The sequence below is a fragment of the Ptychodera flava genome, chromosome 2 (genome assembly GCF_041260155.1).
Source record: "Ptychodera flava strain L36383 chromosome 2, AS_Pfla_20210202, whole genome shotgun sequence".
Taxonomy (NCBI): Eukaryota; Metazoa; Hemichordata; class Enteropneusta; family Ptychoderidae; genus Ptychodera; species Ptychodera flava.
The window spans coordinates 7,432,551-7,538,071 of NC_091929.1; the positions used below are offsets into that span (position 1 = coordinate 7,432,551).

Genomic DNA, 105,521 nt, shown 5'->3' on the forward strand with positions numbered 1-105,521 from the left:
TCACTTTGAGCGATATTTCTCTTGGGAATGTCAGAATCTAGTTAAGATATTATCGTTTGTCCCCAATAAAGAGTAACACAGATACGACTTAAGACTTATGTTTGGCAAGAGGGAATGAATAAGTGAACACTCACTTTGCGAATTAAAGTAGCACCACGGTCAAAATGTTGAAGCAATTATTGTTGAGATTATTCTATTAGTTTTCATAAATCTGATATTTTATTTGATTTACAATCATGGCTGTAAAACTAAGCACAATGCCACTTCGTATAAGAAAGAAAAATTGAATGTTTTGTACTGATAATATTTCCAGTCAATTTAGTTGTATTCCAGCAATATTAAGGATCATAATTATTTCGCTTATTTTCAGATAATTGTCTGATAGTTGAATAGTCTGATTATTATATTATCTAGCCTATAGTGCAAATAAACTTCAATATCATTATATTATCAAGATGAAATCTTATTAATATGATTCCATATGTTTTAGTTGTTCAACACTGAGCTGAATAAATACTTTCATCTAGAGCAACTTATTGAAGTTTGCTCTTCTTCTCTCTGTTTGTGAACAAAATTTCTGTTTTAGTTATCATTACAAATAAAAATTGTTGATTTTGCCTGTAAACGAACGGGTGTCAAACTATACAAGAAAATCACAAAAACTGTAAAAGCTTGGCTGTGACAAATACATTATTGATCGGTACGATACAGCCACCCCAAGTTTACGAGGACACTGCATGAGTGTGCTTTCTCTTGCTATAGCAATATGGGCTGCAAATCATCAATTCCATCGCTGACAATTTCCAACCATTTTATTGACGGTAAACAAATGTGACATATACACATATTTAGAAATGACATTTCACAGTACTTTCATTAGATTATTCTCAAATGTAAAATTACCGCTACATGACGATCGGAATGACTATGTCATTGTTTTCAATGTTGTCGCTGTTGAATCAATTTAACAACTGTCAGAGCGGTGTATATCATTTCAAAAACACAATGTTCCATAAGCAACCGCGTCCTTACCTTTTCAGAGTAATAGAGAAAAAACACCTAAAAGATAGGCACTGTGATAATGTATAGGTTCTATCAATTTAACGGAAACTTTTAGCAAACCTTTAGGGCCTTGAAATTCGCGCACTTTATACTAAATGCAAATGTTCGGTTAAAATTGCTTTTTACGTCCATCTTATGTATGCCATAAATATGGTCGTCAGGACTTAAGATAGAATGCAGCTCAAAAGTGAAAGACTTAACAATTGGCTCAAGCTATGCTTGGTGAATCACTAAACTATTCTCTTACTTAGCCAAAAACAGAAATCAGGGGTCACACTCAACGTGCAAAATTTTGGCATATATAAGAGAAAAAATACCTTATATTTACTGATATTTGATTTCAAAACGGCTGCCATTCAAGGGAATATGACGAAATAATAAATTGTCCATTTTCGAAAAAACCGAGGCCATGAAAATTGCTCTTACTCTAAGAGCTGTAAAATGAGTCCCTACAGGTTGTGAATCAGATCGTAAAAATTTGAGTCACAGTATCTTCTTTAGGTGCAATTTACCTAAATGCAAGGAATTTTAATCCAGCTAACTTTCCCATCTTTCAAAACACACAGACATCATCCGTAAAGTGATGTTAACACTGGATTTCAATTAAATATCACCCGATGTCGTTAGATTCATTACCATATGCCTAATGACCCGATTATATCGTCTATCAGGGGATTGGTGCGATGAGGTACACAGAGATCAACATAGATACTAACAAGAAGTTAGACTGTTATGAGGAGTTTTTATTGGCTTGATGTTAGGTCGTACAGTAACATGCCCAGCAGGATCGTTCTCTACCTTTTTCTTGTATATTTCTCTTTTTTAAAGTGAAATAAGTGTTATAATTGTATTGATTCGCTAAAGTATGCGTTCATTTGGCATAGATTGAAATACATTTCCATACTATGTTATTAATGGTCTCAAAATTAAATCGAATGATTGGTCCTTATTTAATGTAAGTCGATTTTCTAATATATATATAGTTCTTTGCAAGTTCTATAGTTTCTTTAGGTATACTTGCTCTTGAAGGAAAGGCATCTCTTGTAACATTAAAGTTTGAATTATATGGTTTCAAGGTGTGATCAAGATAATAATCACTACAGGAGAACGACGCCTTGATCTCTGCTCATACTGGAATCTGTTTTAATAAGTCTACGGTGGTTTACCCGCAACTGTAACTTCTAAGAGTTCTGGAATATCAATATAAGAGGTTGTGATAATAATATATAGATTTACAAAATGTTTGCGTCGTTACACTAAATTCACGTGCCTGTTTAGAGCTATCGGGATTAATAGAATCTGGCACACCCAGTACCTGGGATCAGATTTGTAACACTCGTTGGGGAGGCTCGTATGAGACAAAATATCCCCATCGACTGTGAGAAATTTGATCCCTGGTCCTTTATTCTCTCTTTCACATGACCACAAAATGCAATAAATTCACACTGGAAAACCTGAGTGATTATTAACCTAAATCGTGGCCATCCATTATCAACACGAACTGCCGAAATTTCAACTTCAACTCCGGACGAGATCTCGATCAGGAAGAATTGGCGATATATGTTCCAAGTGACCTATTTTCACTTGTTATGTAGGAAATCTAACTATCTTTTGTGAGTCTGTCACCAACGACGTACAACATAAATCAAATGCTGTCGGCTGCCACTGCACTTATGACCTACTTAGTTTATGACTTAGTTTGTAAACATTTGCCATTTTTCTTCGCTTTTGTATCATTGTAAGATTTTCGATGCCACACATGCTTCAAAAATTCGACAATCTTCGTGAGCAACGTTGTTTTGAACTGTTTCATACTGACCAACATTATTCGAGAATATTTACTTTTATTGACATTGGAGCAGATGATGTCAAAGTACTTTTTTCTTTGCTAGATTAAAACTATGTCCTTATTTGAGTTGAACTCGATATCACGATTACACATTAAGTATTTAATATATATTGTAAAGAAATCTTATGCCTATTGTCAAATCAAGACATATTAAAAGTATGATGTATTATCCTTATAAAGAAAATAAAGTTTCATACATTGTGAATATTAAGAATCTTTACATCTTCATCCCTAGACATGTTGAAAAGTTAGAAAAATCAGCACTTTCTGAAAATTGTTGCAAATGTCAATTATAAAATATCAATTTAATATCAGTTCTTTTGCTTGATTTATTTAGTTGTTGGTTTATTGCCTGTTGAGTGAAAAATTAGATATTCCATATGACGATTTTGTAAATAACAAGCTATTTTCACACCAGGCTTTTTAACCACCGCTACTGCATCAAACGCAATAATACAGATAAACTTACACTATTGAGTTGCCTGTCTTAAAGAATAATACATGTGAATTCACATGAGTCCACATGAAAACAGACGTGCTGAATACAAGTATTGGATTCTTGACTGTAATATCTCTATACGCACTATTCAGCTGAAATACAGACAATAATCCACGCCAATACAATAAGTATTATTGGGTTTTCATGCAGTGCACGTTTAAGGTGTTATGAATCTGTAAAAAATGTAAATGTACCGGAAAAGTGTCTTTTGACTATTAATGTAGATGTGTATAAAAAAACTCTTAACGCAATTATCAAGAGAACAGTTGAAAATATGCCTAGTAACGCTTTCAGATGATGTTATTCTTCTTTTCATTGTTTTCTTAACAAGAAACATAAGAAGCATCTAGATTAGATTTGGGACAGAGGGAGTTCGTCAGAGAGTCGTACCACCTGGGTTCAAATTCATGTCATTTATGTCATTATTTTATGCCGTGGTTGGCAAAAGATGATTGTCCTTTTATGACAAAACTACCACGATCATGGTAGCTGAGAAGAACTCGGCCGGCACGCTTCTGTTTAATTTGGTAATACGTCAAAAACATTTAGGATAATAACGTATAGGATGTTACAAAAAAACCAGTTACCTTAATCCATTAAGGTAGAACGCGCCTCGGAACACAAATTAGACTCTCAAGCTTTACTATTCTTTTCTGATATACCACATGTGGGACCGGGTTCATTTTAAAGCTCTTGGTGTAAGAAAACTTTACATCAGCTTAGTTTTTCGAAATTCGAAAATTTTGTTTTTATCCATAGAGTTAACACAGGGATGGCAGCCATTTTGAATTTCAAATATCAGTTAATCTTGAGTTTATTATTGCCCTAGTACCAAAATTTGCACGGTGACTTCCAATCTCTATTCTAGATTTTGAAAGAGAATGGTTGAAAGATTCCTTAAGGAAATTTTGAGCAAAAGTTTAAGTCTTTCACTTTCGAGGCGCGAACTACCTTAAGGGGAGAATTATGTGGGTGCAGCCATTTACTCTCCTCTCCAGCTATGCGTTACCAAAATGATACTTTCTATATTCAGGAGGCACTAATAGAAAGTTGAGGGAATTAAAAATCTCCCTCTTTTTCACGGTCCTCATTACGCTAGACCTCACACCTTCATTTGAAAATCCGGAGACGGACGATATCGCACTCATGGTAATCTGACAGGCACTTAATCGCCAACTTGTTCCCAAAGGTACGAATGAAAGACAGTACTGTCTTTTTACATGTCTTTTTAGATTATGCCCTAAGATGAAAACGACGAAGGCACTGGTGTTACCTACTTTCTAGACTTGCTTCAAGTCGGTGAATTAAAAAAAAATAAAATCATTTATAATAGTTTCTCTTGTGTCTCTCCCATTTCGTACAAACCTATCCGGAATTTGGCAGCTCACGCCAGGTTTCCCAGAGATTGAATGCGTCACGTTTGAGTCTGCGCAGTAGTGAGTTCGTTTCTGCGGATTCCGGGTGAAACTCCGCTGTATAGCGTTCACTCCACTTATCGCATTCACCTTAATCATCGCGTCCACTCACGGGCGCGTTTCACATGAAAGCAGAATACAAATCATTGCGTTCACTCCACTCAAACATTCACAAATCACAGACTTGAACCAAGTCTACCTACTTTCTTGTCATGTGACTTAACTTATGTTTCTGTGATTGTGACTGCTAAGGTGGTAGGTATCATGTCTGCTGGGTTACGTGCACTAGCCTTGACCATGATAGTGAGCATGATCATCTTTATCACCGAGATACTGTTGCAAAGGATAATATAGATACGACGCGCTGCTTTTGTACAATGACGTCATTTGAAATTGTGCTATTGCAACAGCTGTGATGATGGTCATAACCAACGACTGACGATGAGGTGTACTTAAAATTGAGTTTTCTTGCGGGAACTAGTTCAGTTGGATCTTTTCTGGCGACCAATAAGCGTGCTAACACACTAATTAACATCAAATAAGCGAGAAATGAGAAACGCATTAGTTTTCCGTTGCACTGGCACTTTAAGTTACTTTCCCATGTAACCGTTTCTTCAATTTATATTCAATCTTTAAATTTTATTCTGCGTAAAAGAATGACGGAGTTTTGTTCATAGCATTGGGTTATATATATTATTTCCTCTAATATTTGATTGCAGTTTACTCGCATGACGATAGAACGCAATTGTCTGCTGGCTGTGGTAATTTTTTCATCATAAACAACGTCTTTTGCTGTGCTGTCTTCTGTTGTAAACCGAGCACTAACAATTTTGAAAAAGAAAGTTGGCTTGCCACTAGCCTCGACGGTTTTATAAAGAACTCCATGATTTGAATAATAGGGAAAGACCCGTGACTTCGGTAGCAATAAATTAACGTCAACTGAGTGGTTCTAATTATAACTAACAGATGGTATGTACGTGACAAACCATTTAAGGTCACAGGGTCATCCAGTCTCACAAATATTATTGTGAGATAGACAAAACCCGTGCATTTGAAGGGAAATTATCTGGCGTAGCAAGTATTAGAGAGTGTTCATTTCAAAACAAAGGTCTAACCATCTCCAATCTGCTTTTAACATTAACAAAACCATATAACAATGTAAACCAATATGATCCAACTTTATATATTCACTCTCTTTTCAGACCCGTTGCCACAATAATAAATAGAGCCAGAATTTACATGATCATTGTGTGGGCAGTATACATATACATACTGTCAGACCTGATACAGGTTGGTAAATATAAATGTTAACTCCAAACGAAATTACATGTCAAGTGACAAGGGCTACTGGTATGAGTCAGTATCTGGCATGTTCTGTGATTTGCCTGTGGGTTCTCTGTATGTACACGAATGGGATAGATATACGTGACGTTTTCTTGGTACAGTCTGAAGACACCTCAACGTGCGTTCTTTGTATAACACTTAAAGCAATAATTCAATTGCTCTTGCTCATTGAGTTCAAAATAATATACGTATACAATTTGTTTTCAGCTCCCCACTTAACCTAAATACCTCGTATTCCTTTTTTCTGACTTTCCACCTGACTTGGCTACACCCTACAGCTACTCATGACCAACTTGCTATAGATACGTTTTTATACTCCAAAGTTGACCTAGTGTCAACTTCTATTCAATACCATGAGAACTCCACAATGCAACTGTGACAATTATATGGACATTTTCATTCTCTCGCCGATTTTCACTTCCTCATGGATCAGCCATACGTCATAAAGTACTGAACAGAAGCTGACATTAATGTACTTCCGTATTTCAGAACGGACCAATGACATCGCTTGAGAGTGTCGTATTAGGCTCATTGTGCCGTAATGTTACAGCTTGGTATGAGGACAATATCACATTTGCTGTTTAAAATCTATCCAATTACACCACTTTACGTATCTATCGGTTGTCCGCTTTCGTTGCTAAAATTGCCAATATGAGAGTTGCTCGATGCTAAGTCATAACCTTACATAGGAGTATTCTGGTGAAAACGGAAGGAGCAACATTAACATTTGGACGACAAAAGCATCCTGACCTTGAAAAATCACCATATTGGTAAGAGTACTGTGTGTTTTGCATCAGTGTCGTTGCTGTTGCCAGGCAATATGTCACATTGAAACAGTTGTAGTTGCAAATATTGAGCAAAAACAAATAATCTAGCAGTGAAGCCAGGCATGGTATACGTATTACGCGCTCGAGCCCACATGTACCCGGCACTCAACAGACGATATTTACAGTATTTCACGTTTTACGGGAACATTTCGGCAGCTCACGAAATTTATAAATGTGGTTTATATCTTCCTCATAGTAATTTACATCGGATGTCATATATGAAAAAAGCTTCATATCACGGTGTGATTAAAATATATTGAAACCTTCAAAAAGTAAGTGCCCAGGAGCTCATGAAATCTGCTTTGAAGCATGGAATTGGTAATTGCAGGGGCGTTTCATAAGACGTTATATATGCAGAATGTTACTGGCAAAATCCAGCAAATTGGAACCCAGATTTAAAAAAAGACTTTCTTTACAATGTATAAACTTAAAGTCATCAAATCGTGCATCTAGGTATTTGTGCATCTAGGTAATGTAAATGTGTTGATGGTCACGCTTAAAAGTACAACACATTTTATATTTTCTGAAGGACCTACTTGAACGAACAAAATGGAGAGACAGTTGGTCAACAATAATAAAAAAGATCGTCTCACTGAAAGTGCACTTGCCCTGAACACCACGCAGGTCGTCATAGGAGTAAATATGATCATCCTCGGGACGGTGCAGAGGACATATAATGGATCCTTAGCCTTCCTATGTACACCGATTTGGTGTGGCTTGTTCGTAAGTGTTGTGCTCTTTATTATTGTCATTTCGTAGTGGGTGTTGTTATGAAATGTCAAGGTCAGCAATTACGTCACGGAAATGGCATATTAGACAGACAATGCTAGAATGCATGGTTATTCAGGAGACATCTCATTGTCGAGACATAATTTATACTTATATATATATATATATATATATATATATATATATATATATATATATATATATATATATATATGAAGTAGATACTTCATTGAAAGATCTATATTTCTTCTTTAGAATACTGAACTACCATGTTACGTATATATAGAAAAGGGTATGTCCTAAGTCGTTTCTTCTCGTCTCTAAGATACCAAGCTCTGCTTGTGTTGGGACACTTAATTTCTTATACAGCAGAGATACATAAGGACAGACCAGAGTAGACTGCATCTATATAGTTGTTCAACAATCTAACATACGGCATGGCCCAAGATACATAGTCTCTCGTGTCTTTATATGCCTTCTGAGGGTTTCCGTTTATGTACTGTCATTTCAAAATCATGTCTGTTGGCCTAAAAATGTTGTAAAAATACCGCAATTATACGGTGTCGCATACATTTGATCAGAATTGGTACATACCAATATGGGTATTAAAGATTATTATAAATGTTGTTTCTATCCGTTCAGTGCAGGAAAATTCTACGTTGATTTTATGACAATGATTTTTGCACAGTACAACCAGAATAACAACAAGAAATATTTAAACTAAAAAAACAAGAGTGACAAAAGTTGGACATGATGCCACAGAGAAATATATGTTTTGATCTAAAAAGGGCAAAAATTGTCCTAAAACACAAATATTGAAATTTCACCACATTTTTTGCAAACAGCTTCTCAGCTTGTCAAAAGATGATCTGCAACACTTCGCGAAATCTATCAGCAATATAAATCTCTAGGCCGTATGTATGTTGTAGTTACAGCACGCAATCTTATTTACGCTAGTGATATGGATGTACATTTTATCCTCAGACAGTGTCGAACTAAAAAAAAATTATAAATCTGAAAATTTACTCAGAAAAAAAATTAGCACAGCTTTTCTCATTTGGAAAATTTTTTTTTAGAAATTAACAATTGTAAAAAAATGTTAACAATTTCATTGTGACCATCCCCTCCTAAGATCTAATGGTCCGTCCCTTAGTTAAAGCAATTATATGTAACAGTTCATAAAAAATGACAGGAAATGACTCAATGTCAGTGGAGTATCCTGTTTCAGTCATTGGCATGCTGCCACTCCTGAATATTTGCAGAATTTCCCTTTTCTTACCTCATTTGCACATTTTTTACACTGACGTGTTCATTTGAACAAGTCACATATCAATCCGCGCATCTACCTGCTATGGGAGCTTTTGCATGTGACGGACATAAATCCGCACATACATACCCACATACATACGTACAGACATACAGACGCCACTGACTCACCATATAAGCTCTTTTTGGCATTTATATAAATATCAAATATGAGCTAAAAATCATAACCAAAACTCTAATGCCCGTTATTTAAAAATAGCCACACTTCATTCGTCATGTAATTTAAACACTTTTTTGTCAATTTTACCTTAAATACCAGTTGATTTTGTCAACGTTTTGCCAAATTTATCTACAATTAACCATTAAACACGATTGGAACTGATTTGGGAGAATTGGATCGTTTACTTGTTAAAATTTATCAAAAGTGTTAGTTGCCATATACCTGAAATGTTACTAATTACCCATTACAACAGGTGCACTGTAAAACAGACAAGCAATTGAGCTTACACTTGCAGATTAACCAACATTACTACACTATCGAATTATCCAAAAATTAGTTCCAGTCGTGTTTGTGGTGTTTGCATTGTCATCGTCGTATCTGGTATTCCGTCAGTATTTAGTCCGTCTTGACGGTGCTTAAGGTGAAGTACTACGAATTACGTCAAAATTAGGTTGTGGTGTCATTTTCTTGAAACTTTACACAAATATTCTTGGAAGTTGTGCAAGTGCAAAAATGAAATAAAAAATGGGGGTCACCACGCTCGTTTCCATGGAAACGGACGTTAAAATGGCGTCGTTAGAAATAAATAAAAATGATATAATTCACTTAAACTAAAGAAAGCAATTATAAAACGCTTAGCAAATGAGTTAATTTTAATAAATATCAAGACTTAAGATCCATATCTATCGAATGTATAGTTTTCATGATGTTTGTAAAGAAATTTTAACATAAGTATCGATTACAAAATGACGATATCGAAATTATATCACTACATAATTTTCGAACTTTCTTCCTGTCGCTTTGAATGGTGTCATTTTGACCAAACTTGGCGAATAAAATCCTGACATAATACCATTTAGTTTACACTTTTAATAAAAGGGTGTCACCACGCTACTTTTTACAATATCTCCAGGTGAATGGGTAATATGCGCCATGTAAGTGGGAGAGAAATATTAATTTTGCGCTCATATTGAATAAAAACCAGCTTCCTAGGGGTAAAAATATGACAAGGTTAAAGGTCACATGTATTTCTAAGAGACTGGGTCAAAAATTAGGTTGAAGCGCAATTTCAACAATAACAGGTGATGTTAAATACATGCGCTACAAAATAACCCATTTGCGGCAGGCTGGAGTTAAATCTGCGCAGAAATGTTCTAAAGCGTGTGCGCGTCCGAATTCGTCGCCCTTTACCTTAAGGCGATGTTAGCCTGCTCATTATGTTTTTACAAAGTGTCCAACATAACTGTGACGTCGAAGCATAGCAGGAGTAAATGTCCCTAACTACCCGAATTCAAACGCACTGTTTCAGTTCCTGGCGACTGGTACAGCTGGATTGACATCTCAAAGACGAAATATGAAATTCTTGGTAAGTTTTCGATGTTTTTCATCCAATAGTGATTAATACCTCATATCTTATTTTAATTGTTGCTCCCGGGCTAACTGGCTACGCTTGCGCAGGTTCAGTACACTATGTGAGTAACCCCGATTAAATTCATGGGCGGGCGCCACTATGTTTTTTGAGTGCTTGTTATAAGAAACAAGCAAGAAATATACAAAGTGTCATTTGTTTATCCGCTTTTATTAAAATAAATCGCTGCCATTAGCCAATAAATAATATCCTCCATCTCGTCATTGGTACAAGATATCGTACCACCACGCCTTAAAAATAGAAAAAGAGAGTAAACTGTCGGATATATGAACGAGAACTCAGGTCAAGAATTCTGGGATTGAATTAACATTTAGAAAAGCTACCTCTGTGTCAATGAATAAGAAGATGCAAATTGCCATGTTTTATACGAAAAGGTTTTCAGCTTGCAACACTGGACGTTTGAAAGAACACATGCTATAGCAACGATAACGACGGCATAAATAGCCCTTATTGGACTCAGTTTGTTGTTATCATGGTAAAATGCAAAATGCTATGAACAAAAAACCGCCATTTATGTTCTACTTTTTGACAAATTAAACCATACCTGCATTAGTCTGACAAAGCGCGCGTCAAGAGTGCGCATAAGTGGGTGATCAAGTAAACTGGGTGTTTGAATCTATGCGTAGGCCTAATGCTAATACTAATGTATATGGTTGATTAAAGTATTTCTATTGTTTTCTTTCTCATCAATTAATGCTATTACCTACCCTGTAAACGACTATGCAGAGTCACATGCAAAAAAATTATATAACCTTTGGCTCGACACAAAGGGCTCAGCCCTAAATGATATTAACAAATAGGTAGAACCTTGCATGATGAAGAAATGAAAACGAGTTAATAAGTACTAATGTGGCAAAAACAAAAGAAATCGAGCGTATGGAAAATGGAGGGTAGCCCAGTGTGCTACCCGGCATGTGATCCATGTGTACACAATTGTTTATGCTTCCCGATGTACTGAATATATTATATATTTCAGGCTCTGTCTCGTTTTTTTACATTACTCTACTTAAAAAGAATTAAGAATATCATTATGCGACTGATGATTTCACCGCTCATTTCGCTTCAATTTTCCTGCAGACAAAGATCTCCAGAGTTCTAAGTTTAATTTCAGCAACCATTTTGACACCAGTTCTAGTGTGTATTGTTTGCTTTGCACTGGCCACCTCCGTTGGGTATATTCTGAATGGTGAATGCCTAGATGTATTCTCGGTCCCGCCAAAAGACTGTGATCTAACTAAGCGGCTTGTAAGTAATGATTAAAATATTGGATTTTAGTATTTTTGGAAGATTATTTTGTAGAATTTGACAGTTTTAGACCATCAAGGCTTAAACGCTTTCCTTTCAAGTGACGGTTAACAAGGTTCATTTCATGTCAGTGAAACTGGAACGTTGTGAGAAAGGCGTGAAATCTACTGTGACATTATTTCTTCGTTAAACCTTTGACCCCGTTCCTCTTTCACTGAGCTGCCCAAACTTTTCATTGAAATCCACGGGTTTGTGCCCAAATTGTGATAGCGAAAGTGTGACAATACCTATACTAATTTGAAATACGTTCATTTGGGTTTGATATCTAAGACTCACTTTATCATATACTGTTTTTCCGAATAAATGCTATTGTACCGATTGCCAATTAAGTTTGCATTGACCTGTACTAGATGTTCTACAATTAAATTAATTTGCATTAGAGTTCCCTCTATATTAACCTTGAACATCCAAGTTGTCCATCACTATAAATATCAAACAAATAGTTTTTGCATTCTGGGTCGATAAAATAGCTTTGGTGTACTGAACATTCCTTGGTTGCCAGAAATATTGCTTTCTCATTCTGAAACTGGGTTGTTAGATAAATATGAGATTCAGGCAGAAAAAATTCCATTATTATTTTACTGAGTATGCCTTCCACCACTGCTCTGTAAACCTTCTCAAGGATTGGGTTTTTTACTTTGGCAATATGTCATTGTTTACGCACTGTTGCGTTGATAAATTAGTTGTGCCAATTAAAACACACATGAAGCGAATGTCGCAAGCGTGGCTGTACTGAGAATAAGAGCGATTGATTGTTTACATGACTACTTCAGAGACTTGTCTCACTTTGTGGGTATCATTTAGGCTTCATCTTCAGGCTTTAACAGGTCTAGCTATTCGACAAATGAAACGAAGGTTGTGTTGAAAAAATAATGTGAAAGAAGTAAAATAGACTTCACTAATACATACTATTCATTTGTACAAACAATATAGCTTACTTTATGCATATTTATGTACTATACTCTGGTACTTTCAATCATATAATGTGACATATTTATTAGACTCAAGGCTATTGATTTATTTTTTGCAGTGTCTATTTTAATCTGACGTCATTATAGTACACTGTACAGTATCGTGATCACTACTTCTATAACAAGTCTACTATGCTGAAGGTTATGATTGCTATGAAGAATTTGACAGCATACTGCGCAAAATGAGTTTCATTACAAAACTGACAATGGTTCTTCTTCCAGGCATATACCGATGTGGTTGTCAACTCATTGCTACTCTTACTTGGCGTTGTAAACATCGTTATTTCCCTCCTTGCCTACGGATGTTGCATTAAGCGGTGTTGTGGTCAACGGAATACAAACACTACACCGGTAGGCTGCTATAAGCTCTCAAAAAGCAGAAGTTGATCTAATATAAATATGCTATCAAGGACGAGGAAGTTATTCAAAAGGGTCGTTCAACTATTGACAATTCTGTCAAACAGAATTAACTTCCCAAGGCATTCGTAAGAGTGTTTCTTTGCGAAGAATAACACGAGGTGTGCTTTGATCATGATGGCAATCTTATTTTATTGGTCGCAAATCATCACATATAAATGACCTCACATGCCAGGACTGAAGTTGGTATATAACTCAGTTGTGGTTGTACACAAGAAAAATAGGTACATGTATTATCTCAATCTTATCTTCAAACAAAATTGCAACATACCGTCTGATATACAGTAATGTATATTTTTTCCTTAGACGAACCAATTATCCCATAGCGGAGTAATAGGATACCATGCTTCCACAGCGCCAGCAACGGACAGTTCGGTGTTTATGGTTCCATGGTATGGTTACCAAGTCACAACGTCGCCTCGTAAGTCAAACTGTTCCACGTGGCGATATTCCCCTTCGCTCCACACACTGGGCAAAATGCTTGATATACAACAATATATACACATATACTGATTATGTACATATGTCAAATACGTTCAGTATACACGTACGTATACTAATAAAATGCAAAACTACAGTGTACACTTGGTGTGCAAAGATCTGCATTACGTATACTCATGATCTGCATATATATACGCTACGCATATGGGATGTTCCATATAAAAAGATATGCGTCACATATGCAATTAATATCGTGTTCCATATACGTGAATATACGTAAATATACTGAACGTATATCAAGCATTTTGTCCAGTGACATTTATAACAAGAACTACAATATTAACATGAGTATGTGAATACAGTGTTTCATTCGGATCACAGCTATTTAAGGAAGGGGAACAACACCAGTAATTGTTGGTTGAAGTGCCATTGCAACTTATACGCAATTATTTCCAAAGTAGCATTTTATAATAAATAAGACATAAAAGCCCCAACTTGCAATATTTTCCGGAAGCCAGGAATCTTAAAAATTCAATATGGTAGCAATAGTTGACTTAAAGGATCAAGGAGGGTCTCATTTGGGGTATAAACACGTCGATTTTGGTACTGAGGTAGTATACGCTTAGAAAGTGAAAGACAAAACTTTGCTCAAACTTTCCTCAATGAAACATTCAAATACTCTTACAAAATCAATAATTAAAATCAGGGGTCGCCGTACAAAGTTTGGTGCTGGAGATACAAAATACCTGACGACATTTACCGAGATGAGAAATTCAAATTGTCATCGTCCCTCTTTTAAGTCTTTTGGGGAGGGGACTTTGATTTTTGGAAAACTTAGATGTGAAAGTTTTTTGCAATCCAAGGGATTTAAAATTAGCTCCTCCCCCAAGAGTGGTAGATCAGAAAAGATGTGTAAAAATGTGAGAGTCTAGATATCAGTCTCCGAGGTGCATTCTACCCTAAAACCTCATTGAAAAGTTGATAATACGTAATGAAATTTAATATCTCATTCGAATATCTCATATCTCATTTACATAGATTATTTGTTATCATTCCTAAGTGGCAGAAACTTAAACATTGACATTAAAAACAGCAGTGAAATAATGACAATCAAAATAGAAATTACTATAATTCAAAATGTAAGATTTTATTACCAAAGAAATCTTCATGTTTTACAATATTAAAAGAAGGAAATGTAGAAGTTTCACATAGCTGGACTAAGCTAGAGCGAGGTTACATTATTCTTTAAATATTTAAAAATTAATAAAGAATAAATCATGCTCATTTTGCCGGCATCTATTAACACTGGCAGCAATTGATATGCTCATTTGTTAAAGAGCTCAGGAACATTTGTTTATTAGTGTATCCCTCTGTTTTCCTCCTAGTCGTACAAGATCAGTTTGTATTATCACAACCGATGGCTTTTCCGAATATGGTATTACCCATGTCATATGGTCCACAGCGTATGGACGACGAGGTGTAAACTCATGAGGTAGACTTCATTATCAAATGGAACCGGAAAAAGAAATAATATAAACCGTGCAGAAATTTGCTTCAGAGATGCCAAAATACATACTTTCCCCCTCATATAGTTATATACAGTCTGCTCTATTACGTCATGCGTACACATTAATATCTACCATATTGTAATGTTTTATCAAAGTGAGGCTATGAGTTACAATTTTAATGTAGGATATTTAAAAAGATCTTTCATAACAAATGCTTCTTTATTACTTCCTGATGTGTGATTTTGTTAAGAGTGTGGAGTTTTCTTGAAAACGTGTCTATTTACGTTTGTAACATGCATACATTTACATTGAAGATTTTCATTTGTACAGTTGTTGACTATTAGGGATTTTAAAAGGTAATGAACAATCATTATCTCCCTAGTGTAGGCGAACATTTTCCTTCAAACCATATGCTCATATTGCCGGCATCTATTAACACTGGCAGCAATTGATATGGTCATTTGTTAAAGAGCTCAAAAGCATTTATCACACTAACTCTGAAAGCTATAAGACAAGTGGTTTCAGACTAGAAGCACCCTTTGGACATTGGAATGGTATTGTCCGGTGAACACGTATTATTGTCCGGTGAACACGTATCAAATGCACTGGTCCAGATTAGAGTCTTTGAATGTGATGTGTTTTTTAAAATAATAAATACGTCACTAAACATTACTCTAAAAATGTAGCTGATCAAAATACAGAAGAGAATTATGATCATCATGACAAATTGTACTCTCTCTAGCCAAATAGGATACTGAATATGTTGCACATATTGATTAAACAAACTTGAAATCCTACTAAAGTGGAGAGAGCCTATACTCACCCTGTCTTAATTGATTTGCCTGCTGTAGAAAAAGTAGTGTATAATTGCTTAGTTTACTTATTTCAATAAAAAGTATATATTCTTGCTATTGCAGAAGAAACAGTATCAACTGTAATATATGAAGCGAATGATACTACTTTTTCAGTTTTACGTGGAATGCATCAAAATGCCAAGTTAGAACTCCATCTTCCGAGTCAGCTGATGCTTGCCCAGATAACTTTAAACAATCTTCAAGGAAATGTTCATGGAACATTGCGGGTATGTGATCCAAGTGTGTCATTAAAGGCTTGATAAAAGCTGATGAATCGAAAGACATGAAGGTGCATTATTACCCTTTGATTTTGTGCAAACATAAAAAAATGTTTTTGTTATCTACTAGCGATCTCACAATATGAGCACTGAGCATTCTCTGTACCAAAAACTTCGGACATGAATTTCGACTAGATTTCAAAGTGTGTAAGATTGCCATAAGCTAACAATTGTCGGCAGATTGTAATAAAAGCAAGCAAATGAATTTCAACTGGTAACCGTATCATTACCAATCATTACCAATCGTTACCAACCGTATCAATACCAATACTTGGTTGCGTCAAACTTTGTCTGTAAAGCGTGATTTGCACTGTTTTGTCCCATGAGCATGTCTATCTGTGTATCTGGTATCGGTATTAATACTGCCCATCTTTCCAGTACTAATTTGTAAATCATCCCAGGTTTTACAGAATGTGAATGTCCTGATTATAATTTGCATTAAATTCAAGTGTAACATTTACATTTTAGCTTTATGTTGATCTCTACCTATCCCAATCAGTACGAAAATGTGGAAACTAATAAAAGCTCTTCACAAACAAAACGGCGCAACTTATATTTTGAAAAAGATGCAGTAAGGTAAAAAACAGATTTGTTTCCGGTCCTTGACATTCAGCAAAAATGGTGCGATGTCGCAATTTTCTTTTCTTTTTGTTTGTTTCTTGTTTATTGGTAAAATTCTTGATTGGCATATTGAAACAACATTTTTATTGTTTTTGGACATGCATCATAAAAATTTGAATTGAGGCGGGTCACCACACGAAATTCTGAATCACTCAGAATTTTAACGAGAAAAAAAAGACATGGCGCGCAGCTTCTAAAATGATGCGCGCGCTGACCAAAGATATCTCTTTTTTGCCTAATCTATTTGTTTTAAACAACATGAGAAACCGTGAATTGTTTGAGCTAGCACATAATCTCTCGTGTCAAAGCTTTGTCCCTCATTAAGTTGACATGGACAAGTAGCTAACTATATATAACGATCAAACCCAATCCTTGATTTTTACATGCATTTTAAGGCAGTATGGGCATCCAAATTGGAGGACTTAAATTTTCGCTCAAAACGTTCCCCAAGGATATTTTTAAACTGATACGATTGGAACTAATTAGTGAAAATTGGATGGCGAAGTAATGTCGATTGAATCCACAAATGTAAGCTCATATGCTGTTCTTTTAAAGTTACACACTTGTTTTTATGAGTAATCTGTAATATCGTAACACTTTTGAGAAATTTGAAAAATATAAAGATCCAATTATTCCAAATTAGTTCCAAACGTGTTAACTGTTCCCTTTCAAAATCAATAATGAGAATCAGCTTTATCTTCACACATTTGATCTAGAGAAACACATTATCCATTGTTTGACCACAAACACCTCAAAATGGCCGCCATCCATATTTTTAATTTATGGAAAAAATTCAATGTTCATTTTTCAAAAATGTAATCAGTTGAGAATGGCACTTATTTCGAACTGGGAACGTAAATGCAGCAAGAGTAGAGGCGGTCTGCTGCATTTCATCTACCAACCCCTCACAGAGTTTAATAAAACGTGTATATTGCACAAATGTTAATTCCGTCAGCACAAGGGCAACTCGCTGGGGTTGTGAGCATGAGATTGAGGCCAAACAAAAATATGTTGAATACATGAAGGGAAGTCATGGAAACAATATTATGAGGGATAGTGGCTTAGTTATCCATCCAAATTTCCATTTATGAGGCACTCCTCTGATGTAATTGTTACATTTGATTGTTGTGGTGAGGTGCGTATTCAAATTGAATGTCAATAATATTTTAGTAGAAATGAAAAACAGGAGTCGTGCCTGGAAACTCCTGAGACAAACTTCATGATGAAAAGGTCACATAAATGTAACTATCAAGTGCAGTGTCAGCTACTTATATGTAAAAGGCAGTTTCGTGATTTCACTTTGTGGACAAAAGTTGATTTTCATTTTAAGAGACTCAGGATAGATCATGAATTTTGTCCCAATTATAGTTCAGACATCAGGGTTTCTTTTCTTTAACATTCAATTTAACCCGAATTAGTGGAAAAAAAACTATATTCATGACCACTCTCAGCTGTTTAATCATATGGAAATACTACTTTGGTTGATTCAGAGTTTGGAATGAGCGCAGGAATGAAGAGGGGACATCATTGTCCACTAATTCTGTCTGTAAAACGATTTGAACTAATTCGGGACAATTGGGTCTCTATATTTTTCAAGTTTCTCCAAGGTATGGGGTGCCGTATAGGTGAATAATGCAATAATATAAATTACTCATAAAAAGTGAATAAAATAAAGAGAAAAGCAGATGAGCTTACATTTGCAGATTGAACCGACATTAGTTCACCATCCAATTATCCCAAAATCGTGTTCAAAAGAAAATCATATGTATATACCCACATGAGTGGTTGCACTTCAGATGTGTTAATATATTGAGAGCACCATAGGGTAACTGGTATTTCCTAAAATGTCGAAAACTCCCTTTGTTCAAGTAGTCAAAGAAATAGTCTAATTTTTATCTTTATTGTTTTTCATCAGTTGCATGAATTATTTTTCAAACCAATTTCAGTTCATGTAAATGTAACTTGTTAAGAGTGTGATGATTTCGAGTAAAATCTTTCCACAATTTTTGCATGCAATGGTCTTTCAAAACACAGACAGTGGACCCTGCTTCCCCTGTCCATGATCAAAATTACTTATCTTTAAGATGTTTAAATCTTTTTTGTTTTGTTTTTTCACATACGGACTGTCTTTCATAGTTTATGCTTAAATATGACTTAAGTAAGATATACCTTCACATTCTTTGCATGCAATGATCTTTCAGTTAAAGTAACTAGTGAATATGGATTTGTATTTCTAATTACATTATACATCACATTTGTAATTCCCAATGTGTTTTCATGACTTTCCTTCATGTTTTCAAAAGATTTTACTCTCTTTGCATTCAAATGGTCTTTCACGCTCATTCTCATAAATTTTACTTTGGCATGTCACATAATTGCCCCACTCTTTGTATTCAGGTGGTCTTTGTTCTATAGCCACATAATAAGATAGTTTCCGGGGTCACATCTTCACTACATTCTTTGTATTTAAATTGTATTTCATATTCAGCCATATTATAATGGCTTGGTGTCAAATCATCATCACATTCGTTTCATTTAAGTGGTCTCCCATATTTAGCAACATTACTATGGCTTTCAACAGTACGTATGTCAAATCGTAGCAATATTGCATCGGAAAATTTATTTACCTGATGTCTAGCTGGTACGGGTCTAGCTTATATATATATTAATCATAGAAAGAAGAGAGAGAGAGAGAGAGAGAGAGAGAGAGAGAGAGAGAGAGAGAGAGAGAGGAGAGAGAGAGAGAGAGAGAGAGAGAGAGAGAGAGACCGCTAATTTACTTCCTGGTTCGTTACGAAGATATTAGTAGTCGGCGTAGGTTTAAAATAGTGCCAATCTCTCCGATTGAAGAGCTTAGGTAAAGGTTTTAAAGGTTAGACCGTGGGTTTATGGTGCTTTAGTAAGAGCAGCATGAGCTCCATTCAAAATCACATCAGCTTTGCAGACAGTGGTATGATTGAGCTGAAATCTGTTGAGTTATGAGACCCGTATTATGTGCACCAATGGGCCTTGAATTTTGCAAAATCACCACTGATAGCGCTATTTTGACCTCTAGGTAAAAATTTCTGTGGACTTGCCCACACGAAATTTGACCAGTGTAGAATCTAAGCCTGCTTATACACCTGCCAATGGGATTCATGGGCGCCGCCATTTTTGTTGAGTGCTCGTAAATAAACAAATACGAAACGTGCAAAGTATTATTTTATAACATGCCATTAATAAATATATCTCTTTTATTAGCCAGAAAGTAATATGAGCCACCCTGTCACTGATAAAAAATATCGTTTCTATCAAGTCTAAAAACTAGAAAAAGAGAGAAAACTGTCGTGTATGAACGAGGACATATGCAAAGAATGCTGGGAATTTTACTTTAGAAAATTGCCCTGTGTCTAAATAACTAAATGCAAAAATTGCCATGTTTCAGACGGAAAGCTAGTTCTCAGCTTACAAGTGGAAATAGGGCAGTGCATTTACTATTGAAAAGATAATGTTGGCAAAATACGTCCCTTGTTAAACACAATAGGTATAGTTCTTATGGTAAAAATTGCAAATTTTTGTCCAACATTTTTACACATTACAGAAAATCTATACCTACAGGGTCTTACATCGTGTACGTGAACTGTTGTCATCAGAGGGTAAGTTGTCGTACAAATGATCCTTTACTATTACTAATAATGAATCAATACCAATAATATTTCTAGTCTTAACCCCTGGCGCGACACAAAGGGTTGAAGCCTATACAATATTACGTAAATTACGAAATATTACTCGAAAAATGTAGCTGATCAAAATGCAGACTCTGAAGAGAATTACGACCATCATGACACATTGTGCTTTCTCTAACCAAATAAGATACTGAACATAATGATTAAACTAATTTGAAATTCTATTTAAGGTTCCAGGACAAGAAATGGACCTTTTTAATCTAATAATTATCTCTGGTGCTAAGTAAGCTCAGAACCTCCATAAATTATACATTTTCTGAAAGCCTAGATTTAGGGAAACATTTTGGTTACCACAGTGTCACAATTATTTACATAACTATCACGTGACAGGTAATTTGCATAACCCCCCAAAAATCGGGTTTACCTATGTTTTGTCTCAATACTTCGAAACATCTGACTCAAACTTTTTGGAGTGCAAGCTGTCACAAAGCTCTTTCAAAGTGTGTCTCAAATTTTATTTATCTTGCTTAGTTTTTTTTAGAGCGAAATTTTAAAGAAATCAACTAGGGTTAAATTCACCGCTCTAGAAGTTTTTCTGCATAAAAATTGTTTAAGAAGGTTTAAAAAAATTCTGAGACACACTTTGGAAGATCCTTAGGACAGCTTGCACTCACACAAATTTCAGCCACATATCTCAAAGCATTGAAACAAAACATTGGGAAAACCGATTTTTGAAAGGTTATGCAAATTACCTGTCACGTGATAGTTATGTAAACAATGGTGACACTATGGTAACCAAAATGTTCCCCTATATCTAGGCTTTCCGAAAATATATAATTTAAGGGGGTTCTGAGCTTATTAACCACTAGAAAATTGTTAGCTTAAAAAGGTCAATTTCTTGTCTTGGAACTTTAAGTGGAGAAAGCCTGTAATTACTCTGTCTTAATTGGTTTGGCTGCTGCAGAAAAAATAGTACATTAATTGCTTAAGTTTACTCATTTCAATTAAAAAAGTATTCATTATTGCAATTGTAGAAGAAACAGCATCAACTGTAATATATGTAGCGAATGATACTACTTTTTCAGTTTTACGTTGATTGCATCAAAATGCCAAATTGGAACTCCATCATCCGTGTCGGCTGATGCTTGGACAGAGATCTTCAAACAATCTTCCATGAAATCTTCATGTAACTTTCTGGGTATGTAATCCAAGTGTGTCATTAAAGGTTTTATAATAGCTGGTGAAGTGAAAAAAAAAATGGAGGTACATTGTTACCCTTTGATTTTGCTCAAATATAGGAAAAATTATTTTGTAATCTAGTAGCGATCACACGACATGATCTTTGCGCATACTCAACTCCCGACATATTCATGAGGGAAAATGCCAAGAGGATTTGACCGGTTAAGAAGGTTTCTGCGTAGTGAAGCGTCATTACATATTCATGGTGACCCCTGGCCAGCTGTCAATATCTTTGGGGGCTTTTGTCTTTTGGCCTGCTTTGCATATGCGTCGTTGGACACGACCTGCCAATCACCCAGGTAGTCAATTAAACTATTAATTGACTGTTTACCGACCCAATTAACACTATCCAGCAGTATCAGTCATATTTTAATCGCTTGGCCCGGGTGGGCACAACGTAGGAACGCGTGTATTTCTATGTGTACGTTTCACTTGTGGTGTTGTTTGTACCATCGTGCGTTTGAAGTCCTTGTTTCACCGACAGCATTACCTTCAAGGTGACAGGCTTACTATTAATGTTCAGTATCATTGAAGCGAGTTCTGCCCACGGTGAAAACCACCTGTTTTGCCTACTAATTACTGCCCGTCCTGAATGTAGCCTATCATAGCTACAGTAATCAGTCAATATATAATGCCCCGCGCCTTGTACTTTTTATATAAACTTGTAAAATCATAGTCCGAGCCATAAAATTGTTGACTTTCGATCCGATATACAGGTTGATCGTTGAATCGCACCGGCGCATCCATGTTTACTTGCCCCATAAGCTTACTACTCTGCAAAGGGTGGGTAGATGGAATTCCAGGGCCAAAAATGAACACCGGGGCGAAACTTTTTGTGAATCCATGTGAAAACATAAATCATTTATCAGTTTTGATATATACTCCTCAATTGTAAATTTGATCAAAATCGAGACCACATTCAAGGGCTATGCAGACTGCCCATATACGCACACACAGGCAACCACCGGTGAATATCAGCGTCAGCGGCATAACTATCGGGTCGTAAATCGATCAGCGGTTTGGGGGCCCTGGACTATGATTTTATAAGTTTATATCACAAGTAAATGTTGTGGAATATTAAGATATCGACCTATTACTGTATTGAAAAGGCCAATTTCGTGACGGGCAGTGCTAGAAGAATGACGGGCAGGGACGGCAGTAATTAGTAGGACCGTTTCTTTGAATACTGTTCGATATTAAGTGACGGTCAAACTTTTGGGTGGTGCGCGTGACCGGCGGCACTGACACAAACTGGGTTGACAAGCAGATAATTCAGGTTTTTGTTCAGTGTTGTTACCATTTGTCCATGGTGGAAAACATTGACGGAAAACCAGAGAAAACGGTCCCGCTCCGAGAACAGCCCCGAGACGGGGACGGCCACACTTGTGGTGTTGTTTGTACCATTGTGCGTTTGAAGCCCTCGTGTTATCTACAGTATTACCTTCAAGGTGACAGGCTTACTATAAAAGTTCAGTGATCATGGCACTGAGTGTGTTACATTCATGATGTAAATCACGCAATGTTTTTTTTTTATATATATATCGCAAGGATTAATTTTCGCTTTTTTTTTGCCCTCGCGAAGTTTGCTAAAATTTCTCGTTCTGAAAAAATTTCCGGCCACAGTATCATTGAACCCACTCATTTTTTCTGGGTGACCCGTGACCAAATGTACGTAATGGTGAAGTCGATCATACTGGGAAATAAAGGAGTATTAAAAGCAAAGTTCTATTCTTCTATGTCCGTTCATTGTCAAAAGTCAAGGCAAAATGGTGATCCTGAATGATTTCATGGCCATTGGGCGATATAACTTTGATTTACTCTGCAGTGCGCCTGTTGGATACACAAACATTACGACACTTTTGTCAGGGTAGGTATTAAATTTGGTCTGGCCGAGAAAAAAAAGCATACAAGACCATAGTCCGAGTTTTTAGAAAAACTAACTGGGACACGAACGGGATTCGTGAATCAAATTTTGTTGAGCTTTACAAGCTGTCTGGTTCACGGCTTATTGTGCACGGGCCGCGTCTTTGCCTTTGCCATCATGTCATTGAACTTGTAAATGGACGCATCAATTTAAACAATTTCTTTTTATGAATGTTCTGTAAGTTCATAATCAAACACCGATCTTTGTCGGCACGCTCAACATGAGAAGAAAAACTGCCGAAGTGACGATCGGTTTCGGAGCACCCAATAAAATTTCCACAAATGAACATGTGTGTGTCATTTATTTTGACAATTGTTCGTAACTTTCCATCATTCTATTGTGGTCACCGTGAAGGCGTTGTCACGTAACTCGTCAACTGCCGAAACCGCGGGCGCGCCGGGGGGTGTTAACATAGTACAACAATAGAGTTATTTCTGATTGGTCAAACAATGTTTAAAACAGGTCGTAATTGTAGGAGAGATATCAGTTTGGTCAGCACAACTATATCATCAACATATACGCCAGTCACCTAGGCGACGGTAATCCGCACCACTTATCACCATCGGGAAGGTACTCCTCCCCCTATACCACTGGCGATCCCGCCCTCAAGGCACTACGTCATTCGACCAAGCATTGTTATTGTAATTTCCTGCATAAAATTAACAGCGAGGTCAACCGGTCAAATCCTCTTGGCATTTCCTGGCATGATGATCTTTGACCAGCTTTCATAGAATGTAAGATTGTGATTTTGTGATACCGTAATTGGCACTATTTGCTTTATGAATATGTCTATGTGTGTGTGCGCGATTGGTATTTATAATGCATTTTCCCAGTAATAGCTTTGTAAATCATCCGTTTTTTTTATTTTGGAATATCCTGACAGTAATTTGCATAAATGAAAAATGGAAGATTTCATAGCGTAATGTTGACCTATGACTCTCCCGATCCGGACGGGAATGGTGAAACTAAAATCAACTGTTCACCTACAAAATTGAACATCTCAAATTTTCACAAAGATACACTAATCAATAAATTCGTTTTAAACAACACGAGAAACCGTGAACAGTTTAAGATATGTAACAATCTCTCGTGTCTGTAGTAAGCTATTTTCCTGATAAACCCTAAATACAAGTAGGTAAACAATAGCAAACGAACAAAACCCTTGATTCTCAAGTACATGTAAAAGGTTGTGTGCGTCTCGAAATTGAAAGACTTAACATTTTATCTCAAAATGTTTTTATAGACGTTTTCAACTGTTCCCTTCAAAATCAAGAATAAAAATCAGGGGTAATGTTACGAATAACAAATTATCCAATATTTAACAACACAAACTTCCAAATGGCCGTCATCACTATTTTAAATTTAGGTAGAAAAATTCAATGTCTGCTTTTCAAAAAAAAGAAATGAGGCGAAATCTTTATTTACTCCTTGAGCTTTAAAACGGGCCTTAAAAAGTGGCAGACAAAAATATGATCAAAAAGTTCGACAGTCCGAATATCTACCCTGAGGCGCATTCTACCTTGATCATTTGATTTGTAATCTGTTCACATTCTTAGTGTTCCTGCCAGTCACCCATGCGCAGTTCATATATTCAAAAAATAATATTATGCAAAAAAACCCACAATATTAAACATGTTACCTTTGTGGTCCTCATTCGTGGCTGGTGAATGCACGAAACTGTACGGTTTGAGAGTCCTAGGGTATTTCTTGAAGTCACACTTTGATATCATGTTTGTCAAATCTTCTAAACTGCCCCAAAACGGACAATACGTTGGCTGAAAATCCTACAATTAGATAATGAATAAACAAGATGAAAAATAGTGAGGTTGTAGACCCTGTTAATTTCAATTAAATGCAAATTATTTTAAAGGTAAAGAAGTCGAAATAACACTAATATAAAAGTAAGTTTACTTTTCAGCATTCATTTAGCAAGTAAATGTTGATTGGTGCTCTTTATTTGTTGAACGAGTAAACCAAAAGGGACTAAAAGGTACTCATTTTGTTTTAAGTTGTGTGCGCCTCGAAAGTGAAAGATTTAAACTTTTCTTCAAACTTTCCTAAATGAAACTTTAAACCACTCTCTTACCAAATCAACAGCTAAACACACTACTCAAAATTTTGAAATTTGAAGTTTCAAAATGGCCGCCATCGCTCTCGAAAAACTAAGACAGTGAATGTTTTTTCTTTCTCTAAGAGTTTTGAATGAGCCCCAATAAGTGGTAGATCAGAAAAGAATTGTAGAAATTTAAAAATCTGAATATCTATCCCTGAGGTGCATTCTACCTTAATTAAGACAGAGAAGAATGACATTGCTTTTAGAAGAGCCAAATGTTAGGCTTTATTAGCGTTTCCTCTTCAAATTAATAATTAGATGCGGCATGCAAAAGGAATCATTATCAATATTCAGAATTCAAGATATCTATTAAAGTTTTCTTTACAACCTTTAAGTAGTTTTTCCATTTAGGAAGCTCCAAAGCCTTGTGATAAACATCGCTGAATGGGTCTTCTCCTCGGAGAACATGAACTACAAACAAGCCATTCTCTTTCAGACACCAGCTGACATTTTGAAAGACTTTCTGTTTGTCATCCATCCATTGGAGAGCCGAATTACAGAAAACCTTTGTGAAAGCTTTTTCAAAATGACTGAAAGTCTCTGGAAAACACAAAGCATCAGCAACAAGGTATTGGGTCTTTCCACCGACAGTGTTGTTCTGACGTGCATATTTGATAGCGTTAGCAGAGATGTCAATACCTGAAAAAAAAAAAAAACCGTAAATTTGAATTGTCTTTTAGTTGTAAAACGACTTTTGGGTATAACCTTACGCACCTGTAATTCGTACTGCTGCTAATATTCTGAAAAGCTGTTTCGAGTTTTACAGATAAACACGTCATTGTCAATGACATAGTTCCCGCCAAATATAAATTCGCGATGTGCAACAGTTAAAAGATGTGATTGGAAAATGCAATTTCGAAGTCCAGAAGTGCCGAATAGGCAAACAAATGTTTCCTTTTTCTTTTTGAATAGAAGTGGTGACCTGTATTAAAAACGAAAGGGAGCAGAACATGGATAATAAACAAACTACTGCAGAGGGTATTATCGCATTCAATCTTTCATGACTATTTGTGTACTGAATCGGGTGGAAATGAATATGCTTATGGCATTCTGGGAAGACAAAAATGAAAGTGCATAAATATAAAGATATGACGACGTACGATGAACAAATTACTGAAGGTTTGGATAGCTTTGCCCCTGACCGTAGATGTGTTATTGGCTAGCTCAATTGCTAGTGAGACAAGGCTAGTCGAGGCCTTTCCACAGAGAAATGTGTTGTTGAGCCTTATGCGTTATCGTCTACGATAAACATGAACTTCAAAATGTTATTCAAAAAGCCTAACAAAAAGCATCAAAACAAGCCTGACGTTTTCTGTTTGCGCAACCATATTTGCGTTATCGAGTACCATGGAAAAATAGATCGACCTGATAAAACAAACATACGTGAAAATATTATTCACATTACAAAATAAGGTTGATCTCATCAACTTAGTGGTCACTTCCTTCATGTTAAACCATTGTTTCAAACAACCTACACTGTATGAAATCGGGCGTTTACGATTTTATAAGCTAACGTAAACGCGCCTTATCCACTTCCTGTCCCGTCGATTAAGCCAGCTTATATTTCCTAGGGTTGTGACCGGCAGAAACTTACACATCCTAAATCTCACACTTAAGCTGTTACAGGCCGTGTACGTCGAATCTACAAATACGCCCAAATGTACGTTTCAGCAGGGTGATTCGTTGCAATTTTCAACTATAGTGCTAAGATAGTGATCTACGTTGTCTTTAACATGCACTTTTGTGGTTTACGGAGCTAAAACTGGATAGAAATATGGTTTTGAGCAGGGTTACTCAACTATGTCGAAGTTGCTAGCGAGTGGCGTCAGTGGACAGGCGGGGCAATTGTCACCACTGTCCGTTGTGATTACATAAGCAACGCGCTCGGGTAACACACGGGAAGTATGAATCGCTTCGGTTACGTGCCTTACTAATACTATGACCACACTCTTTTAGTTCTGGTATATAAAGGAACATTAATAGTGGAGCAGCCTCGGTCAATTTTAGCACAGAATGTCTCCCAGTAAATATGTAGTCTTCCCAGTAACTAAAGGCTGACGGTAGCCAGCTTCACTTGGACACCCGGACCATTTCGACAGGAGTTATTCGACGTCTAGTTTTGCCGCGGCCACATTGATTCCCCTTTTTAGTCACTTCCAACAAGGGAAATTCTCATTTCACTCCTTTTCTTCATGTTAACGCACGTTTTAAGGCGAAGCTAATTCTAGGTACTACATGTAGTACGTTCACTCCGAGGCACGGTAGCATGGCATTCATTAGTGTCTACCAGCACGCATTATCGCCTAGCGCCTTCTTTACCTCATAACTATACATGTACTTAACTTTGAATCATTTCAACCCACTCTGATTGATTTGTAATTAGCCATGGATTGACTGCTCACACAAACAGCTTGGCGGTCAGAATGATCAGGATCGAAGTGGCAATAATTCTGGCTGGACGTTGATCATAATTGGACGATGTCGTTACCTACTGTGGTCCTTAGGTGCGCGCGAGCTACTTTGATTTGAGCCTAAAATAAGTTTCCCGAAACTTACATTCAAAAACGCTGGCTGGTCAATAGGGACGCATAAAAAAACTATAAGATTAAGAAAGTTCACTAGTAATTTTTGAAATGCGAAAAAAAGTTTAGTGTAAGTTAGGGTCGTGTTATAGAAAAAAAGGCATATTACGCAAACTTTCGAAAACAATTGTTCCTGTTTTTGAAGGTCAGTGAACCGCTAAATACCGTGGTTTCAGTAAGTTGCGACGGAACGATGTTCCGATGTTTTACAGGACGAACAGGATAAAAAGTTGTGAGTGACAGTAAGCCGGTACGACTGACGTTTAGAACGATCAAGGGACCGTGTTTCCATGAGTGAAGTGAATTATCCCCCTGAAAATCTCCTCGAATGAATAGAATAGCTGCCAAGAATACATATACTATGGAAATGTCGCTAATTTATACATCAATTTATCAATTTGACAATCATATGTACAACGACAGTCCCTAAACACATAACTACATGAACAACGCAAAGCGTTTTCTTCGCAAACGCCGATCACGCCTGTTCTGAATGTGAAATACAATAGAGCATGGAGGTGTATCTGGTACTTATGTGTAAATGTAGTTCTAACCTCTTGACACCTCATGTTTCGCGATGGAATCTGCGATTGCATGATATGAATTTTCTTGCCACTGTGAGCAACCAGCACTATAATGTTTATATCGCTGGGAACTATGATATACTTACAAATACCGCAACCTCAAAGACAGATGCAATAAGCAATTATCATAAAACACATGATGGACTTTCGTCAATTTATAATGGCGCTTCAGTGAAAACTGGGAAATTCCTGAAAAGTCCACTGACTGGAAACGCCATGATACTGGCCACGGTCCCTCCTGGCACGTATTTTAACATTTATTTCCGCGTTAAATTTCTAGATGTTTCGGCATAAAGTCGTAAATTCCGACCGCAAGCCGTTTCGTGTCGGCCTCTAGCATGTTCTATCTTACAGGGAACATGGTAAAACACAGTAATATCTTCACATCATTTTCAATTCTGTGACACAAGTTTATCGATAGCACTAGCCGCTGATAAAACAAAAGCTTGAAGGCGGATCCGTTGGAGAAAAAACAAAATGCACGTAAAAGTAAAGGTAAGAAGGCAAAGGTCAATCAAGCTTACGAATACAACTAGTCAGTCAATGACTGATAAGTTTGCCCCCCCCCCAAAAAAAAAAACAACAACAAGAAAAACAAAACAAAACAAACAAATCGAAACAGGGATGCTGAAACGACTTAGGTCACGATGCCGATGTGACTTGCGGCCGGAAATTGAGATCGTAATGACATGGGTTGAAACGACTGGCTGGAGGCCACCGGTAGCCAGCGCTACGCAAACCCTTTTATTCCACAAGCTATCAGTCTTTTTAACGCAAATTTTTATCGTGGTAATTACAGTTGTCAAAGTGTAGGTCAGGCCCAGATCATTCAGCTATATCATGGCTGTGAGGTAATTGGCCTAATGGCTTCCTCAAATATCCGAGAGAATTTCTGAAAATCGCCGTTTGTGAAACTTTCCTTTGACATCTAAACCATGCGATCAGAATTCGTCCGACCTTCGCGACGTCAGAACTACGAGTGAAAGACAAATGATAGAAACATAACTTTTTTCCAAAATGCAGAAAAGCCACTGACATGAACAATTATGCAACAAATCACCGTCCCTCCGTGGGTGGAGGGACGGTGAATAAATGTAGATCGTGTGAAACGGGTACGCTTTTCCCGCAGAGGAAGTCCTTCAAACGGTGTTTTCTTTGTACAAAACGTGTCAATTACCATTGCGCCAGTGTAACTCTCTAAACAATCATGAAAAAAATATTTCAGCCGACAAACATTGTAGCCAAGACAGTTCAATTTAGTAAAAAATGAGATAAAAGTTCACAGGTCCGCATTTGATAGCCAATATATTCCCGGAGAAATAACCCATTTGAGAGATTGTCGGACAAGTGTGTCGAGGTATCGAGAGAACGTACCGGCTATCAAATACTACGCAAAATAGTAAAGAATGACAGTGGAATGAGCTACAAAATCACTATAAGTTTTAAGTTGCAGGTAGAATAAGTCAAGCAGCTTGTCGAAGAGAATGTTGCATCGGACATTAGAGGTATCGAAGATAACATCTGACAAGTGTGTCACGGGTGTCGATCGACTAGATGGCTTTCAATTCTACTGGTGGACTCAGAAGGAAAAAATCAAAGAAAAATTAGTCAGAGGAAAGCATTAACGAAATCAAGAAAATCAGTGTATGTCTCATTGTACTTGTCCGTGCACAGTCCCTCCACCAAGGGACCGTGGTCCGCGTAAGCTCATTTTTAACCACAGGCTTTGTTTCTGTATATGGTTTTACTGTTGGACAAAAACACCGTAATGCTACGCTAAAATTATAGAATTGATTTCCTTCCCAGAGAACTTTTTCATATTATGATACGCAGATCGATGGGGAAATAGTTTAATGTTAGGTATTCTTAGAAGTCGGCTGTCCTTTGTTTGATATTATGATTAGCAACTGCACCCTTCGTTCATTTGCATCTAAATGAAGCCGTCTTGGCTTTGGATTTGCACATATGCACGTGAAATGAGATTTCAACCTGTCGTTTTCACGGGTTGAAGCGATGTTGTAATCACCGTCCCTCCACCCACCTAGGTGGAGGGACGGTGTTGTAATTAATGGTTCATTGTGTATGCACAAGGGGCAGATGAAAGTCCCCGGGGTGGGAGGTTTTTTGTGCAACGGTTTACCTTATTTGATTTTATTAATTTTGACTGTGATATTTCAAATAAAGCTTTCGAATCCAAACTGTCTGACTGTGTTTCCAACGTCCTTATCTCCTCTTCAACCAGTGCACATACCACTCTAATTGCTGCGCAAACATTGCCAACTTGTATCAGCGTATCAGCGGATTGGCTTATAATTACGTCAACACCACATTCGTCCCACATGTGTAGGGCGGCTGTGGTGTTGACTCAATCACTTAATCTGCTGATACCGACAACGGATTAGCAAGTTGGCAATGTTTTCGGAGCAATTACAATGGTGTATACACACGTTGGAGAGGAGATAAGGACTTGTCGGGTAATATATAAAACAGTCAGACGGTGTGGAGTCGAAATCTTTATTTGAAATACCACAGTCAAAATTAATAAAAGTAATTTTATTAATTTTGACTGTGGTAAAATTAATAAAAGTAATTTTATTAATTTTGACTGTGGTATTTCAAATAAAGATTTCGATGATCAAGAAAGCAGTCAGATGGTTTGGAGTTGAACTTTATTTTAAATATCACAGTCAAAATTAATAAATAAAATAAGGTAAACCGTTGCACAAATAAACCCCCCTCCCTACCCCAGGGGACTGATTTCTTTCGCCTATGGTGTATGGTGCGAGTATTATCAGTGTCAAAGAGGTGAAACGATAATGGTGGTGACATTTCGGGCATTCTCCAAAACAGTCGGTTTTCACTGAAAAAACAGCCTTTAATTTTAGGAGCGGTGAAGATCGCCCAGGTCCCCTGCTTCAAGCCATCGTTCACTGAGCACTGTTGATCGCCACGATTTAGCTCCGCACCGAAAACTGACGCATCAGCAATACAGTATTTGCATCAAAGCACGTGTTTGCATGACTTTGCGGTCCCATGGCACGCGCCGATAGCATTTTTGTCAAAGGATCAACAAAACATAGCTAAACTTCTGTAAGGCGAAACTAGATTCTAACGCCTCCCCTTGATGATAAACATATAAATGAACAATATCTGATTGGTAAGACAAGAGACGTTACATGACCGCAAAATCTTCTCAACAGTCAAAGACTAATTCTCAGAAGCAGTTGTCACTAGTCTCTAACGGACCCATCCTACGGGTGAGAAGTTACGCAATTTGTGTGATTTGTTAATTTCATTGCCACTCCATTTTGTGGGGTGACGGCGGTTATTCGGGTAAAATTCCATAGCCTGGGATCCCCCAGGCCGAAGAAACTGACCAGACCCATAGTGACAGTTGAAAGAACGCTAAATTTTCAGGTACAGGTAGTCAACGGAGCTGTTCATCGAAAAGGGGCAGGGGAATCGTTTTATTTTTTTAATGGCAGTGGATATTTTAAGGGCAGTGAAAAATATTTTAACTGGATGTGTGGCAGATTTTGTTTGTTTGCTGGGTGGTAAATCACATGATTGGCGTTTGGAACGGGTTATTAACGACTGGCGAGACGAAAATGCTCGTAAACTTGTACAGAACAAGAACATTTAGGCTACGATATACAGCGGAAACGCAGTCAGATGTGTCCCTCGGTAGCTACATGTAAAGAGTACACCAACAACCGCACACTATCCAAAATACAGTCAAATGTAATAAAGTTGAGGAGAGCTGATGTACATCGACTTTCATCTGTTTATATTACCAATAAAATCAATTATGAAGTATGAAGCTTTTTATATTTTGTTCTTCCCCCGAAGTGTATAGAAAATATACCGTATGGCGACATGTCTGAACTTTTCGTATTGTTTTCCCAGGCATAGCATTCCAATTGCAAAGAGTTAGCGAGTATATAGAGATGGAGCGTTTTACAAGATGGTCTATACCAGACTGCCTGATTAAGTAAAAAAATCCTGCATGAGAGATTTAGAATTGACGGACGTCCGAATTCTACTTGTCCAGTTTATTATGAATCATTGTACGACGTAAGCGATCAAGACTTCCAAAGAATTCTATAGACAGGCACGTTTTATAACAACTTTATAATCTTATAATCCGCGGACAACTAAGATCATAATATTTAGCAAAATGCTCTCGTTTCGATTTGTTAGGGTTGCCATCGCAAATGTCGCTCATTTATATGACAAATATGTGCAGTCAGCAGACGACACTCTCTTGTGAGTTCAACTTTGTTAAAATTGATGTGACTTGCGACGAAAATTGATTAATTGACACATTACTATAGGAGAGCTGCATTACATTTTGTACCGTGTGTTTTCGAATATTGCCAATACACTCTCATTAACATTCACCAGGGGCATCAACGACATCAACAATCGGCTCGGGGGTGAGTCAAGGTTGTTTAGCGACACTGCTTAGCAACGCAGAAACTTATTCTTGGAAACAGGACGGGAGCATAAGTCAGGGCCGGATTGAGCACAGTACCTATGGAAACCGGTGGTTATTTCTTACAAAATATGATTCGACTGCGTACTTCTTCTTTTGGCCTTGGACTTTCGCCGCCTTGCCCAAACGTCAATCAGCAAACAAATCATAAGATAGTTCAGTCACATTAATCTGTACATTTTGATGCATAAATCTTTTGTGATTTATTGTTATTCTGACTACCTAACTCATACACCGGTACCTCCAAGCTCCATCAAATCCCACATCAAGTTGTGGTGAACACCGAGCTCAGTTCCGCATGTGAAATCGCGACCGTGACCCGATGATGATGAATTGCATAAAAAAGTGCTTATATTTCTCTTTTCCCGTCATAGGGGCGGGGTGCCTACAGGTTGATAGTTATTATACCAGGCTGATTCCAAAGCTTATTTAGAAATTGAAACAGATACGATATCCAACTAAAAACCGTGTTTTATACAACTGATTCGTTATCTTTTCGCCTAGACCTTGTTGTGACATCCTTACTTCTGGAGCAACCTGGTTGAGCGCGACCGAACTACAATATTTCTTCAATGTCTCAAAGATATTGCACCACGTTGGCGCATTGGACACGTCCTTGTATTTTCGTCAGAAACTAAATACAGTAGGTTTGGATATGACATCGGTTACAAATGATGGAATATTAAAGATTAAAATACTTTTATCGATCGACAAAAAAAAAGAAAGAAAGAGAGGGTATGTTGAATCAAAGTCGGGAGACACGATACTTTCCACGAATTAATCAACAGTGAGCAACGACCATGAATATTTTATTCAACTTTTAAAATTTAGTTATCGACTTTCTTTGACACCCCCGTTTTTTGGTTAGGAAATACTGTCTTCAGTCGTTTTGGTACCTCTTAGTATGACTGACACACGATTGCAGGCCTTACCCAAAGTTTTAATTAGGCCTAATTGCTGCTAGTTTTTTACTATTTTGAAAAAGACCTCGCCAAATATCCGGTTCAGCCAGGTGCAGCCAACGAACAATTCACTTTTAAAGGGGTCCTTACTAATGATAAGGTATATAGTGTGAACTGACTAATTTTCAGTCGAGAGGGTAATTAATTCATAATTTGCCCTCCCACTAAAACTTTTTCGACCTACCCTGCCGCACTCAAACCCACTCCCCACTTATTTTTGCCCGTTTCCCCTCCCTACTGTGAATTTTTGAAGCTGCCCTGTGGCGAAAAAAAACTTGCCAATTTCCCCTGCCCTGGAAAAAAATTCCCTCAAAATGTTGTCATTCCTTTTCCCCTGCAGACATGAAAAGTTATAAGTACTAGCCCTGTGTCCAATCCCCAGAAACACCATGACTCAACTTCCCCTGTCCCCGTTTTAAAAGTAGCTTTCTCTCTCCTCGTTTTTTCGCCAAGCTCTGTCCCCAGGACAATCAACCGATATCTGCCCTGCCCTACAAAACAAACACTAAAATTTGCTCCCCTGCCACTTAAAACATGTTCCCTGCCTGAGCAAATTAAAATTTCCTCTGCCCTCAAAAATCGCCTCGGAACAGCTTTTTTCGATGTTCCTGTTCTGTGCACGGGTTTGGCACGTCTGTGTGCGTAACACAGAATATTCATGACATGATTCATGCATGAGGATATTGCGTAAATACGATACAAGCCGCAGTCTGATAGCACGGCAAAACTTGACCCTCTAGCCTGCTGCCCTTGAGTTTGTACATTTATCTGGTGTAAGACAAAGATGGGGCTAAGTTAGCAATATTATTGTCTAACGAGAGCGAAAAAATAACATTTTCTTCAAGATTGAGTAAAAAATGATAGTTATCATCAAATTCTTCGCAGTTCGTTTCGTGAATATTTGAAAACCTAAGGAGCCGTAAGCCATATTGGTCAAAGGTCAATCAGAAGACCCAGTGTGGTGTTGGCGTGGCGTCGCGTACACGTACCGCCAACAATGATCAAAATCTCCAGTCGTTCATCTTTTAGCGTTTACTGACATGTCCCGCCCGTGTTTAGGAATGTCTACAGTCTACCTTGAAATCCTGGACCATCTCGACGACTACGCTGTACGTTTTAATCTAGTACAACTGGAGAGTCCAATCGTGTCGATGTCATGAACTTAGTTACGTTTAGAGCTACTACCAGTTCTAAGCTCAACGGTTCGACAAGCAGCAAGTTTATTCTCCGTTCAATCGGGACGAAACTCGACAACCCATTTTAGCAATTTGGACGGAAGAGGGCAACTCTTTTCGCACAAGCGAAAGGTCGACCCCTCGATCGCTGCTGAGTCCTGCTTCAGCTGGACGGAGGTCGTGTACAGTATACCAGGTACAGGTATGTATTAACTTGTCCTCTTTGTCTTATTTATTCTTAACCAGCCATATGTAACCAGCCCAAGTGTCTTTTCGTACATACGTCTACTCCTTCTCGTATAAACGTGTTCAGCAATGTCTTTATCTTGCAAAAATGTCTAACGTTTGTGTTGTTTAAATCATCGATATTGCTGATAAAATTTCAATAAACAATGAACATCTAATTCCCAGGCAACTTCATGCTAATGTAACCTTTTCGTGGCGAGGGACTGTACAGAAATTACGGGGGGGGGGGGTGTTAGGGTTCTGGTGTTGGTGTTTCGAAAATATAGAATAATCACCCTTCAAAAGTGTTTTCAAGAAAAAGATTGCCCCCAACTTTCATTTGTCTTTTGTGTCACAGTCTTATTTGATGTTTTATTAATAACTGACGTAAAATTTCTTATTTGACCTTTGACCTTTCAAAGAATACCCTAAACCTTTAGAAACATGTAATCACTTGGGTGAAAGTCCAATAGCATATTTGTTGTTCACATCTGCTTTCAAACGCTATTCTCACCATCCGGTACTATTCGAAAAACCAAATTTCGTGCACCAACATTCATGATTCACTAGTAACCAGCTCAGTCTAATTTAAGTACATTAATATCAATAATCAAGCGTCTATAAATACACAGATGTGGCTAGTTCTGTATTGAAAAATAAGATTTAATGGTTTCCTCATAGATACAATGTGAAGTGAATCACCGTCCCTCCACCCACCGGTCTGGAAACAGCTCCTGTTTGCTCCGAGCCGCGTTGCTGGTAAATATATCAATTACAAAAAATCTCTGAATCTCTGACACCTTAAATGTGACAAGTACGTGAATTTGCATTAAAAATATGCTAATTTTATCCAAAATGACCAGAATGCATGGCGATATTCACTACAGCGATTTTGCTGGATAAACTTGTCGAGACCAAAATATTTTGTAACATAAACATTTTGATATTGAGGTGGGAGCCTCAAGGTTCTTTCACATTTTTATACATAAAAATTCATTTCTTTTCAAAGCTGTCGCGTACTCTTTTGGCCTCCAAAATAGAGCTTGCAAGGAATGATGCTAGACAACTGTATGCGACAGTATCCCTTAGTTACACAGCGGAGCTATATCGGCTGCTAGGTTTGAGTAATGTTAGAATGAAAATCGATTCTAGAAAATAAACTTTTAGGAAGACTTACACCTCGCAATTCCCATTTTCAAAATAGGTAATATTACTAAGGACATAGAACATACAATGTCTAAGTTGAAAACATTCAGCGCTCTGCATTATACATTAGACTACTCTGTGCACTTTATGTGAAGATTTCAGTGCAGGTATGCACAGTATCCTCAGTGTTTGCATGTTTGGGCAAATATTTAATCACAGCACAATCTTTACCTTGTGCAAAATTGCACATACACCAAAATTACTGTATTTTCACAAACTTACTTCAGCTCTAAAGGATGTTGGCTTTTACTGCAGTAGGAAACCATACATTTGTGAAACATATGATGAGTAAAATCAAATTTTAACAGTCATTTTGATTTTGGTAATATTCCTAAGGAACAGAACATGCAACGTCACAGGTGAAAACATTCACCTCTGTCAGTGTTCAATCTGGGATGTCAAAACAGGGGGTCACTGTAAACCCCTACTCCTGTCCCAAGGGGACCATTTTAGAAATTCGGGGGACATCAACACACATGTAAAACCCTTGAATCTTCTGTGGAAATTACTATATTCTGTCAACGTGGGATTTAAAGGGACATAAGCTGTAACTTGTTGCAAGTTTTTCAGTGTTCTGCTTCTGTATATCAACTACTGTGTCTGATCCTAAAAAGTTTGTCATGCTGAAATTTCAAGTATTCTTTTTGTCAACACAGCTTGTATGTGTGTAGTGATCATTGTTTATTGTTTACAAATGAATTCTAGTCCAGGCTTGAATGCAATTTTCAACAATACCGTAATTTCGTAGATTATACTCATTTAGGTTGTGTTGACATGCTAAATACTTGGCATTAAATTACGAATTAGAGATTCAATGCAGAAAGTGTAGGAAAACCACAAAACAAAAGTTCTGAAAAAATAGCCAAAAGATACAGCTTATGGAGCTTTAACCCTTTTCCTGCCAAGTCCATATTTCACCACCAGGTCAAGATGGTTAAAATTAATGAAACACAACGTATTCCATATGGTGTATTTTAACATAATACTGTACATTTTAAGGCTGTTGAAAACATAATACTGTAAAGTTGATTTTTTTTTGACAAAAGATGCCATAACATACCAAGCCAAGTGGGTGGAAAATACGTCATGTTTTGGCTCAATACCGCTTTTTACTGACTTGGCTGATGGGGAAGGAATACAGTTATTACTGTCTGGCAGGAAAAGGGTTAAATAAGTATATATCAACTCTTAAACATACTGTTAACTTGTATGTATTTGGAAATTAATGATCATTGGTTCTGACCTAAGGGTTTTACATAGCGCTGTTTCTCTGGAAAATCAGATATGTCCGACCTAAAATATTGCTGTTCAAAACGATCATAGCTGGCCCTACATGGATGCTTGCCTTGTAGTGTTCAACCTTTGTATGGGTGGTAGACATTGCAGACGCTTCAATTTGAGGGCATGCCCCATCACCTTTGTCTAAAACAGGGGTGCATCAACTACTGGCATTAAAAATCCAAGTCGCAACTAGCCTATCGCCATTATGCACAGTCTATTTTGTCTTGTTTACATTCATTAGCCATGTCACATGCACACAGCTCTACACTACATCAGTCCTTTCTACCCAGCTTCTTACACACCACCTTATACACTCTCACAAACTTATTTCAACTTGAAAGTTAACCCTTTTCCTGCCAGACAGTATTAAAGGGAAACCTAAGTCCAGCGACTTTGACAGTTTATCCCTTCCAAAATCACCCTTGAGTAAAATGCAGCTCAAATTTGCAACATAATTGCACGCGCTGACGACTACGGCACGACGAAAAGAGAACTTGAAGTAGACGACATTTATGGAAATGAGCCCGGAATTCCATGGGCGCGAAAGGGCTCATGGGAGAAGCGTGCGTGACGTCATCGGCGATACAGACGATTGTAGCTTGCAGCTGGAGGAGTACTGTGAACAGTTTAGCGCGTTCGTAAGACGACTATGGAGAGTTCGGACAGCGATATTTCTGACATCGAGTATTACTTTTCCCTGACTGAAATCAAACCATACTAATTTGAACCTGTCCAAGATATGTAATAATTAGAAAGCATCTCAAAACATCATTCATATCTTGGTTGCTTGCGTTTTGTGTATGATTCAGCGGAGGGAGTCACTGTGCTTGTACAGACCCCGAACTGGATTGGAGAGACTGAGTGACCCTCCGGGGTGACCCTGCGATCCTTCAACGCTACGTTTCTAAAACAGAGTTTTCTGTATCAATCGCTTAAAATAAATTTTTGGTTCGTGAATGATACGGAATGATTGACTGATTGTATGTGTTACCGTGTAAGTCGAGTTTGGCCAGATCTTTGAGGTAACCGTTGCGAAATCTCTGATATGTATCAGAAAATATTTATTCGCGATTTGACAAATCTATATAGACTATAGTGTCGTCTGTTTTTCGAAGCTGGTGTCGAACTTAGGAAGTCGGACTTACTCAGATCTACAAAGTGATGAAATCGCCGATATAATGAATATTTGCCCGCTATTTAAAATTCCTTATTGTTGTAAGGAATATGTTTCATACAAGACCAGCCCAAACTCCCGATGATTTCCGATATGTCCTCTGTTCAAGTCCCGATCGCCAAGTAAAAATGTTTACATGCATGTAAAGAATGTAGGCCCTAATTTGTGCAAGGGCCTCCCGAGTCCCGATGATATCCAATCGGCCCTCTCGACGAAGTCCCGTGTGGACATTTAATGAAAAAAAATGCTTTACATGTAAAAAATGTATTTCGTGCATTAATAAATCTAATAATGTAAAACATACAGTATTCTTGACTTCCGGCCATGGATGCTATTTTTGAACTAAGAGTCGGACAGAGGTATTCGGGTGGTCAGATCTGTTAGGTGGTGAAATCTCTGATATACATCGGATATTTACCTACGATTTGACAAAGTATCGTCTAGTATCAGAGTTAAAGTCCTAAGTCGCCGATATTTAACGGATAAATATCCGTGATTTCGTAGACCCGGCATGCCAACACCACACAGTGCAAGTAAATCTAGATCGTCTGGTATCGATATTAGCCAAGGAGTTCTGGCGCAATTGATATTTATCGGGTAAATATAATATCGGCGATTTCTCACACCCGGCGCGCCGAGACACAGTAGGCAAAAAGTCATTCCAATATCTTGTAATATCAATATTACAAGGTATAGTCCCGAAATTGCCTATATTTATTGGTTATATATCGGAGATGTGGCAGACCCGGCATGTCAAGATAAGAGACGCTTTGTGTCGTTTCGTCTTCGGATTTTAGAGTCCCGAAATCGCCAATATTAACATTTATCTGGTTAAAACCGGCGATACTGACTCAGCATGTCAAGATACGAACCGCATTGTGTAGTATCGTCTTGTATCGGTATCAGAATCCCGAAATCCCTTATAAAACAATCATCCTGAAAGAATTAGAACATAACGTTGTATTATTGAATGTTCTTTTAGCACGACCAAACATTTTCATTACCTGAACTAGTAACGTTACTAGTTCAGGTAATGAAAATGTTTGGTCGTGCTAAAAGAACATTCAATAATACTATGTATTACCGACCTGAAGAACATGATAAGGGATATAATGTTGTATCTTTTACAGATTTTTAAACTCGCCCGACTTTCTTTAGCCACTGTCTTCGAAAAAGCTGTTCTGTGGGAAGACGGTAAAAGCTGACTCCGTTTGTTCTTCCTTGAGTGATTTTTGCACTCAACTGAACAACAGTTAACTATTTTTTATGCTACTGAGCATTAAAGAGTCGTAACGTGCAGAACTGCACTCCTGCAGTCATAGACTCCAATGCTTTTGTAGGCTGTCACACACGTTCGTGTATCGCCGATGACGTCACGCACGCTCCTCCCATGAGCCCTTTCGCGCCCATGGGATTCCGAGCTCATTTCCATAAATGTCGTCTACTTCAATGTCTCTTTTCGTCGCTCCGTAGTCGTCGGCGCGTGCAACTATGTTGCAAATTTGAGCTGCATTTTATTCAAGGGTGATTTTGGAAGGGATAAACGGTCAATGTCGCTGGACTTAGGTTTCCCTTTAAGACTATTACTTCCCAATCAGCCAAGTCAGTAAAACGCGGTATTGAGCCCAAACATGGCGTTTTTTTTTTCACCTGCTTGGCTTGGCCTGTTATAGCATCTTTAGTCCAAAAAAATCAAGCTTACAATATTTATGTTTTCTACAGCCTTCAAATGTACAATATTATGTTAAAATACACCATATGGAATATGTTGTGTTTCATTAATTTTAACCATCTTGACCTGATGGTGAAATATGGACTTGGCAGGAAAAGGGTTAGCGCATAAAATAATGCTTAAAGATACTGCTATTGGGGCTTTAAAAGGCCGTGAGCTGCAACACTGTGAAATTTGTCCAACCTCAAAGTACCTTCAATTTCTTCAGATATTCATTGCAATCTACAAATTGAACGATATATAGTCATTAACTGTGCCTCAACAGCATTTGGTTGTGGCAGAATAGACAAGAAATTGAGCACATCTTTGTTAATTTTAAATTTCCCGCAATTTTCAAAATCTTGCCATAATTAATAGGTGAAAACAAGAATTTTTCCTCTAAGTGGAGTGAATCCCTTTCCCTTCCTTTCAGTGGGTTGCACCATGTTGTATTTGTAAAGATTTAAATGTGTACATCCACCATTTACGCTGTTTATCATGTAGTTGCATGTAGGCAGCCATATTTGGGTGTGGCACCCATTTATTATTTGTCTTACAAGAATCTCCTCATGCAGTCCAACTCTGTGGATAATTATTCTAGAGTAAACATCTCTGAGTTGTAGAAATTTGCTATGAACTGATTTTAATCTAAATATAAAAATCATAAAAATAATGTCAAAAGTTGCAACTCATCTGCCTTAAAGTAAACATGAGAATAATTCTGATCTTACCTAAACATGGTATGTCATTTTATTTTGCATCACTTCATTAATGATTTCTAACTTTCTAAATTAATGCAATTTCTGTATCAAATGAAATATGGTCTTATTTTCAACATGAACATTTTGTATTATTGTATAACCATGGATGTAAAAAGAGTCAATCTTTCATCCATGCTTAGTGCAGTGGGAATCCGATGATGTCAAGCCTTTGTAGGCCATGGGAATGCTATTGTCTGATTCAAATGTGAATACCAATTGATATTCAGATTAATATGATTATTCATTGTCATTATTGTCACATGAAATATGATGATTCATCATCTGTGTTTCAGATATTTTGATTTTTCACAGTAAGATTTTTAACTCTTTTATTTATATCCTTGCAAGTTGCAGGCCCCTTGGAGATGTTTATTAGGCACTGAAAAAGTAGGGAAAGGGTAGTGTCTCAAGGAAAGACAGAGTTACACAAAAAGGCATGCCAACAACAGGAGAATAAGAGAGGTATGTACTACAAAGTCTGCACTGATAATTTTTTAGTCTAAACCAGTGAACTTTGAAGGACAAGGTAACCAAAGCACCAGTGTTGGTGAATTATAGTACATGTACATGGTAGAACCATCATGACACAAGTAAAATCAATTTTACTTAGTTCAGCTTTGATATTTGGTTATACATTTGCAGAGCACCTAACAGCTTTAAGCGACAAAATCTGCCTTTTTAGCTCCGCTGTCAGAGACGCGGAGCTTATCCGATAGACTGATTGTCTGTCGTCGTCCGTCCGTCAACAATGGTCTTCTTCTCTGAAACCGCAAGTCAGATTTCTTTGAAATTTGGTATGGAGGTTCATAGGAGTGACCTCACTCAAGTTTGTTCAAATTGTGGTGAAATTTGCATAATTGTATTTTTGGGGCAATTTTTTCCTGTTTTTGGTCAAGAAATCTTCTTCTCTGAAACTTCAAGTCAGATTAATTTGAAACTTGGTATAGAGGTTCCTGGAGGTAACCCCAGTCAAGGTTGTTCAAATTGTGGTGAAATTTCCATAATTGTATTTTTGGGGCAATTTTTCCTGTTTTTGGTAAAAAAGTCATCTTCTCTGAAACCGATCGTCGGATTGCTTTGAAATTTGATGTGCAGTTTACTTAGGGTAACTTAGCTTTGCAATTTGTTATACAGGTTCCTACCGATGAACTTAATGGTATTTATTGAAATTATGATGAAATCTGCAATTTTGTTATTTATGGGTAATTTTTGCCATTTTTGGTCGAAAAATGTATTTCTCAAAAAGTACTGGTCTGATAGCTTTGAAATTCGATATGCAGGTTCCTACAGAATAACTAAATTTGATATTTTGACATTATGATGAAATCTGCAATTTTGTATATTTTGGGGCAATTTTTGCTATTTCTGTTAAAAAAATTTGTTTCTCAAAACTGCAAGTGGATAGCTTTGATATTTGGTATACAGGTTCCAAGGGATTATTGTAATATGTGATATACTAAAATTATGGTGAAATCTGCAATTTTTATTTTAGGGGACAATCATTGCCATTTTTGGTCAGAAAATTTTATTCTCTAAAAACTACTCGTCAGATAGCTTTAGTGGACGTGTTCTTTGGAATGATCCGATGTAAAAATTCAAATTATGATGAAATCTTCAATTGTATATTTTTGCAGATATTTTAGCCTCTTTTTTCTGGCCATTGAATGAGCTATCAAAGATTTCCACCTTCTTCACCAACATGTGTCAAAAATAGTTATTCTCTACATAAACACAGCGGAGCTATATCGGCCGCTAGGTCGCTTGTTAACCTTCCCTTGAAGATACAGATGTAATCGATAGTTATGCAGCTTATTCAATGTCAAATTTTGAGATCACAATGAAATGTGTAAACCCTGCAAATTATTTTAGAGAAACATACAGATAAAGTATCACCCAAAGCTTCGCTTTTTTAGCCTCATTATCGTTTCCGTATCGTTTCCGCATCGCCCAACCCCAAATCCAACATCGCTCACTCGGTTGTTTGGTATCGTTTCCGTATCGTTTCACTAGCGCATCGCCTCATTCACGGAACTCAAAGACATCGGATATGAGATATCGGGCATGAAAAGTCGATGTCATTTCGTCAAAAGTCATCGAAAATTGAGAATATAGACAAGATTTTATCTAGTTGAAGGTAAATGATCGGTTAATAATCATGAATTTGAACGTCTTGGACGATGTGGGTACGTGATTTAGAGTGATTGGCGCGGCGTGACATATGTAGGCCAACTCAGATTTATACCGTATGCGCATGGTGCGATAGTTTGCCTAAAATTAATTTTATTTGTGATGGATAATTGGTTGCGGAGTGTAACTCTATAGTATGAATTGCGTAGCAATTATTGAAACACTTGGAAGTTCCCGCTATCAGAGTGTTATCAATGTGTTGTGACTAAAGGTCACGGACTTCCTCTACATCATAATTTATTCACGTCAATCGGGTTTAAAGGTCACTGTGTAAAGCGTTAGGAGAATTCATGGCGGCATCACTATATGTGTTAACCTAGTATATGATACACTGCAGTTATTATTTTAGCAATTGTCCTTACTTTGTACGGCCAGTTTTTCTTGTGCGCTTTCAAGGACGTACATGTATTTAAGCTTAAAAATACTAATTTCAGTCATTTAAAATGGTAATCCGCACACAGTACCACACATTTCTGGGTTTCTAGTCAGTGGAAAAGTTGTCCCACGTCACTTTTTTGACACTTGTCTCATCGGGCAACCCGTACTGGTGTTTCAGTTGCAGTTGTCCAAACGCGACTTTCACTTGCAACCGTTAATGTCTGTCCCTGGTAGAGTGCTATCTTGTTACAAAAATGTTCGCAAATAAAACGGTATACAAACTTCATATCAAATAAAAGCAATTCGTAAAAGAAGCGCATTATAATCACAATATGTTTCAACTTTGTTCCCATTTTTGTGTGTTGAAGCAACATTTCATGAATGGATAATGTTGGACATATGGGGTTGGACACATGTATTTGATCTTTCATTTTGTATACCTTTACTCTCAAAAACATGGGCAATGCCAGGCGGCGAAATTTCCGAAGGCGGCAACTTTGCTGTGGCATTTTTGAGTGAATAATATGCCGTGGCCAATTGGGACCATGAAATGACTTGATACGATGCAGTGGCGATGTTTAGGCTGATACGATGCGGAAGCAATGCAAGGCTGATACAGAGGCGGTAATGAAACGATATAGAAAATAAACAAACTGAGGCGACAGCAATGTCGGAAACGATACAGAGGCGATCTGAGGCGAAGTTTTATGCCATACTTTATCTGTAGTGTTGAAACAACTAAAGGGGCTCTTAGATTGAGTTCAAAACACAAATGTACATAACATAACATACAATAATAGCATAGTCAAACTCAGGATGAGCTTTTAACACTTTTAACAGCTTTTAACTGGCCAAAATATTGTTGAAGGAATCCATGAAGTGTATTTTATGAACCTTGCCAGGGAACACAACTTTGAAACAATATCACAAGACACACTCATGTCCAAGAGTTTGTTGCAAATTTAATATTGAAAGATGAAACAAGCTTATGCTCTGATAACATGTTCCAGATTACACGATGTGCTAAAAAACCATAGTTTTATCTTTTATTAACATTATACGAAACTGTTTTTGGAACAACCAACTGTGTGCAAGAAAACTCTTGCCTTATTTCACAAAATGTAACTTAATATACATTTTTTCATAAAAACATTTTGCATAGTCAAAACAGCTTCAGTGTTGCACCCGCTGGGAACAAGGATATAGTTTTGAACTAGTATTTACTTAGTGGCTGAACTGACAGTTATTGAACAGTATTCAACAACAGCCAGTCCATGCTTCAAGTATCTCTATTATACTTCAAACTTTTCTGTATGGCTGTCTATATAATTTCTTGAAAATTATATAAAATGTATATAACACGATTGGAACTAATTTGGGATAATTGGATTTTCATATTTTTCAAATTTCTCAAATATGTTAGGTGCCCTATAGTTGAATGTTGCAATATTACCAAATACTCATAAAAACAAGTGCATAACATAAAAAGAAAAGTAGATGAGGTTACATTTGTAGATGAAATCGACATTACTTCATCCAATTATCCCAAATTAGTTCCCATTGTGTTATATGTACTCTAAATAATGCATGATATTGAAAAATCATTTGAAATGGTTATTGACAATGAGTCTCCTTCAAAGCATTTTTTCAAAATTTTATTTTTAGTAGTCTACAGTTTTCTCTACACATGTGAGCTATGCCTGGCTTGACTAGGGAATCTCTGTTGGTACAAATCAGAATGAATCAGAATCATGGGATATTTGTAGTATGGGTTGGGGTCTTTGCATAGTTAGCACTATTAGATATACAGAGTCAACAATTTTGTCACAATAATTGTACAAATGTACTAATGGGTTCAAATAAAATTTAACAAAGCAAGACTTACTTTAGTTGAGGGTTATGTAAATTGACAGTTCCATTCTGATGTGCTCAAAGGTCTTTGGACAAGGATGCCAATGTTAAAATGATACATGAATTTCCCTTTGTTCCTAAGCATAGGTGGAATGGAAGGCAACATAATATGTTCAAATCAGTAATAAGTCATGATACCAGAGTTGATCTTAAAATATCAAATGTACCATATTGTTAGTTATGGCAGTGACTGTAAGTATTATGCCATCATTTATCTCACTCTTTGCATTATTTTAAATAACCATCATTTATCATTTCTACCTACAGATTTTAAAGAGGAGAAGTGCAGTGATCAATGCAGATGAGAAGGGTTTCTGGAATGATGTAACTGCAGACCTGATGTCTGATGAGGAGGTCCCACCAGATGGAAGGATAATTGCCTCCAGGCCTTCTTGGCGATCTGACAAACTAAACGTTTTGATAGGATAGACACACTCAATCAGCGAATGCTTAATGACTCTAATTCAAGACACTACATACTGCAGAGGAAGTATGGCAGAGCCAGTGAGAGACCACCTGATAAAAACAGTTCAGTGACAATTGTGTGAGACAGAACAGTGATGCATAGCTTTTCTGAGTAATTATCCATCATCCCTCTGTTGGTCAACAACTGATTTGTTCTCAATTTTAATTGCTTTACTTGAAAAGTAGTACACAGAGCTGGTGTTGTAAGTTCAGTGAAATATAAAGTCATTAGCTGGCACAGGTCAGTTACACCAAGAAAAGTTTAGTATAACCAAGGCATAACTTACAAATACTTCACAAGTACATCTTTGAAGTACTGCTGAAATTTGTCACTTTGACGTATCTGGATTTGTGCCCTCAAGAATTTATCAAGGTGCAGTTACAGTGTTTAAACATGCTGAAACAAATGTGAGCCACACCGTGTTACTGATGGTATTTTTCTATTTCTTGTCCAAAAATTTCTCTGAAATTGCTTGTCAGATTGCTTTGAAATTTTAAATGCAGGTCTCTTAGGATAATATAATTGAAGCAGTAATCAGTTTGTCCTGAGATATGCAATATTGTGTTTTTCAGAGCAATTTTTCCTACTTTTTTAGATTTTGATGAACTGAACAAAAGCTACAATTTAACAGTGCACATACATGTATGTGATAAGTAAGAGTTAATTAAACATACACTACAAAAAAATTCACCCCTGAGACAGTTCCTGCACAGGCCCTGATACAAACTGTGTTACAGGTCTGTGTCAGCAAATACAGAAGGAGTTCTATCAGGGGCTGATGCACATGTCTGTATCAAGTACTGTAAACACATGGCTGTATTTCTACCAATTACAGCACCTGTACACAGTGCTGTGAACACTGATCTCTAACAGGGTCTGAAATTTTTCAGTGTTCAAACAATAACATTTCTTTCTGCTTCAATCATCAAAATTTGCCAATTTTTACAACAAATTTACACCCTGAAATCCATCCAAATTTTCAGGCCCTGTAGCTGACACACCACTGTACGCACACCGGTGGTTCAGTGCTGCAATTATAGGTCTTGATACAGTCAGAATTTACAGCACTGTATACAATCCTGTACCACCATGAATCAGAATTTACACAACCCTAAAATTTGACAGGTTTTTACTGGTCTTGCAAAAAAGGTTATTTCTCTGGGCCTGTTACAGGTAATGATTATCCTCTGTTACAGGCATGTGTCTGCCTTTTCTTGCTGTGTAGATAGCTTGAGTGCTTCATATTCAATCAAGAAACTCTTGAAATGATTTTTTATTCCTATATTTTAAGGTACACATAGTTGATCTTGTAATATGGTGAATTACACAGTCATTAGCTGACACATCTCAATTGACACAAACTTACTGTACAAAACTTAGGAATACTACACATGTATATCTTTTAACGTATGCCAAAATTTACAGCATACTGTAAAGAGCATTAATTTTCACCAGGATTTAATTTCACTATTTTGCTGTTTGGGACACATGATTCACTGTGTTTTATTTTCACAGATCAGGCCGTGAAACAATGAATTCTATTATAATTTAAAATTGTCATATGGGTTTAATTGAGCTGATTTTTAGTTGCTTGTTGTATTTTGGGTTATTTTCCTGTTTTTGTTTAAAATAATTTCTCTGAAGCAGGTCAACAGATTGCTTCAAAATTTTGTATACAGGTCAATAGGGATGATAATGGTAAGATATCAAATTGTTCTGATGAACCATATTTCTCCCTGTTAGGCTCAGGCATATTTAAAAGTGACTGCATTAATTGATATTAGAGTTATCAAGGCTATGGAAATTCTTTTTTTACAGTATTGAAGATAACTTTGAATGTGTCTCAGGAAAATTGTGCTGAATGTTTTTTGTCTGTATTTTTATTTATTTTACTAACATTTACACATTCGTTTGGAATAAAGAAGAATCATTTACAGTGATCTTGGATTTGTGTATCTAAATTGCAGTATAGTTTTCAGATGCAATCTGTACTCTATTTTGCTGTAGAAAGCATCATTACATTGGTGTCTTCACTTGTAAAAAGAATACTCATTGCGTATACACACACACACACACACACACACACACATATATATATATATATATATATATATATATATATATATATATATATATATATATATATATATATATATATATATATATAGTGTATGTGATGCCTGTATGAGTAGAAATACATGAGTCAAAAGCTACAAAGCATTACTGTTATTTGAGGACCCACCCCCACACCCCAGGTCCCCCGAAGCCAGTGTTGGATAATTATGTAAAAATTGGTGAATAATAAGTATGGATATATGCGGCAACTGTCCCTTCCATTATTATGTAATCAATCAAGCCAAAAGTACTGGTCCCTTGATTCTCTATAAATTAGAGAATCCAGTAGTATCCTGAAATACATATATAATGGATAACACGTGAATCCAGCAGAATCCTGCAATGGATTAAGCAAGGGATTCTGTCCGGTATCCGACAGAATCCATTGACCACCAGAATCCACTGGCATACATAATGTATATTTTAGTATTCTGGTGGATTCTTGAAGTATCCAGAACAATATACAGAAGAATCCTCAATGGATTTCTCACTTTTGGCACAGTGTACCGGTTAGATAAGTAGCTCCTAATTGACTAATCTGTTGACACCAGTTAGTGTTTGACAAGCCTGCAGCTACTGTTCCAGGCCCTGGGACGGCTAACCAACCAGATCAACACAAACCAAACCCATGGTAAAATAGTGAAGTAAACAAAATTGTCACAGATCATGAGTTTGGTTCTATTACCCTCTCACCGTCCCCTCTAAAGATGCCCAAATTAACGCAATTCAACTATAGACAGTAGAGGGAGCCCACTCTACTGTTTATGATAACAAATCGCGGTTTAGTAGTTGTTAGAACATCTATCATGTGATAAAGATTTCAGGAGCCATCGACGTCGTGGCCATTTCATAGCTAGTTTCGTTTGTCGGACCACGCGGATGTTCACTTTCCTGTCTCAAGGCTGAAATTTATGCATGTGCGTCAATGGACAAACGTATTCACTTTATTGCCAAATTGGGCGTTAAAAACCCAGCGTACTCAGTTTGTACTGACCCAATATTACTGTTGAACGCTACATGATTGTATCACAAAATACGATTGAAATTCAAAATCGTCGAAGTAAATAAGAAAATAACGCCACCGATATAAAATAGAAAGGTCAATCAAGTGCATGGCGGTAGAAGAGACTGCTTCAAAGGATGGTCACCCATTAATTAGAGTATTATTTTGAGGTCCCGACATCGACTAATTCTTCATCAGGTATTTCTATGCCGTAAATCACAAATTAAAACATATTGAATATGGGAATCATGTAAAAAATCAACAAGGTCGCAGTTACAAGCTACCTGTGAAAGGTCGCGATCGACTACTATCGATGGAGGAAGCGTGTCGCCCTTGAACAGAAATAATTATATTACTTTTGTGAAAGGCATGTAAAAAATTAAGAGAAAATAGCTTCAGGTCATAAGGACCTGCACCAAGCCAAAGCTTCAGGTCCTTACAGAAAACTGCCGGTCCTCAATAAATGCAGTTGTTAACGACCATTAAAGTCAACTTCTCCCCGATACTATGCTTTTGAATGTTGTAATATTTAATTTTTCATATCCTTTTATCAATAGAGTCAGTAAGTATTCACTCCAAAGGACTATTTTTCACATAGATTGCAGAATAGTGTAAATGAATGATCATGAAATATTCATCTACATGATCAGGAATCTGAAAAAGATCACAGCCCTCATCTTCCTCAAGGTCATGCGCACACATTTATCAATGTTTTCCATCACCGGGGGGGGGGAGACAAACGGGACTACAGGAGAATTGACATTTTTCCTAGCCATGTCAAATCCCCTACTCTCGGACTATAAAATGATGTCAAACACCCAGGGGCCGGGGAATACAGGCTCATGCACTGGCATGGCTACATGTGGCTGATGATAGCGAGAAATTTTTTCTATCGTAACTTTCTATGGGGAATGGTGTTCTCTACATTGCTGTGTACAATAGCGCTGTTCACGGTTACACGTTTGTTCCTAAATATAGCTGTACGCGCGCGACATCGGACACACAGCTTGAAATGCGGACAAATTTTATCAATGTTGCACACATGGCCGTTTTTGCAGGTTGTACTCTGAGTCCTGAATATGCCTTTTATTATTCATTGTTACACTAGCAGTCGCCTACTAAGATTTGTTTTCGTCGATTTTGCATGCGCAATTTCAATTTCTAAAAATGCGGACAAATATTAATTTTTGCATATTAATAAGAACAGTGACGTAAAGTTATTAAAATGACTCTGAAAAGTTTGACAGACCTCGATACTGCTGAAAACCATCGACACAATCAGTTAATGATACCGTAAAATCTTAAAAGACGTAATTTTTGCGACATTTAGGCCTACAGTCCATGATGACGCTGAGTTTTGCCTGCCTGTCGTAAAACGGTATACATCGAAACAATTTGAAGCCCTACTCTCGGCCTCTGAGAGTATAGACGACAGACAGTGCAACTCGACAAAACTGTCAATGATAAGGTCGCTCTGTTTTATAAAATGCACACTTGTTATCACGATATGTCGTGGTAAGAGTCGGCCTTGTGAACTTTGGTTAAAGACCAACAAGCGAGCAAGATGTTCTAGCGGTCCACAAACAAACGCAGCGAAACTTGAACTTGACTGTCGACTGCAGGTAGTGCAATTGGGCTGTCGTGTAACATCTAGTCCTTGTTCAAAACTTGAGGTATACCTCCATGTTCAAAACCAAATATGTTTAGTCAACAGCACTGTTCTCGTAGTAGGTTTTTGTCTTAAACTCTTCTGTGAACCGTTTATGTTTTTAACGCTTCAATGAAAAATCAAAGCAAAGAAAATAGAGTCAGTTTGATAAAACGAAGGGCTGTATTATGTACATTTGTGTACATGTAAATTCCGAACACTTAAAGTGTGGAACTATTGAAGTAGTACTGGGTGTTGTTATCATATGACACAGATATGCTAACATTACCAGGGTTACACTCTCTAGACGAGTATTATTATAATATTGTGTCACATTGTTGCACCAAAATCAATCCATTCCATCATTGCTAGAATCTGCATGCACGGACGTAATTCATACTGATCTGAATGTAATCAGTTGCACCGTGCTATGCGCGTCGATCGGAGGGGTTAGACTTTTTGTAAATGTAAAAAGTCGCAAGACAAAAAATTACTATGTTGCGACATTGTCAACTCCCACCACCCCCGGTCTGGTGTACCATAGAGATCAAATTCCCCACTACCAGGACACGAAGTGCGATCAATATCCCCTGTTGCCCCGCACTCCCACGGTGGAAAACATTGATAGGTGCATGACATTCAAGTCTGAATCGCATGATTCAGAGTCAGTCATCATCTGCATCTGTTACAGGTCTTGACGGAGAAATTTTCATCATTTATTCCAAATTTCAGTCGGTCATAAGGACCGACATGTTGCCGAAAACCTTCGGCCCGACGAGAAATCTGTCAGTCTCGGACCGTCGGACCGACGTTAATTTCGCACACTGCTTATAACTGAATGCGTCATTCTAAAATCGTGAGGTTCGAGTCTTGTACAAGTAAAGAAATACGTGAACTTCAGTCAAACAGTTGAATATCGCGTTTTCTGATATGTTGAATCGAGCATTCGTCGTTCTTCGGTGGCGACTGGCCGTTGAACTACTATAATAACGATGATAGACAACCCAGCAGCACGCTGTTTGTCCGCGTGATTGAGTTTATAAACAGGAAAAAGCAGTTGGTGATTCGAAAAAAGCACTTTCGTGGTTGTTTAAGTTTTTTCAAGTTCATGGAAATAATTCTATTATTTTCTATTTTGGTTTCTTTAAATTTATTGCATAAGTGTATAATTACCTTATTCAATATCGTTTTCAAGCTATACTGACATGAATTTGTGCTGTGAAATATCGCATACTTTTCAATCGAGATTTACTTCGACCCTGGACTTCGACTCATTTCATAAGCAGTCCGCCAATGACAAATTATGTCTGCTCTATATAACTGTTCGTGATAGAGGGACAGTGGTCTGCTCTATAAGAGCGCCGGTACAATTGAAAACAAATGCTAGGTCAACATTGTGTTTACATTGTAAATCACAGCATCATTCTAATGTAATATAGCAAAACTTTACGTGCGTTACCCGTATCACGTTCCCTCTTTACCCGCATAGAATTTACATAACAATAAGCTTTTCCAAACCGGGCAGAGCAGACACCGGTGCGATATTTTGTCGCTTTAAAAGTTCGAACTATTGGCATATTATTTCTAATTTCTACTGAGAGGCATGTTGCTCGCTCAACTGTCGAAACAAAAGACGTCGCAACCATTCTCACAAAAAAGGCAGAAAACTTTTGGTGACGTACAGGAACGTAATGTTCATTGCATGCTTTAAACCGTACAGTATAAAGCGGGAACAGTTTTGATTGCCAGACTTCACTGGGCATATGCAGACATAAAAGTCATCTGACATTTCTATCGTCAGTCGCAATTAGTTCGGAGCGGATCGATTTTGAATGTCGGACTTCATATTAGGTGCAGACGAACATGTAAAGTGTTATCAGAAAAAGACGTAATTTTTGGATTTTCGAAGTAGGCCAAGTTTGATTGAGACGGGGTCAGTTTGAATGTCAGACTATACTTTGCATAGAGACCACGTCAATTCGAGAAAAAACGCAAAAAACCTGTTTTGTTACTTCGACCATAGACCTTAAAAACGGTCTATGCTTCGACGCGACGGTATTTGATAATTAAACGTGCATTAACCTAAACGCAGGCATATTTTATTACCTAGTGTAATGTCGATCGGGAATGACAATTGTTCAAAGAAAAGTTCCGAGAAAAATAAAATAAATAAATAAAATAAATCACGGAAAACTACCGATTTTTGGAGCCTTCGTTTCGGCACGTCGCCAGAGCTAATGGCTTTACCAGGCAAAAAAAATGACGATGAGTCATTACTGAGATCGGACGTGTCCTAATTCATAATATAAGCTTGCCTACGTTCCCCAGATACATCGGACTAATGTTTATTGTTCACAAGTTGTGAGAAGTAATCTAATAAATGACTAGAACCGTCAAGCACCGCAAAGCGGCTAGTTCATCCTCCAACCACAACTATCGGTATTTTCGAGGTATAGCCTAAACTTACTTGTATAATAGGGTTATCATACGAAGTTTGGAGGGTACCGACTGATGTTTCCGTATTTTGGCAAGTAGCGCAGCAACTTTATCGTGCCTTCAACAAACAGGTTTTTTGAATTGCTCTGAGCTCCGGTCAGAGGGTGGAGATTCCAAACCAAAGCAAGGTCATTCGAACGTAATGTAAAACAATCGACGAATACCCTGGCAACGTTTGCCGATAGGGTCCGAGGAGCGGTCGGCATATTTTTTCGCGTACAATCCGGGGGAGTTCAAAAGAGTTCGTGGGGGATGTCGCCCGATCGACTGTCAAATTGTATGACATCGCAACCATTTCCAAAATAAAACGACACTGAAACCCTTGGTGAGGTACGTGAACGTAATCTTTATTCACCGTGATTACGTTCAGATGCATTGAGGAAGGTGCATAAGCTTACAACGCGAAGTTTACCGAGTTTGGCCATGGTTGACCGATGTGTAAAACACAATCACTGCATCAGAAAAAGATGTTCGTTTTTTTCGGCTCCAATTAGTCCGGAGTAGGTACAATTTTGGATGTCGGACTTGAGCAGATATGCTAAATATATTCAGAAACGGACATAATAATTGGTGTTCTGCATCATAGGTTGGGATTCTGGGAACAGTTTTTGAATGTCAGACATTGTATTGACCGACATAATATACCAGAAAAAGTCGTGGTTTTTGGTAGTTTTTTCGACCCTAATTTCATTCAGAGCAGGATCGAAGAATTTTGAGTGTGGAACTTTGTTGCATGTCGACTCACATGTAAAATGTTAACAGAATTGGACGTATTTTGGGGTTTTGAGGTCGTAATATTAAGTTGGATGGAGAACAGTTGTCTCTTATCGGGTATGGATAAGCTAGACGTGAAACATACCGGTAAAACAGGTAGTTTTTGGCCGCAATGCGTTTTGAGCGGAGACACTTCCGTATGTCGAAAACTGACTTATTGGACTAGGCTTCAACCACCGTCCCTCCTGGGTGGAGGGACGGTGCTTCAACAAACATTATTGTTACGGTTTATTGTTGACAGGTGGGAGTGATCATGGGTTTTGGAGAAGCCCAACAACGTCACTATGTAAATTACGCAACGCTGTGTCATTCAAGGGGAATTATGCAAATAGGAATGCAAATGTGTCCACAATGTTTACAAAAGCTCCCCGATTTGACCGGGATAGCCACGTGCATATCTTTTGAATTTTAAAAATCGTGTATTACACGGAAACAATTACTTATTATGAATGAGCGACACAGCTCAATGATGGCCTTGATTTCAAGGCGTATTCTCTGAGAATTTCGAAAATTTGACAGAAAAATGACCAATTTAGTATTTATCTACCTTAAGACATAAGATAAACGATGGCACGCGAACTGGCTCACAATGTTCATTTTGTTAAAATCTAACACATTTCCGAGTATGTTATGATTTCAAACTTATCGTCCACTCAAAGGCTATATATTACACGGATTCAAATTTATCATAAAACAAAAAATGACCAAAATCACTCAAGGAAGGTGGGTGTACCCCTTAAAACTACTTTTGTGCCCTTATCAGTTAGGATTCCTATCCAAATTTCTACGATGTGAAAATCGCATTGCGGAGACGGCTAATGTCACAATTATTTCAAATTTCATGAAAAAAGTACGTTTCCGCCAGAAAATAAACCGTCTACCTGGCAGTTTGTGTATTCACATAAATTAGTGTGATGGCAGGTTAGCCTATGACGTCGGACTGTCAAGTACGGTTTCTTTCAGTTGCCGGGAGGTGCTAACTGATCCTCGTTAATTGGGATTAGCTGATAAACAAAGGCTTGTTCCAGATCGATTATTCTCTTTTGTTCACTCGCCAGTTCCTTTCCATGATGGGTAGACTGGGAAACTACTCAGAGATTCGTAAATGTAGCGATTTTGTCGGGTGGTAATACGTGTTTTAACAAACGACCCGGTACTTCTTTACAGTGTAAATGTTTTGCCTGTTTTAGATTAGCCAAGATACGAAGCCCTCCTACTGATTCCGGCAGTACGTATGTAGTGTTCACTCAAAGGGGTTTGTTAGCGTATCGAGCCCGATACCGTTTTCATGTGCCGATATCTGATTAATCAACTCGACAACATATCCGATAGCCAAAAATCTCCACTTACTCAAGTTTCACGTCCGTCGTTGTTTCTTTATCCGCACGTCAGTGTCTTTTGTACTGAACAATTTAATATCCTATCGCGCAGTTACCTCCATGATCATATTTTAATTTTGCAGTCAGTGTTCGCATTTTCAAAGCTTGCTCTTCTTGAACGATTGACACAGTGACAATGCCATTTCCAAAATGTGAATGAGAGATCGACCAATGCAAAATAGATGACTCGGAGCAAAGCCAGCGCGAAAAGAACTGACAACGTCCGGTGCGGCAAGCTTATGATTAGCTGACCACAAGTAAAATTGACAGTTATGGCTACTTATTAAATTTGACCGCAGTTTGGGCTGTTTCACCTTTTGTGAATTGAAATATCTTCCGATGCCGTCATTGATGCAAGCGACGATGACGATGTCACGATCCCCATCCGATTCCCCCCGACGGTTGAATCGTGTCTATCCGAGTATGAATGATACCCTGTAGCTATGGGTAACCGACCATTGCCGAACAATGCCGAAGATCAACCGAGTAACGTTCCCGGAATGGCAAGGCTTGGTTATCACGGGTAAATGAAAAAGCTGGCGTTGAAAACGTTGTTTTCGTGCAGCTTTGTCGGACTAGGTCAGGTTCGTAGGCAAGCCATAGGGTTTTGAGCAAAGGCATTTTGCGGGTTTTTTTCATAATTTGAGTCATGACGTCGCCATTGATGCAAAATTTCAACACGATCTTGTAGTAGCTTAGCCCTGCGTACGATGCTGTGTGTTCCGCTACAGCTAACCGCCCCGCTCACCACAGCGGGGCGGTTAGCTGTAGCGGAACACACAGCATCGTACGCAGGGCTAGTAGTAGCTCATCCCACAATTACGTTGTCACACGTGCCCTTGAAGAAGCAGGAATCAGCAAGTCGAAAGAAACAATTGCAAGTTCTGCAGTTTAAGACTATATCTCGGGCGACTGAATGGCTATGTCGCTTTCGGTAAAGTTAATGGCACCGACCTTGGCAAAATGCAACTATATTCTATAGGACTATCAAAACAAAATAAAGAATCGGCAGTTCCGATTGCAAATATGTCTGCATGCTCCACCTCCTATGTTTATCTGAAACCGAGTAAATGGCCATACAGGGCAATCACCTCCTCCAAAAGAGAACTACCGTAAACGCATGTCTTCATGCTTATCCGATTCATTTCCCAATCATAACGTCAACCCAAACTTTGATGAATAGTCGAAAATCTGAAACAGGGATTTGTAAAACTCCATGTTTACAAAAGACTTAACACAATTTTACAAAGTGTTGTGAATTACGAAATAAAGTTGCATTTAGAGAATTTAAATGGGTTGCTTCGGTTAGGTGTGTCGCTTTTATCTTGTTTGCTGTGCAATCAATGTGTTTTAATATTGACAGCACAAGTAGGGAGAGAAATTTGGCGTCAGTTTTTCGAAAATTTTACATCCGAACGAAAAATGCCTTTGATACGAAACAACCGGATTGCTTCGGTTTAGAGATTTGTTGCGCTCATCCTTGTTTGTTGTGTAATCAATGTGTTTTTTGTTGACAGAATTAGTAAAGAGATAAATTTTGCGTCAGTCCCTGCAGTTTGGTTTATGAGATTTTGTGCTGCGGACCAGTCTATATACCTAACTCATGCACATTTGTTGCGTACCTGGCATTTTCCCAGCATTTAAAATTGGATCTGTGGTGTGATCATCTGAAAGTTTTGTGTTTTGTACATGTGCGTGCCAACACTTGATAGCTAAGGCTAATCAGACACATATTTAATCACCTTCGACAGATCAAGCTGATGAGGCTGCATGTGTGGACAACGAACCATGTGGCCATACTGTATATTACGCTTGTCACTGATACTTGTCTTCGCATCGAAGCATAGACCCTCTAAACACCAGACTCTATGATCGAAGTAAATAATCACTCACATGATCCATGAGTGACAGCTTTTTATTTGCCCCTTTGCATCAAAGCTGAACCGCGTCACGGCATTCCTTGCATAAATGCATATGAAATTAGCTGGTTACCGGTTGCCGCCTGGTAGCGTTGTTTGCTTTTTTGCTTTTTCACATTAATCCTGTTAGTCTGAAGTGATAAGTCGACTACATTTGTGGTCATAAAGCTTTCCCCCAGATTGAGCGCTCTATATAAGACTGCGCTCGATTCCCGATAGTTTCGAAACCGACGTTTGGTATGCAGTGTAAGATTTCTTTTACAGACTGCCTGACTGACAAACATTAAATGTTGTAATTTATGAAACGTGTGTGTTTCACGGCATATAGCCGTTCCGTTGGTTGAAGAATACTCGAAACGTAGGCCTACACACTGTCCCTCCACAAACTGGCCTACATCATGGATGTAAAAAATAGACATCCATGCCTAGATAAGCTCACTCTTTTAGCGAATATAGGCTACAGTAGAAGTCAGGTCTCGCTGCCACTCTCTACATTAATGCAGCGTGGAGGTAGCATGGAGGTAGCATACCTCCATTGATAATGCAATCATGAACCATGTCCTGTAAATCCCAGTAAAAATCACACGCGCAGATACGGATACCTAGCTTATGTTACACAACTGGTATCAGTGGTAAATGACGTTATGCTAGCAAGTACTGCGGTTTTACAAAAGTTTCGGCAGAATTTTGAGGTTGTGAACGGGTTACGAGTATTTGATTCAACGTTACCGACGTGGCCCTAACCGATGTATAAGTTGGGCTTAACCATGCCGGTTAAAGGACATTTAAGCCATGTCGTATACGTCGGCCTACAAAGCGGATAAGCTGACGGTTAAGTAACGTATTGGTAAGTAAACAACCGACGGTTCTCTTCCGGTCCAGTCGGATCAGCCATTGAACCGGTGACGAACCGCTGACAAACCGTTGCTAAACCGGAAGTGTAAACGCCCGATTTCATACGGTGCTACCTATGACAGATTTGACACTATCTCTTTCTGCTATCATCTTAGTCAATTCTCCTGTTCCGCAACCGATGTCTAACACAATATCCTCATTTTCCCAATCGTCATTCCAAAGAGATAACAACTTCAGACCATGTTGATGTTGCCCCTCTCTATTCTTTGAGTACGTTACCCAGCCGTTCTCATTCATGGCGTGAGACTAGAAATAATTACATTTATGTCAGATAAAACGTTTGGTTAGCAGGCTGTGAGATAATAAAAGGATGAACGATGAACGGTGAGGCGATAGTGACCAGTTATCTGATATATATATATATATATATATATATATATATATATATATATATATATATATGTGTGTGTGTGTGTGTGTGTGTGTGTGTGTGTGTGTGTGTGTGTGTTTGTGTTTGTGTGTGTGTGTGCGTGTGTGTACATGTGTGTGTGTACATTGCGTAAATTTTTGTTTATCCACACAATGATACAACAGCACTACCAATGTCAGTTCCAAATGCACTCTGAGTTTAGTCATGATCACTGCCACGTTAAAATAAATAAAATGATCCTAAAGAGATGGTGGAGCACACAACGAATGGCTTGTAGCTTTAACATTTGCCGAGGGACGACGGTTTATGTTCGAATTGGAGCTTTAGCCCTTCAACGTATTTAATGAGAGCAGATGTTGACGTCAATAAACCTGAAAACTACTGTTATACCTAAACGTAAATTCAGCGGAATGGTATCAATCTGAGATAAGTGAGATAAAAGGTTCAAAACACAAAATATTCGACGAACGACATTAAATTTCCTTCATAACAAAAAATCCATAAATTATCTGTCGGAATCGAAGTAGGTAGTGTTAGGTAGTTAGATGTAGGTGAAGCTGCATCGCAGGACTAGCGACAATATCAACTCTCAGCTGTAACCTGAAATTCTGCAGCGCCGTGGCTGTACTATCGACAGTCGACAACAAAACAGAGTTTCCGTCAATTGACAAAGTTTGAAGGTATCTACATGCGGATTATGCATTACTGCACACATAACGGTCCGTAAGACGTAGATATCGATGACCGCCATCGAGATTGACACCAGTTGAGATCGATCCCGGTCGACGGCAATGTTGTGGCGACAAGCAAGAGGGGGTGACCTGGTTTATAGTCACGACCCCTCCCAGAATAAGAATTTATTGTCGTTGCACGTATTTCATAGTATATTCTAAATAACTCTGAATACTGTGGCTGTCTCTCCCCATCAGGACAGAGTGAGAGACATTATTGACAAATTCACGTGACCAAATCCGTATGTCTGATTGGTAAAGACGGATTTCGGTGTCAAAATTTCAACTTGATCGGATTTATGAATGAAAGTACCCTGTAAATAATTTTCGTATCTCCTTTTCGATTGGCCGTTTTACTCATTAAATGAAAGTAATCCCCGAAAGTAAAATAGTTATTGCGACAACATTTTTGCAACATGTAAAAATAATTTTGATCCATCCACACCGTGCGGCAAGACAGTAGACTGTTCATGGTAATCAATATAAACCAATGGAAATTTTTCTTTGTTTGAGGCCATCATATACTCATTTTTGTGTTTTTTTTTCGCGGAGTCTCACAACTTCTGGCCTTCAAAAAACACTCGTTTACAATGACGTCAAACAGACAAATACCATCGGGATTATATGTAAGTAGGTGAGACTGGTCTTTGTCAGTTTCCGCCATGGTCTGCAATTTGCCTGTGTGAGATTTGTATGCGCGGAGAGAACTACGTGTGACGTTTTCTTGTACGGATTTGCAGTACAGTCATTTTATAGTTAAATAAAATCTGCTGTTACTATAGTTCATACCTTCGACTGGTCTCGTGAACTTTATCATCATGACTTTTGGCAAACATTTGATTTCTTTGTTGATATTCTTCCCTTATGGTAAGTACCCAATGCCTTGCATGTAGTTACCATAGTTCAGAGTAAAGTGTATAAGACTAAAAGTAATAGAATCCCATATTCAAATGGACTGAGATGGAATGTCCTAGACGAGTTAGGAAATGGCGTCAAACAAAAAACAGATATGAACTGAAGGTGCTCACGTGTTTTACAACAGGTTCATTAATAGTAGTTCGCTTCACAGAATGTTGGATATCCAGTAAACAGACTCAACAGTACTCAGCAGAACAACTTGGCCTACTAATGTGACCCCTGAATGGAAGAAATGACTTTGAGTTTGACAAAATTACAAACTTAGTTATCAAGCATTGAAATTGACTGCTGATGACTCGACATGTATTGACATTTATCAGACACTACTGGACGCATGAAATAATAAAGTATGACATGAATTACTGCATATTTTTGACTGTTATGAAGTTGTGTAACACAATTGTACCTTTGACCTGTCTCATTTTAAAGTGACTGACAAACAACGAGCAAGATGTTACGCAACATTTGCAGATCTCAGGATAATTGAACCAAACACAAGAACAAAGACAGACATTCTGATAGCAGTTCAATTGAGCACATGACACGCGGAGTATGAGACAGACTTCTGATAAGACTAGACGCGTATACGGTCTACTGCCAGAGTAAGCATCTCTGACGAGGATTTATTGTATTATGTTTTTCAATATTTCTGTCAATAAACCAAATTCATACCAATATAATTGACACTCGTGTGAGGCGTGTAATAAGTACAATCATATATCTGTTATAACATTATATGTAGCAGATTTCATCAACTTTCGCAAGGTACTCTCAGAGTTATATCACTAATTACAAAACTTTATTGAATATGTAAATGTACTTATTATTATCTTGACACGCCAAATGCTTCTCAGTACAATTAAATATTTATTAGATCAATATCTGTAGCAATTAATGCTGTAATTTTTGAGTAATATCACTAATTACAAAGAATATTACATATGCAAATGAGCCCTTAATTAGCCCACACATCTAAATGCTTTATAACACAAATAGATAACTGTCGGATCAGTATCTGCAGCAGATTTCATCACATTAAGTGCAGTCATTTCGGAGTTATATGACTAATTACATAACTTCATAAAATATGCAAATGAGCTATTTGTTAACATGACACTGCAAAATGCTTGTCAGTACAATTAGATATTTATCAGATCAATATCTGTACCAGATCACACTGACTTGGGTGCCGTAATTTCAGAGTTATATACCTAATTACAAAGTTCATTAAATATGCAAATGAACCCTTAATTAACTTGACACTACTAAGTGCTTTACACCATAGTTAGATGTCAGTCAGATCAGTATCTGCAGCAGAATTCATCAAATTTGGTGCAGCTATATCGGAGTTATATGACTAATTATAAAACATCATAAAATATGCAAATGAGCTATTTATTAACTTGAAATTGCCCATGCTTCTAAGTATAGTTAGATATATCAGATCAATATTTGTTGCACGTATCATCAAGTTTGGTGCAGGAATTTCAGAGTTATGTCACTAATAACAAAAGATCATTAAATATGCAAATGAGCAGATAATTGACATGACACTCACAGTATCATCATAATGTTCTGAGATTGTCATCTGGGAAAAGTTTCATGAAATTTGGTACAGTATTTCTTGATACATGTCGACACTGTCATTATCGTCTCCATGGGGAAACCATTGAACGGAAAAAATGATATTGCATAACTTCATTAATATCGAAGCTACACCAACCAAAATCTAATCAATTCTTGTAATTAGCATATTGTACCTGCCTAGTAAATCTGACTTGAATCTTTTCAGGCGTTTTTGAGTTATCGTGTAAATAGACAGACAGAGACACACACACACCGACAGAGAGACAGACAGACATCGCTATGACATTAGCTCACGCGTGTAAACACGTGATGTAAAATTCCACGGGATTATATAATTATCACATGAACAGTCGTCATCCTTAATTTCAGCATCTGCCACTTGAAAGTATAATTTTATCGCGCGATAATATAGAATATGAGAATAATAAATTTCCACTTTATTTCTTGGCCACTGAAAGTGTGGGATCGACGGTGTGGGAAAAGTCGATCATACACTCTCAGAAATCGTCCCACACTTTGCAGTACATTTTACACAAGCTGTGAGTGGATGATAAAGCGCCTTTCATTCCAGGCGCAAATATTATACAATGGCACGATGAGTAACACGGTCCGGAACTACAAAGTAAATAGGTCATAGTACGGAGGCTGACGACAGCGTTGTCACGATTTTGGACAATGTTGTACGTCGTTGCATCGGTCACCGTGACAGACTCACAAAAAACGGCCGAATTTCCAAACAAGTAGTGAATACAGGCCACTTGGAACATATAGCCTATTTCGTTTTAATTGGACATCTCGTTCGTAGCAGAAGTGAAGTATCGGTGTTGGAGGGGTGTAAGGAAGACTGGAGGCCGCGACTACTACAATCTGAAATGCTACTTTATTCAACTCTACACTATGCTACGGTTCATAGTCTGATATCTAGCTGTTGACGACCTGCAGAGACTAACTAGTACATAGGCGTCCATTGGCCGAGACAGTTAAACATTGCCTCATAATAGTAATAACAGCTCATGAATGACAGTTACATAGCACTTTGTCACATTCTTCCATCCCGTTTTGATAGACAAAAAGCATCAAAAATTAAAATAAAATAAAATAATACATTGCTAATACTACTGAATCTATAAGAAAGTACATCACAACAAACTACTGTCTGAGTCGGGTGCTTCCCTAACAAATGAGGCAGAACAGCAATGGGCCCCTTATCTTGGTGTATGTTCTCTTGGCGCAAAACAGTGCGGAATTCCGGAAGTAAGTTTTCGGGCAAAGTTCACGTCGATTTTAGTGCTGATCGCGTCTTTTCGACCCTAATTTGGGTCGCTTAGGTCGCTTCCACTAGTGTTTGGATAGTTCGGGATCGTTTTTGCTCGGTTTTGGTCGGTCAGATCGTCTCGACATTTACAAACGCCCGATCTCACATCTCAAATTAGACAATTAAAGAAAGTCATTTGTGTGCCGTCTTTGGGTTTTTGAATAAAACCTACCAGCTAGCCAGGGACAAATACAGATAAAAACGAGTCTATTACTGCAGTGGCGACTGGAAATGGGACATCTAATTAGCAAATTACCCAGTTGAATTGCCAGTTATACAGGGATTTCACGTTGTAATTAGCAAGAGACCTTGTTAACTTGTCGGGGATATCGATTCGATCATTTCTGTCAGCTGTAGACACTTCATGTATGTAGGGCGCATGTTGCCATAAAGTTTACCTGCGTTCTTAATTATTCAGTATGGGGGTGGTTGCTTGTTACTTTATGGGATTAAAACGAACAACGATAATAAAACAGGAAGCCGCACAGTCTAAAGAATTTTCAAGATATCGCAGATTTTATTTCTGAATCGCCATCTATCATATCAATGATACACCCATAGCCACCTTACTGTTGGTTAAGCCTTCTTGAAATTCTGCTTTTATAAACAGTCTGAACGCTAGGGGTGCAATTTGCATATGCAAATGCCATTTCCTTTCGAACGGCACTCAGCAACTCAGTCTATACTGTGACCGTTGGCTGGCTAACACAGTTTTTCAGTCGCTCCCAAATCCTCATTTTTTCGCCGATAATTATCATTGGAGACCAACTTCATCTCTTCAATTGGATTTTCTGAGAAGGTAAGTGACTTTTCGGGGCTCTGTTTGAAAAATTAAAGTGAATTTTGCGATTTTTCATAGTACGATGGGGATGTTATATGTCGAGCGCGGACTTGTGTTGCTGTACCAACTACGGTAGCATGAAATTAAGGCCCAAAAGCAAGCATAGTTCGTGGAATTATACTATAAATTAGCTTTTTACCGCAGAATTTTGTCTGTTCATGCCAGGAATTTGATGTTGGGCGGCAAAGTTCGCCGCTGTGTTTTGCCGCTAAAATCCAATATGGCGCCAAATCAACATTAGTGTACTGTACGTTTACACGTACACTGTGTACTCGCATACGCTCATAGTGAAATAAATCCCAAAAATGTGCGTATTTTTAAGTCAAATGTTACTTTTTGGGGGAAACTATCATCAAGAGACACTTTTAGGTTGTAATACGTAAAATTCGTGTCACAGTTGTTTTTAATTATTTTCCTCTTTTTTTTTCAGGGTCATCACAGTCCGAGGATGGCTTCGAAGCTTCCAGCCGGGGCTTCCCATAGAAAAACTTGTGCATGTGACCTCATGGTTGTTCACTTTTAACCTTAGAATAAAGCTGTTGTCTTTGCAGTATATTGAATTCAGAACTTATTAATTTTCTTTTTAATTTAACCAACACAAAACCAACCGACACGTTCCAATATTTATTGAGAAATTCGTGTCACCCGGGGGGCACTTTCAAAGGCTTCATTAAAGGTGAACTTCTCCGATATGCTTGCACATGCAACAACGACATGGACTTCATTCAAAGGTCAACTTTCTCACACGCAAACTTCAACAACAAGATTATAGAAAAAAAAAAGATATATCTCGTATAAAGAAAGATGTTAATCTCACCAACCATCGACGATACCTCACCGATAAAGATAAGAGGAATATGACATAAGAACAAAACTGGTTTACACAACGACCTGGCAGTCCATTCATCAAAACCAGGCAAATCAAACAAGGTCTAACAAAAAATTGGAAAATAATAGAAGCCGATCAAACACTGGTCAAAGTTTTTCCAGAAAAACCTATCATAGCATACAAAAGGAATAAAAACTTAAGAGACATCCTCGTTCAGGCACAAATCAAGCACGAGGATAAAAAAACACGAACAGTCCGACCAACAAACCACTCAAAGTTCAGACCACAACATATCCATACTAGCATCTCTAGTTGATGAACAATCGCTACTATCAAATTAACATGTGGGATAAATAGCTCCAACACATAACCGGTTCCTTCCGGGGACCCAGATCACATGACCAGGGTCAAAGCACTATCGATTCACCGGTGTCTCGCCATGTTTCTCCATATCATTAAACCACATTGATCGAATCAATATACCGCATCACTATCAAAGGTAGAAAACGATGTGTAAAGTTGCTCTCATTTTCCTATATATAGAAACAGACTTCAAGATACATAAAACAATTTATAAATTCTAAAATTCTGAGAAAATAATATACTAAAGAACTGTAGTTGTAGTTAACATAAAATTATTCTCGTTTGTAGAGGCCATCTAATCTGTGGTGAATGTATAATGCCCACTGTAACAAGTACCAGAAAACGGCATTCATAGGTGAAATTTTTAGACGAAGTTTCGCCAAGGGTCTATTGAAAAGTGTACCATTTCCAGTAAAATAGCCCTGTAAAGTTAAAAATTGGTATACACAATCAATTGTTACTGAAAAAGACACTGCTGAAATTTGATCGGTGTTCAAGACCCGGAAGACTATTTACTAGCCCCGTTTCCCCTTCATAGACAGACCCAAATCGTGTTATGCAACAGAAACTACTCAGTATACACATCGACAATCTTTTGAAGGTAGGTTTATTTTTACATGACAAACTGTTTATATCAGAAACAAATTCCTAAAAACACATATTACCTACAACATTCACTCAGGTCCGCGGTATAGCGTGAATGTAGGCATGTTTAGTCGACCCATGCTTGTGTGACCCCTGCGTACTACTGCGACCTTTGTTTTGAAATGAAAACGAGGCTATTTTTCTGAGGGCGCTGTTCAAATTACACCCCCAGCATTCAGACTGTAAAGACAAAACAGACCCTGCCAAGTGTGGTAAATGAGAGCAAACGATTTGCACCCTATGTTAAAAATTACGACACAAGATACCACTGTCATTCATTAACGCCTCTATGTGATAATTGAAGCAACGGAACTGTTACAGCATCAGGCAAACATGTGTTTCCCATGCAGACAGTGTGTCTGTGGAAATTTCAATCAACTGCACTGATTTTCATGAAACTAACAAGACACTGTAATAAGGTCAAAATGTATAAAACATTCTTATTTAGTCTGGAGACAACACGTTTTGTCCTTTGATTATGGTATAGATAGGACAAACAAGTTGTCTGAACAAGACTTGTACATGGAGAAGTGTATGATAACGTTTTCTAAATATTCAACATATGGTGCCATTCATAAACTCTCGTTTACAACCCCAGATAGGAGCTGGCTTTGCCTTTGTACCACAGGCACATGCAGTATTGCTACGTTAGAGCGCCTCCCACGGCCATGCATGCGAGGCTAGGCCTGGCCGAGCTGAAGTGGTCTTTCCTTATGTTACGTGCAGAGAAAACGAACAAAAGGGTGAACTCAGCAGTTTACGTTTAAACAAAAGTTATAACGAAAATAAAACTAATGCTAAGTGACAGGGATAGGATACAAGCTTTAAAAGTGTACAGACTACTTATCTCAGCTGGGACGGCAAAGCTCCAGTCTCAGAGTTGTAACAGTCAGTCGGATGAATGAACAGTCCTTTGGCTTGCAGGCTTAAAGTTGTACAAAGTCGACAGTATAAATCCAGCGTTGGCAGTGAAGGTCTTGAAAAGTCTTGAAAATTACTACTGCTGTACTTTCCAAAGACGTGAAGTAGTACACACAAGAGACACAATCCCAAATATCTGACTGGAAGCTGTGCACGTCCCTTTTTATACACATATGCTTACAAAAGGGCATTATAAGAACAATCTAGAACTTTTTTGACATGCTAATTACTGTTCTAAGAATTTAAAATTATCTCTCTTGCACAATTCAGTAAATGTCAAGAAAATTCCAAACATGACTAATTGAATTCAAGGTTGTGAGGTCATTAAGGGCAGTGACCTTGAGAATGTTCTAGACTAGTGGAACTCAGGTCATGATGAGTGTGGGGGAAATGACCTACATAACACTTACCACTACGTCTTGGCCAAGGCATCGCCTAGCATGCATGACCATGGGAGGCGCTCTGACTTAGCAGCACTGCACATGCCTGTGTTTGGACGAAATGCAATTTGCAAACTGAATCAGACTTGACTCTGATCTGATGAGCCGGTTTTTTTATATCGGGCCCACAGACAGACAGACAGACAAACAGATAGGCAAACAGACACACAGACAGACAGACGACATCGCTGCGACATAAGCTCACGTGTGTGAACACGTGAGCTAAAAACGGCTGAAAATACAGGATGTTTTCACTGTCGGAATATTTAGCAGGAGAAGGAGATGTGTCGTAGATATACAGTGATAAAGTAGGCACAGGTTGATTTTTTCAAAGATTAACCTATTTTATTATATTGTGAGCTAAATCAGCGACACCGATAGGTGTCGTAGTAAACTGCGCTGGACCCGAGCGCGATCTCTATGCCACAGCACCGCTGCGTGTGTGAGATTCATTATCTCAATTTCTCTATTGACCACAAAATTTGTTAAATTTACACTGGAAACAATGAATAATATTTTAGTGTATCAGTGACTATTCTACTTCGTCGCCATGTATTATTATCCAATCAGAGCTCGTGTAATATACCGCTTTCGTATATGCGGATTTATACAAAGTGTTAGACGAGTTCTGATAGTGTGGGATTAATAGAATCTCACACCCCAATGGGTTGGGATGGAATGTCTCACACGAGTTGGGGAATTTTTGTCTCACACTCGCCTGCGGCTCGTGTGAGACAAAAATTCCCCAACGAGTGTGAGACATTCCATCCCAACCCATTGGGGTGTGGGATTCTATTTCTCACGTCCCATAAAAGACTGGAAAAAACGGGAAACAAAACATCATAAAATTTCGTATCCAAATAAACGTGTGATAAGGCCCGAATCCAATTAGTATTATTCCACAGGAAAAAATAGTTCCATCTTACAAGTAAATTAAAATCGAACACACAGAGATATTTAATCAAAAATTACTTGTTTTATTCCATTTTATATTATTGATACTCGTACAATAAGCATGCACATTAACATGTTTAACCTTTGTAACTTTTCTCAAATAATTTCTTTGGTTGTTGAAATTTTAAAACATTAATTGATATATGAATAAGCTTGTGTATATAAATATTGATGAAAACATTACATAATCATGAAATTCCATTTTAAATAACGGATACTTACATGTTATGCTTATATGCTTACAATAAATAAGTTAACATGTTGAATTATTTTTTGTAATGTCATTTCTGTACAGTTTAGGTAAAACGGTCAAACTAAGTTTCTGAATAAATACATCAAATTTCACTAAATTCGTATTTTAAAACGTCTGCCAAAATTTAAAAATGTCCTAGTTTTTTTCAACATTAATGGCGTATATATGTATATATAAGTGAACAAGTCATTACAAACACATGGAAAAAACATTCAGTTTTCTTGGATACTCTGTCTGAATCTGAATACAATACTCGCGGTCGTTTCCTCACTCGGCTTCCTTCACTTTGCACGTTCAGCGTAACACGAAATGTTCCTCCGGTAATATTGCAATCGCTGAAAATCGCAGTCGAACCTAGAATTCGCGATTTTTCTATCTTTTCCGTGTGCTTATGTTCCTGCATTTGTAGTTTCATGTAATTTGATGACGTGGCAACAGCATTACTACTACTAGGAAAGCTCGTTTGGACGACATTACCTTCATTTCGGTTTCCCTTGGTATCGCATAGAATGTGTGACATAGCGAATTGTAACACACCTCATCCGCAGTCTGTATTCTAATTCGCCAATTGATAGTCACGTGGGATGCGTTCTTTTGTGCTGATCCACCTAAACGACGTCATCAGGCATCATTCGTTTGAACTGTTGCCTGCCAGGCATCAGTTCTGGAAAATGATGCCCGCTGACGTCAAAAACGATATTTGACGCGAACGCGGACCGGAATGTAAACAAAGATGTCGTCTGCGGCCGATCGAAACGATAATCCAGAAATTTCTTGGTTTATCCTACTTTCTGAAGAAGAATTGAATGCTTTGGTTTCCAACAAGGACTGGATACGGACAAAAACTATAATCAAAGGTGAATTGAACGTTTTGCAGAAGTATTGCGGTCTTTTTAGGAAAAACTTTCTTACTGAACCACTCCAACATATTACATCATAGACCTACATGCGACAAGTTTTGTGTATAGTACGTTCTTATGCATCGCTACGGATGAGGTGTGTTACAAAACACATATTGACTGGCTATGAGGGCAACAGCATACGTCTTTAACCCCTCGGGCCTGTGAGTCACCCCCAAAAACAGACTATTTACATCGGCTACGGCCTCGCGAAACAGTCTGTTTTTGGGGATGACTCACAGTCCCTCGGGGTACAGACGTATGCTGTTGCCCTCATAGCCAGTCAATATGTGTATACTGTTGTTTGTCCGATAATTTACAGTAGTTGTTGACGGACTGCACATTGTTGTGTGCACTTTTTGCATCGTGTGTGTCGGCGGCACCATTTCATCATTTAACTTTTGAAGCATATATTTTCTAGCGCTTGTGTTCGTCAGTTTCTTGCCGAGGTCGGACAGACCACTTTCAGTTGACATGTTCTTCATAATGTTACCGATAGTATTTGGTCCCATAGCTTGACGTTTAAACCAAGTCTTCTCTGTCGGTGATTTCGGGTTATTGTCCTTTATAGCCAAATAGAATGGTGTTTCCGGACTGTTAAAATCTCCTGGTCTCAGTGCTCTGTAATGCTTGTACAACGCTACGGGACAGCGCCCAATATCTGTAGGGTATGCGTACATTTGAGGTCTCACTGGGCGGACATCGTTTACATTTTCACCGGTTCGCGTCTTCGTTTGATGTTCTGTGGTCATTTCAAGAAACTCTCTGCCCTCCCGATCGCGCTTGAGCTGAACATCACCCCAACACAGCGAACGATGTTCTTTAACAGCTCTCATACCGAAATGTAGCATGTTGTTCAGCCAAAGGGTGTTGATAACTGACTGTGGTGTGCACGGTCCGAGTTGTTGTGCTTCGTATAGGTGATTTATGTCATCATCGGTTAATGCGTCCGCTTTGTTCGGGAGGTTGCCTTTGCCTTGTTTTCTCAGTTCCTTCTGTTTCGCCTTCAGTTTCTCGCGGGCCATGAAGAATTCTGCGCCCAGTGTTAAAGACGACTCGTACTTCTCCCAGCGGAGATGTCTTTCGAGGCTATTAAGCATGCCACGTAAATATGAGGGTTCATATTCGGACCCATCTTCCTTGCGGACAACGCAGAGAAACCTACCGACGAGCGGATCGAGTTCGGCGGGAGGAATGTCTTTGATTTCTCTATCATCATTATTTTCGATTAGAAATTGCTTAAATAGTGAGATGTGATATCGCGTTTTACGTGTCGTTTCCTTGTTCTGTTGATCAGAAACAAACCCGTCCAGCTCGCCAGGGGACAACTCCGCAAATCGGCCAAAGGGTGTTGTCTAAATGTCCGTCCCCAGGGGTGGGTAGGTGTTTCGTTGTATCTCTAGTAAAGATATATTCTACCAACCTTTGGTGTTTCGGTCTTAACTTAGCACTGCCCTTGACAATCTTGCGTATACGTTTTATCAACATGCTGCGTCTATTATCAGGTATAACTGAAGACCTTGCTGGTGCGTTCGTTATTGACTTTGTCAAATGTAATCCGGTGATAATCTGGTGAGAGCGTCCACAGATTAGTAATTTACCCTTGATTACTTTGGCTAATTAGGCACTCAAACTCATCAGATAATAGACGCAGCATGTTGATAAAACGTATATGCAAGATTGTCAAGGGCAGTGCTAAGTTAAGACCGAAACACCAAAGGTTGGTAGAATACTTTATAAGCGATACAATGAAACACCTACCCACCCCTCGGGACGGACATTTAGACAACACCCTGTGAATCGACCGGATCGTCCAGCGTCGGCCGCAGACGTACCGGGCCTTGGTGTATCCATAACGGGACCTACGTACCGGTAGTCGCTAACGAGCTGCACCGCTGAACGAGTGAATTCTTCGTCAGAATTAATGTCCTTCACGACAAACAGTCGGTAGGTTCCCAGAGGTCTATATTGGTATTTCAGCACAAATTTCGGTCGTCCTTAGAAAATACGTCGCCTACATTGAACATTACAGTATGTAAACAATAAACAAGGCAGCTGTCAACCTGTCGTCTGCGCCACAATGAATTATTCATAAATTTGTAGTTCCGGCTGTATATAACGCACGTTCCTATTGGTCCAATAGTGCACGGACGTATCACGAGTAGAGCATTGCTGACCAATCGAAAAGCATGCCTTACAAACTAAACTGTCTCGCGCAACAATACAGAGTGTGGGAACAATTTGATCCCACACCTTTGTTCCCACACTCCCAGTGGCCAGGGACGTGAGAACAATTTTTCTAACACCGTCGATCCCACACTCCCAATACCCAGGAATGTGAGAACAATACTTTCAGTGGGCTGACACTAATTTTCGGAACAGAACGGAACGGAATAGTCACACCAGATAACATGTTTCAGCACAGGGTGTTGTCTAAATGTCCGTCCCCAGGGGTGGGTAGGTGTTTCGTTGTATCGCTAATAAAGATATATTCTACCAACCTTTGGTATTTCGGTCTTAACTTAGCACTGCGCCCTTGACAATCTTGCGTATACGTTTTATCAACATGCTGCGTCTATTATCTGATGAGTTTGAGTGCCTAATTAGCCAAAGTAATCAAGGGTAAATTACTAATCTGTGGACGCTCTCACCAGATTATCACCGGATTTACATTTGACAAAGTCAATAACGAACGCACCAGCAAGGTATAACTGACTTTAGTTATACCTTGCCCTGTATCCGCCATACTGAATTCGAACTACCTTACCCACAATTCAATGCGAAGTCCAATTAAGTCAGTATGGCGGATACAGGGCAAGTGTGCGGAATCCCCAGGAAATGAATATTGCCAAATTTCGACACATGTAACGTTTCTAGGCCGGCCATACTGGAGCAATAAACATTTGAAGGTATTTGTGATAGTCGAGGATCATTTATTGGACGCCAGATTGTTTCTTTGTTTCTTTCTGGCTGCTTGTCTGAAATCGGTGTCTGACCTTTCTTTTTTTTTCCAAGTAAACGGCGACCTGCGGCCGCCCGCCTCGAATGACTATCCAAGCAACGTTACGATAACCTGTGGTGATATCGATGACCATCGTTTATCATATGGACATTGCCAGTCTCACATAACTGCAATCAAACTTTAACTTGGGAGAAAAAATTCAGTCCTGGGATCTGTGATTGTTCATGGGGAACGGATACCGGCCACAATATCTCAGTTTGAGTTTAGAAATTGAAAGGTCATCCTCCGTCACTGTAGTGACGTTCTGCAGAGAGCCTAGACCAACTGTTTTACGTTGGTTAGCAAAATGGCGGTCTCCGGGCAGCCATGCGTACCGTGCTGTGTGTTTCGGGCGTTACACGGCCGTGGGGGCCGTGGTAACGCCCGAAACACACAGCACGGTACGCAGGGCTAGTCTCCGGGTAGTCATGTCGATTAAAGCTAGAAAAAGGTGGTATTTCAGTGAATTTTAAGCGGATTTCTGATCGCGGTGAGTCCCTAATAACCAAGCTGTCGATGAGTGTTGGTAGTTGGTATTTTGATGGAAACTTTTCGAAATATCGCCATTCTAGTACGCAGTTTCCCATAGCTGTGGTGGCGGGGTTAAAATCGTAAATCAAAACCAGCCCGTAAAAGGCAGGAATCCCCTCTGAAAACACCACTGCTATGGACCCACAGCTAGGCGTAAACAATGGTTGTCGGTCTCGAGATGCGAATACTAGTTACGCCCGATAAATAATGCCACTCAGGTCCAACCCCGCGATAATATACCAAATACGGAACACAAAACTATGAGCGGGTTCAGAAAATTACCGCACGTAGGTTCGCGAAACGTAAACAATAGCGAATCGTTTCTGGAAGCGTTACTGCTGAGCGGTGGACCGCGGGCACACTACAAATCAAGTGCATAGCGAAAGGATGAAACAAGATTTGAATAAATAAAGAATACATACCTTTTGAGGTGTGCCAAGAGCGGAATGCGACAGAACAAAATCGCAACACGCGAAGCGACGCGACACCGACAGTTCAAAAATGGTGGCTCGGCGTGACTCGACGGGCTCACACTCCAACAGTGCGGCGCTCTCACTTCCGTTCACTTCTGCTCCCGCTTTCACCACTGCCACCGGTGACAAAATGTGGTGATTTACCACATTTTTACGAAGTTTGCTTGATTGCAAATTTCAACAATGTCATGCTCTGTATGGCTATATTTAATTTCAAAGTCAAAGAATATAGTATAAAACGATGTCTTTATTTTGTTTTTGTCGCATATTTGCGAAAATCGTTGGACCTACTTTTCGCGGGTGAATGTGTCTGATACAATAATGTGAGTGAAGGGTCGAAGCAGACAACACTTACGGCACTTTCATTTTTCAACTTACTGCATGATAACACACTTTGGAAAGTGAGCAAGTACAATGAAACATGACCACATCTTGAAAACTGCTGCCAGATAATGGCCAGCATTGAAATGAACTTTACGGGTGATAACATAAAAAATTATTCTCATATAAACTTTCAAAACTAGCAGCATTCACTGATGAGGAAAAAAACTTTTGTGTCTTTTGTGTAAATACATTTTGAATGGCTGTATTTATATTTTATTTCATTTTATTTAAATTTCTATCATTACTTTACTAAATAGCAAAAATGAAAGTCTCTATCACATGATACTCTCATTTTAAATTACTGGTAAGTAATCCGTGATATTTTGCGGCAAAACAAGACATTAGACATATGGACATAGGTTTATTGCTTTAAATATCACTTTCATTTCTTTTCAGTGCATCTGAACGACACGCTTTCAAAAACTTGTGGCACGCCATTCTTTTATCGCCGTACACATTATGGCCAAATGATTATTTCAATTATCTTGTTTAACTGGATGAATACGTATATCATTTGATCCAAACATGTTATTTAAAGGGATATAGTCGTCGTAGCTGCGCTTAAAGGTTGCATGGGATTCACACGACCAATGTAAACACATCCAAGATACGATGGTGATCGATGAAAGTTATTCATATCTGTCATAATCTACATCGTATAATTTTAATGTTACAGCTATGATTATGAGGTGCACCTAGATATCGTGCATGAAATACATTGTTTGTAAACAGGAAACTCGCACAGGCACAGTTGCGAATACTAGTTCCCTTTGATAATATGTATTCGGTATTTCTGTTTTCAGTCAAATACTAGATTTATCTATTGCTAGATTGTCGCATTCGATTTGGTTGGAATTTGGTCGAGGGGCGGAGGGCTAAATTTATTGCCAGGTGATTTGCTGACATAGTGGCAACATATAAGAATGCAAAAAAAATGTCGACAAATGTCAAAGTGTTGCAACGGGGATTCATACAATCTTATGTAACTATAGAGCCTTCTTGATGGCGGCACCTTATTTCGTTCGAATTCGGTCGTCATTTGCAGTTTCTCTGTGGATGGTTTTACTTCAAGTTAAGCTATTTTCAAGTGTCGACCATGTAAAACTTAGTTTGGGAAAGGAAATTTGAAGACGACTTTGAAATTCGTGATGTAAACTAGTTCAGGATAATATTTCATTAGTCATAAAATGAGGGCTACTAATTTTGTTTGCTCGAGAAATATGCCATGCGTCGCTTGCCCTTTTTCCCTTCCCTCTAACTCTGGGCCAACATTGACCATTTTGCAATCACACTTGCTCATAAAAGTAGCACAGTCTTGAGGGAACGACATCGTGTCGATTGAGGCAAATGACATGGTAGCAGAGATGCTACGATTTGCACAGGAGGAAATAGCAAATTTCAGTCCTGGGATTTCAGTGACGACACATTACTTTATAGGCGTATGGCTGTCGTCATCGGAATGTGATGTGATTGACATGTGTACGATTTGTTGAGAATCAGAGGTTTCCAATAGAAAATAATGATGACAATTAACATCATTAATCGTCATCAACTTCAAATAGAACTGCCTTCAGTCACGTTTTTGGGAGCCTTCAGTGCCGCAGTTATCATTATTACAATAATGGGCATTGTCCAATAGCGATATATGAGAATCAGATATTCCTCGATGCAACATGTGATAGAAAATCACATTTCCAAGATTACTTTAAATATAAATTATTAGGTTTAATATTCCAAAAACCGAATGGCCGCCAAATGTACCGCAAATGCTTTAGATTCTAAAACGTTACATTGACGGTGTTTAGTTTGCAAAAAGGAAGCATATGGCGATCAAGATTGTCCCATATATGTAAATCGTCATGCGAGATCAGTATATGCAGGGATTGACCGAAAATGCAAGCGTGAAAATCAAATAGGACATTGGCTTATTGCCGATATACAGATATGTCGATTTACCAATTTCAACTACGTATACCGATTTCCCGTAAAATATTACGAATTACGAATATTCCTATTTCTCATCTTTTGTGTAGACTTCATCCATCTCTGTTGGATGTGGTCTCAAGTTACAAGACAATCAGATGAAAATGATACAGAAAAGAGAGCAACAATTACGTCTGCCGCCATAGGATTACGTTAGATGATAGAAAACTCAGTTCTTCCCTTGTAATTTTCATGAAACTTTGCACAACTGCCCAGTCAAATTTAAAACATATCATTATGCTAGATATTCAGATACACCGCAGGCAAATGTTTCAAAAGTTATGTGAAAATAGGCTTACTCGACATTGTGTTACGTTATTGACAAAATTAGGGACCTTTATTATATTTTTAAAACTAGAGCGGTGACCTAATTTTTACCTTGAAAATCTGCGTTCTAAAAATGACATATTCACTTTACTTATTGACATTCTCAAAAACAAATATTTATACATATGTATACATATTTTCTTGCCATTTCAAAGTTGCTGTCTTCACCTTCATCGGCCTAAAGTGTTCCACGTCCTCTGATGTCAAATTTAAATGCTGATATACCACATGATTTTAAAATGCTTTATTTGACCAAGACCCTCGAGTTTTTCTCGAGGGTCTATGGTTTGACCACATTGAATTATATTCAACGGACATAGGACTACGGTGCCGTCCCTTTAAGAGAGTCATTTTTTCGCTTCATCATCGGTGTCAAGAGAAGGAAAATGATACTTTTCCCGCAATTTGATTAAAATCAGATGTAGAGTACGGCGACGTCTTCTCTATATGCGTACGCGGTACCCTCTCGCTGTCGCCTCTCCTGTAGCCTGTAGTCATGACTTACTACAATGTCTCCTTCCCGGAGTCTCCTTTTGAGTTTCAAACACTTTGTAGCACTTCTGTCTTGGTTTTTACGTTTATACTTCGATTGCGCGCGTCCAAAACTCGTGTTACCGCGTTATAGCTGTTATAGTTGGTCCCCTAAATCTAGGTCAATGACGTCTTGATATGACATCATTGTCCTCGCCTGACATATTACAAAAGAATGGCATTGCTAATATTCATGCGCCTTTATTATGCAAAGTCACCGGTGGCAGTTGCGAAAATAAAGGCATTCTATTTCGACCGTTGTAGGAATCGCTCCCAATCTGATTCAAATCAGATGTAGAGTACGGCGACGTATTTTCAAGCTGTGGCCTCTAGGCAAGAGAATACCGCGCACGTACAGACGTCGCCGTGTTCTACATTTTAATCAGATTGGAATCGCTCCTTTTTTTTCCAAGTAAACGGCGACCTGCGGCCGCCCGCCTCGAACGACTATTCAAGCAACGTTACGATAACCTGTGGCCACTAAGATCGTTTGAGAGTCCCGTAATAGGCTCATTGTGCTGAAATTATACACCTAGGTATTAGGACAATATCATACTTACTGATCTCAATTAAATTTATCCAGTTACAGCCAGTTACGTATACGTTGGTTGTCCGTTTTTGTGTCTAAAATTTCCCTGATGTGTGTTGCTTGATGCTCAATCCTGAATTCGTATATATGCTTTACACTGTCAATGACGTCATAGAATCAAGAACTTTGACCCCGGAGCCATCTTGTTGCATATTCATAGCCCATTCAAATCTGATGACCTAAATATTTGCGTCTGAAAGAGCTGCAGTCAAAACAGTCATTGGTCCGCTTTCAGCTGAGTCGGAAGCCATGACCTGTAAACATAAGGCCGAGCGCTGTTTCACTGACTGCTTATAGAGTTAATACGGAGTTTAACGAGCAATGTATCTCGAGAAAACTAGAGTAATAGGTAACCAGCTCCAGAAAGGTTATTGGTCGTCAGACGATGTCGGTACGTGGTGAGTTCCAGATATTACATACTCGACATCGTAAACTATCTTGTCAACCAAAGGAGCGCTTACACCTTGGAAGACATCAAGACGTACAAGTCTGTCTAATAGTATAACTATTTTGTTAGCGGTTGCGTGAGCAATATCAAGTACACAAAATGTCAAAGAAAACTGCCTATTAACAGGAAGACCTCAAAGCGTACGAGTCTCTCTCATCATACTTGACAAGGTCCGTCTCTCCTATAGTATAACTATTTTGTTAGCGGCCGCGATTGCGTGAGCAATATTAAGTAGTAAATATCAACGGCAATGCCTATTTTAACATCCAAGGTATGTGATTCACAAATGAATGAATGGGCACAGCTGCAGCACTAGAAAATTGTTTAGAGGGGAGGAAAAATTTTCGCTGGACACTGTACTTGCATGGCTGGTATTGGTGAGAATTGTCTTGTCGGTACCCATGTTTGCCATCGAAGCCAATGTGAGGTTACAGCGGTCAAGAAGAGTCACCGAAGAGAAGATAACACTGGTCACTGCCCACAGCTGTTAACAAAGGCAGTGGAAAAAGGATAAAAGACATAGACTTCACGTCCGCAAAGATCAAGAAAAGAAAGTTTGACGGAGCCGGAGCCGAAGACACAAATATTCCTACACCAGTGAAGGCGAGAAGAAGATTATTGGAAATACCACCATCCACTTCCAACGAAGTCAATAAGTTTTACCAGGGCTTGTACTACACTAGCACGAAGCCTGTGGTCGTTTTGTGGTACCAGAGTGTACCGGGCATTACATCCCAAAGGACAAAAAGTACAAATTAGTTTTGTCAGAACTTCGCGATGATAATTTTGTCTGCCTGAATGGAGACCTACGGAAGCACTGCGATTATTTATTTGACACTGTATCTGTCATTGAAGAAAAGCCAAAAATGTTGAAGAATGCACACGTGACCAGGCTAGAAGAAGAGAATGGCACCTATTTCGAACTGGGAGGGTAACTGCATCAAGAGTAAAGGCAGTCTGCCGCATTTCTATTTATTTGACACTGTATCTGTCATTGAAGAAAAGCCAAAAATGTTGAAGAATGCACACGTGACCAGGCTAGAAGAAGAGAATGGCACCTATTTCGAACTGGGAGGGTAACTGCATCAAGAGTAAAGGCAGTCTGCCGCATTTCATCTACCAAACCCTCACAGAGTTTAATAAATGTAATACCTTTAGCACAAAGGCAACTCGTTGGGGCTGTGAGCATGAGATTGAAGCTCAAGAAAAATATGTTGAATACACGAAGGAATGTCATGGAAACATTTTTATGAGGGAGGGTGGCTTTGTTGTCAATCCGAATTTCCATTTAGAGGGCTTCCCCTGATGTAATTGTCAGTAGGAATAAAAAATTGTGTTGTGTGTTGTATAGTTGAATGTTGCAATAATACAAATTACTTGTAAAAACAAGTGCATTGCTTAAAGAGAAAAGCAGATAAGCTGACATTTGCAGAATAAACCTACATTTATTCACTATCAAATTATCCCAAATTAGTTCCTATCGTGTTCAAAAGAGAATCATATGTATATGTCAAACTCAGTGCAGATCAGATAATGACACGTAATTGGCTGTGTTAACCAGAATTGTCCATATGAGTGGTTGCACTTCATATGCGTTAAGATATTGAGAGCACCAAAGAGTAACTCGTATTGCCTAAAATGTGCAAAACTCCCTTTGTTTAAGTCGTCAAAGAAATAGTCTACTTTTGTCTTTACCGTTTTTCATCAGTTGCATGAATTATTTTTCAAACCAATTTCACTTCCTGTAAATGTAACTTGTTAAGAGTGTGATGATTTCGAGTAAAATCTTTCCACAATTTTTGCATGCAATGGTCTTTCAAAACACAGACAGTGGGCCCTGCTTCCCCTTCCCATGCTCAAAATTACTTATTTTTGAGATGTTTAAAACTTTTTTTCTTCTTTTATCACATTCCTTGCATACGGACTGCCTTTCATAGTTTATGCTTAAATATTACTTAAGTAAGATATACCTTTACATTCTTTGCATGCAATTATCTTTCATTTGAAGTAACTAGTGAATATGGATTTGTATTTCTGACATTTTGCATCACATTTGTAATTCCCAGTGTGCTTTCATAACTTTCCTTGATGATTTCAAAAGATTTTACTCTCTTTGCATTAAAATGGTCTTTCACACTCATTCACAAAAAATTTACTTGTGCATGTCACATAATTGCCCCACTCCTTGTATTAATGTGATCTTTGTTATAGAGCTACATAATAAGATCGTTTCCGTGGGTCATATCTGCACTACCTTCTTTGCATTTTAATTGTTTTTTTATATTCAGCAATATTATTATGGCTTTCAACAATGTGTGTGTTAAATCATAGCAACATTGCATAGGGAAATCTATGTATCTGAGTCTAGCTGGAAAGGGTCTATTATATTACAATGCAGATGCCATACAACGGAACAGCAATAATGTAATTGGTGAAATCTTTTCATTGGTGTATTTCAACGTAAATGTTTAATGGATACACTAAAACTTAGTCCTGGCTTTGCTATAAAAGTAAGTATGGTACAAACTAATTTTTGTCATGTTCAATGCATATTTTCCCCTGAGAAATATGCTGTTATCTGTAACATTCTTTGGTTGCTCCGTCTATTAAAGTATCTGTTGAGTAATGCAAATGTATATATTGCAATGTATATATTGTATTGCCAATGTATATATCGTAAATGCAAATGTGTATTTTAGAGTAATGTCTAAGGTCAATTTGTAAGTAATTGTCATGGCCAGTGAACAGTGACTTTCAATTTGTTGTAGTCACTGCCTATATCAATAGTTGTAACTGCTTATATTGACAGAGTCTTGTTTGGCAGCTGTAAATTCAGAGGCATTTTTAAATAATCACAATGTTACTTTTTATGTAAAATACTGGTATGTTTTTTTTAGAATTATATTGAATGGGATAAATGATATAGAAATTATATAACCTTTGTACACACCGCCCGTCGCTACTACCGATTTTATGTCTTCATGTGTCGTGAGGCAGTGATGTATTATAAGGCAGTGGTAATTCTAAAATTTAATTGTCACTCACTTTTGATAAGAAATGTAAATTATATAGCCTCATCCAACCCAAAAGAATTAGGGTTGGATGAGGCTATATAATTTACATTTCTTATCAAAAGTGAGTGACAATTAAAAACAAAACTGAACATTTCACATTTTAAAAAGATGCACTAACCAATTCGGGGAATCTATCGTTAGATTAAGATATCACACAACCTCCCGTGTCTAAGCTCTTTTCCTGATAAAATTTAAATGAACTAATAACTGACTATAAATATTAACAAAACATGATATGTGTTTCTTACTTGCATGTAAAGGTAGTACTCGCCCTGAAACTGTTTCCTTGCAACATCAAGAAGGAAAATCAGGGGTCGCGTTAACCCATTTGATTGTACAGAAACAAATTATCAAATATTTCACCACATAAAATTCAATATGGCCGCGATCCATATGTAAATTAATCGGAAAAATTCAACTTTCGATGTTGAAAAAGTTGAAACATTTAATTACTCCATGAGTTTCAAAATATGCCTCCAAACGTCACGTGGTAGACCTATATTGCACCTTATTTATATGAAGTTCCGATTTCAATAACATTCAAATAAAATATTAGGGCATGTTTATCTATTAGACTTAGCTTAGCCTATACTTATTCATTTGAGGTTATGTGACACAAAACATACGATAGTTAAGGTACTTTATATAATTTATGCATGGTGGATCTCTATATGAGTGAGATGCATTCAAGATAAGACTAAATATATTATTTTTATTTGAAATTTCAATTTAAGAGCTGTGTGATAAAAATTCGGAAGTGCTTACCGTTACTAATGGGACATGGCTTAGTGTAGTACTCATAGAACAAATTGCTTGATAGTTGAACCACATTATTTTTACTCCATATAGGACGTTTACTAAAATATATTATCTCAAGTTTCGCAAAGATTTTACTGTACATGAGTAACGAAGGATTTGTAATAAAATCGTTTTTATACACCAATCTTTGGTAATATTTATCATATTAACATTTATTCATGATCAAAATTGAGCGAAGCAAAATGAATTAAAGCTTTCTATAGTTTATGATAATTTTTAACTCAAATACGGATAGTTTTCAATCGGATTCGAACCCACAACATACGGCATCAGTCGCCTAGCTGAGAGGCCTGAGACAGAACCAGTCGGCTAAATCTCCACTCCCAAAAAAGAGTGGTTCAATAGCCGGCTAAGTTGTTACATTTTTCTGACTGAGAACTTTCAACACGTTGTAGAGTTCGTGAAGCACTCACGCACGCATGCTCACTATCATACATCGCACATACACACTTTATCGAAGCGAAGAAACGAATTTCATCGCTTTAACTGGGCGAACGATAACCTCGGGGACAATTCTGTCCACCAGCAGTGTTACCGACCCAGGATAGAAAATACGGATAGTTTTCAATCGGATTCGAACCCACAACATACGGCATCAGTCGCCTAGCTGAGAGGCCTGAGACTAGTCTGGCAGAGACCCTGCGATTCACGTTCTTCCCTGTTGGAACACGCGCGCGCCCTTCAGAGACGCGACGCGAATCCCAGGGTCTGGACGTTCTTGCAAGCGACCGGTCGGATTTCTGCCTGATCCGGGTACTTTATAGAACTCCACACATCCGTTAATCAAAACAAAAATGACAGGTAGCATAGCCAAATAAAATGAAAAATGAAAAATAAAAACATACCACGTATATAGGTCTACCGACTACTTGTATATATTCTCTTCGCTCAGTTAGATAGGTGTTTCTTTTGACGTCACTACCCTTATGAATATTCATATCCTTGCAAGAACCGACAGTCGCTGTGTCTGGCAGCGCGTGCTCACAGCTGCATAGCGTAGCCTTCGAATGCAGGCCCATCGTGGGCGCGCACAAAACGAGGCACAGCGACTGTGGAGAGTCTAGCCTGAGACATAACCAGTCGGCTAAATCTCCACTCCCAAAAAAGAGTTGGTTCAATAGCCGGCTAAGTTGTTACATTTTTCTGACTGAGACCTTTCAACACGTTGTAGAGTTCGTGAAGCACTCACGCACGCATGCTCACTATCATACATCGCACATACACACTTTATCGAAGCGAAGAAACGAATTTCATCGCTTTAACTGGGCGAAAAGTTATGAATTATTTTTGTTGTTGCACATGAAAAACAATTTAAATATATAATACAATACTTTAATGGATTTCTTGTCGCTGTGGCTGGAATGACTCTCTAATTCCAAGTGATTTAGTTACTTTCTGTCAGATCTGTGGTTCATAATGCCGATCATGCCGCTGTTCTAACCTCATTATCGATGTCTTTTCGAGGAATGTTCAACTTATATTTGCACTATGATACCATCAAAATAGGTATATATAAATTTCTACTTGTGACAATTCTATAAAAGGTCTTGCTTTTTTGTATACAGTGTGTGGAACTACTGACGATAACCATAATCTTTAGGGAGCCGTCAAAATTAATGGCCCGGGGGGAGGGGTTGGAGGAATTTCATTCGAATCCCCAAATTTCGAGTAACCCCCCCTGCCAACCATGATTAATTTGATTAACCGCTCTCTAACTCATTAATTTTGACTGACCCCCCCCCACGTAGATTAAAAACAATACATGTATATGTAAAATGTATACAAATACAGAAATAGTAAAGAGCTTTCAAATTCTTGTTCACCCTGTTTGATTGTCGTCGGTTATTTATGACAGTTTGAAAATGGAAACCTACAAAATGAAATAAAGAGTCACAACAGAATATGGACAAAAACGCTCACGCTATAATCACTATCCAACTATATAGCATTGGTTATTTTGGCTGGGTGTCATGACAGGGTTTTCAATAGGATATCTGACAGGGGAGAATTTGAAAGTACAGGCGGACAAAGTGCCAGAGGGGTGTCCCCGGCAAGGGATATTTTGAGAAATTAATGTCTGCACTGGTGAGGTCTTGTTCAATCTGAGAGATGTTTTCAATTCGTTTCTTACAAAGTACAAATGGCATAGGACACCCGAAGGGGAGAGCACAAGAGAAGGCGTCCCTCCTTTGACATTAAAAACTGAGAAAAATTGATGTCTACAATGGTGCAATTTGAGATGTTTTGCAATTTACTTGCACCAGGTAAAATGTTTAAAAATGACATTGAACACTGATATATTTCTTATATTTTTTACATAATCAGTGTTTGAGTTACAATATTCAATAATCAAAAATCAAAATACATTGCGTGCCAGGTAAAAACAGTTCCCTGGTTCCAAGAGATTGGAAAATATGAATGAGATTGTAGAATATGCAGGAGTGGCAAATCTGCGGTTTTATTGTGTCATTTGTAAATCTTACATTTCTGTAAACGATGTTAATTGACCAACAGTCAGAGTCAGTATTTTCTTTATCCATTCATTGTTTCTTTGCACATTTGAGATTTTAAAGCCGGAGAAATTGTAACGGATGAAAATCGTAGATTGCATTCAATTGGGCTTTTCTTGAATGCTGACTGCCTGTGGGTCTGCAGTATAGTTTTCTTGTTGATTGACGCCTATGGGAAAAATGAAAAAAAGATCTCAGCGTATTTTCGCCAAAACAAAATGTAAAGTTGTCCGCGCTGATAACATGCCAGTTGATCAATAGGCCAGGGTTTCATTGACTCAAGTATTAAGTGACTCGATATATATTTGTACGTGGGATACATACAACATTTTATTTTATTTTATTTTATTAAACCTTGTTTAACGAGGGTAGCCTGGTAAGCTTCAGTAAAGATGCTTATCTTCCCCAGGGCCCTCAAATGAACATACAAACTGATACAAAGCAGAACAACATGAAACATGACAAACAAAGCTAGAACAATACAATGCACAGAAAAAAGTGGCCAGGAGTCACCACCTGCACACAGGAGGAAAAAAATGCACAATCACACTAGATAACAAAAACAAATTTAACAAGAAAACTAAAACTTACAAACACAAAAAATTATACCCAATAAGCTTTCAGGTAGGCAGTTTTAAAACTGCTTAATGAGTTACTAGATCTTATATTTAAATCGACATTATTCCACTGATTGGCACTATTTACAGTAAAGCCTTTTCGATAAAAATCCTTATTTGTTGCAGGAACCACTAACAATTTTTGCATCTTGGATCTTGTAACTCTTTTATGATCAATTTCGGTAAAAAAACTTGTCATATATTGCGGTGCAAGATTATTTAAACATTTAAAAACCATACAAACATTCTTATAAACTATTCTATCTGGTAATGGCATTATATGCATTTTTTTAAATAAATGCTCGGTCGAAGCATTATACCTTACATCACACATCACTCTGATAGCACGTTCGGAATCTTATGCAACCTTTTCATAAACGGTGATGCTCCCCATAAATGACAACAGTAATCCAAGTGTGGTAAAATATAGCTATTATAAAAAAGTTTTCTTATATTCATAGGTAAAACTGTCTTATTCTCTTGAGCAAAGTAATATTATTACTTTTTTTTAAATCTTGTCACAGTGCTGCTTCCATGACAGATTTTCATCGACAAGCGTACCAAGAATCTTTTCACAGTGTACTGCTTGCAATTCCGTTTCACCAAGATTACAGTCTAAAGTTTGTTTATTCAAATGTCTACGTTTTTGTTGCGTTGTTACAATCATTGTCTTTGTCTTGTCACAATTAATGGCCATTCTATTATTCTTACACCAATTATGAACATTATTTAAGTCAGAGTTCAAAGTTGTCTCAATTTCTTGAATACATTTTGCACTGGTAGTTATGGTTGAATCATCTGCGTACATGTCAATGTTATTATCAATATAAAGTGGCAAATCATTTATGTAAATGATGAAAAATAAAGGCCCAAGTATACTTCCTGGGGAACGCCAGTCAAAATTTCTAAATTGAACCAATTGCATGCGATTTTGTAGGTAAGATTTAAACCACCGAAGAGATTTACCATCACACCTGTAAATTGATAATTTTTCTAACAATACACTATGATCAACCAGATCAAAAGCTTTCTTAAGATCCAAAAACACTACTCCATTAATATTTCCATTATCCATAGCTTTTAGCCACAAGTTGCTAAGTTTAATCAAGGCTGTTTCGCACGAATGGTGCTCTCTAAATCCTGATTGAGAATTGTTCAATAGCGGCTTGATATGCTTGTACAACTGAATGTGCACATGCTTTTCAATAATTTTGGAGACAATTGGCAGTATTGAAACTGGTCTGTAGTTACAAAGGTCTTGTTTTGAACCAGCCTTGAACAAGGGAACAACTCGGGCTACTTTCCATTGATCAGGAAATATACCGGATTTTATACTAAGATTGAAAATTTTGCATGGTGAGGGGGCAATGATAGTAGCAGATAATTTAAGCATCTTAGCACTCAGATTATCTAATCCAGTCGCCTTGTTATTGCACAATTCCTTCAAACACCTAGTTACGAATTCTGGTTTCATATATGTTATTTCAAAATTATTTACTTGATGAAAGTGTTTATTTACATGATGTTTTAACTTCATATGTTTGTCATCCATACTTTGATTATTAATATTATCAGAAGAGACATAATTCTTTGAAACATTTACAAAAAAGTCATTAAATGCATTTGCAATGGCCTCAGGGTCAGTAAGTTCTGTGTTGTTTACTTTTAATATAGTTGACTGCGAAGAACTTTTTACACCTGTTAACTCTCTTAAATACTTCCAAAGCTTATCGGTGTTGTGTTTGTTTTCTTCTATAAGTGTTTTGTAGTAATCTTTCTTTGATGATTTAATAAGCTTATTCACCTATTTCTCCACATCTTATACCCATCATACTTCTTTGAGACTTAACCTTGTCACGCTGTTGAATGGCCTGAACAATATCCTCTGTGAGCCATTCAGGTTGCACCGCCCTTTTAACCCTTTTCTCTTTCCAAGGGGCGTGCTTGTCTAAAACATCCTGGTATAATTTACACCAAGCATCTAGACTATCGTTTGGGTCATCATAAATATCCAACACAGACCACGGTATTTCCTCTAAATCTACAAGAAAATTTGCCAGCTCAAAATTCTTGTAACATCTATATTTAATGGTAAGAGGATTAGCCTTACATGAAAATTATGTTTCCTAACTATACTAATCGGGTAGTGATCACTAAGACCATAGGGTTTAACATTTACACACCGTACGTTATTGACATTATTAACATATATGTGATCAAGTAATGTTCTAGATGTTTCCGTAACCCTTGTTGGCTGTGTTATTAATTGAGTTAATTGAAAAGAGATGATCAAATCCTCCCATTGCGGATGTTTATCTATACCATTCATTAAATCGATGTTAAAATCCCCTAAAATATATATTTCTTTTGCTTCGCTATCAGCTTTTTCTAATTGCTTTTCAAAAATTGGCATCCACCAATTTAAATTGTGATATTGGGGTCTATACACCACTGCAATGAGTAAACCTTTTGTTCTTGGGTAATTGACTTCCATCCATAGAACCTCTATCTGGTCGTCCTGGAGATCAGGTCGTGGAATATGAGGTACTGAATCTTTAATGACACTGATAAATCAGCGCACAGCAAAAAATCCGCCGGCAGATTTACTAGATACAATATGTGCATCTTGTTTTCCATCGGTTCCCGCTACGAATCGCTGTAAACATTTATGCAAAGTCTGAAATTCGGCATTACCACGTATGTGTCACTGGGCCCTAAATGTTTCATTTCATAATAAGAAAAAAAACAGATCTTAAGGTAATATGCACCTCGAAAGTGAAAGACTTAAACTTTTGCTCTAACTTTCCTCAAGGAATCTTTCAGTCATTCTCTTTCAAAATCAAGAATAAAAATAGTGGGTCACCGTGCAAATTTTGGTACTAGAGAAACAAATAACCCAAGATTTACCGATATTAGAAATTCAAAATGGCCGCCATCCCTGTTTTAACTCTATGGCGAAAAATAAAAATTTTCGAATTTCAAAAAACTAAGCGGGTGAAAAGTTTTCTTTCACCAAGAGCTTTAAAATGAACCCCACATGTGGTATATCAGAAGAGAACTGTAAAAGTTTGAGGGTCTGAATGTCTGTCCCCGAGGTGCGTTCTACCTTAAATCATATGATTATATCCTGACAGTTAACACAGGATAAACCTAGGCTGTTCATATACGCACTCTAAGTTCTGCGTCAGGACTGACAAGGTCTGTAATGTTGTCCATGTTTCAGGGCTGTATTCAAATACCTGCATCAAGTTTGTCAGTACATGTTCGTATGCAGTCATAACAATTTTTACTCTGCATATTGCAGTGGCCACAATCGGTATTAAACAGACAAAGCTATTCAGATTTGTTTCGTAAAAGGGAGATACATGTCTTTGTATATTGGCATCTACATAAAAATGGGAACGTTCAGACCCTGTCGCACGCCTGTGTGCAAATAATCTTATATCTAGTCAGCAAAAACAGGGTACTGTAATACATGCATACAGTAAAGCTCCAGTCACACATGTGTACAAAGCAGGCCGGAGAAATTACCGGACAAATTTCTCCGGCTGCCAACTTCTAATGAAAAGCTTGTATTAATAAGTTAATGTATTGCTTGCTTGTATTGCTTGTATTAATAAGTTAATGGTTAATGTCAAACTGGTTATTCGACTTGACTCAAGTAAAATATACGTTTCTGTGATAATACAGGATAAATTCACAGCAGTTTAGTTTATTCCTCGACCCTATGCACTAATTATGTTATCTGCTGAGAGCATTTCCCCATGTCCGCATTATATTTAACATTTATAAAAGTGAAATATTCTGTATCAGATCATCACTTGTCTGCATACAATGCATATATGTGCATTTATTGATATAGGGTTTAAAGCTTAGTTTGGCTTTATTGTGTTTATCAATAGGTTCCAAAAACTTGTGTTAAAAAGGACAAAGAAAATAACCAAGAAAGAGAAAACAAACAGTTAATGTGGAGATTAAACTTACATTCGATCAGAAACTCCTTTGCTCTGGTATTTTTAACCACGACAAATTATTTTCTTGGAATGAAAGATGGGTTTGTAATCAAGGCAGTCAAATGTTTTGTATACTTTTTAGATTTTGCTTTCTTCGCACATTCATTTGTCAGGATTGATCAGGGCAAGTATACAATATTTTTTATTAGAACACACTGAAAAAGAACCATTTAGTAAAGGTAGTCAATCTACGTGGTATAGATATATCAAATTGTACCAACATTTTATTATAAAATCGTGCCATCGTAACATCTATTGTGCCTTGCATTCTTTTGTACTATTTTTGGATTGCACTAGATCTCCAGTATATTTCAAAACAATTTAGTAGACTCTTTTACCAAAAGTTACGATCATTGGAATAAGATTTGACTGTATCGTCCAAATGCAATTAATTTTGTCAGCCGGTTCAGGGTTAAGTGACGATAATTTCCGAAAACAAACGTTTATTTGCATCAACTCTCCAGAATGCAACAGTTTAATACCATCGAATAAAGTATACTAAAATGTGCAATAAATGTTTGGTTGTTTTTGTTACTGACGTTTCATAAAATGTATCCTGACTTTATTTTAAAATAAAGAAATAATGGGAAAGACAAGTTTTCTAGTGCATTTAAATATAAGGCATCATCTGTGTTGTATGTGTAACGAAATTCAATATTGTCTTCGTTCAGCTTTGTTTCTTATGAATGAGAGAAAAAAGGCAGCACATAAGTCTCTTTCCAGGAATGTCCAATATCAAGTTATTTGATATTGACGGAACTCTTGAGTCGAGCATACGTATAGGCTGTAGGGTATGTATGTATGTATGTATGTATGTATGTATGTATGTATGTATGTATGTATGTATGTGTGTGTGTGTGTGTGTGTGTGTGTGTGTGTATGTATGTATGTATGTATGTATGTATGTATGTATGTATGTATGTATGTATGTATGTATGTATGTATGTATGTATGTATGTATGTATGTATGTATGTATGTATGTATGTATGTGTGTATGTATGTGTGTGTGTGTATGTGTGTGTGTGTATGTGTATTGTGTATGTATGTATGTATGTATGTATGTATGTATGTATGTATGTATGTTATGTATGTATGTATGTATGTATGTATGTATGTATGTATGTATGTATGTATGTATGTATGTATGTATGTATGTGTGTGTGTGTATGTGTGTGTGTGTGTGTGTATGTATGTATGTATGTATGTATGTATGTATGTATGTATGTATGTATGTATGTATGTATGTATGTATGTATGTATGTATGTATGTATGTATGCATATATCTTTGATCATGCCGTTCAAGAAATCTTTATCATTATCATGGTTGTGAATATTGTAATTATTTGTTTGACCGTGAACCCTTAAGTTTTATTTCTTTTAATCGTTGACAAGAACATCAATTATTGGAAAATATATTTGGAAAGCAGAACGAGTCTCATAATTTTGATAATTTCATGGTTTAATATGACTTGATAACAGTTAAACCTGTTGGCGATGTTATGGTGGCACATTTTACCTCGGCGGCACAGGTGAATAAACAAGCTAATCCGCTCGCTGTCTCTGGTCTCTTGTTTGTCATACGTTTAAGAAGCATTCTTTTACGGAGAGAGTGAGGCTATATGTTGTTTGTCTATTAAGGTCAACATCTGTCTGTTATTTCTTTCCTCAATGCATCATGTTTTGCATATTGAGTGAAAGGCCCTGAACATCTGACCTTAAGCGACAGGGTCAACCTTTGTATTGTCGGTGATGATAAATGCGTTGTTGGAGACAACCTTTTTCAATGATCAGGGGAGCTTATACCATTGGAATTACTAGAAATCTGTGAGTCTAAGCGTTTGTGTTACTGCCTCGAATTAAAGCAGAACCGTAACGTCGTCCGACGTGACAACGTTATGTTCGCCGCTTGACGACGGGAGATAGAGTGTATCAAACAAAAACGACGCCATTTTGTGAGTAGTTTACCAATATGTTGTCGTTTAGCATGCGAGGAGGTGTTTGGCCAGTTTGGCATCCCGTTTGCACTCAAGATCTACTCAATTTATGTTCGATATATAAAATGTGTGGAAGTTATGCTTTGATTTAGTTATATTATCACTATACAAACGAGTTAAATTTACATTGTAATCACAATAAGACTACGAATTTAGCTTGGTTGACCTATTATTGGTTTCAAGGTTGACCTGGTTCTGCGCAAAGAATCATTTGCTACTAAATCATTAATACCAGTGTGTCACTATACCGGCCCACTTAGCAGGTCTTAAAGTGCATCGGAGGAGATTGAATTGACGGGACAGCGATAGTAACTTTCTTTTAAAAATGGGAAATATGTGCAAACATTTGTTATCTAATATACCTATTATCCTTTAACATTTTATTGTACCTCAAGTTTGATCTCTGACCGTAAAATGGCGCCGCTGACAGACAATGGAGGTAGGAGGAATTTATCCCATCGTGCAGTGACCGGACTCAGCATTTCTCAAATCGTGATCGGCTGTCTGGAGATTATATTAGGATCAGTCATTATTGCCTTGGACGGTGTTCTGGCAATTGTTGCAACACCTGTATGGATTGGAGTGTTTGTGAGTAGCTCATGTTTAATACTCGTTGTCTTTGGTTGTGTCGAGACGTTATCGTGAACTCAACTATTCATCAAAGCCAAATATTATGCAGACAACCGTTATTATTAAGAGATTATATTTTACTAATATAAGATGTCTATGTTATCATATATGTATTGGATTATTTAATGCGAATGGTTCAGTTTGTTCCAAACCTTCTCCATATTCTTTAAGAAAATATATATGGAATGTATGGGTAAGCCGTTTCTTTCGTGAAGACCTTGTTCATATAATGAATTGTATCCATCGATTTAAAAAGATATGCATATGTATGTTGCTGATATGATGGTTTGATTAATTATTATCCACAAATACAGTTCGTGATCACCGGTCTGATTGGCTTTCTAGCTGCTAGATGGAGAACAACTTGCTGGGTACGTCATTTTCTTCTCTATTAGATCCAGCATATCGTAGCTAGCATAATCTCTAATAGTATTATCTCGTGCTTTCTAATTCTCTTTAATTAATCTATCAAGTCTAATCTTTCGCCACCAAATGTGACTAAGCAATATCAACGGTTTAATCTTTTATCTCGAGTCCTCTTTTAACGCCTCCTATTCTCATCAGTTCCCTCTTGTAATGTGATTACAAAGCTACACTATGGAAGATAATACTATTCGATGTAATGTTATCAAATCAAGTCTAATCAGATCAGATCTTAATCGAACTATTAATTAATCATTTATTTCATAAGTTACAACAGTCCGCAGCCCACAGAGAAAATAGGTATTACAGAGACTTTAAATCACCGTATTTTTAGCAGCAGAAACGGATAGGGGCCCTATAACGTAATGGTTTTTTTTGCATGTACTGTAGCAATAATAATGCAGAGTCTGTTGATCCATATGAAATGTCGAGACAGTCTTAAATTATCATCATCTGAGAAGATTCAGATTACGCATTTACAATTTTGAAAGGGGTATTGTAGAACAGATACTTGGCCAAATTTCCAATGCCTCTCAGTCATCGCATAAATTTGTATTTTAATATATGTTAAATGGCATATATTTATTCGCAAGAAGAAGTCATCTGACGAGACGATGAACAAAGATAGTGGCCACAAGCTAGAAAAACTGACCCTTTCAAAGGTTATTAAGCTTGGGAAAGAGTTCGTGGGTAAAAAGTTCGCAGGCACGACGTGTCACCTGCAGCTATGAAACAAATACTGTAGTTTGAATTACAATTAACGCCTGTTGCAAAAGGGAGATATTCTGTCTTCCAACAGTACAAGAATTCGGAAAGTTCACTGACAGCAAAGATCCGAGTGCAATCATGGATGACATTCGTTATATGTTTGCCATTATTATTTGTCTTCTTTGTGAAACTACCACCATCAAGATAGCCCTAAAGAACTCGCCCAGTACACTTCTCATAATGTCAGTGCATACGCTAAAGAACATCGAAACAATACATGGAACAGTATAATCATGTAGAGTGTTATGAAACACACATTTCCCAGTTTTGCGGACTACAGACTTCTTATATTACCTCATGGCCAAGTGCTACTATGTAAACACATTTCTTTCGTTCTTCTGCCTTGGAAACAGCTTCTTATTTGATGTTACTTCAAATGAAACAATCCCACTGTCTATGTCAGAGGCTAGTCCCTCGTTTCAAAGCCGCAGAACGAGGACACCAACCTCTGGGGTCATTTAACCTGCACGAATTCAACATGTAGATACTCAGAGCACTAGTTTAGTAAACTAGTACCCAAGGACATCAATGTTTTAAGTAAAGGAGCCCCGTCCTTGCACCATTCTTACCTACTTTCTCTCTGGAATGACTTTGGCTGGCTTATTATGTAGTCAAGCAAAACTTCTTTCATGTTTGATTGTAATACACTCTTCTCAATATTCATATTTCTGCAGATTGTGACAACAATGGTTATGTGCATTGTTTCTGCCTCATTATTTACACCAGCCTTGATCGTGTTACTGTGCACGGTGGTATTTCTGGAAACCTTCTGCGGTGACTGGGAGTACGGTTGCCAAGGAGAAAGCGCTGAAGGCCAGGTGAGTCACGTCTGCACAAAGACGTCATGTAAGATGGCACAACAGTTGCAGCTATGACTATGATCATTACCTATGGCAGAGGATAAAAGAATAAATTCGTAACTGCACTGGGTTATAATTATCTTTACTAACATTTCAAGAACTCGTTTTGCAGAACATCCTTATGTATATCTTCCACCAATATTTCATTTTAGATGGCTCGTATGACGATAGAGAGTGCCATTGTTCTGCTGGCTGTGACAAACTTTATTCTCGTCATCATAACTTCTGCCTTTTGCTGTGGTGCCGTCTGTTGTAAATCGGGCGACCCAGACTTTGAAGTAAGTTTGCTCTTTGATATTCTTGATTGGTTCTGTAAATATTCTGTACGTTGAATGACAGAGAAAAGCCAGTGGACTCATTTCCAGAGGTTGTTCCTTGTGACCTCCACATAATGTGCACGTGACGAGCTATTATAAGTCATGAGGTCAAACGCTGTCCCACATGTTGAAAAGCCGTAATCGGTCGTTGAATATGGGTATGTACAGTGTGTTAAACAAGCAAAAGGGAGTTTTTTGCATTAAAAGACCGTTAGAATTTCATGTATGCCAAAAATCATGACGTACCTGGTTCTGATTTTCTAAACACTACGTCTTTGTCTGTGTCTATGTGTTTGTTTGTTTGTATGTATTTTAGGATCAAGCTGGAGGAACACGACAATACAAGTCGACAGCAATGACACAAGATGGCCAGCAAGTAATATTTATTACATCAAGCAGCAATATGCCCGGTGAGTGAGTTCAAAAACACAATCCCCTCTTTACGTCAACTGTATGTTTATGACATGGGATTTAGTATCAAAGATGACCTCGTTATATGGTATTGTCTTCATTTAGCAATTTCCATTTATAAATTACGTTTTTCTTGCTCATGTCACTCTCTTTTATCGTATGCATCAAATTGATAATAATAAGTAAAGTGATAATTTTTAGAAAAGCAGATCAAAAGCCTAGGGAGAGGCCGATATATCTGATAACTGCAGAAATTTAGAGCCAAGCCTGTTGATTTGTGAGATTTTCTAAGAACAGCGTAGGGTCTATTGCACTGTCGATTTTGAAGTACCATATTTGCTACTCGGAACTCGTGCTAGAAAACTGTCAATATATTACTGCAAGCACCACCCAGTACGCATACTCAGGCTGTAATTGTTAGCAAAATCCGCCTAGGACTGTAGCAATACTGTGAATCCAGTAAATACAGACTGCTGTAAGGACATCTTGTCGACCTGTATAGTACTGTGTACACACATGTGACTGCATATTGACTGGATATAAGGTTCGGTGCACACGGGCGTGTGTCAGGGTCTGAAAGTTCCCATTTTGCTGCAGATGACACTCTACTAAGGACATGTATTTTCTTATCATGAAACACATCTGAAATCTTGTGAATTTTCGCCATGAGTAAAACACTTGGAACATCTGTTTTTTTAATTCATAATTTCTGATCAGATTGTTGCCACTGCAATACATAGAGTAAATAAATTGTTCATGACTGCATACGAACATGTACTGGCAAACTGGATCAGGTGCCGTGAAAAGGGGGGACAAATTTCCAGACCCTGTCGCCAAACTGAGAGCACCTGAACAGTCAAAGGTTTATTCCAGGGGAAAAACATCATACCATGTCAGCTTTTTTTCATATTATGATATGACACGTTAATGGCCAATTAGTTACACATACACGCAAGTACCGAATTTCAGATTTTTTCGTATGCATGTTTACAGCGATTTGTATCAGACACTAATGAGAGCGAGGCCACGTATTGTATCTTGTGCATCAGTGCATCTGTGCACTGATTTGTCTGTTTTACGTATCCTTCTCACAAATATGTATCAGGTCATTTTTACTTGAGTCAATGAAATCCTGTCCTTTCTATTGATCAATTGACGTATTACAATAATTTAAACTCACACATTCGTTGCGTCACTCGCACTCTTTCGTCGAGGGCAGTTTATATTAATTTTGTATTTGGTGAAAATATGTTAAAAAGTTTGGGATTTTTCACTTTTCGCACAGGTGCCAATCAACAGCAAAACTATTCCGTTGACCCACGGGCTGTCAGCATTCAAGAAAAACGCAAGTGAATGGCATGGTGCGTTGTTATCAACACCAAACATCCGTTACATTGAGACGTAAAATGACGATATACACAGACAGTCAAACTCCGCTGTATAGATAGCATGTTCACGACTACCAGTTATAAAACGCAATTCGATTAATAAAGGTAAATTAGGGTTAAAATCAAATCAATGACAACTTGACCTAAAAACGCGACAAAGTGGGCAAAATAAGAGTGTGCAAAGATTACTCTGCAAAATAATTTACAAAACATGAGAAAAGTTTTGAATATTATATGCAGGGTACGGTATTCATTGATAATTTTATCAAAGCAATTAGAGAGTTTTTATGCACCAGTCTTTGTAATATTTATCATATGAACATTTATTCATGAACAAAATTGAACCCAGCAAATTTATGTGAAAGCTTACCTATAGTTTATGTTGATTTTAACTCAATGTTATCAATAATTTGTGTTGAGGCAAATGAAAAAAAAAAAAACCGATTGAAATGCTCAATACAATACTTTTATGGATTTCCTGACGCTATGGCCGGAATAACTCTTTCATTCTCAGCGCTTTAATGGATACTCTGTTAGATCAGTGGGTCATAATGTCAATCATGCAATTGTTCTTAACTCATCATTGATGTTTTCTCGGAATGTTCAAGTCATATTTGCACTTTGATAGCATCGGACCACAAAATACAATATAAATCCGTACTAATGACAATTCTACAAAGGTCTCCCTTTTTAGTATCTTACAATAACGGTATACCTTGTGAGAAGATACTGCAATAATCACAACCAAATTCATCCAAATTCCAACAATAATTGGTCAAAATTCGTTAATACATTATAAACTGTTATAAGGACAGACAGAAAACAGCACAGAACAGACAGCAAAGTAACGGTACACACAACAAAGTCAAATCCATGAAAAAGAGATATGTGGATCTGTGGCAAAAAGACCAAGAATCTTCACCTTTGTCAACAATTTTAAATGTCGGTGTAATGAATGGAAAATGGGAAACTTGTTTTAAATATGCCGGACGTTGGTCGAGTACTCATATTTTTCAATTTACCTGAGAGTTGTAAAGTTTTTATATAATGTTTCTACGAAAACTTACAAATCACTGGAATAAGATGTGACTGTATCTATTAAAAGCAATTATATGTGTTAATCGGTGCAGGTTTGAGCGATCATAATGTTAAAAACGTGTCTATTTCCATCAGTTGTATAGAATGCTACACTTTATTACTATCAAACAAAACAGGGTAGAATAGGTGGAATATATATTTTGTTATTGGGTGTAATGTATTTGCTTTTCCTAATATTTATAGATGAATCATCCTGACTCTTTTTTTAATAAAGAAATAAATTGGAAAGAAAAGTGTGTCGTTTAAGTATGGTATTTAAATATATGTCGTATATTTAAGGCAATTAAACGTTGTCCTAATAAAACATTGTTGATAACAGAATGAAAGAATAATAGCAGCATCGACGTCTTTATCGAGAAAACATATTGACAGTTATTTGAGTCAATCTGAAAACTAAAGTAAAACGTACGCATGTAACGTGTGACAAAAAGCGAATGTACGTACTACGTATATATGTGTGCATACATGTATGTACATCTGAGTGTGTATCAATGCAGCGTGTATGTATGTATGTATGTATGTATGTATGTATGTATGTATGTATGTATGTATGTATGTATGTATGTATGTATGTATGTATGTATGTATGTATGTATGTATGTATGTATGTATGTATGTATGTATGTATGTATGTATGTATGTATGTATGTGTGTGTGTATGTGTGTGTGTGTGTGTGTGTGTGTGTGTGTGTGTGTGTATGTGTGTATGTATGTATGTATGTATGTATGTATGTATGTATGTATGTATGTATGTATGTATGTATGTATGTATGTATGTATGTATGTATGTATGTATGTATGTATGTATGTTTGTATGTATGTATGTATGTATGTATGTATCTATGTATGTATCTATCTATCTATCTATCTATCTATCTATCTATCTATCTATCTATCTATCTATCTATCTATCTAGCTATCTATCTATCTATCTATCTATCTATCTATCTATCTATCTATCTATCTATCTATCTATCTATATATCTATCTACTTGTATCTGTGTGTATCTATGTATGTATCTCTGTGTATCTCTGGTATCTATGTATGTATCTATGTATGTATATACCCGTGTTTCAATGACTATTGACTCAGGTAAATGCAAATAGAAACTGTGTAATGGTACGGACATTTATCAATGAAGATTTTCTTTTCTGTTTCATTCTATTAATTTTCAAAGATTGCAAGAAGATCAAAGATACGGGATTGTGTCTCAATCCAAACTTTAAAGTTGCTGTCCCTATTTATATTGTGATACCATCTATATTGAATTTATCTACCTTGCACTTAGCACATGGTCCACAAACATCCTTGGAAGGATGTGCAACTTTAGAAAGAGACCTGACCATTTCTCCAAAGTTAATGTGTAGGAAAGACAGGAGGAATAGTGATCCTTAATCTGAAATATTTACTGTGTATCACTGAATTACCAAGTACAATGAAATTCCTCAAAGTTTAAAGAGAGAATGAGAATGAATCAGACTACAACCAAGTAAATTTTACTTTTTTAATGACAACACCAGACTGTGAAATGCCACAACAAAAAAGTCAACAGACACAGTTTCTGCAGACCTATGCAAAGTGAAAAATGACCAAACAAGTGTAAAAACACAGGCAGGGTGTTCTCCACAAACCAATAACAATGCAACACTCAGACGAGCACAGTACGTAGATGAATGCCAAAGTCTCTCAAATATTGGCAACACAGCATCTTCTGGAAGAAAAACGAGAAAATAAATGTAAAAATCTCACACAGTGCTTGGTTAACATGCTTTTATTTTTCAAAATTGATGGTTTCTTTCATAGATTAATTTAATATACCCGTATATAACGCTTATTTCAAGGCCCTGTGCAAATAATCCTACTGATTGTGTAAATATATATCACGTTTATTTCAAAACCCTACGCAAAAACTGGCAGTGGTAACGGCCACAAACTGACACGTACGTACATGTACTCAGTGCAGAAAAAAGCAGCACTTCCGGGTTACGCGGGCACCATATGCATGCTGTGAAAACCCCTTGTGTGGTACACTCGGAAAATGTCAATATTCACTGTATTATCGGCCATGAACTACCAAAATACTGCCGAAATTCCACAAACGGATAACTGAACTTACATTTTGGACAAAGTGCGTTGTAAAATTGGGCTGCACAAACGCGCGGGGCAGTGTTGTAAAACGGAGAAAATCCATACAATGACACACGCCGGCTGGATAGTATACAGGTAATCTCTGGTGAAAAGTTCGTAAATGAAAATAAAAGGTTAGAACATCGCACTTACCGCTATTTTACAAACTTGTAGTATTTCAGATTCTTCGAATAGTCACAGAAATGACCAAAATCTGCCGATTTTACGGAGAGGAAAAAATCTGTAACGGTCGTGAGTGTATAGATGAGGGCGCTGTTCATTTGAAAGGATTTGCTGATTATGCATGCAAATTAGGTATGCTGAATCCATGAGGGTTTGTTTATTGTACTCTTTGCATCAGGGATTATTGTTGGGTAATTTTCTAATGCTGCTCAACAAAATCCAGCTATAAGCCAATTGGTATATTGATTAGTAGTCCGTTTTCTTACTTAGAGTTATTCTGAAGACAGTTATCGTCCGTTGAGCTCTGATTTTGCATGGAAAAATCTTCCTTTTCAATACACGGATCTATTTTAGGACTGCAAAGGTGTTGTGACCCTGCAAAGTTGCCATTTTGGTAAGCATACTTTCAATGTAGATTTAATTTCATTGTCGCTGCGAATGCTCTAATGTACTACGTAGTAAATCTCTCGGAGAAAGGTTTAGTTGCACAAGCAGAACTGTAAGTATTATTTTGGTATCAAGCCAAAAGATTGATGCTTACTGTACATGTTCCGATTTTGGCCTATTTGCTGTCCCAGACTTACCCAGAAATCGATAGATAGCACACATCCACATCCACACAGGTTTACTAAAGTTAAAATTTCGGCAGCCAACAAAACACGTAAGTATGGTTTACACCTCACATTGTCAACAATACATTCCAATGCTTTCAAAACTATAGAGCCACACATCATGTTGTATAAATACTTCTTTGGTTCGGTTTCACTTAAGCATAATACATGAGAGTCACTCGCTATTTATATCTGTAGGTGTTAATATTATCCAAGAACCTACCTTATTAAGTTATTAGTGCTCTCAGAAATTTGATTTTTGATCTAATTTTATAAATTGTTACTTGAACCTTTCGATCTGTTTGCAACCTTCCTGTTGAGCTGCTGACTTGGTGTGCCTGGCTTAGAATTATCGAAAACTGAAAACTATATTTTATATTTTGACGGATCGTTTAAGCTTTTCTCAAGGGTCGCATGGGACATATACGAACAATCAATCGTAAACACTGAATCTAAGTGTCGTTGGCGATTGTTATAATGTTCATCATACAGATTAAATGTTGCAGCTAGATATAGATATTGTGCATGAAATGTATTGTTTGTAAAGAAGAAAATCGCACAGGCGCAGTTCCGACATCTTATATTTAATTAGAAATGCAAGAAATAATATATTCAATGAAGGGGCAAGCTGTAAGAAGAGTGGATATTTTCTGTATTTGCCTTGTGGTATTTCTACATGTGGACACATTAGTGTGTTCTGCATAAAGCCACCTTTTATTTTTTTTCAAGACCTGTTTGAACCACACATAATGGAGAAACAGTCGGTCAACAACAATGATAATAATCGTCCTAGGAAAGCTGTCGTTGCACTCAGCATTACGCAGATAGTCATAGGAATAACCGTGGCCGTGATAGGAACGATGCTGAAGATCTATGATGGACCAATGGCATTTGTGTGTGCACCGATTTGGAACGGCTTGTTGGTGAGTGATGTGTTATTTTCTCAAGACTGGCACTTGACTTTCGTTCGTGCGAAACGTGAGTTCAATGTCAGCTATAACATCACACTGACTTCAACTTTGCAATTTATGTAAAGCTAAATGCTATAAACCTAATATTTTAAACTATTATAGAATCAACCGGTCTGAGTAAACGCTTTGGAAAGGGGCTTATTCAACGGGTATGCAACAAATCTCCACTAAAACATCTTTTAAAGCAACAAATCTGTATTTTCCGTTCAGATATAATACTGACTCTGAAATACTATACAATATGACGATATCAAATTGTAAAGTCACTCTGGATAATTAATACAGTTTGATTTCGAGCGGTACCTCAACTTAGAATTCATATTTATTTGTCGAATTGTGTTCATATCATTTATTCATAATTACTTGATCAAATCTTTGAAGAAACACAGATGAAAAAGAAAGTAAAGCCAAAGCAATAGATAATGTTGTTCCACGCCTGTGCATGTGAGGAAACGATTATTCATGGTTGTGAAATTTCACTCATAAATAACATTATAGGTCTTTGTGGCTTATTACGAGTGGTCGTCCTTAATCGCTCTAAACTTTTGTTTCAGTTCACAATTACTGGTTCGGTTTCCTTGTTAGCTGAAAGAGGAAGTAAAAGCTGCTATGTAAGTTATAGTTATATTATTATATTTGGAAATATGTTCGGCGTTCAACTTTGCTACGTTTCAATTACGGATAAATAAAACCATTCACAATCGTAAATATGAAGATATTAAATAATTACAGTGAAAGGAAAGAATATACAAGCAAGAGGAAAAACGTGAAGTAGCAAGGCGTACTTACTGGTTACATTCCCATATCAGTGTCATTTTGTTAGGTTTCCTGACTCACACCTTGTCAAATACAAAATATGTCAAATAAAAGATATTGTCAAGTTTTCATGAGTATTTGATAATTTTAAAAGATTTTAGTTGCGAATATTATTTGATGACTAATTTTGTCACTGTTTTACTTTCGATTTTCCTGCAGATGGGGGTCGCAAATATTCTTCGCATGCTGTCTATTACCATTTTATCACCAATTTTAATAGCCTGTGTTGCCGTTGCTCTGTTCTATCTGTGTGTTAGTGATGGATGCGATGATGTAACTTCCGATTCTGTGAGTCATGACAACACCATCATTGGACATTTGTTTTGCATGTTACGTTGGTAGATTTTGACACTTTTATGATTATCATATGGATCACTTTAATCGATAAAGAAATGGGAGCATTTGCAAACAATTCAGAAACATTGGGGCGTTTAATTCATGGGTCAAAACTACCGATGCTTACGCGTCTGACGTCATAAGTTGGCGATAATTCGATTTATTAAAAAACAAATAATGTTTGAGGACAGATTTATTGAAAGAGTGTGCTGCAGAAGCAACAAAGGCTTTGCCTATTTTGTTCATTGTATATTTCATAGTTTTATTTTACGGATTTTATTTTTTTCTAACGCAAACAGCACTGCTAATATACAGAGATTGAAATATTATATTTACTTTGCTTGAAAGTTACTCGCGATGTGCTAAAAAGACCCTGTACACAATCAAAACTATTGTTGCTAAAAGTACGTTGGAGAAATTGATTGCTCTGACGGATGTGATTGCACACTGCGTGTGATGTTTTCATTTCAACTCGAGCTTGATAAAGATTTTCTCTTCCAGGCAATAACCGACTTCGTTCTAAACTCACTGGTCCTAGTATTGGCTGTTGTATACTTCGTGATAACTATCCTTACATGCGGATCTTGCATTAAACGGTGTTGTTGTTGTTGTTATCGACAAAAACCGAACACACGAGTGGTACGTTGCTGAGATATCTGACAGCAAAAGATATATATATTATATATATATATATATATATATATATATATATATATATATATATATATATATATATATATATATATATATATATATATATATATATATATATAGAATAAAGCAGGTCAAGACGCACCAACTCAGGACACCAAGCTCTTCATTTATAAAATTTATTACACCGACGTTTCGTGGGAGTAATCCCACTTTATCAAGGTTAAAACAATCTGAAATAAAATAACAACGACAAACTTAAAGTAAAATACACATGCTAAAAAAGATTGAATCATACAGAGACTGGAAAACGTGTAAAAGTTAAAAATAAAAATTGGCGCCAACTTACAAAAAAGCCGAGCAGAAAACTGCTCCGCTTTCCTTCGAACCCAGAAGTCGAATGGTCAAAGTGTGGGTATTGTTTCAAAACAACGTCAAGGCTTATTTATACTTGAAAGACATTTGCATATTAAAGTGTAGGAAAAGTGGCAGTGCAAAACCACACAGAAATGACGTACTAAAAATATACGACTCTAAAAATACAGCTCAAACAGGTGAAATTATGAACCGTGGACAATAGCGTACATCCAAGGACACTTATGTAACAACTGAAATTCTACAATACATCAAACTAGAACAGTTACAAAGAAAACTAAAAAGGAATACTGCTGAAAGAGTGATGCCTACTAAAATCGTCAAAATGAAATGAAGAAAGAGCTCTAAAATCTGCTTACACATCTAGAATTTTTGTGGTGTCTCTCTGTTCAAACCCTGGGGATACTTTGTGTTAAGTTGAAATATCCACTTGGACTCTGTGAAATCTCTGGAGAATTTGTCATCTTTGTGTACCTTTTCAAGAATTACAACTTTCATATTTTTGACGGAGTGGTTAGATGAATTAAAAATATATATATATATATATATATATATATATATATATATATATATATATTATATATATATTATATATATAACTGTCTCATTACTTTGCACTTGAAGTAATTTTGTATTATTTTCTATATGGCTGTGCTTTTAGCATCGAGCACCGTAATTTCCTACGAGGACATATGTATACTTTGACATATAGTTGTAGATACCAGATCATTCTTAAACTTGTATTTAATAAATTGCGTCATTGTTGATGTAACCGAAATATTAGAGAAAACACCGTGACGTAAAGAATACTTAAAAACCGTTATGTGTTATTTTCATAGGCGTACTTGGCATACGAAACAAGAGAAATGGGACAACATCTTCCTACAGCGCAAGCAACGGACAGATCGGTTTCTATGGTTCCATGGTATGGTTACCAAGTCACTATGTCACCCGGTGAGTAAGTTTGATACGCCTGACAACTCATTTCCTTTCATCTTCACACTTTTACTTCGAATTCAAAAAAAAACTATTATCTTGATCTGAGCACATTCAAAACATGTTTCTTGCGGACAACGAATATAGCGAAAGTAAAGAGCATTATTGTATTTTTTAAATATTAATTCTATTATTTTAAATATTCTTTCGTACATTAAAGGACTGCAAATTTATTACTGATGTAAGTCGAAATGCAATATATATGTATATATATATATATATATATATATATATATATATATATATATATATATATGTTTGTGTGTGTGTGTGTGTGTGTTCGTGTGTGTCTGGGGGTATTAGGTTGCTGGCAGGTAGGCATCTTTCTCTGAGAGAGAGAGAGAGAGAGAGAGAGAGAGAGAGAGAGAGAGAGAGAGAGGAGAGAGAGAGAGAGAGAGAGAGAGAGAAGAGAGAAAAACATTTTCTCATTATTCTGTTTGTCTTACACACCTAGTCGTACACCAGAACCCACTGCCTGTACATGTTCAAAATCCGGAACTACTACCTCCATAATGCCATAGGGGCCACTGCATATCGAAAGCGAGATTTCACCCCGAGGGACAGACGTTACTATGGCTAAATGGAGATCTGATAGAAGATGTGGTGGAAAAAATTGAATTAAATCGAATGTCAAAAGGTTTTGATTTCTTCATTCACTTCTGTTTGATATTTATAGTATAAGATGTTACAAAAGTAAGGAATTTTATCTCCTGCAAACGTTCATACAGCGCCACCTGTGGCTGGGGTCAAGAGGTCATTGAGTAGGCTTGTCCTATCCTCTTTTCCCTCGAGACGGTCCTCCAGGCAAGACTGCCATTTCGGCAGCTGGACCACATCTAACTTAACAACCATATTAATTTGTCCTCTCTAGATC

General features: G+C 37.5%; 4 protein-coding genes and 1 long non-coding RNA gene across 11 annotated transcripts; 4 read left to right on the forward strand and 1 right to left on the reverse strand.

Annotated features, from left to right (window-relative positions):
• The first annotated feature begins 6,688 nt into the window (after nucleotides 1–6,688).
• Nucleotides 6,689–16,874, forward strand: LOC139152525 (uncharacterized). The gene is made up of 7 exons (XM_070725717.1): nucleotides 6,689–6,939; nucleotides 7,526–7,719; nucleotides 10,521–10,577; nucleotides 11,718–11,885; nucleotides 13,139–13,267; nucleotides 13,640–13,754; nucleotides 15,160–16,874. The coding sequence occupies exons 2-7, from the start codon at nucleotides 7,546–7,548 to the stop codon at nucleotides 15,255–15,257; spliced, it is 741 nt and encodes a 246-aa protein (XP_070581818.1). The 5' UTR covers nucleotides 6,689–6,939; nucleotides 7,526–7,545; the 3' UTR covers nucleotides 15,258–16,874.
• On the reverse strand, nucleotides 15,620–78,305 carry LOC139152510 (trans-aconitate 2-methyltransferase-like). Of its 2 annotated transcripts, none has more exons than XM_070725706.1 (5): nucleotides 78,180–78,305; nucleotides 59,377–59,569; nucleotides 26,305–26,615; nucleotides 25,503–25,647; nucleotides 15,620–16,402 (listed from the first exon to the last, which is right to left on the reverse strand). In XM_070725706.1, the coding sequence occupies exons 2-5, from the start codon at nucleotides 59,558–59,560 to the stop codon at nucleotides 16,239–16,241; spliced, it is 804 nt and encodes a 267-aa protein (XP_070581807.1). In that variant the 5' UTR covers nucleotides 59,561–59,569; nucleotides 78,180–78,305; the 3' UTR covers nucleotides 15,620–16,238. The 2 variants fall into 2 exon arrangements, with proteins under 2 accessions (XP_070581807.1, XP_070581800.1); XM_070725699.1 differs by lacking the exon at nucleotides 15,620–16,402 and adding an exon at nucleotides 20,820–21,937 and having other exon boundaries at nucleotides 78,180–78,304.
• On the forward strand, nucleotides 35,527–49,014 carry LOC139152508 (uncharacterized). 4 transcript variants are annotated; one of them, XR_011556642.1, is made up of 4 exons: nucleotides 35,542–35,976; nucleotides 36,681–36,758; nucleotides 42,481–42,594; nucleotides 46,876–49,014. It is a non-coding gene; the product is annotated as an uncharacterized lncRNA (long non-coding RNA). The 4 variants fall into 4 exon arrangements; XR_011556643.1 differs by having other exon boundaries at nucleotides 35,549–35,976; nucleotides 42,487–42,594; XR_011556640.1 differs by lacking the exon at nucleotides 36,681–36,758 and having other exon boundaries at nucleotides 35,527–35,976; nucleotides 42,487–42,594.
• A 13,095-nt stretch (nucleotides 78,306–91,400) lies between the features above and the next one.
• Nucleotides 91,401–97,380, forward strand: LOC139152532 (uncharacterized). 2 transcript variants are annotated; one of them, XM_070725740.1, is made up of 7 exons: nucleotides 91,401–91,643; nucleotides 92,081–92,273; nucleotides 92,630–92,686; nucleotides 94,181–94,324; nucleotides 94,519–94,644; nucleotides 95,000–95,093; nucleotides 96,380–97,380. In XM_070725740.1, the coding sequence occupies exons 2-7, from the start codon at nucleotides 92,100–92,102 to the stop codon at nucleotides 96,445–96,447; spliced, it is 663 nt and encodes a 220-aa protein (XP_070581841.1). In that variant the 5' UTR covers nucleotides 91,401–91,643; nucleotides 92,081–92,099; the 3' UTR covers nucleotides 96,448–97,380. The 2 variants fall into 2 exon arrangements, with proteins under 2 accessions (XP_070581841.1, XP_070581832.1); XM_070725731.1 differs by having other exon boundaries at nucleotides 91,410–91,515.
• A 2,664-nt stretch (nucleotides 97,381–100,044) lies between these two features.
• On the forward strand, nucleotides 100,045–104,742 carry LOC139147026 (uncharacterized). 2 transcript variants are annotated; one of them, XM_070717886.1, is made up of 6 exons: nucleotides 100,045–100,285; nucleotides 101,232–101,425; nucleotides 102,028–102,084; nucleotides 102,449–102,577; nucleotides 103,127–103,264; nucleotides 104,491–104,742. In XM_070717886.1, exons 2-6 carry the CDS (start codon nucleotides 101,252–101,254, stop codon nucleotides 104,611–104,613), a joined length of 621 nt encoding a protein of 206 aa, XP_070573987.1. In that variant the 5' UTR covers nucleotides 100,045–100,285; nucleotides 101,232–101,251; the 3' UTR covers nucleotides 104,614–104,742. The 2 variants fall into 2 exon arrangements, with proteins under 2 accessions (XP_070573987.1, XP_070573981.1); XM_070717880.1 differs by lacking the exon at nucleotides 100,045–100,285 and adding an exon at nucleotides 100,364–100,552.
• Nucleotides 104,743–105,521: the final 779 nt, after the last annotated feature.

Coding starts and splice junctions, on each gene's coding strand:
- LOC139152525 (XM_070725717.1), top strand. CDS start 7,546: ATGGAGAGACAGTTGGTCAACAATAATAAAAAAGATCGTCTCACTGAA. Junction 7,720..10,520: donor CGATTTGGTGTGGCTTGTTC/GTAAGTGTTGTG, acceptor GCACTGTTTCAG/TTCCTGGCGACTGGTACAGC. Junction 13,268..13,639: donor GGAATACAAACACTACACCG/GTAGGCTGCTAT, acceptor TTTTTTCCTTAG/ACGAACCAATTATCCCATAG.
- LOC139152510 (XM_070725706.1), bottom strand. CDS start 59,560: ATGAATGAGAACGGCTGGGTAACGTACTCAAAGAATAGAGAGGGGCAA. Junction 26,616..59,376: donor TAGTGTCAAATCTGTCATAG/GTAGCACCGTAT, acceptor TTTTTTTTTCAG/GTATTGACATCTCTGCTAAC. Junction 16,403..25,502: donor CACGAATGAGGACCACAAAG/GTAACATGTTTA, acceptor TCGATTCATCAG/CTTTTATCAAGCCTTTAATG.
- LOC139152532 (XM_070725731.1), top strand. CDS start 91,448: ATGCGTTGTTGGAGACAACCTTTTTCAATGATCAGGGGAGCTTATACC. Junction 92,274..92,629: donor CTGTATGGATTGGAGTGTTT/GTGAGTAGCTCA, acceptor CCACAAATACAG/TTCGTGATCACCGGTCTGAT. Junction 94,325..94,518: donor GAGAAAGCGCTGAAGGCCAG/GTGAGTCACGTC, acceptor ATTTCATTTTAG/ATGGCTCGTATGACGATAGA.
- LOC139147026 (XM_070717880.1), top strand. CDS start 100,438: ATGTTCCGATTTTGGCCTATTTGCTGTCCCAGACTTACCCAGAAATCG. Junction 100,553..101,231: donor TTCGGCAGCCAACAAAACAC/GTAAGTATGGTT, acceptor TTTTTTTTCAAG/ACCTGTTTGAACCACACATA. Junction 102,578..103,126: donor ATGATGTAACTTCCGATTCT/GTGAGTCATGAC, acceptor TTTCTCTTCCAG/GCAATAACCGACTTCGTTCT.